Here is a 144,179-nt window from a genome sequence, read left to right on the forward strand (position 1 = left end):
TTCTTGGGTGGTGGGACACTGGGACAGGTTGCCCAGAGTAGTGGTGGAGGCCCCATCCCTGGAGACATTCAAGGCCAGGCTCAATGAGGCTCTGAGCAACCTGATCTAGTTAAAGATGTCCTGCTTACTGCAGGGGGCTTGGACTAGATGACCGTTAAAGGTCCCTTCCAACTCAACACATTCTGTGATTCTATGATTTGTCTTCTGTTTCACACACTTTTTCCTCCCTAGCAGTTATTATAAGCCAGTATTTTCCTGCTGGCTTCTCACCATTTTCCAAAGCAGGTTGTCCTGACAGAACAGACAGTGCTAACAGTTTGAGGATTCAATCTGAACCATGATTGCACGCGCAACATCATTCTCTCTCCTCCATGTGTTTGGCAAAGAAACAAAACCTTGCCCCAAAAGAGTAAGATGACAAAATTAATCACAAAAGTTTTCTTAAAGAAATGTACAGATATTTCCCTTATACTTAAAAAGTAATACTTCATGAAGATCGGCTGTGCAGTAACTTTGATATTTCTTGTGAATTTTCCTGTAAAGAAAAAATTGGTCAGAAATTCATGCTAATCATACCTTTTAAATAGTCAGATGACTACTTAAAAACTATGAAAAAGAAAATTCAGATTTCCTTTATGCATAAAACTCCTAAACTGGTATTAAAATAGGATTATGTAGCCTGGTGCTTTTATCCCTTCTTTCTCCTCACAGTCTATCTGTTGCTTTAAAAAAGTAATAAGGAAGTACTTTACAGTTTCTGCACCAATTATTTTCCAGGTTGTCATGAAAATTTTGGCTCATTTGAGGAATCAAACATAATGTATGACACCGCACCTGAAGACAGAACGTCCCAAGAAGTGAGACAGTTGTACAAGGTAGAATCCCAGGGAGAGGATAAACATCACAAGTAAACAAAAATAGCCATTCACTGTTCCTTCCCTTTCTGTTCCTGTCTTGTCTCTGAATTGTAGTCTGTTACATCAGGGATTGTTTGCCTTTTATGCTAAGGTATGTAGTTTTTTGCTTAACAAGCACAAACAGAATAAGTGTGAATTATACATGACAACTCTTCACTCTTTTATTCTTGTAGAGAACATGAAATGTCAGGAAATAATAATTACTGAAACTCTTCTGCAGTGATAGCTGTAATCATGATTGTACTTTATGACAGGGTCTTAACAACGAGGTTTCCTCTTGAAGACCTCTGTACGCTATCCCGTGGGCATTAATGCTGTGCTGTTGAATCAGGCCCAGAGATAAGACGAGTTCTGGTGATGAGTGCTAAATCAATTCTTCACTACCTATCCTTTAACTCTATGTGTGATTTAAAAAATGCTGCCTTGTTAGTGAAAACTCATTCTGTAGTTTTTATCAGTTTAATCCAATACACTTGATATGCAAAGGACAAATATTCTGGGAGACTCTCACTTCATGTTCTTGATTCATGATGGGTGTGCTGTTCTAAATGACTTTCCTGGAAAATCAGACAGGATTGGGAGCATGACGCCTTTTGTGGCTGATTTTCCTGAATATAGAGGGAGCAATTCGATCTCACTGGATTTCTCTTTTTTTGAGACCTGCCCAATGCCAAAAACATGCAAGACCAAACTGTGCCTTGGTAAAGGGAGCAAAAACATCAGATGTGCCTGCACTAGTCGCCGGGGCGTGATGGGGAAGAGCGTTTTCTCAGATTGTCCATTACAGGGAATGGGCAAAGGACACAGCAGCCCACAGCAACGCTTCTCCTGGGCTGCTAACTTCAATTTTAGTTTTGCCAGCGGCAGCACGGACAGGAGCCAGGCGAGCGCGACCTTCCGGGTCACAGAAACGTTTCCGCGGACCCTTTAACTCGGGAGCAGCGCTTGGCAAACTGGATTCCCTGCCGCCGCGTCCCTCCCTGCCCGCCGGCGGACGCCGAGACAAGGCGGAGAGCGGGGAGGACGCGGGGCCGGAGCGGGACATCGCTCTCCGCCGACGTCCGGGAGCGGGGGGCGGCAGGGTTTACACCTCCTCCTGCCCCCTCCTGCGCCTCAGGGGCCTCCGACCCCTTCCCAGCGGCCGGAGACATCTCCGCCAGCCGCCTGCCTGGGCTGGTCCCCGCCGCGCTTCGGCGGAGGAAGGGAGGAGGCAGGGGGCGGCCGTCCGCTGCCTCATGGCGGGGCAAGGGCCCCCTCTACTGCCTTCCTCGAGGAAACGAGTTTCTAGAGAAAATAAAGCTTCTTCGGTCGGCGCCGGCGCTGTTGGACACGGCGGTGTTGCGTTAGGGCGAGTTTTAAAGCCCAGCATCTCTCCTGCTGGAGGGATGCCGAAAGGAAGGTTTGGTATCTCTTCTTTCCAGCAAGGCTGTGTGGGAGGAAAGAGGTGATTAGGTCACTTCACAAGCTTTTTTCTCCAGCTGTGCCCGTTGCTACCGGCCCATGCCATGGTCTCATGTTATGTCACATGAGATAACTAGTCATTTTTCTCCCCCTTGCTGCTGCTACCAATGTTTGGATGGGTAAACATGGTAGGGCACTCATCCCTCGTCAGCAGTCCCTTGTCTTAGCCAGTGCTGTGAAAAAGTGGGCAGATTTACAGCCTTTATTTATGATGTTAGCAGTAAGCCAATATACCATACAATCAATACACAATCAATTTTCATATCTGGAGGCAGACAGAAGGGCAAAACTCAGCAGTTGTCTTCCCAGCCCTATAGAGAAAAATGACTGTGTGGCAATTCTGCTTATAAAACACTCCTGGTGGCTCACGTAAAAGATCAGGTCATCTACTTCATGCATGAAAAGGGGCACTCATCTTACTACAGCAAGGCAATTCTTGGAAAGTCTGCCTCCTCTGTTGTGATTGCTGTTGTATTTACTTACTGGGTAACACAGCTCCTTACGGAATCTCCCTGCATTGCTGTTGTCCTCTGACAATTTTATCTACTTCCAGTCTCTGTCTGGGCATCTCATTGCTCATCGCTCCAGTCAAGAAACCCAAAGAAAACAATGTAAGAGCTCAGATAAGCTCTTACCATGTATTGGAAATACATCCACTTCTCACTTTTACTCTTTGATTTTACCAGCCTGATGGGTAGTTGCAGACAGCCTCTGTTGTAGGAAGGCCTGGGCTCAGAGACTGACAGGAAGCAGAGGTCTGTAATACCAAATAGCAGAAGACCAAAACCAGAGAAAATTCAAACTTGGATAAAGTGCAGATCACCACCTTACAGATTACCCTCACCTTCCTGCCTCCCCAAACCTAATTGAAATGTTCTCTGGCTTTTTGCATGTGTTTCATTTAAGCTGGATGCATTCATAAAACTACAGTAAGTGTAACCAGAGGGACAGCCTCATCTGAATAAAGGTGAGTCAAACAGGCTTGTGAAGGCTTGCAGTCAGCACAGAAGCAGTAGCAGAGCTGAAGAGCTGTTGTGAGAGAAGTTGTTACTATTCCTGTGTCTTCTTTAGTTAGCAAAGATATTTTAGATCAGATCAGCTGTAGTAAATGCTTGGGTTATCATGTGCTAGTGTAAAAACCAGACTTAAGGATACCATGCTCCTCCAAGCTGATTCCTCTATCTAACAAGTAGACATGCACTGATTGTTCTGTCTAGCAGAAGAAAACAAACCAGGACAACACCTTTTGCTCTGACTGTCTAAAAAAGCCACAGTGCTGCCTGAGAGGGGAATGGTCATTTCCAAAGAGCAGGTTTTCTCTCTCTTAGGCAATAAAAACAATCTGCTCCTGCTGAGATCCTTTGTGGCTGTCATTTTGTAACAGATTTCAGTCTATATTTTAAAGTGCTCTGATAAAGGTGGCAAATTTGGATGGCGTTTGTCCCTGAAAAAGACTGAAAGCAGAAAAGCAAGTGCATTTCCAGTGGAGGCCAGTGGATATTTCAAAGTAAAACAACTTCTCAAAGCGTGTGCCAAATGCTATTTCAGAAACTTGTTTCTAGAAGCACTCTCAGCACTCACTCGCACCAGGCACAGGTATTCACATGTGGTACCCCCCCTCGGGGCCCTGTCGTTCATCATTTCCACAGGCCTCTCTGCTGATTTGTTTCTTTTCCTGCAGTTCTGCTTTGCGCTTTCTTTTCTGACACTGAGTTTTGTATTTGTCAGTGCATAAATACAACCAGGACTGTAAAAATATTCTGCTTGGCAGCCGGGCTTGGCAGTTCCAATCAATTAGGACCATTAGTCATGATGGGATGGAGAAGGCAGCCCAAGCCCAGGGCATATAAATGTTCTCAGGGCCTAAAAATTCTCTTGGCAGCTCAAGCCCCAAGCGATTCAGTCTGCTTAAACTACCGTGTTTTCCATTGTGCCTGTGCTGGTCTAGTGTGGTTTGCCTCATACTTCTGGGGTGAGTGAGACCTCAAGAATCATTTCTGCGATGCTGACAAGGCATCTACTTACCTTGGTTCCTGAGGTTGAGCAGCGCAGATAGAGGAGGTTGAGAGGTCTCTGGTGAACCGTCCCTGTGGATGTGGACGGGCAGCCTGAGGCGTGTGACAGGAGAGAAGTTGCAGAAGGGCCCAGCTCCCTGCACCCAGGCTGTGGCTATGGTCAGTCTTCACAGCAGTAATGAAGGTGGCACTTCTAGCTCAGCTTCATCTGCAACCCTGCTCAGCTTCTACAGTGAAGTATGGTCCAGCCCAGTTAAGCCGTGGATGAAAGGCCCCATAGGAAATACATTAAAACAAAGAAACACTGGTGGTGGTCCAACCAACAGCTCACCCCTTCCCTTTGAATAATCACTGAACAATTCCTAGAGCTTATTTTAGGGGCGTGTAGTGTGCCAGTGCAACGCGTGGTAAATTTATATTAGCTGTTCCTCAGAGTTGTGCTGACACCTACCTCACAAATGAATTACAATCAAGCTAACTTACCTACTGTTTAGTTACATGCCTTCTACAGATTCAGCCACAAGGAGAAAAGTTGTTTTGAACAGCTATCTGTCTAACCACAGCTGGGGCAGCACGTACATGCATTGCAGCAGCGTGTTATGTTAGTTCATCTCAGCTGTTACACAGAGCGCACGGAGAGATGAGGGACCAAAAATAACTACATTACCACTGTAGCTATGGATTCCGTGGTTTCACTTGGCAGCAGATGCACTTTGTGAAACATAGGTTCAATTTCTCCCACACTGGCTGCCTGACCTGATATCAGCTCTAGCACCCAGGTGTCAGAAATAGTTCTGGGTACAGCAGGCTGCGGTAGTGATTGAGGCAAGGACAGAAGAGCTCAAATTCATCAGCTGGCTCAGCACAGGGTATAGTTTCGAATTTAACATGGTCTATGGCCAACAAGAAAAAGAAAGCATTCTTTGTCCCAGCTCTGCCTGTACTGCAGTCAGTGGGTACCCGCGTGCAGCGCAGACTGTACGCTGTACACACAGGGCTGTGTGTGTTATATACACATGGTAATAGCTGATCTTTTCTATCACGTCTTAAAATGTTAGTTTAGGAAAACCATTCTGCTGGAAACGGTGCTCTGGTTCCAGCAGCAGTTGTATTTTGCTGAATTGATGATCCAGATGCTGTTCTTGTGGGCAGATTAGTCTCAAGCTGTGAGGACAGCCAGACAGGACCATATCCTGATCTGGTCATTTTAGGTGTCCCTTCTACAGTTCTCAATACTGTTCCTAGAGTTTCCATGTCCTACCAAGCCCAAAACCAAAATTATAATCACAAGATCCAGGCAACAGATTCAGATCATGTCTCAGATTAACCTAAATGGGGATCCATCCTCTTGGTTGCTATCAGCAGGCTACCTTATAAGCATCTTCAGTTAAAATTCCTAACAGACTTATTCACTGGAGTGAGGTATTTTCCCAGTTTTGGTTCTTGCCCCAGAAAAGCATGCTTTAAATGAACATTTTTTCCCTCTGGCACTGTAAGACCTATTTGTCCTAGTCTTACCTCTTTCATCCTGTCAAGGAATTCTACTTTGTGTTCCTGTACTATAAGTATTCATGTTCTTTGCTAGCCCCTGCTTAAGCTTCGCTAAACCCTGGATTGCTTACTTGCCCAACAAATGTATGGGTCTCATTTACCTTTTACAGTAACCAAAACTGAAATTATTGATTACCTGTTTCCTTCAGGACGTGTTGTTAAACTGCTTCACTTCCAAACCAGAGAAACTGCACACAGCAGAAAATCCCCCTGAAAATGTAAAAAGGTCAGTGGTGCATTTGATGACATGAGTGCTTATGAAGCCACATAATTCATCATTTGTTACTACAGAACTTGTTCCTAGGGGGATTAGCATTTGCCAATAAATATACCATATGCTGGATTCTGTATGGAGATTTTTTTAGCTACCTTACTAAGTCATTAAGGATCTCCCATGACAACTATGACTAAAATGGGCCAAACCCACCAGGGTTCCCTAGACCAGAGAAGCATGCGGGTTAAAGGATGAAGTCATGTCTCACTCGTGTACCAATTCTTCAGTGAGACATTTACAATTAAATAGTTTACTTGTGACTTGTCTTCTGCAAAGAACTATTACTCCTCTGTGAGGACATGGATTTAACCCTTCCTTCCCTCCAGAAAGAGAGGAAGGGAGAAAGAACACAAGTGAAGGTAAAGAAGAATCTGAGCAGCAATTAGTGGCCGATGCGGTTTAGATTCCAAGAAGAACCATGGAAACCGAAGAAGGGTTATTAGCAGTTTCCTATTACTATCTAACTGTAACTTATTTTTTAAATCAAAAGACCAAATGAGAGGAATAAAGCTAATTTTTGGAAGCTGGCCTCCCATAGGAAGGGCTCATGTGTTCCACTTTCACGCTGTCATTGTCTTTCTTTTGCAAAGTTGCCTGAAACTGCAGAGAGAGAAAATGGGCTTTCCAGCACTGCAGCAGGAAGCTCTGCGAGACAGACACAGGCATGAGCTCACTCACGGGCTGTAGCAGCCTATACCAGCCAGCGGAGAAAATCTTTTTGCAGATGGTGAGAAAGCATCGAATCGCTGCTTTGGATCTCAGCTATCTTCCTGACTCCCAGGCCAAAATACTTAATATCTCTGTTGCCTCCCGACAGCCTCTCCTGTGTTACGCTCTGCTGGTAAATGAAACAATGGCTCTTTAAAACACACAACCTGTCTTTGTGCGTGTACAGACACAAGTGCTCACACAAAACCATGTTTGCTTTTGATATAAAACCATCATATATACACACTCAACACTGCGTGCGCTGAACTAAAACCTAAATCCCGTCACTGGAGACAAATTCTTTGAAGAACTAAGGATGACTGGCGGCAGGTCTGCAGCGTGTGAGAAACATGGAGGATCTCTGGAGCTGCAAGACACTACTTAATTGTAAACATAGGGAAAAATTCCCAGTATAGCTGAAAATTAATGACAAAATTCCCAAGGGATTTCATTAGAAGGAATATTTGTCTCACATGACAAAGTACAGGTGGCTAAATTCTATCAAGATGAATACAGTGTAAATGACTAAATAAAAGAGGAAACAAAATGATGAAATAAAAACAAGAGTAGTGTGTATTTTCTAAAGTGATGTTATAATGGATGCCCAAAATAAATATGTTAGGCTTTGCCTTCTTGAAGTTTTTTTTTGGTCCTGTTTAAGTTTCTGTTTGCACTAAGAGACATTTCCTGAAGCAAACCATGTACACCAGCACAATAACTTCCGTATTGAGATGGACACGTGTACTACCTGTAAAAATACGTATGGCTTCTTTTCTTTATCCACTGTGTACAATTCATGTGAGAACTAGCAGAAACTTGACAAATCCGAGAGGAAACAGGATAAGAGAAGAACAGTATGTGCCTGCTTACCTGTTTAAGCTTATTCTTAAATGTGAAAAACTGTTAATAAAGCCAAATCCAAAAAATTAACAAGCAGGTAATCCTGTCCTAGTTTGATTGACCTGACCGATCCAGAAATGGCATTATTTCAGTGCTACAAAAGACACAGTTCATAAAACTGGCATATGGGACACTTTTTCCAAACTAAATTTAAAACAGTTGCAATAGCCAAAATCAACGAAGGCCAGAGCCGTACATGAAGGTACTATTCTGAGCAGAACCAAATGAGCTTTCTGAGTAACGCAATTTCTTTGCCTTTCCATGCTGTGGAAGCTACTGTGTCTTTCTTTTTTCTCTCCTATACTTTAAATAACTCTTCATGTCACTGTATTTGAATAGACGAAAGTTGTGGTATACCTGGTAATTTAAAATGAGTGGATTTAAAATGAGTGGATTTAAAATGAGTGTAAGCAATCCGTTTCTCTTGTGGTTATGGGTGGTACACAGAAGAAGTGATAGATTTTCTGCGTGTGTTTTGGAATACAGAGTACTTGAGAGTCCACATTATCGTGACCATTACTGTGTGGTTCTGCTCTGAGACACATCAGGGAAATGACACTGAAAGGGCTTTCAGTGAAAAACGGTGTCTGACAGCCCAACTACTTGCAAATCATTAAGTTGCCAATTTTTTCTTTCCTATCAATAAGGTAAGACAGAAAGCAGAATGGAGACGTTTAGTCAGTTAGATAGGCAGTTAGCAAATCCAACTTCTGGAGAGCAGAGGATGTTGATTAGCTGTGGTAGCTGTGAGAAGTCATCTCATCCAGGTAATTATGATGCCTCTGAGATCTCCAGGTCTATTGCCTGGAGCAGTACCGTGATTTTTGGCTGCCAGATTTTTTTTTCCAGCAGTCATTGCTACAGCCACTGTGGACTCCTAAATCATTATTTTGGCTGATGAAAAAAGGGAAGGCTTGAGTTCATTATCCACGGGCTGTGATCTCACTGCTCTGCAGGTGTCAGGCCCTGGCGCCCAGGCAAAGATGATCTCTGCTGTCTTTTCGGCCATGTTGTAACACAGACTAATTACAAGCAAGGCAATTATAAAAGAGCATGCACTTCTCCCCCCAGTATTCTGGCCACTAAAAAGTACATTATCATTAACAACTTTTGAAACAATTAAGTATCAGTGTAGACATACCCTTTTTAACAACAACAGGTTTCCTATGATTTGAAGACAAGGCCTCAAGCAACCTTTTAGTTACCTCTCAACAAGTTTGCACCCCAACAAAGCACATACACACGCAGTTCTGTGTTGATTTGGTCAAACCATTCATGTTTGCTTAAGCATTGCATTATCTTAGAATTAAAAAAAAAAAAAAAAAAAAGATTACTAATGAGTCCGCCTTTAGCCAGGAATATTATGTCCTCAGCTGATATGAAGTTACTCCTCTCTCTCATCGCATGCACCCCCACCTTAAGGCAAACAGAGCAAAGCAGCGAACTCTGATTATTGTGAGTGTCTACGGTTTGGATGGTTTTGCGCTCTCTTTACCCTGAGCGCTGCTTGCCGCTTTCAGAGCTACCCTGAAATGTTCCACGCTCTGTCTCCCTCTGGTGACCAACGAGGCCACACGGCAGCGAGCATCCCCGCACTGCCGTGGTTTCCCTCTCGCTGTACCTTTCCTGGCGCCCGTCTTCTACATGCAGGACACTTCATTTTCCACTTAAGCCCCAAATTGATTGCATGCATAAAACGCCTGCATTCTTCCCCGCAAACTTTATTTTTTAACAGGTTGGTCCCTGCAATAATCATCTTGTCAACAGTTTGCTGAAATACGTTCCTGTAATACTTTCATGCCAAAAGCTGGAGACCGCATTAAAGAGCTGTGGTTTAAAACCTGGACCATGCTGGACTTGAAGTGGCACCAAAAAAAAAAAAAGCATCTGGAACACAGAAACTAATACTCTAATGGTAGTTGCAAATTGGATGATCCCACCACTGACATGAATTTGTAGTTGCTGGGTTTCAAATATAACTTCAATGCACACAGTTTGAACTTAACTTCTAAAAAGTTTGTATGTAAAATCTTTCCAAACTTTGGTTGAATCAAGTTCTAAATATAACATTAGGAAAATTTTGGCTCTTAAAAAGGCTTTTATCTATCTGAAATATTTCTTAAACAGCCCCCTGATGCCTCACACAGCAGCTTTCACTGCTTTAAAGTTACTGTTATTCTGCAAGCAGCGTTTGACTGACATATGTTCCGCTACATAAACGTATATGAGGAGCACAAAATGCTAGAGAAAACCTGTTAGTTTAACAGGTGGCTGCCAAGTTTTATCTTACACCTAAGTGACATCTTAAATTCTTCTGATATATATAAACATTTACATATACATGTAAAAGAATATCTATCTGTTCATCCATCCATCCATCTAGAGGACAAGGGTAGAAGTGAAAAATTGTTCTCTGCTAGAAATGGATTTCTCCTGTTTCTGGACCCCTGTCTACTCTTTGCTTTCAGAATAAATTCATTCTGTTGCAGTATCTGACTTCACAGTCCAAGAGATGGTGACTTCCAACAGCTTCACAAGGTGCAGTTACAGGAAAGGCATGAAGTGGCCTCTTGACTGCCAAGCACTTCTCTAAGAGACAGCAATGGAGATCTCCAAGTGGCTTACTTTCTTTGGTTTTAATCAACACCAAACTCTCTTCCCCTTAGTCTCTGCTGGATATGGCCTGGTCCTTGTTTTAAAGGCTATTCAGAGCAGATAACAGACTTGTTAAACACACCCAGGTTCTGGCCTAAAAAATTTATGTTGAAATACAAATGTCTCCTCTCTTTCTATTGAAAAAGGCTGGAAAGGGATGAATAACACATTCTTAAAGGTGCTTACGATTTTTCATGTGGCAAATTTCTTTACCCAAGGAAACCAGAAATTCAAGACGAGTGAGCGTCACTACTTTTCCAGTAGTGGACTTTTACAAATAAATCCTCAAAATAAATTGGAACGTACATAAGCATTTGATCGCCAGATGGATGTTTTGTCTATTTAGCACTGCCTAATGAAATATGTGCATACTCTATGTTTGTTGTAGAAGTATAATAAAAAGCAAAGGAGGGGAATGCCTGGGTTTTTTTATTGCTACAGCATAGAAAGAATTTTCTCCCTGTTTCTTTAACTGTGGACTCTGCTGCAGCATTTGCTTAGCTTGTTTATACAAAGAAAGCAAGAGGTTTCAGTGTGGATAGCTACAGTGGAATTTCTTTGTAAGTATTCTTTTCACTCAGTGTCTCTTAATGCTTTGAAGTACTCTTTAAAGCACTACCCTTCAGCGTGGTCAGGTTTGTGAAGGCACAGCACAATTCTACTGAAAAACTGGTAAAATTTCTCTCCAGCGCTGTCACTGGACACTGGATGTCATTGGATGGCAATTTTCCATCACAGAATTTGAGGTGCCCATGAGTATGGTTCACTGTTTTCTAACTACTTCATAGTAGGGAGGGAAAATAGCTTCAGAAAAGCAGCTTAGGGGAGGATGCCTGGGAACATATCAGGCAGACACTTTCCAGCCAGTGAGACATCCAAGTGACTTTTAGGTGACAACAGTCAGCACTTTGCATGCAGGACTGCTTGCATGTTGTTTAAAAGCAATGCATTTGAAGTCCTTTCTTGCAAATGGATTCCCAGGAAAAAGAAGGGATCCTGAAATTTTAGGCTATAGATTTTGAAGATATTTCTTTCTCCTGTTAAGATTTTATGAAGTCACAGTACAATTGTGAACTGTAACATCATCTATAATGGGTATTCTCATTATCAAGTGCCTCAGAAAATAATTCATGCAAATGCAGCTGCCTCAGCCACTGTTTTGGTGTGTAAATACTCACTTTAAAATAAAGTTATTGTCTCCTCTAGGAGAGCTGTCAGGCATCATGCTCCAAAAGAACTTGGCTGATTTATTTACCTAGTTGTGCCCAGATAAATAAAGAACCTAGAGGGATAGTGATGTAACCAGCATCCTACAGTGTATTGCTGAATAAGACCTTCTTGAGCAACATCAGTGAACCAGCCCCGGACACCAGCAGTAAGCGGTGAGCAGTGCAGCAGGCGAGGGCTCTGCAGAGCAAGGTGCTCAAGAGAGCTAGCAGCACCTGTAGCAGATTTGCCCAATGGCACCTTACAAACATTTCCCTCTGAAAAACAGGAAAAGGCTCACCAACAGCCTGTTTTACGCATGTGTGGCTCCTGTTTTTTGCACAGGCCTTGCCCCCCTTGCTGGTAAAGCAGGCAGTTGTGAGGGGACCAGCACTGCTGACCCTTTGCAGGTGTCAGGGCCATGGAAACGGTAGCGGCGACTGCTGAGTGAGAGGTGGGAGTACTTTCAGCAGCAGCTGTTGTTGAAGACAAAACTCTCCTGTCCTCTTTTCCTCCCAGAACCTGGCAGCAGCAGCAAATCTGGCTTTCAAGAGCCCTTTGCCAGTGCACCCTTCTCATGCCAAGAACTCAAGCCTTTATCACTGGAACGACGAAAGTGACTTTTTCCTGTGCTGCTGGGAGAAGCCTCATTTATCTTGTTGATATCTCTAGGGTGGTTTTTTATGCATATAACCCACAAGGAAAAGCCAGAATCCATGTTTGAGCAGCAGGGAAGGGAACTGAGGGCTAAGTACAAGACCAGCATCTCTCCCAGGATTGCCACTGTCTCAACACACGCTTGCTCTGCTGGCTTACTTGGGCAGTGGCAGCTTCTCTTCACCCAAAATGGGCACCTTAAGCTGCTGCTGAAGGCTCTTCCTTTTCAATAAACCTGGACTGATCACTGACCCTCAGTAAGTGATCTTACAGTGAAATCTGAGTCTTCTGTAAAAGAACCTTTTCCTACAGCTCAGAAACCTGGCGCCTAGTGAAAAGTGACTGGTCTTGCACCGAGCAAAACTATTTTGTCTGGTCTCTTATTGGACCAGAAACATATTCTAGAAGCTGCCACAATTCGGGCAGACACTTCAAGGAAGCCTAAAGTTATGCCACCTATTTGATTCGTTAGCAAACCTCTATGTGGATATTGTTTGATCAACATTCTCAGATAATAAATGCCATATCATAGACCTCTGGTAGAACTGTTGTTTGTCTTGATGGTGCTATAAAAGCCCTGTGTTGCAATAGTTTCCTCTCTTAAGCTCATTCTGCCACAATTGAATCACGGACCCATTAAAAGAGAGCAGGCTGAAAGGGATCTCAGGAGGTCATCCAAGTTCAACCGCCTGCCCCATGGCATTTCTGACGATTGCTGCTGGCATGTCATTTCTGACAGTTGTTTCTCCCACCTGTTCTAAAAATCCTCCAATTACGACTCTTTCACATCTTCCTGCAGGCTATTGATTCCAGTGCTATCATTACTTGTGGAAAGTTTTGCTAACACATAACCTCCATCCCCTTTGCTACAGTTCTATATTCACTGCTTCTTGTTCTACCCAAAGTAGACAATGTGCAGAGCAACAAGGAGAGGCATTTATTCCCATCCTCCTTTTTAGTTGTGTACTGGAAGACAGTTGTCTTTGTCACTTGCCTTTTCTTTTTTCTTTTTTTTTGCTTCTTTTTTTTGGTAAGTAATTCCTTTTCACTGTTTCCTTATGGCTTTGCACTTCTGCATTTTCATGTTTCATTGTTTACTATATTTCCAGGTTTGCTGTCCATATCCACAGCTGAGAAGAAGAATGTAAAGATTCTCTTTTACTGCACATCCATACAGATATCTATCTGCACACATACGCAGACACATATGTGTATGGCTGGGCCACAGACTTTTGCACTGCAAAACCCCTGAATTGGTCCCTATTCTGCAGTTTTTCAAGGTTCTATAGATATCTGTACACCACCTACATGTAAGTTTATGTCCATACAGGAAGGAGGGTAAACTCCTTCCAGGCCTCTTCCCTTACAGACCCTCATGATTTTATTTTGTCTTTTCTTAGAGCAGTATTGCTGACTGACAAGAGAGATAGATAGGTAAAAGCTAGCCTCTGTGCTCAAACAGCCTCAGGATTTCTTATCAGTTTCCCAAATATACCCAAAATAATTATTTTCCTTCCTCCTGTACACTGCTTGCCAGTAAGCACACTGGCAAACTACCTAGCAGTTAGAGTGGGAAAGGAAGTGGCTGTGCAGACGTCAAAGAGTAATGTTTTCTTCAGGAAACAGATGGCTTGAGCTAGTATTTATAGCTGTCCGTCTATGTTAGACAAAAGCAGTCCATATTACAAAATCTGGAGTACCCAGAAAACTGATGATGCATTATTAAATGTGTGCAAGGAGGACGGATGGTGGAAGCTGTGTAAGTAGCACCCCTTCTTTATCTGCAAGAGGTTGTGCGGCATATTAAGAACCTACCTGATTTCTCCTGGCTGCAGTCTCTGATACTAGGGTCAAAGTTACATATTCACTGGTCAATATAATGAAGAAAAGATGGGTACAAATAGTGGGCGGTATGTCTGTTGTGTGCAAGAAGGTGATAACGGCACTGATATTGTGCAGAGGCAGAGGATGAACAGCAGGCTATTCAGCACTTGGGCTTTTTCACTTGGGCAATTTACAGACACACATTTTGGTTACAAGGCGTGTGCTACACTTCTCATGCACAATTGTGTACTTACTTGCAACCTCAAAATGCATTTATAAACAGAGAAAAAAGGTTATACTGAAGCTAATTATGTAACAGGCTATACTTGGGTACAGTTGATATACAGAAAGATGTTTCTGAACTTAAATAGGAAATGCGATATAATTTGAGAAATTACTCCTATTATGTCATTGAGAAACCATGCCATGACAGACAATTAAGCCTTGCAGTTTGATGCTACAAATGCAAGGACTAAATTTTTTACAGATCTGTTAAATTTTCATCAAGTAGTTTTTTAAAAGGCCAAGAAATATTTAAGGGTACTAGGAGCTGAATCTTAGTCTAAATGCAGACAAAAGTTGTCTCACCATGAGATCCATTCACTAACCCATTAATTCATATCTAGCATATGATGTGCTAACATTTTTACTTTACTTTTGACCATGTTGCATGGCCATATTCTGACATTGCTGTAATGGTACGTGATGAAACATGCAACAAATCAGGTCTCGGAGAACACGTTTCTGAGACAGCTACCATTTTGTTATAAATAAGTGAATGCTAGAGTATTTTTTTACTGTTATGCTGTCAATCGTGTTTTGTTATGCCATTGATCTTATGTCAGCTTGATGTTACAAAAAGGTTTCTGAATGACAGTTACAGTGAAATGAATATTAAATCTAAACTGTTTGTCTAACTTGTCTCTTTCATCTCCTTCATATACCAACTATGCGATCATTATTTTATTCATTAGTAACCTAGTAAACAAATATATTTGCCCTCTAATATGAAGACTGAAAGGCAAATAAATAAAATATTACTAAAATGCTGCTCTGCTAGTGCGGGACAAAGCATATCCCACCATCCTGATGATGAAATAAAGTACCATACTTGCAGTCTTGATACTGCATGTATCCATATGCTGCTCATCTCAAATACCTGAAACAAACACATGGATCAGCCAACCATAAAAAAACAAGGCTCCTAGCAAATGGTTTTCATTCCTCAAAAGAGGAGAGCCAGAGATTACATGAAATTGGGAATTCACTCCCGCTCTCCAACACCCTATTGATCACTTTTGGTACAGAACTACAGGACAAACACAGAGGCCTTACTCTGACATCTTTGGGGGTGTCAGAATGTGAAAAGCCATTCTTTGTACCTGTGGTGTCCACAGATACAGTTTTACCAGGACACACATAGGTTCACTAGATAATTACTTCACCACCTTCTTTTGATCAGAAATTTCTGAGTGGACAGGGGAGGATCTTTTCTGCCAAGGGCTATAATCAAAAGGGGTTTGTGCTCCCGTCAAAAGCTTTGGCTAACTGATATCTTCTGAAGATGTTTGCTGGAAAATCCCTGATCAGCTCTTCTACCTCTGGGAAACGCTTATGCTTTGCTGACAGAAGCCTGACTTAGATTCATGCCAGGAAGGATCCGCCTGGAGAATTATAAACCAAACAGAAGGAGTTATGGCACCTGGATTCTATAGCTACTAAGGACACAAATATGCAGAGCACACGCTTCAGCCAGCTGAAGATCACAGAATCAGCATTTCTCTAATAGGCATGACATCAGAATGTACCACGTGTAGTTTTTGGGGCCCTAGGTAGGAAAGAAACTACACATTAGGAACAATAAAATCAGCAGTTTATACAACATGAGTTCACCTTCTCCAGAGATAAAACCCTCCGGACACTACTTTTCATACTTACATCAAGTTGGCCTCTCTTTTGCACTAGCTAGCCCTGAAACTGCATTCTGCCCCAACGTGCTCAGGAACAGTGGATAGCCAGATGAAGACCACGTGTAGCTCTCACTTGAAACACCCAGCCCTCCCCAGCTGTATTCAATTATCTGATTATCTGGGATGGGAGTCTTCGACACAACATCAATTACCTAACGGATATCTTTAACCACAGACCCTGAACATCTTCTGGCATCCCAATCCTATCTCATTTAGTAATCTCTATTGCCCTACAATACTTGCATAATTTGATTTACCGTGTGCTGCATGAGAACGTACTCTCTAGAAATTGCTACCTGCAGAGACCAGGTGACTTTTAAATCTTCAGTCTCCAGGATAGGCAATTTCTTTCTTCCAGGATTTGATAATACTTACACCTGGTCTGTTTCAAATCCTTTAACAGAAGTTCAGTTTTATCCCCTGCTTCAGCTAGATACTACAGATAACTGTGGCAGACTTTACACATCTCCGGTCGACAAGATCACTCAGCAGGATTGCTGCTTCTGCCGTTCACATCACCATAGTCAACACTCTTCACACTCTCAAAAATGCAAATTGCCAATTTGTTTTAAGCCCATCTACCAGACACAGGATCTCTCCTTCTTATGCTCTCTTTCAGCACTCTGGCAATTGCAGCACATGTGTCTCTTCTCACTTTGCATTCAGGTTTTTCATATGCACACAGACGACAGGAGGCCCAGTTAGAGGTATTGCTGTTCCTGGCTGACAGATATTTTTGGAGGTTTGGTTGTTTCTTTAAACAACACAGCTCAGGTCAACTAGAGTGCTAGGTTTATTACTTTAGCTCAAAAATCAAAGTGTTGCCAAGTGACAGATAAGAACTGTGGAAAGAAACTCAGAATTTCATTTCTGTAAGTGTACACTTTTACTATTTCTATTTGTGGGTTTTTTTGCTGATCTTTCAATTGGCTCCATTTTATCCAGTAGTACTCTGTGCTTATCCAAAACCTATAAGCAGGGTGCCTGGGGCATTCAGTCATCTTGGTACATGGTGGCTGTATGGCCAAACATGACATCACTCTGAAAAGTGACCCAAAGAAATACATTTATCACACTTAATTAAAGGCATCCAAATACTAAGTAACTCTCCCAAGAGCTCTACTACTTCAGCTTCCCCTGTGGTAAGTAGGAAGGGACGGGTACTCCTGTAAATGAGATGTCTGTAACAGGTAGGATGAATCACATTCAGGAAGGCCCTCTCTGTTCTCACTGACCAGAAAGGAAGCCCCAGTGATCAAGACAAACTCAGCAAAAAACAGGCAAGAGAAACTGCACAGCAAGCAACTCCATTGTACTTAAATCCTCTTGAGTGTCCACGTTATTTACTTACTAGTTCTGCAATTGCAAGAACGTAATTTGCATAATCTCATATTTTTTTATGTCCCTGCCCACTGCAGGGAGGCTGGAACTAGATGATCTTTAAAGGTCCCTTCCAACCCAAACCACTCTATGATTCTATAATTGTCTTTGTGACAAAAAATTTCTTTGGCAAACTTCCTATGACTTCCCTCTGTTCTACTAGAACAGTCAGTAAAATAAATCCTCATGAATTTGGATCTTTGTCAGCAAACCGTAACAGTCTTCAAGTGGAAACAGATCAATATAATCAAAGTAAAGCAAATATATACATACATAAATGTATCAAGTAAAGATTGCCTAGTAGTCTGGGTTTGGATGTTGTACTGTACGACACATTTGCAGAATGTACGCATAGTTTACCAGAAATAAAGTGAATTCAGTAAGAGATTGCATTTTCTCTGAAAGGTTCAAAGAACTTTCAGAAAAAAGGATCATGACAGCTTTGAAAGAATATGGACTAGGTCTTAGCAGATTATTTGGTAACTTGAACAGAGCTGAGCATGTTGCCAGTGTTTGGCAAGTGACAATACATGGCAATTTAAAATTGCATTTATGCTTTCTTTTTATTTCTACACATTTTAAGCTGAAAAGGGAGCACTAAACATTAAAGCAATTCTTGACTCAACTGAGGGACTGAACTGAAATCCTGGTACTGGACATTGTCTCATTATGAACGCCAAAAAGGTGAATAAAACACTTAAAGCTCAAAAGATGAAACGGTGGAGTATGAGAAGGATCTGCACTCAGTGTGTCCTATTAACACCATCTTTATTTCCTTTTTACAAAAAATAGAAATAACAACAGACAAAACATACTCAAAAAAATCAATGCTTTTGCCTTGGTCTCACTGAGGAGCCGAGCAGGCAGAGTCCTGGATGAAATTTTGACAGTATATGCCATTGACAAAGGGAAATAAAGATATATGACAATATATCCATGCAAGACACAAAGTACAAAATGTGTTCTGTGGCCCAACAAACATTTTGGAGGTTGCCTGTGTCATAACAATTTTCAGATTGTTACTTTTGGTCACTCATGCCTTTACACAGCACAGCTTACAAACAAGTTACATATACACATATATCATAAAAAAGTTTTGTATATGGTCTAACTGCTACAAATTAAGGCATCCTAACAGCTGCTGTTTTGCTGGTGAGGGATATGTCTCATACTAGTGTTTCAAAAGGATATAGTTCACGTATTTCAAAGTGAGACATCATGAGATGTGGTTTAGAGGAAGAATTCCTGCAGCTCTGTCTCTTCGGTACTCTTTTCACTGTCAGATTTCTGGCTTTTCCTATTGATGTCATCATGCCTGGAGAGAAAAAGAAGAAAATCACTCATGGTACCACTATCAATATAGAAGGATTATCTTGAGTTTGTTTACCCTGTTTTATTCCGTTTGCAAGTATTGAACTCTGAATTAATCTTTCTCTCTGGGCTTACTTCTCTAGACATGTACTACATAAAATACTATTTACTACTGTGGGTTCTTACTGACTTTCTCATAGCTCCTATTCTGAAATCAAACTGGAAGCCAAGGGGATGATGAGGAGCTTTTTAAGTCACGGCATTAATTAGTAAACTGTCACAATGGTCTGGTAATAATGGACAGAACGTCCAAAAATTCCTCGTCCTTTAGGGAAAAGTACCATAGTGATAAAAAGATACACTACAACAAAAATTAGACGTATCCTGTTTGTTTCTGACTCTACCTGTAAGGCAATCATCTACTTCTCATTAATAATCATCAGAGGGAAATTAAAATTTTCAGAAGGTGATTCACTGGACTGACTTTCTATGCCCACTTAAGTAGAAGATGGTGGTGATGGCCATAGGAAAAAAGGCAAACAGTAATTCTCTTTCTGACACAGGGGACGTATCTCTTTTAACATTGTAATTTAGGTAAAATCTCATTTCAAAGCATTAAGATTTTATTAGATAGACCAATAAGGATAATTTCTCTATAGCATGTCTTCATTTCCACGCTAGGTAAACTTCAATTAAAAAAAAAAAACGAACAACTAAAAAATCTAACTATTTTGCATAAGACTCAAATGATAGCTTGCCAATTAAAATAGAAAAATTAAGCACTAAATGTTTGTAACACTCAGTTTCTTCACTTCCTCTCATATGTCCTTGCTCTGAATGCCCAGAATGTTCCTCCTCTTCAATTAACCTTCCAGCTGAAGGACTTCTGACTAAGCACCCAGGCCACAGAAATCTTTGAACGCGTTAAAAGGCTTATTTTTAGTTACTACTGCTGAAGAATTGAACTCCTACAATACAATCGTGCCTAGCTGGCTTGTTGCGGCAAAGGACAGATACTAGTGGTAGGTTAAAAAACCCACAGCAATGGGCAAGAGTATGAGTATATGAGGTTTGCCTCAAACTCACATATGTGTGAGCCTGATTCTTGAGAACTAGAATAGCTTTATTCCAGTCTACAATCACCACAAAGAAGTAAAAATCCCGAGAGACTGATACTTAGGATGCTTAGATAACCTTGTGGTTACTTCAAAAGCTGACTTTCTCAGGGACCACAGTTTTGGATCCTGGTAAGAGGGCATGAGGGATTATTTTATTTTGAAATCCCCTTCATTCATCTGAATTATTGTTGCCACATACCCCGGGTAAAAGCAAAAAGATGTAGAATTGAGCTAGAGGAAGTAGAATTTGTAGGTCTGAGTTTGAGGAGATAAAAGAAGAGCACTTGACTTTTTGTCCTAATGTCTTTGGCACTTATCATCCATTGCTGTTATCAACAGCGTGTTTAGCGTTAACCATGGAGCTTTACTAAAGGATGCTTTCTAAGGCTAAGATAATTTGCATCCATTAACTACTGCGTTTGCTTAGACTTGCAGTGCTGAAAGACCCTGTGGGTCAGACCCCAGGTAGAGGCTCACTTGTCACTCCAAAGACCCCATCTTCCAGCAATACAGTTGCACTGTGACCTTGAAGAGGATGATTTTTAGCTATTGCAGATATCACTAGGTGACAATGCTGAACAGACATGCCTTTTACAACTGTGCCTGATGACCCAAAGGAAACGTATTACCAATATTACTAATTACTACCCAAATTCCTAATATCTCCTGGTGCCTCTGTCACCACAGAAATACTAAGCATCCCCTCATGCAACAGGCACTGATGCACAATCATAACAGTTCACAACAGAATGATTGCAAATTGTCTGGGACAAGGCCTAAATTACTTTCATATTGATTTTTTACTGTACTAGTTTGAATCGTAACTATTTTATTAGACAGACAGATAAGCATCCTTTTTCTAGAGTATATATTTGAAATTTTAATTTATCCAGCACTACGTCTGGCAGTGGGGTATCTGTTACGTTAGATCCACTTACTATTTTAGAAGCATGCCCAGTTTACTATCTGACACAAACCTGATGGTAGATTCTGCTGATCGCCCCTGACGTATGAAGCAATTTTTGCTGTTGATAGCTGCAGCTAATACAGGGTTTTGAATTGATATGGTGAGTTAGTGCTTACTTTAATGTCCTGCAGATCTCAGATGATTTAAAGTGTGGGAAAGAACCGTTCACTGGCATACATGTAAGAAGGAAAAAACTACAAGCATTCGCTTGGAGTTGTAATATGCAAGAAACTAGCCAATCCTTCCAAAAGGGGAAAAAATATCCCACCCATCCTGCACATCCGAAATCTACTCTAGGGCCTTAAGAAAAATAGGGTGCATCAAATTTTAAAAGGACACTGGAAAATTGAATACAATCATCTACTATTAAGCTGCAACCAATTTGAAAAAGTAAACTGCAAAGTCTTGTTGTACTTGGGTATTTTGAGTGAAAAAATAAACCAAATGAACAGAAGCTGGAGAAAAAGAAGCTAGAAACTGGTGGACAGGAATGTCATCTGACTGAAGGTAGATTTTCTACAGTTACTTCAGATTTCAGAAGATGCTAATAAAATCCCCTATATAAGGGTCTAGAGGTAAAATAGGGTTGGGACTGTGTCCAGAAATATACCCTCAAATATAACAATATACAAAGGTTTAAAACACAAAAGCTGCACTGTTTTCCAGAAAGGTTCTTTTCAAAATAGCTTTGAAACGGCAATTACAGAATCTTCCCAGACCATCCAGGGAAAATTCAGACAGTGTCCAGGGGCTTGTAGTGCCCATGACGGTGATATTGAATTATTTAAATTTCAAAGGTGACAGTGCAGGATGCAAGGGACTAACTACAGGCACCCATTTTGCCATTCAAAAATCACAACACACGCTAAAAGGCATCATGATGGCTGGCTTAGAAGCTCTGAGAGCCTTCAGGTCTGCATTCTGATTTCTGAAAAGCTCAATACATCTTCCATTCGTACATGATTTTAGGAAATCTCATGCCACAGACTCTGGCACACAATTTGCCCAATTCTGTCCTAATCTGTGGGAATAACAACACCTTCCTCAAGCTGTGCCTTGCCAGGGATTTCTCACACAAGAGCATTTACACGAGGCAATACTGAATTACAACAACTGGCTACAGCTGGGAGATGGCTCCAACATAAGGATGAGATTAATGGTTTTGTATTACTCCACGGTCTGGACAGGCAGCTGGGTGTTTTGACTGGAGGCTGCCCATTGATGCTCCCTCAAACTGCTGCTGTGCAGTTAGTTTTCTGCACTGGAATTTCCCTCTGTTTTTCAGGAGAGAATGAAACCTCTTGGAAACCTTACAGTTCTGTCTCTGATTTCACATAACAGTGTGCCAATGACTTCAGAACAAGGCTCCCATTTCCATTACAGAAATAGAGTTTTTAAGGATGGGAAGGTCTAATTGATTAGACATTTAGAAAAGAGTAACTTGACAGCAATTTAGGATTCCGAACTGAAGAATGACTAGTTTATAATTTTCCCAAAAATATCTTCAAATGTATAGTTTTGGTGTAAAGAGCAATCATTTCCAGGCCTAATGAAAGGATTTATATCTCAGTTTAACAGAAAAAAATTATCTTCACAAGAATCTGTAAGTGTTAAGAGTTGAATAAAAATGACAGCTAATTTTTACAAAGCGTTGGTTATAAAATAAACACACATTTTGTCAAATGTTGTTTTTCCCAATATATCTTCATGGACCTTGAAGGGCTGGTCTCTATCTGCCTGAATAGTCCTGATGAAACACATCTAAATTAAGGAGTTTGAACACAGCCAAAGTTATCAGACTTTTAAAAAACAAATTTAACTTCCAAGTCTATGGGAGAGTACAAAAATGTGTGAAAATAGAAGAGCACTAAACCTAAAGTACAGCATTCTGCCTCATGTTCTCTGTACTCTCCATTTAGAGATGAACTGTGGTCTTTTTGCGTTCCTCATGAGAGGAAATTTAATTTCCATTCTCATCTGGTGCTTGACTTTCATTCAACAGACACTGAATACTCAGCCAAAGTGCACTATACTCCCTTGTGGATTTATGAGTATGAATACTTTCTATACTTGCTTGGAACTGAAATACTGTAGCCAGTTCAATGGTGACATCAGCAGAAATCCATCATAAATTTCTGCTTTTCTAGGAATTTATATGTTCATCTGTTCATCTGTTTCCCTTCTTGTGCATCAATCAATTCCAGTATTTCACTTATCAACAATGTTAGCAAACACATGCAATTTGAGAAAACAAAGCAACAGAGATGCTAAACAACACCATGCATAAGCACATACCAAGCATAATTACACAGAAGTTCTTCATTCAACGTGCTAGAGGAAAGACTGGTGTAGCTGAAGTAAGGACCCTAAGGAAGTACAACAGCATATCAGTTAAAAACATGCACTGAGCTTAAAACATGCAAACATGGAAACCTGTAAAACATGCAGTCAAATAGCCACAATAACATTTTAAGGGACTTCTTTTTGAGTTAGTAAATGTGGCTGAGTCTGTTACCTCTTTGAGATGTGTGTTGTGGGCCTCTGGTTTGGTACGAACATGTACTCTTTCTACAAATTCATGTTGGCAACAATGACATGCAGACATGGCCTTTTCACAGACAACGTGCATCTTACAGTGCAAACGTCAATACTGTTAGAATTACCTCATCCAACTCTTCAAATTTCTTAGGGAACTATGAAAACTGCTCATGACCTCATAATCTATGAGAACATCTTTGAAGACAAAATGTCTTTTCCTCTGTCATAAAATTTGAATACTCTTTTGAAAAAAATTGCCATTGTGTTATGAAAATACTTCTGTGTTAAATCATCTGTTTGACTAGATGGTGCTTATCTTTAAAGGCTCAAATCAGTAGTTCATACTGTGTTTCTGAGTAAATCTTAATAAATGCAGTCCCACTTCAATTTAGCCTATTAGGTCTCCTTTGAATTTTTAATTTCGTTCCACATTCTGCTACAGCACTACTCTTCTAGCAGTACCCACTAATATGGACTGCTCACTGCTTCCCAGTTCTCTCTTTCCACTGTTTCTTTTCCATACTCATTTTGCCTCCTCTATGTCTAATATTTTCCTGTGTTTTTCTCCCATTACCTTGTCATACTTTTTACAGTATATAATTCACTCCTCCTCCTCCTCCTCTTGGCCTGCTGTGTGTTTTTTTCATCTTGAAAGTATTCTTTTGCCTCATGTCTTTCCATCCAGCCCTTCGCTCCCACCCTGTTTTTCATAAAGGATTAAATCATCTGCCATTCCCTCTCACTCAACTCTTTTTTTGTGTCTCCACATGCTCGCACTCCTCTCTGCTCCACAAACACACTGCGCTAACAGTATTTCCTTTCATTCAGTACCTTTTCCTTTCTCTTGGAAGGTACATTTGTTCAAAGTATTCTCTCCTTTCTTCTGAACAAGAGAGCCAGCCTCCTAAATGAAGACACCCCTCTTGCTGTTGGGATCCCAGAAAGGGCACTCGGTTGGCTGCAGAGAGGGGATGGTCTGTATCCAGTACGTTTTGCTACAGACCAACCATATGCTCTGACACGAGCAGACTGTGCGCTGCCATAGAATGGTCCGGGTTAGAAGGGACCTTAAAGATCATCTAGCTCCAATTCCCCTGCCAGGCTGGGCAAAGAAGGATGGGTACTGACAGCTTCACTACCTAGGGGATGGCTGTAGCTCCTGCAGAAGCAGGAAGGACCATTTCTGCTATTCTTCCTCTTTATACTCTAACACTTACTTTTATCCTGTTGGCCTCATCACTCTTGGCTATAGGAACGGACAGGGTTAGTCGTTCAGTTATTTACTCCCCAGAAATCCCATGGATTCAAGTGTGACATTCTCATTGTATGAGCTGCCACTCAGAGCAACATCAAAGATCATTTCCAGGTGAATCACATCTCTGTGAAAAGCTTTCAACACAGAGATGTGGACCATGTGCACTAAGAGCACGGACTCCATACACAAGCAATACCTGCCACTCCTTGGAAAAGCCTTCCAAAATTAAAACAGTGGGTGGGCTTTCTACAGGTCAAACACACTGAAGTATTTATGTGCATCCTTTTGCTATACAAGGGCAGGAAGAAGAAGCTGTCAAACATTCATTACTTAAAGAGATAAGACAAAAAAAAGGCCCTTCCTCCTTTCAGTGCACTCACTGGCTTGTTTCTTCCTTTTGTGAGAGCTGCTGGATTTCCTTTGCTGTCTGCCGTCTTCCTTCCTAATGAGGTAAAAGGCAGCGTCGATGAGGTTTTGATCAGGTTTGCTGTTTGACAGTTGTTGTTGTTATTTTGGTTGCCACTCAGCGTCTCCATTATGGACCGAAAGGTTCCAAAAGGCCTTTTCAGCTGGTCCCCTGCTGGCTCCCCAGAGCCGGGTGGAGCCCGAATGAGTCCTTTGCCCCGGTCTTTATCCTTTTCCTCGCTTAGTTCTGACTCTGCTAGCTCCACCTGCACCACAGGCTCCTCAAAAGTTACTCGGAGTTTCAAATTTTGGGAGGTTCTGCGCTTTGAAGAGGGAGACTTGAGAGCACTCTTAGGGCTGGTGGCAACCTTCTGAGCAGTGGCACTGTCCGTGCTGGACGGAGAGTTGTCTCCACAAAACTGGCTCTGAGGTACAGGACCAGACTGATACGGGGCTTCATTATCTGGATCGCTGCTCTCTGAAGTAGGGGAAGGACTGTGGCCATCCACAGACTTAGAGGCCCTGATACCAAAAGGGAAGCGGCGGCCTGCTGCAGAAGCGTGTTTCTTAATCATCAGGTGCAGACTCTCTGTGCTCTCTACACTCTCCACTATGGGCTGAGGCCTTGGTTTGTCAGTTCTTTTCACAGGGGTGTTCTTGTGGTCCTCACAATTAGCTGAGTCTGTGTCAGACTCGCTCAGTGATCTCTGCATCAGTTGCCTCAGTCTGGCTAACTTCAGCTCCCTTTTCTCTGGCAAAATCTTCTTCACGTTCTTGGAGGATGCATGAGCATCCTGAAATTCCAAAGTCAGCTTTTCCTGCATGCAGACATTTTCAGAGATTTCCTTCCCCAACAACTGGCGCAAGATTTTATCTGAGTCCTCATCTTTTATCTTGGCTCGAGCGCGACTAGAAGTTCCCAAGCTGCCAAGAATCTGAATCCCATCTTGGGTGTTCAATTTATTTTTTGGTGGAGACAATTCATCTGCTTCGGATGGTTTCCACTGGGGTTTGCCAGAAGCAGGAGATGATGGCGAGCTTAAAGAAAAAAAGAGGAGGAAATACCACAGCCAAATTAATGCACATATAAAATATGAAACCGCCATTTCCAGTGTACGTGTCTGTCTCCACTTACTGTTACTTATCCTCTTCATCGCTACTCACATGGATTTCATTACTATGATGCCACAGTGAAGATTACAGAGAAGGATGTAACCCTGCTTCCACTCCTAATTAGGATTTGAGTTTCTTCACTTTCTCTTACAAAGAAAACTTCTTAAAATGAAAACTTAGAATGGTTATTTCAGTGCCAAAGATGACTTTCTGAGGAAAACTTCAGAGAAACTACTGTTTCCTATTTGTAGGAGTTGACATGTTTTAAAAGGCGAAAAAACCCTGCAAAGCCAAATGCCTACTATCTAAGTCACATCATAATACAAACGTAGCTTATTATAAATACTGCGAAAGTACCAGCTCTCTGCATAGCAACGATTTCATAAATCTAGACTTCATCTGGTATTAATAATAGCCATATAAGACCTCATAAAAAGTCAGGGCCATTTGCACTCAAAACCTTTTCCAATATGAAATATTGAAAAGCATGAGAAAGGTGACATGAATTTAGTTCAGTACTATTAGAATAATAAATTAATTGTAGAACTCCAAATGTTACATAGTGAGGAAACAGCAATCTCAAGCAAGTCTGATTTTCAAAGAACCTAGATGAGAGACCATTTCTCTCTCTCTGACATATGCCAGAGCTCATAATACTCCACATTCTTATTTTAAACCACTTTTTCTCAAACCAAAGGTGAGGTGACAAAATTAAGGTTAGTCTGAGACAGTGACTTAATAAATTTAATTTTTTTTTTTCACAAGCATCTTCTACTCTGATGAATCCGTAGTTCTCACAGTGTACAAAATTCACGTGCCTGTAGTAGCCATCTCATCTTCAATTCATTTTGTGCTTTTTCTCCTGTGGCAAACCAAAAAAGACACTGAAGAATATTCATGTATCTACAGTGACATTCCTAGTAAAAGAGACAGTTCTCTTAGATCTGCTACTGGCTCCTTGGATGATGATAATATCCACAAGTGAGTTCTAGCTGGAAGGAAAAGCAGTAGCCAACTACGAAATAAAGCTTTAAATAACAGAGTATCATTTTCAGACTTGCTTACTTAACCAAAAAGATATTGAAACCTACCCTTCTACATGAATAACAAATGATGAGAGGTCTGCTCTCACCTGATCTTATCTGAAACTGAAAGTAAATCAGTCCTGGTTCTCACCATTACTCAGATGTGAGACCGCTTGGAAAGACCAGTCAGCAAAAATGACAGAAACCAAATGAGCTGGAAGACAGTGTTTGGTCCCATTGTCCCTGTTGAGCTTGCAGACAGGAAAGACAAAGACCATGATTCTACAAAAAAAGGACAAATCAAGGCTTTCCAGTGTGGTTTTCTACTTCATCAGGAGTTTAGAGTTTACAGTCCTTTCCTAGATGGAGTTCCTTTACACAAATGCATCTTCGACCTCAATGTCTTTGTTATGTACTTCCGTAACAATTCGTACTTGTCTGAAACACTGACACATGAAATTCAGGGACATGGAACACTTTTTTGGAAAAGTGCTTAAGATTCTGTAAGAATGGAAAAAAAGCAGTCACTGATCCTACGAGTTCACACCTGATGACCCAAAGCTCTGACCATCAATGCCTGCAGAAGATTTTAGGCTGGCTTTATACTTTAACATATATGTAGCTCCCTAACAACTCTGAAACAAGGAGAAGCACTGTATATGTCTTCCAGACAGAAAACTGAATTAGAAGGTAATGATAAACCAAGTCCTATTTGCATGTGAGTTACTTAATTCATGTCAAAGTCTTCTTCAGATTGCTATCAGAGAGAAGTCATATGCTTCCTTGACTTCCATGCATCTATGCAGAAGTCGGAAAGATGTGTTAGCAGACGCCAACAGACTCCAGATCCAGTCCTCTGCCTTTACTTTCCTCCTCTTTAATGTTACTCAGTTTGTTTCTATTTCTGGGACTTCTGACAGGATATGTAAACAATACATAAAATTTCTGGAGTTTTGACTTTCTATACAAGCTACTGCAGGCAAAAGATTTAATGAGTGTAAGGAGTCTTATTACTCTGAAAGCAGGTTTTTTTGGTAACTGGCTTTATGAATTACTGCTGGCAGTAATGTACGGTAGACCACCACAAGGTCAAACTTCACAACTTTCCGAGGGGTTTCTAGGATCCTCTGCTATTCATCTAATACAAAATATATTCCATTCCACTGTAAATCTGATTTTCACTGTTGGGAAACAGGGATATTAATTTTGTACTCAAAATTTCCAGTATTTATACAACATTACACACTGTCAAATTCTAGAAGCTCAGCTTCAAGCCCACGAGGTATAAAAAAACACATTTACATTAGAGAACACATCTACTATTTAGACAGGTCACAGCTTCTCCTGATAACCGATGTACCACGAAATTGTGCAAATCCAGGCTGCAGTACAATTCCAGTCACCTTACCTTGGGGACGTGGGTAGTGACTTGCCCTCTGACCGCTGGGCTTCTAAAAGCTGCTGGAGTTGGTTCTGTAATGTCACACGTTCCACTGTCTGCCTGCAAGAAAATGTAGGACTGTTTACCTTGCATTGTAAAACTGTCAGCTTTAGTAAGCTACAGGATAACTGATACTACCTGTTCAACTTTGTATACAAAAAAGTCCTCATCACCTATACTTTACACAGTAAATAAAAAGAGAAATGATAAATAATAGCATAAACAGAGTTTGCACTTGTCTCTGAATCCTTGTGGACATTTTGTGATCACTGTACAAGATCAGCAAGACCAATGCTTACTTGTCAGAGAATATTTGTTATATTTCATATAAGGACAAGACTGGGATCATAAGCAGAAGTTCAGTGGAACCGACTCACAGAAAGTAATACTCCAGAAACAAAGATACAGCAGAGCAAACTTAGGGCCGCTTGGTTCTTTCTTGTTTATGTAACGGAGGAGGAAAGGGACAGATTAAGAAGCCACTTCCTACTTTTGGTGGATGGCTTTTACTCAGCTAGATGATAGCTCAGACAATTTCTCTCTCCTTTTCTATCTGCAAATGAACTCAGAGAGGACCCTTTGCCCACTAGGAAGGGCTGGTCCAATCTTCTTCAGCCGCAGCATGGAGCTAAGTATGACTTCTGTGTATTCAGAGGAGTAGGAAAAAATACATCTGCTTGCTGTCCAACCTTACCAAAGGTCCTACCTGTGCTCTGCACCCACCTTATACTCAGTAGTGCTGACCTACTGCAGTCTACTGCTTTCAATGTGGTGTTGTGATCTACACTGCTTTGTAAATAGCTTTAGAGACCAATGTTTAAAAAATTTTAATAGTAGATGTAAATCATTAGTAATATGAAAGTGACAGCCATACTAGAAACTCCTTTACCATAGAACTGTAATCAACAGTCTCTGTTGTTGTCTTGCCACATACTTATTTCCATAGGAAGGATGCAGCCGAACAAGATAACCTGTAGACCTTCAAGGAAGGAATAGATCAATTTGCCACAAAAAGTTCTTCTCCCTCTCCCTGTTCCCATCAAATTTAGACCTTCAAAACACCCCTTTAGCTTGTTGGCCACCACAGATAACATCCAATCTTGTTTTGTGACCTGTAAGTTCCAGTGCCTCTGAGCACTGCGGAGACAGAAACAAGAGACTTACAGCTTTTTGTTACTGTACATATGCTATCTTTCACCTGGAATACAATTGCTACATTTGGTTTTATTCCCTTCTCCTGGTCAAATGACCATGTGAAAATGACTTTTTATCTGCTTCTCCCAGGCTCTGCTTATGTTGCTGTAGAAGTAATATGTTTTTAGTACTTTTATGCTTATTGGATCTGCAGAACTAATACAGTTCTCTGCCAGCAAGCTGGACTCTTTCCTAGCTCGCATGCCATCAGCAGAAGGGTTAGCTGAGTTCCAAATGCAGACTTTATAACCGGCAATGTCAAAGCCAGAAAGAATCCAGATGACTTTTTAGACTCGGGGTTGTACTTGCAGGGCTGGCAGAAAACAAACGTTTTACTTTCAACGTATCACAGTGGATCTGAAAAGTGCTACAGAAATAAAGGTGGGATCTTGACACGCTGCCTTGCCATCACATTTTACAATACAACCATGCTTCATGTAGATCCTTTCTTCCTTTAATTTTCCATCATCCTTCCTCTTGCCTACACACTTCCTTAGACTATTTTAAAATTACTCCTACCATCTGTCAACATTGGCTTATATTGCAACTCCCCAGACACTCTTTTTTAAGAACCAGGGAAATTTTCATTTGAGATTAGATTGTCATGCAATTTTTCTGTTTTATTTGTCTTTTATGCTTCCTTCAACTTCTATTTCTAAATATCTAAATAATGTAGCTAACAGCTTCTTATGCTTTTAGCTTTAATGGAAATCTCTGACACTTCTTCTGTTGAGTTAATGTTCTCATTCCACTTAAACCTTTTATTGTGCTAAAAGAATTAAAGTTTCCTCCATTTTCACAGCTTAACTAGTTAGTAAGTAGCTCACAGAAACCCACGCATCTTGCCAGCACTATCCCTAAACACATACAACATACACATATAAATCTAAGATAACATTGAAAACAAGAGATCACAACTTCTTGGAATAGCAATACTTCTACGTATTAAAATCAGACTGATTTAGGAGACAATATTACTGTAGCTTCATGGGTAAGAGGGTCTACTTACTTTATGATATTTAATACCCATATTCTGAGGGTCTTAGCTTAGGCAATGTTCCCAGTAAGTAATATGTAAGGACCCTTCTGTGTCTGCTTTACTGTGGACCCCAGCTACCTCCTAATTAAATCAGGGAGCTCAGCAACTGAACAGGGAACCGGCTGAGGCACTAGGCTCTACTGGAGTATCTTTCATAGTATGATGCCCTTACTTTCCCCATTTTGTTTCAAATAAAACAAGAATGACCGCTCTACAAAGCAGAAAATAAAACAGCTTAACTAAGTAAAAAAGAGATGAACATTATTCTTAGTATACATCCGTGTAACACTTACTACCCCCCAAAAAACCCCAAACAAACCAGCAACTTGCACGTGGCTTACCATACCACTAAAAAATTTTTTTATTCAGCTACTTATTTACAGCTATTTCTATGAAGTTTCAGGAAAATAATGGATTTTGTTTACAGAACACAGAAAAGTGGTGGCAACAGAGGATATTCAACCACTTTGTCACCTTCACCTTTTCACTTACGGTTTGCTTTGATCTTTGCCTTGCCAGAGATGTTGGCTGATAGTATATCAAAAAGATCAACAAGTGTCTTATTCATTAATTGCTTTGGACATCCAGGTCCATAAACACAGGACAGTGCAACCCTTTGGGAATGCAGATAGAACAGTTTGTCATCAAGCGGAAATGTAAAAGAGGTCTAGGGAAGCATTAATTTTATGTCATTAGTTCTGACTTTTGGTCTCTTCAGGCCAGGAAAGCCCAAACAATACAAGCCATTACTGCTAATGTCATTAGTGCATGTATTTGTGCAGGTAGGAATTTTCTACACCAACAACTAAGGTTTTTTTAGGCAGATGAAATTAGTGAGGGAGTAACTAAGATTGTAAGACCTATGGATACCTCAGGAAGTAAAATGAAAGCCAGTATTTTGTATAGACTTTGTGAGAAACTTTTTTGACTGTCCTAAGCATTTTGCATAGTTCAGAAAGTCCTACTGGATTGATCAAGTTTTTTTAATAAGCAAGAGATGTAAACCAAAGCTTTTGGTTTGAAGCCAGTATCAGCTGTTTTTGTGAGCCACTTTCCTTTTTACCTATGGAAAGAATTGCCTGCTTCCTTCCCTTTTGGGGAAAAGTCTCAGTTAATCCTCTTGTGAAGATTTAATGGAACTTTTGTAGTTAGCACTTATGTCCTTCTTACTAATATAAAGATTTATTTTTTTTTTCCTGTATGGACACTTAGACCCAACTCAAAAGGATTTGCTATGCTCCTCTGTATTTGTCATCTGAGCTGCTTTGGATCAGAGAGATGAAAGATGTGCAGACTCTGTCAAAATGTGATTTTATTGTTTTGGTTTTGTGCCTTCTTTTCAGGTATGGCTCCAAAGAGTGTGACAGATTGGGATAACTTCTCTCTAGAACTGTTCTGTGTTGCCTTGATGACTGGAAGAGCTCATAAAAAGAGAATGAAAGATAGTACTTCCTTCTTTGATTTAGGACCTTTGAAGATAGGTCTTGCTATGTGTTGGTCTAAGACAGTTTCTGTGCTGCTGTTCTTCTTGCACAATACCAACCATTCCAGTCTTCCTGTGGTTGGGCACATACAGTGTTATCAGAGGGAGGCTCCCATCCCTGGCGAATAAGGCACCCAGAATAAAAGAAGATTGCTACAACAGCTGAGGGACGTCTGGGAAGCACATAAGGGCTTTCCGCGTTGATATTGACCATTCAAGTAATCCATCATGATACAATCATAAATCCTCTATTTCTAGAACGATGTCCATTAACACCAGCAGAAGTAGGTGGAGAAAATACAGGAAAGCCAGCTCAGCTGCTCAAGTTGGAGCTATTCCTATGTAACAGCAGTTTGAAGTGACTTAGACTGTAAACTGGACTTCCCTCTGTTGCCATCTGATGCTTTTAGGATCTTCAGGGGTGCTGTAGCCAATGAATTCTCCTGCTATGCTAGAGGTAAGGCCCTTTGAGAAGCTGCCCCAGGCACTTTGTACCATCCTTGAATTTTTGTGCAGGATAGGGCTGAAAAACAGGGCAAGAGTCATCTTCCATCATCCCCTCTGGCTCCTAAGCATGGGGCTCCGAACACTGCTTCTATCAGAGCCACTCGTGGCCCGAGGCTTGCAGCCCAAATAGCCATGCAGAAGCTGTTCCTTCAAGCAGAAAATAGAATATTCCACTGCCTCAGTAAACTGCAACAAGAGACTCACATCTCTCTGTAGAAGGGGACGAAAAGGCTGGTGCTGCACTTACTAGAGCTAAATCTGAAGCCTGAAAAAATAGGCTGCTGAAGGGAAGCAGATTTAGCTCCAGCTGAGACAAGCAAAGGAACCCACCAGGAGCCAGATAAGAATCATTTAAATGACTACCTATGCATGCAGTCTGCGAGATGACAGGGGGAGACTTGGAAAAGTGTTAACACTTTTGTCAGGAAAGTCGGAATTAGACTATTTCCATGGCACTAAACAGTCTGCTGACTGACATAACAAGAATTTCTTTTCCATATGAGAGGTAACACTTATATCAAGCACTGGGTGAGCACTGAAGAGAACTGAAACATGGAGAACCTGTCGTTGCCATTTCTACTTCCTGGTGTGTGCGGCTTTTTTTCTGCTGAGTTATGGTGAAAATAAATTTCATTATATATTGAGATGAGTTAGATGCTAATGCAGGCTACTCAGAAAATACCCTATGTTCTGGGTTTTTTTTTTCCTTTATATCAGCTGATTTGTACATTTTAGTATTTCTCAGCAAATGAACCAACTGCAAAACACCTGGTACTTTGAAATGTCCTGTAAACTGCGCCAGACTGTAAAATTATGAAAACTGTAAAAATTATAATAATCCTTAGTTCACTGTTTGTATATATGGGAGTATAAATGTAATAGAAGACTGAAGATATCACGAAGAGAAAATACCTTTATAATATAGAACTTAGAGGTACAAACACAACAATAAGCATACTTCAAATGCAAGAAGGTATTCCGTAATGACAGAGAGGACGGCTACTGTCAGACAGAGAGGAATGGGTCAGTTGCGGAACCACTTGTGTCAGGCAAAGGGCAGACCCTCCCCTGTTCTCATAGAAGCCACCCCTGCAGCTCCCCTGCTAATGGAGTCTTGTAATTTATACCCAGTACAATTACCCACATGCTGCTTGCATAAAATGATATGGTGTCCTCTAAACATGGGATTGTCAGAAGACATTTTATGGCTTGTGGTAGCTGACAAGCTCTTGGTCATGCATCTAAGTTGGAACAATGTTAGGTCAGTGCTGACAGTTTCTAAGAGTCTTAGGACCCAACTGACATGCTAAGTCACAGCAACTGCACCTACAATAAAATGCAAGCAATTGCATAAATTTGTGTTTCAAAATAACAGGCTCTTTACAGAACGTTTCTTAAAAAACATACTAAAATATTAAAACCAGCTCCAATGAAGAAAAAACAGAACATAAGATATTTCCTGAGTAGCCACTGCAGGCTTTGGTGACCTTCCAAGTCCAAAAAAACCCCTCCACCACTATTTCCATTATTCTTCCCAACATCAACACCCAGCACTGTAACTGGGAAGAGCCACTCACTGTATATTAAAGCCTGCTATGCAAACAGAAATTATGATCAGCAATGATGTGATCCCAAGGTATGCAAAGGGAAAAAGGACCAGATTGCTTCATACATACCCTTCTCCACTCCCACTCCCTTCATCTATGTTCAAAGCAAACTGCCACAAGGAGAACAGCTGCGAAGCTGAGCTGCTAAAGGTGAAGGGGCAAATACTTGGGAGCAGGAAAGCGTGGAGAAAGACGGTAGAAATAGAACTTGAAAATATCATATGTAAGAAGCAGAAAACAGATACTGCTAATAAACTGAAGAGAAAGTAGGGTATTGTTTTAAGAATGATCCCTCTGCTAACAATGAAACACTTACTCCTTCAGCTGCTTAGTTAGCTTGACAACCTGAGAGGCCAATGACATACATGTCTCCACAACTACTAAGTAGCGGGAACACATGGTGTGCCCGTGTCGCTCAGCACTTTGTGAGGGTTTCTCTCCCACGTGGTTTTGCATGGTGACATTTGCTCCATATTCAACCAATGTCTGTGAAAACACAAAAGGAAACATTGACACCTGTAAGTGTAAGTCTCTCCTACAACTTCTGGTCAACCACAAGAACAGCTGGACGCAAAGCACTCCTGAATAAAATGCTTGAAAATGTTGGTCTAAGCCAATCATTTTTAAAAATCAGTCACTAACAAGTCTTATGCAGCCTGAACTCAAAACACATACCACTAAAATCTATCACTTAGATGTAAGCATATCATGCAACAGTGAGCTATGGTTCAGAAGAACTATAAAGACTATATTCTTCCTTCCTCTTCCCTTGCAGTTCTACTCAATTAATTTGTTTTCTGTTCATTTGTCTGTACAGTATAGCATGACTTCTAGCATTCATACAGTGAGTGGGACCACCAAATGAAAACAGAGAACTTACATATAGGCACCTATTGATTCTCTCCTGAGCCACAGAAATAAACTTTTTCAGATGTCTCTGTACACACACTACTGAGCATTGTGCTAACTTTGCACATGGTAGACCTAGAAAAGAAGACACAGGCGAGTGCAATTCAAAGGACATCTGTGCTAGATAACATCAGGGTCCAGGGCAGCGTGAACACATTGCTAGCCAGTTTTACAGAGGGTGGTGATGAGCTGCAATGGCTCACCAGATATGGTACCTCTGTTCTTGAGATCTCCGCACTGCAAGGCATTGCAGCACACCCTTAGAATTTCATTTTAGGAATGTCTTTGCTACAATATGTGCTGACTCCTTTTGTGGTTTAGCTCTCAATTTCCTACCACAGCAGAATCCCTGAATTTAAAACACTCAATGCCTCAATGTCCTGATTCCTTAGCCAAGTGATGTTTGGATACGAAAGGTATGGCAGATACTTTCCAACAACTCCTTTAAGTCAGACAGGCACAAATTTCTTTTTGCAGAAAGAAATCTGTACAATGCCTTTTTCAATCTGGTTGGGGTTTTTTGGTTGTTTGTTTTTTTTTTTTTAATACTGAAAGAAGTCTCATTGCTTTGCACTTGCTTGGTTACTCCCCATTTTCTTTTAAAGAGACAATCAAATATGTGTTAGCTTTTAATCTTTAAGAAAAATAATGGCTTATACTCTGATGTACAACCCTATGTTACACTACTAGCAGAGAACCCTAGCTTGTTGCTGGAGAGTTGTCCAGGTTGTGAGCACGACATTTGAGTTACCCCTGGGACTTGAATTCAGAGCGCTGTAAAGGCAAAATAACATCTGTCAGGTTGACCTCAAGACATCCAATAACTGAAGCAAGAATTGAGACCAACCCTTGAGTCTTTCTGATCTGTTTGTAATAATCAGTGTTATGCACTATTCGCTTTAACGGAGAGCCTAGAACAGGACCTAAATGTTCTCAGCAATGTTCAGGCACACATTGCTCATAGCACGTTGGAAAAAATTCTGAAAAAATCATAATGCATCCAAAAACTATGGCATCATTAACATTACACATACACATGCTGAAGAGGAATTGTGTAGCTGAGCTCTTGGTTGACTTATGCAAGCAGAGCTGGTAAACCAATGAGCACTGGAGTAGCCCTGTTGATGCAGAACAGCAGGCACAGAGACCTCTATGTCCACTGACTGAAAAGAGGAATGGTGGTCTGTCTGGTCTGCTAAATCTATTCAGAAAGGAAACTTAACAAACAGTCTTGCACTGCATCTCATGTCAATAAATTTGGTTTAATTTGCCAATAAAGAAAATGAAGAAGGGAGAGTTATGGCCCTGCAGAAAGCAATCTTATCGATTGGAACATGATAGGAGTGTCAGCTGCTCACAAATGCAGTGAATGAGCGAGCCAGGGAATCACTGACAGCCTGTGACCCTCCATCTTTTGTACTGCTACTCATAATCTCCCTGCCTCCTGTACAGCTTCTTTCTTTTTACCAGATCACTCACTGTACATTGTTTTAAATTAGACTATAAGCTCACTGGGCAGAGGGTTTATTTTATTTCACAACACAACAAAATGTCAATGACATTTAAGACTGTGAGGTGTTAATGAAGTGACATTACTAATTTTGTATATTTTTGTTGTCATTAGGTATTTTCATGATTTCTTTCTCATGGCTTGACTTTAACACAAAACACTTGTTGATTTGTATATATATATCAAAACCAAAATAATCTTGAGAATTCTAAGTCATTTATTAAGTTCATTCTTCATGGGGAAAGCAGGGATCTTCTCTTTTCACTTTAGTTTTATCCATGAAAACAGCCTGCAGATGTCACCACTCTGTTCAAAATCATCTACTCTCATTTCTCCTTCAAATGCATTGTACATCTTGATAAAGCACTGTTGAGTTAGGAACCCTAAGCACACACCCTACCACAACAGTGCTCCCCACTAGTAAATCATAAACATTTTTTCTGTCCACTTTTTTCCAACTGATCATAGCAATTGTCTACAATATGGTAATAAAACCACTAGGTTTAGCACAGATGTGATGATTTGTTTATTTTATTCTGATAAGAGTTTGTACAGGATCCATTCCTGACATCCTAAAAAGAAAGACATGTCTGATCAATGACAAAATGCAGAGATGGTCATGTCCTTCAAATCTATTTGACTGTGTTCTTTTCAAGTCCATTCATTCATCTCAACCATTACCTGTTGTTTTTATTTTTTTTTATTGTGTGAGAGTCTCAAACTGGCTTTTATAGAGTTATGTCTTCTCTGTGCCCAGATTGCTATAATAATAACAAGCAGTTACGCATCTGTAGATTCAACATAACAATGTGCACAAATATATTTACCTTTCTGAAGAGGTTAGCTAATGAGAATTCACTAGCTGTTATTTCTTTTACAGTTGAACTAATACAAACCTTCTGTATTTGCAGTGGTCCAGGAGGCGCTGTGGATCAGTTCACGTGTGGTAACATGTTTACTGATACATACCTGAGTCCTTAGACTCTGAGAATTACTCCTTCTTCTTAGACGTGTTTTTCTCCCCTACTTGACTTGATCACTTTGATTTCTAAATCTTGCCTTCCTGCCATTTGGTTATGCATTCTTCTATCTATTCTTTTCCTATGACTAATTTGTTTCTCAATTTTTTTTCTGCAATCTCCAGGAATAATTTTATTATTATTTCTTCTCCAAACAGCTTTCACTCAAAGTGCCGACAACACCAAATACTGATATGCACTCCTGGAACTAATGGCTCTAGTAACTTTGATGGACAGAGGGTATACCTGCAATTCAACGCAAAACTGAGATGCTTCACCTAGCCATCCAGTTCAACCCTACGGCTTTTTTGGTGTGTCTCCATTGAACACTGGTACTGTACAGAGTTATCCAAACTGGTTTATTCAGATCTGGCTCCCAAAAATACTGTAGCTGTGTAAGCCCTCTCAGCAGGACAAATTACCCTTTTCAGCACCTGTGTACAAGAGACCTATATTGGTTTCAGTAGCCAAGCTGATTCTTTGAGAATTAGTTAGAAATTATCATCATGCTGCATTGTTTAGCATAGATACATTCAAAGATTACAAGGCTGGAATGGGTGATTTACTCAAGGTGTAAATCCTTCAACATAGAAGAAACTTATCTGCTAGACTTCCCCTAAGCCAGAACTATTCATTGCTACAACTATTCATTGAAAAAAGAAACAGAAGGAAAATACCAGAACAGTAAGAAGAGTATGCATATCTACACTGGCTGCCCTTTTGTAACGTAAAAACATACACATTAGCTGTTTATGTATAAACAACATAATCATGCGTTCTTGCAATACAACAGTTACTTTAGGCTAACAATAGCATAATTGAGAAGAGAATCCAAAATCCACAGTTTTTTGGTATCTCAGTCTGAGTCCTGCGGGTTTAAACTTCTTCCTTCTAGTATATTTTAATGTATCAATAATTATTCCCACTTTTAAGATCTCCTATAACCATTTGAATGGTTGCTGTCATTCAACTTTGATGCAAAGAGGTTTCTGATATAGCTATCACTCTACCTGTATGCATCCTAGATAGCCATGTTGAGCTGCTATGTGAACAGCAGTATTTCCATCCTGGTCGACTTCATCCAGCGAAATCCCTTGTTCTTGCATAAACTGAAGAAGCCATAGAAGGATTTTCTCCTAGCAGGAGAGGAAAGAGATGTCACAAAAGATAATAAACAATAAAAAGATAAATGTACTACAGGAATACTGGTACTGTAATCTGTTTTAGGTCTCAGCTTCGTAGAACTTAGTGTACCATGGCTCTTCCTCTGTTTTGTGGGTTTTTTTTGGTTTTTTTTTTTGTTTGTTTGTTTTTTGTTTTCCCCAAGGAAATAAGACAAAATGCTTTACGTATTTTATAAAAAGAAATAATAGGGAAAATATGACTACTCTAACACTTTCTGAGAAATTGTGCTTTAAAAAGCATGCATGCCTTTATGTTGGAGAGGAGACCAGAGGCAGAACAGCCTGTGGTGCAAGTGGAAGTCTGGAAGCTAAAACTGAGGTGCCAACTGAATTCTTTTTAACATTTTTTTGTGTGTGTGCAGGTGTAATACACACTTATTGGGTGTTCTTTCCTAAAAATGGAGAGTTTATATATATGTGCTAAGCTTATTTTATTTCTTATTTTCCCCAGCAAGTTTATTTGGAAAAAATTTTCTTCTCTTTAGGAACCTACCATGCCTCTCCAGATTAAATTTCATAATGCCCTGCTGAATGTGACACATATTGAAAGTCTAGAATAAATCTATGGATTACATAAAAAAGTGATGTCTGTTAAAGGAAGGCTGACTACAGCTGTACTCCCAGTTTTTGCATCTGAATACCTGAGAAGAATAAATTACTTGCTAGCATAAAACTTGTTTATTTAAACCTGAATTTTTTTTTTTATCTTTCATTGATATCTATCATGTGTTATACTGGCTAGGAGTTCTAGTTCAAAGGGGCTTTTTAGATTCTAGTGTTGGTGAGGCAAACACCAATGCACAGACTTAAAACTGCAGCACTTCAGTAGCTTCAGTGATACATGAGTACATAATCATGCACAGTTAGATATGTGGGCCTGTACAAGTGAAGTTTACCAACATAAAACAGTACTCAAAGCACGTCTAGGACTCTGAGCAGTAATCAGGTAGGAAAGAGAAAGATTAAAAATGAGGAAAGGAAATTATAGCTAGGAACCTTGGGTATAAACCTCTTTTTTTTGTATAAAAGAACCGCAGAAATTTTAATGTCAAAGAAAAGGAGATGGATCCTCAGACTTCTATGTCTCTTCCAAACAATTTTGCCCATTCAAGCACCTGGATCTCTGCTTACTGCTTCAGAGGGCTAGTCTGTCTGGAACTTAACTTCATATTTCCACTTCAACAGCAGTTTTGTTTTTATTACAGGGTGAAGGGATAGGTATTTTTACTTCTCCTTGGCTGAATGCCCAATGCTGCTGACAGCCAGCACGGAGAGATGACTTCAGATCACATATCCCTTTTAAAATAATTTTGAGCAATTTCTCGAGATGCCTGTGGTGTTGGCCAGCAGTGAAGAAGGATTACACTACTCCTATGAATTGCCCTTATGTTTTAATAATTAAAAGAAAAATATTTTAGCAAAGCTCCTCTGCAGAATTGGAAGACAACTATAGCTTTGAAATTATATATTTCTTTGGAACATAATAGGGACCAGAATGTTAAGCATGTTCTGCAATTTTATGATTACAATCAGCGTGGAGCAAATGATGCTTTCTAGTCATTTATCTTATCAACACGGAAACCAAGTGCCTGGATGGCTAAATGCAATCATCTGTACTTAGGACTGCTTGTGCATCAACTGTTCACAGGCTCAAAGTCAGAGGCATACTCAAGCAGTTTGTGTTTCTCTCAGATGACTTCGGTTTTTAACAAATGTATCCTTGACAAGAAAAAAAAAAAGAAAGAAAAAAGAAAAAAGAAAACACCTAGTCTCTTCACTTACATCTAGGAAAAATGAAAACATCATATATCAAAATATATATCGCTTTAGTGGCACTCACATTACATATTTGGAAGAAAAGTATTCTTAGGAATAGGTTTATAGTCATTAATTCAATTTATTCAGACAAAATGAAGGTTAATAAAATTAATGAGATTAAGATAATGGAAAATAACCACATATTTGTTATGTAACAGGAACTGATAAATACTGATGAATTATTCAGTATATCTGATAATTTTAAGACCTACAATGTTCTTATGTTGTAGCAGTGGTTAACAACCCTCTGGCATACTCTAGGCCTACAATAATTCAAATCTCCCTAAAAAAAGATTCTGGGGAAAATGTCACAATACGTAATTTCTGTTTTGGGACAGGCTGCAGACTTTGGCTCCATCAGCTGGCTTTTGGAGCAGAAAGAACAACTAACAAAGATCATCTAAATCATTAAATGGACTACAAATGGAAGGATAAGCAAGATGAGGCATACTGACTCTACAGCTAATCCTAGCCCCATTACACGATATTAATTAAATAAGCTGCCCTCCTCAGTATCCCTTCACAGTAGAAAAGCAGGAGTGAGTGAAAACAACACATTATCCTTGCAAAAATTACGTTAGACAGGAAGGCAAACATCCTGAGGTGCAAAAAAGGTCTGTTGTTAGGCATTTGTGTATCTGAATGTCACACACTCCTCCCCACTGTGCTCCCCAGCACTACACCACAGCCAAGTGGTGCATAGAACCTCTTCCAGGTCCTCAGTCATCCTGTAGCTCTAGTTCCCCAAAGGTCCCCTAGACTGTCTGGAGCTTCAGAGGCAACAAACCTTTGGCATTCCCCACCCTCTGCCTCTTACCTGTGCAGCTCATGTTGGAAAGAAATTACAGCCCTGTGAAGCTCTTAGTCAGGACCTACTATGTGCACCTAGGACTGCACCACCATCTCCTTCCTGACACATGGTGACCGTGCCAGACACAGCTGCTACACCATCTGCCAGGTACCCATGGCTTATGCCTGGCATGGAGAGGCCTGCCAACAACCATGGCTGCTTCTTGCATAATCTCATGTTTAAAGAAGCCCTTGCTAGGAGGTATGCTGACCAGGCTACAGGTTGACTTTCAGCTCTTCCCCTCTTCCATCAGATGAACTTATATCATCCCTCTCTCATTGGACAAATATAATATTGCTGAGATGTCTTTGGAGTCAGGCCATGACTGTGGCTCGATGACCTTTAACATAAGAGCTTTGCGATGAACTCCCTTTTGCTGCCCATTCTAAAGGATATTTATTGAAGAAAAATACGGTGAGCATGCCTAATGCCTGAGGAAACAATGGATGGACTGACTCTTTGGGAAAATGATTCAATAACAGGTCTTCCTTGTAAAAATATTACTCTTGTAATTCTGCCAAGACCAGTGTTTATATGGATTATCTCTCATGTAAGTAATGGTAAAATAAATTAAAGCTTCGAGGATAGTGCCAACTACACATTTGAATTTCTCAAAGTTTTTTTCTTCTTAACACAGTTCGGTAAGATAGTCTGGCATCCCTTCAGCCTCAACATTCCCTCATGTTTGCAAGATGTTTATAGATTATAAAAAAAAAAAAGATAATTGAGATTACATGTGAACTTTCTTTGGCATTCAGACTAAGAAAATTTATACGTCACCTTTTTAAATTTCACGGGTGGCTGACTGTAGCTGGTATTTCTTAACTGGTAGAGCTTCTGTCCTGCTCTGAAAAGAATCTAGATAAAGTGTGCCAGATCTGTTCCTGGCAGTAGACAGCACAGCTCACTAAAAAAACCCAAAGCTTCACTGGATTTAGTTTGTATAACTGTCTTTAGAGATGAGGACAAAATTAGGCTAATCAACTGAAGATATGTATGTAAGTTCACATGAAACTTTTTCATCCAAACTTTTTCTTCCCAGGCGCAAACAAGTCTTCCTCAAATCCAGTTCTAATCTGGCTCCCAGCCTCCCTATATTCAGTGCTAAATTTAGAGGCCAAACTTGCTACGGAAAGCAGGATGCAATCAATCAGTGTATCCAGCAGAATCCTAACTTGCACCAGCAACATCTGCATAGTAGGTGAGTGGAGAAAAGGCAATGGAGGTCTTTGCAGAGCATGAAAACAAGGGTACCTGTGTGCCTATGGGAACAGCAGGGGAAAGGGTAGACTTCCAGCTCCATAGCCTTCTAAACCTGCTCCCTTCTCTCCCTCCCCCTCCAGTAAATTCATGCTTGGATAGGGTCACTTAACAGCAGAAACATGCCACAATAATTGTATGGCATTGATGAGATAAACCCGCTTGTACAGGAAAGAAAAAGATAATTTTATTAGTGGTTACATTTTGCTTGTTCTCTCTTAACAAGTAAGGGAAAAAAAGCATTAGCAAAAAAAATAGTAGGTTTTCTGCATTTATCCTCAATGTCTGTTGAAGAAACTGGGTGATAAAGTGGCCCATCTGCCAAAGAGATTAGACAAGAATAACCGATCACTGTCCCTTGTGTAGTAGATCCTGGAGAAGGTTCTTTGAAGAGGGGTTATTGCAAGGTCTACTTAGGAAAAACAGACTTTGTGGGAAGAGAATGTGGTGTGATTAAGTGGTATATATTTCCCCAGACATTAGCAAAGCACTGAAATGCTGTACTTCTGTGGTTTCTCATCATTAGATTTATAGATAAGTTAGGTGTGGAATAGGATTGGTTTACAACGTATTTTTATGTGTAATTCTCAACAAAACTGGCTAGAGCTAGCCAGATTATGTTCAAGTTTCACCACACTTCACTTCACTGCCAACATACTGAATTCCTAAATTGTCACAATTTGCCAAAATTTTTTGAGATTAGTGTCCCCTAGAAAGAGAATGTGAACTATCCCAAAATGTTTGATGATTTTCTGATGTGTCCTGAAAGTCCTCAAGGGATCATGACAGTTAATCTCCCTAGATGTTCTTGGGATTGATAGGTTGGCCAGGTAATCTTCTCCTAGCTATTACTTAAAACTTAAAAAAAAAAAAAAAAGAAAAAGAAAAAGACTTAAAAGACTTAACAGGGAAAATACTGAAAAAAATACACAGATTAAGTGGTAAAAGATTTTGCTATATTCGAATTAATTAAGAACATGGGTAATTAAAAAGACACAAAATGATAAACATGTTTTAAATTGTAATTGTTGTATGAGCATCTAAATAATATATTTTAAAAAGTAAATAAAAGTCATACCTGGCCATAGCAACCTGCATAATGAATAAGGCTTGGGTGGTCTTTTGAGCAACTTAATTCTGCAATAGCTTCTGTTTCGCTCACCATCCATCGAACACACTCCAGCTGACCATTCTAAACAAATTAAAAAAAATATTCAATTCCAGCTGTTTCAGTTCTAAACATATGTACTAAACAGGGAAAAGCTTATCAGAATTGTTAAAATGTTACCAAATTCCAGTTTGCTTGAAAAATGTGTTCTTTTATCTACTCTCATGTACTGGACTTGTTTATCTTGCTGTCCTGGATCAATTATAGTTTGGCTATTGATTATAGTGGAAGTGGCAATGTAAGAGTGGCAGTCAAATAGTATTGCATACACAATGTGGTCCCTACTCTCAGATTGTTCAGAGCAGAACCATAGTTCTGTTTCCATCACTTGTACAGCAAGGCTCAATGACTAAATAAGATCATTTGCTGGAGCAGAGTGAACAGCCTCCCTACAAACTCAAGTCTTCATTTATCGCTAATTAAAGGAATCCTTCCTAAATTTTTCTTCTGTATGTAGTATCTGAACATCTAATCCTCATGGATTATACCTATCTGTAACAGATATTGCACAAACACAAACAAGGAGATGGTTCTTGCTCTGAACACCTTTTACAGCCTAGTCTCAAGATTCTCAAGCTTCTGTGCACACTTGTAGTAGTTCACAATTTACTATGAGATGGAATGTAGATGCTGGGGCAAGAGATAGAACATTTTCTCAGAGCATGCTTGTGGCCCAGTGTAAAGGCAAGAGTTTTAGCAGCTTCTCTTGCTGCAGCCCCTTTTCGGCAATGGTACCTTGCTAAATGCGGTTTGGCATGACCTACATTCCAGCCTGCTCTTACTTAATTTTTCAACTTTCATGTTCATAAACGCTATTATATTCTTTATAGCTGAAAAAAATATTTTAATTGCTCAGTCAAGACTCACAGAGGTCAAAATACATAACATAAAAAGCTGTTTGTGTGCATAAAATGGAAAAAGCTATCACGAGAAGCAAAGAAATATTCATTTCAAGTTCCAGTTTTATTTTTATAAAAATAAGGAGAAGAATGTAATAAATATTAAGCCATTTAAAACTATATGGGAGAAAGAAAAACTGGAATAAAATTAATTTGATATTTGTCTTATTCCTTCCATATGTAGTGTATGTATATGAACACAAAAAAAGCACATAATTATACTTTACTTACTTTCCTTTATTTCTCTCAATTTCAGTAATGATGTAAAACAATGTAAAACTACTTGTGTTCTTTTTATTATGCTAGAAAAATCCTCCTCATCATATCTGGCTTCAAATATTAGTAAGCTTGGCTAATAATTTCATTTTTTGTTTTCCTTTGTATCTAAGTAAGTAAAATACTTTTGTATTTTTAAAATTAAAGAATTAATAAAATTAAGTATCTGCTAAGTAAGATAACTTTGCTAATGTGGAAAGGATTTGTTCACAGCTATTTTGACAGTGCGACTTGCCATAACATAATGCTCCATTTTCACTCTCTAGCCCATAGCTCAAGGTCAGAAAGAGGTCTTGAATCAAAAGAATTAGTGTTAATTGATTCAGTCCTTACTGGGAAATGTTATGCATCATCAATAAACTGCTGAAATTCTCTTCCGTGGAATTTTATGTTCCTGCAAACAAGTTTTCTTCCGTTCTGATAGTCGCCATTCTTGCAGAACATAGGAGCATGCCCCACGTGGTATAACATTATGGGAGTTACAATAGTGAAAAGTAAGAGAAAGAAGAATAAAGTCCATTCTATCAGTGTGCAAAACCACTTTGGGAGTAAGGATCAAGAGCTACGAAGTTTAGTTATGCCAAATTACTTGAAGGTTCTCAAAATCTTTGCAATGATCTAGGACAACTCCAGCCATGCAGTCCGTCATTAGAAACACTTGGGCCTGGGCACCCTCGCTTAGATGAAGTCCATAAATTTACAAACTTTTCTTTGAATGTCAAAGCATGCTCAAGTATTACAGAAACTAAAGGAACCAATTATTAAAAAAGCAAACCAATCTTTCTGGAGAAAAAGATTAAAGGTTTTATTGGCTTATAAACACATTATATATGTAGGTTGAAAAAAAGCAAGAAGGAAAACAATTTCAAACTAAAATTGTAAGACTTTAAACTGGCAGACCGTAACTATTCAGTCTGGACATGGGCCAAGGTTTCGAAGCCAAATACCTAAGTTTTACAATAGCATTTCATTAGCACAAGTAGATATCAGTTTAATTTTATATTCATATGGATTGTCCCAGAAAAATTAAAAAAAAAAACAACCCTAAAACCTGCACCAGGGCCCTAAGTCATTGAAATGATGTCTCAAAGTTGCAAACCTGCAGATTGGAATCCAACAGTCCTCTGTCGGTTTCTAAAGTTTTCCCAAGAAGCAAATAGCAATAAAACCCCGGATGAAACAGAAACTCTTGTATTACGTTTCACCCCTTTCCCTGTTTCTTCTTAAGGTAGTTAGTGGCTAAAAGGAATGGCATTCAACCATGCAACCCCACTTACTAAAGAACCAGAATCAGTATGGTTAAACTATCAGCCTTCCTGTAGTCCACTATGTTTTATTTTAGTAAAGATACAGCAATAATATTCACATTTCCCTACATAATAGGTTTTCCTGTAAGCTTTGACATTAATTCTTGCAGTTTCTGACAGGCTGTTCTGTAACATGTACATTTTAATTTTGATGCGATTGTTCTAGACAACCAAGAAGTTTCACCTCCAGATGTGGACCAGTGGTTTTTTATGCTTTGTAAACATGTTCTTACACTTGTCTTACAAGATTAGACCTGTATTTGTAAAAAACCAAGAAACTGTAAGGCTCTCTAAAGAAACAACTGAGTCTGAGTTAAATGAAAGTTCCTTAAAATAAAACAATTTTTTTTTAGAGTCTTTTAACTGTTTTTAAAATGACTGCGTATGCATTGACAACAACATATAAAATGTCAATGTTATACTGCTGATATTGTATCCTGCATAATAACCCATCTTTATGTGCATATGTGGTACCAGCCAACAGTTCTTTCTGCTCTCACTTGAGAAAATGCTTGAAAAATAACATCCTGCTAGATGTACACTTACTGCCATCACAGAAAGGAACTAAATGACCTTTACACCACATTACAGTAGAGACAGAGACTAAATTACCTTTATTGCTAATCCAGCTGGAGTTAGCTGCTCTATGTTTCGTTCGTTCAAACAGTCTTCACCCATCAAAGACGTGAGATGCTGCAGGCATTCTGCATGTCCCTTTGATGCTGCTACATGCAACAGATTGTTGTCACATTCATCATGGATCTTATCCAGATTATCTGCTGCTAAATGTGGCTGGTAAAAAAAGCTTTATGTTAGTTGTAACTAAGGATAAAGAGATATGCAGAACTTTAAGCCTCACAAGCCGAATACAAAGATGTTTCCCCACACACATGTTTTTTTTTATCACTCAAAACCGGGAGCTTTTCACTTCACTATAGAGAACCTGATTACTATTAGCAAAAGTACAAAGGTTGTATTCTCACTGGCTTGATTCACTGCAATGTTTCTCTCCTTCTTGTCCAATTGTCACACAACAGGGCAAGATCTTGAGTATTTTCAAGTCTTTGTACCAGTTTGATAGATGAAGTAGCTGCAAAAATACCTACATTTTTATAATTTCTGTCTATTTTGTGTTTGGTTTCTCTCCTTTTTCTTTTTTCTTTTTTTTTTGCCATTTTATTGATGGGAAATTGATCAGAAAACATCCATGACTCCTAAAAAAATTTCCTGATTAATTTTGCTCATCACAAAAGTGGCAGCTTGTGTTAAGCACAATCTAAAATGTAGTTAAAACCCATGACAGAAGACTTTTACCTGATAGCTTGTTTCCATGAAAAAATTTGTTGGAATATTTACCTGAAGTACTACACAACCGTGACCATTATTTCTGACCAAATCTAATTTTGAGACAAAACAATTGGATTGAGAAACTCCAGAAGCAAAATGGAAGAGGAAGACAGAGTTAAGCAGTAGCAATGATAAGTTCCTAGATTAGTGTAGACTTGCCAGAGTACTCCTCGATGAGTCTATTTCATTCAGAGGTTTTGGTCTGTTTGGAGAAAGTATGCATTTTCTTTCCATCTACGTATCTATGATGACCTCCTTTTCCCCTCTCAATTCCTATTTCAGGGTGAATTTAATTTGCTTTTATTTCTTATTGATCAGTGTAATATTCTCTTCTGCCTCTGTCTAGTCTTTGAATACCTGGCATTGTTCTTGCTGCTATGTTAATAGTGTGCCTTTGTGCTTGAGCTAGACTGGTAAACAGAGAAGATAAACAAAAATCTAACAAAAACAGTTTTTATCCATACACTGTCTCTCCACCAGTCGTTCTGAGTGATCACATGCTCTGCATCATTGTGTTAACTTGCATCTAGTTACTTTGGCAACCATCCTTGATAGTGCATGATCAGAGTGCTAGAATTTACTAAAAAACTTCATATGGGTCAGAGGCCAATGAGGCTTTAGAAAAAGCTCCTGCCTAAGAATGCTGCTGCAACGAGACAGCATAAACACTCTTGAATAATAATCAGCATACAACAGAAGCCCCTCTGTTCCCATCATCAGCCTCCAAATAACAACTGAGGTAAACCAGCAATAACTGAACAAAGCAACCCACAAATGTTGTGAAAGGCAAAACTCAATTAAGATTTAAATTTGATATTTAAGTGATCTCGATAGTTAAAAGTCCTGCCTTCTATATGATTTCAGTGTACTGCATAAACTAGCAATCTTGGCCACGTTTACATAAAACCAGTGTCTTTGTTTTGCTACGTATTTGATGTAAAGACTAAAACTTTACATTTGGAAGCCCATATGCTCAATTTCTAAGGAGCGTACAAGATAAAAAAGGCAGCGGCTCCAAGTGCGGACTTAATCAGCTTTGCTGTCTTATTAAACCACATCACAGATTGCCCTTATTCTATGTGTTCATGAAAAAGATGATACTTACCAGTAAAGATATTTGGCCTTCCTTTACAATGTTTAAGATGCTCTTAATTTTTTTCACCTCTTCGCTCTTCTCTTCTGGGGCCCCTGCAGTGCTCCAGTTCATACTCAGTTCCTCTAGCTGCTTGCTTTCTGACACTGCCGTCTGCAGGTGGAAAGTCCTCAGGTGGCAGTTTGGCATAGTCTTCTCAGTTTTGTGAGCATGAGGATCAACAAATGTCCTGCTGAGGAAGCCCTTGCCCTGGGCTTCAGGTTCATGGACTGAGCTACACTTAACTAAAGGCTGGGAAAGCTCTAATTCTTCTGTTAAATGCTTGTGCTGATCAAGGACAATAGGCTGCGTTTTTCTCAGCTGAGAGCCTTTCACAGGAGACAGCACACAGAACTGCGTCCCGCCAGCAGGCGAGCTCTCTGTGCTCCCTGCAGAGCAGGTCTTGACGCTAAGACCATTCACTGTTGAACATACACCCAGAAGTTTTTTCTCAGGAGCTACCTTTGTAAAAGGAACAAGTTGCTGGCTTGATTTAATATAAGGCACATCCAAAATTTCATCCATATCCAGGTCATAGTGCTCCAGCTCCCCAAGTAGAACAGTGGGCTCAATGTTTTTGCTTTTAAGGCTCTCTCCTTCCCCTGGACTCTGGTCATCATTTGGAGGTGCAGACTGAGAATCGTTGCCTTTCTGGTATTCTCCCTTCTGGTTCTTCTGGTCATCACTTTCATTGTTCTCAGAGCTTTCTGGCTGGTGCTTTAATGGGGAAACCCTCTTCACTGGTCTGAATTTATTGCACACATCTGCAATTCCTGTTGGTTTCTGTGCATTTCCGATAAGAGTTGAGACTCCGCAGTTCCAGCTGCTGCTGGAAACTAAAGAAATAGAGGAATGTGATTTAGAAGGAACTACTATCAATCAGACTTGTGACATGATATAGCATGCTTTAAAGATATACCTAGCCAAACACTGCAAACAAGAATTACATTATAACATGCCACATATCTAAACAGAATTAACATCTCTATCAAAACAGCTGAAGAATTTGACACTCCAGAAAAGCAACTTCCTTCAAACAGGCCATACACTGTAATCAATTACAAATAAAGTAGTTTTAATCAAGTAACAGACATTGATAAGAGCCAAGTGGTGTTTATAGTGGCCCTGTCCAACTATGCTAGTTTTCACTCCGCTTTTTTTTATTGCACGGAGATACATCTTTAAGAGTAGGATGATTTTCTGGGAGGTGAAAAAAAGGGTTAGTCAAAAATTTTTAGTGGATTTGTTTTAACAACAGTCACAACAATTGAATTTTTGAGGCCTGTTATCTCCGGGAGATGCGTTTTTCATAAAAGAACTGGAAATTCATATGAGCAGTGACTGAGAGCTGGGACTACTCAGCCTGGAGAAGAGAAGGGTCAGAAGGAATCTATTCCTTGTGTATAATCACATGATGTGAAGCAATGAAGAAGAGGGTGCGAGGCTCTTCATGATGCCCACTGACAGGACAAGAGGCAGGGGCCACAAAGTGAAACACATGAAATTCCATCTGAACACAAGAAAACACTTTTTTACTGTGAGGCTGGTCAAACACTGGTACAGGTTGCCCAGAGACACTGTGGAGTGTCCATCTGTGGAGATAGTCAGAATCTAACTGGACACAGTCCTGGACTTAACCTGCTCTAGCTGACCCTGCATGAGCAGAGCTGTTGGACCAGGTATCTCAAGTGGTCCCTGCCAAACTAAATGATTTTGTGATTCTCTGATCTCAAAATTAAGCCTACACAAACACACACACACACACACACACAGAGCTCTGGACCTTTGAGACCACTATTTTAGTGCACTACAAGATATGGAGTTTGACCAGTGAATCTGATTTGCAGAGAAGAAAGGGAGCTCAAGGCACCTGAACTCTTAATCCTACTGAACTTGCACTCTTTCACACAGTCCCAGCTGGTCATATTTATGATCTCATACATCTTGGTTTAGCCCCAGCTGGCAAGAACCACGTGGTCTTTCACTCACTCCCCTCCCCTAGCAGCAGGATGGAGGGAGAATCAGAAAAGAAAGGCAAATCTTGTGGGCTGAGATAAAGGCAGTTTGACACCACAGCAAAGGAAAGAGGAAAACAACACCACTACTGACAGAGGAATATACAAACATGATTAATACGCAGGATCACTGACCAGAACCTGAAGCCCAGCCTGCTCCCAAGTGGTGATTCCTGTCCCCCCAACCCCCGCCAGCTCCCCCAGATCTATACTGAGCAAGATGTCACATGGTAGCGAATACCCCTTTGTCTAGTCTGGGTCAGGCAACCCAGCTGTGTCCTGTCCCAGCTCTTGTGAAAATTAACCCTACCTCTGTCAGAACCAGGACACCATAATCGTTGGAACTCTGGCAAAGAGTTTTCCTTATTTTGTTATTTTCAGTTGAGGGACAGTGCTAAAACCACTAAAGCCTTTAGGCAGTTTCTATGCCCCTTTCAATGTACACTAAGAGTTAACATGTTCTGAAAGTCAAGAATACTGTTTAAACAAAGCAGATTTATTACACGTGCTAACTGCATATCAGTGGGATCTAATTTGTGGTCAAAACACACAATTTGCCATGAACACCTTCCTAAGGAAACAGATATATACACTTTCAGTGCGGCATTAATGTCTGAAGTGAAAGATTAGTATGGCTTAGTAGTTATGGATGTCTGAAAATTACCTTAATACTTTTGGAAGTGCTTAAGAATACATTTCCGAAGAAGAAATAAAAATAATAATAATCAAAAGGCATGTAACTTAGTGGGCCAATACAAAGAACGCACTGTACTGACTTATTTATGTATTGTATAAGATTCTAGGTTCAAAGGCCTACACTTTTATGTTGGTTTTATTTACATGTGAAATTTTTTCCAAGTGATACAGGGAAATGGATACCATATGTTTCCCAGCTGTTTTGTTCTGACAGGAACTATTAAGCACTCAGTATGGAAATGAATTCTGTCTGAGTTTTATGAAAACACTGCTTTCAACACAGGGGCCTAGACAGAGGAAAAGGCATCAACATTTTGTTTGTCGTCACTTTATTTAAGCTTACATTTATTTTGTTGCTTGGCTTTCTCCATTTCTAACCTTAAAAACACACATTTACATAATCCACTAATGACAAAATTGTAAAATTGGACACTGCAAAGAAGCTATGACCTTTGTTACAAATCTGTCTCAGGTCATTGTAAAGTCATGTATTTCTCTTTTCTTTCATTACAGTTAGAGTAAGGTACTTGCATTTTTTTCATTGTTTTTCTTCTAAGTATCTCTTTACAAACACTGCTTTTCCAGAAAACAAACTGGAACAATGAGAACAGTTAGCAATATTTTTGCAGACTTACAAACATATTCCTCACTTAACTGGGATGATGAATTTACACTGTATTTAATAAAGGATTAGAATATAGCATTTAACCACATAGCAGTAGGGAAGCAAGCAAGTCAGACTGGTAGACACAATCCTTCTTTGTGCTATTTTCTACTTGGGTGCCGTACAGGCTGCACCGGTGCTTAGGCTGTTACAGCATGGTTTCCCCCTACACAACACTGAAACCACAGGCCAGAGCTGACCAGGGCATGGCTTGAATCTCTTCTGTTCTGTTTTCAGATGTTTGTTCCCTGAAGAAGCAAAAGCAAGTGCTGCCTATGTCCTCCAAAGCACCAGCACGGCAGGAGTTATGTGAGTAGTCTTCAACAGCTGCTCCAGGGGAGAAGCCTCTTGCTCATCTGTCCATACTTATGAACTCGGTCAGGGGCCATTAAAAGTCTGGGTCAAATAAATACTGTTTGATTCTTTTATAAACAACAGTAAAGGATGGTCTGAGGCATCCTTAAGGCAGGGGACTAGAATGTGGAACAGCTAGGTTGATTCCAGAATCTGACAAATAATTCTAGTATCATCTTGGACAAGCCATATCTCTTCTGTGCACCACTACCTCAAATATGAAAAAGCGATGACAAATTTTTTCCAACTATGCTGTCAAAATTATTTCTTTAACTTTTATTCATTAATATGAGAGAGTTGGATGATCCTGTTGTTGTGTTGCTGAAGTAGAAAAAGAGAGGAATGCAAAAACTGGGGAGAATTCATTCACATCAGTAAGGAAGCGTTGTGCTGCCTAATAGACCTAAGGAGCCAAAGCATTTCCTTGGCAAGGGTCAAATTTGAAAAAGTAGTTCTTCACCATATACTGTGCTCTACATCCTTCTTGAGGAAGAGAAAATGAAAAATGTGAATAAAGAGGCCTGTAGGCTTATGTAGTTTCACTTATTTATTTATCTGTTTGTTTGTTTATAGATGTCCTAGCACTACTGGGGGCCAATAATCAGAAAAGGGGACAATTAGGAAGCAAATTCTCTTGCAATTTAATCACTTAATCAGATTTTATTTTAGTAATCAAAATTTACCTTGAACTTTCTAAAAAGAAATCCTTATATCATGTTTCGAATTGGAAGCATCTGTTGACTTCAGAGCATTTTTCGACATCATCTCTGTATCTAGGGCATGGGGAGGTGAAAGGGGGAGTTTTATCTGGCATACAAGCATCTGTAGAATTATAGGGTAACTGTATGAGTTTTGTCCAACCATCAGGACTACCTCATGCACAGATGAAACTTTACCCTTGTGAGAGGCAGTTTCTGTGATTCTTACAATCTAATGCCAAACATCAGAATACTTTTAAATTGTCCTGAGTATAATGAAAATAACAAAGAACTTAGCTTTTACTTTATAAGGAAGCTACTACTGAAATTCATCGCTGGTGTGTGTGTAAGAGCCTGTATCGCTGGCATATGGGTACAGTAACATTCTTTAAACGATGACGATGGCTTCATGAAGTCTACAGCACCGGTGACAAACAGGAGGTGCCAAAATGCTGTATATCACACATTAGTGCCATTACAAAATGAACTGAACACATTGCAAAGCGGTATTTGTAGATGTTGCTATGCCAAATCTTCACGAACCCAGAATGACTCACACTCAAAGAGCACTGACTGACTGAGGAACTGGTCAAACTCCTAACAGCGTGTTTCTGTCACTATCACCACCAACTCGTTTAGGTTTACACTTTGACCAATGTTCTGGAGTCATGAATGCTGCTGTTGAACAGTCTGGACATACAACGGGCAGTGGTGCAGCAAAGCAGGAAAATGGATGTAAAAATCTGAGTCATTTGCAGATGAGCTGGCAACTGAGTCCATGTTGCTCTGCTAAGTCACTTGACACCTACACACTGGTTTAACAGAAATGAAAAAGAATATCAGTTCACTCCTGCTCTTCTGTAGGTGGCAACCAGTGATCCCCATTACTATGCCACATCCTTGAATGAAATCCTTGAGCCCTTTTAGCTTGCTATCTCTATTCCTTCTCAGGATGGAGAGCAATATGTTACAGTTAACTGCACTGAACCACTGTCCAGGAGAAAAAATGGATGACTTCCCTTTATCCAAAAAGTTATCAGTCAACCATGCCATTAATGCTTCCACCTAATGACATGATCTGCATCCAGACTGTGCTAACTCTAAATTCTCTGTATTTCAACCTTTGTTTTCTATGAATTCCATGCCTGTGCAGTCACAAATCACAGTAAAACTCTGAATAAAGGAGAACAATACAGTTCTTGGGCCCTGGACCTGAGAGTCCTGGACTATTGTAAGACTATCTGCTGATTTTATCATGCCTAATAGATCTTTCAAAGGTCTATGAACCTCTGAGGTTGAATCACAGTTATTTATTGTTGACAAAGAGGTGGAAGCATTACGATTGCTTCCCTAATAACATTTCCCCAAAGCAACTTGGTTGCAAAGTTCTTTACGCGGCATTCACTTGGAATATAGTCCTTGAGCAGTTTGGTGTAACTGGAACTGCTCTGAGCACAAGGAGGTGGACAAGATGGCCTTCAGAGGTGCCCTCTGACTTAAGTTATGCTGTGATGAAGATGTAACCACCCTGGAAGAATGCTGCCTGCTTGCGGGTAGTAGCAAGACTGGAAACAAATTGTAAAACTGACAGACAAGAGAAGACACTGTTTGGGGGCTTTTACATCAAGATCTTGTTGACGTGTACTTGGAAACTCCCAGTACGCAATACTGGGAGGTATTCTCTACCCTTGCTGACAACACAAGAAGCTTATTTACCATGTAGGATTCAACTGTTGACCCTCTAAAAAAGGTAAAGAGGAGGACCTTGGGAACTGCTGACCAGTCAGCCTCACCTCTTTGCCTGGGAAGGTCGTGGAACAGATCCTCCTGGAACCTATGTGAAGGCATATGGATGACAGAGAGGTGAGTAGAGACCGCCAACGAGGCTTTACCAAGTGAAAATCACGCCTGACTAATCTTAGTGGCCTTCTACAATGGAGTGACTGCATCAGCGGACAAGGGAAGAGCTACTGATGTCATCTACCTCAACTTCTGGAAGGCCTTTGACACGGTCCACCCCCAACATTCTTGGCCCTAATTTGGAGAGAGAGGTTTGATGGATGGACTACTTGGTGCAAAAGGAATTGTCTGGATGTCCACATCCAAAAAGTTGCAGTGAACAGCTCAATGTCCAAATGGAGATTAGTAACAAGTGGTGTTCCTTGGGGATTTGTACTGGAACTGGCACTGTTTAATTAATCTTTATTAATGACATAAACAGCGGGATTGAGTGCACCCTCAGCAAATTTGCAGATGACACCAAGTTGAGTGGTACAGTTGGCTTGCTTGAGGGAAAGGGATGCCATCCAGAGGCACTTTGACTGGGCTTGAGGACTGGGCCTGTGTGAACCTCATGAGGTTCAACAAGGCCAAATGCAAGGTCTTGCACGCTTATGATGAGGGTGGTGAGACACTGGGACAAGGTGCCCAGAGTTGTGAATGCCCCATCCCTGGAACTGTTTAAAGGTCAAGCTGGATGGGGCTTTGAGCAACTTGATCTAGTGAAAGACATCCCTGCCCAAGAAAGGAGGGTTGAACTAGATAATCTTTGAAGGTCCGTTACAGCCCAAACAATTCAATGATTCTATAAATAAGAACGAGCTCTGTTAGGTTGATTCCATTGCTACCGAAGGATGAGTGCATTCAAATTACTTTCTTTTACCTGAAACTCTTTCTCCTTGCTTTAAAAATCAATTTACTGTGGAGTTTACTTCACTTTCCATCATCATCATGTAGGAAGCCTGGGATTAGCATTTGACAACTGCTCATATCTATTAAATATTTTTTAAAATGCAGTATTTCACCATATTGCTCATGTACTACATAATCATTTTGGGGCTTGCAGTACATTTCACATTTGGAGTTTTACTGTCCTCTGAAAGAAATGCCTGAGCTTCTTCCTTGTGATATGACTCTGGCAGAGACTCTTGAATCAATTAAGACTTGTACTCATTCCAGGTCCATTTAGAGCACTGTGATTCTCACTTTGTAGACAGACACTGAGGTGTTGTCTACACCAGGGAAACTTTCAGAAAATTCCTCAGAGTTGTTAAAACCAATTTATCTCCAACACTGGCAGCAATATTGGGGACCCAAGAGTTGGAGGAAGGGATGTCCCTGATGTATCGATGGATAATCAAAACCAGTTCTGAATATCTATTTACTGTTTTATTAATATCACTGAAATAATATTTAACAATTTTAACTGAAGGTGGCACTGTTTAACAGTTTTAATATATTAATAACTTCCAGGAGTACATTTTAGGGTTCATTAACGTAAGCTCTATAGCATGGGAACCTGAATTAAAGAACAACCCTGCACAGATAAGAACAGAGGAGTTTGTTCCCATTTAAGTGGAATTTGAAGCTACTCTAAAGAAGAAAGAAAGGGTAAACTGGGTAAATAATAATTCATCCTTGTAAATAACAATGTAACTTTTCTAGTTAATTCAAACATAAATATGAGCCTTGGTGAATGAATAATTTTTCTTAACTTGGCTTGAGGAAAAACACTACAAAACTGGCATTTCTTAAGTAGAGAATATAGAAGAGGCAAAGAAAATTTCAAAATTAACAAATGGGGTTTACCCTTGTCCAGTCTGATATAAGCATGTAAAAGGGAGGTAGCAAGTAAAGTTCTACTAAAAAAACAGAAGTCATTCTGGTAAAAAATGTGTAAAATAGGAAGAGGGATGATGTGAAAACAAGGTAGGAAAGGAGTTTATATACAGCTATCACAAGTGTCACTGCATACTAATTATTGTTTTTTTTCTGAGAAAATTCTTCAGTATTCTACCAAGGAATTATCCAATCAATTTTGTATTGTTGCAGACATATTTACTTGGTTGGTATTTGGAGCACAACAGACTCTGTGAAATTAATGACATACAACACTGCCTCCAAATCAAATTTTACTTTAATTTCTCTTATAGCTAACAAACCGCCAAGAGCTTGAGACAGAACTTGTGTGCAAGCTTATATTCACAGATTTATTTCTTTTTCTCAAATAGGAAACTAATCTTCTGAATAATTTTGTGAATTACAGTTACTTTGGGAATGAATAAAGCAGTGCAGAAGGGTAACTGCTGGAGATTAAAGATGAACTTGTTTTTATCAACCTGTGAATAAAGGTCTAGAGTAGGATATTGTCCTCATTTGAGACATACATTTAATGACAACCAAAAGACATAATAGTTGACGGAATATACTTCAACAATGATATGGCTCAATGAAGCTTGTTGAACACAGATGTCTTGAGCCATTTGCTCAAGTGGCCTTAGAAAACCCGCCCAGAATGAAAGCAACCAATTTCACGCCTAATAACAAAAGAATAAAGGACTGGTTTCTGTTTCAGTTCATCATTTTACGTTAGACAATGACGGAAATCAATGGGCTAACACTTCATTTCAGAAAAATAAGTTAGCTAGACCTATTTTTAAACTATACTCTTTAATTTTCTATCTTTGAAGAAGAACAGTGCCCATCTTAGTGGTTATTATGCTAGCTACAAAGATCATTCCCTTGAAGCATGGTGGTAGAGAAAACAATTACCCTTAGTCACACTTTATTGTGGATAAGCCAGGATTTGCCCTACACCTTTTCTCCAATCTCATATGTCCGTAATATGGGGGTATTGACACACATACTTTGTCTCCAAGGATCCCTTGGAATTTTCCTGAGTCTGAATTCCATAAATCCAGAGCAGTCAGGACTGAGATTGCACCGAATGCATGACTTTTATGCACATCTGGCAAAAGGGTGAGGAAGGAACCACAGGACCTTCCCACCAGTACAGATCACTGGCCAGTGCTGTCCAATAAAGGGAAGCAACAGTGGAAATTCAGGGAGGAAAAACTACACGTCGGGAACTCCTTTCCCAGACTTTCTAATCTCTCCTTGTCCAAAAGAAAAAGCAATCTAAGCAAAAGTTAGAGTTATTTGACCAAACGAAATAGTTAAAAAAACCCCAACAAAATATGTTGAAAGGTCTATGTGAAACGCTTGAGAAAGCACAGACTGGTAAACACTGGTATGTTTGCCTAGGACTAAAAGTGCTTAGAGTAATTTGAAAACAATGTAACCAAACACTTTCATATGTTACCAACATATTAGTGAATGTTTACATGAAACGGGGAAAGAAAACCGGATTTAAAGGGCTACTTACTAAACTTATCTGTGTACAATTAATAGTAAGACTTTCATAATATCAGCCATATAATTAAAAAATGTAATTCCACAAAGAGGAACTGTCTGGTTTAGAACTGTTCTAACAATCTTGTTGGCGAAAATGGTTGTCTCCATATTTATAGGTATTTTTAAGTATAAAGTTGAATCTTTCTCTATAATTTTTTCTTAACTTAGTGAACTAAATATTTTTCTGAGACAAAGCTGACAGAGAATTATTTTTTAGATTATTAGGGTACTGACTTATCTAATCCTATAACTAACCTATGCTTAACTTCTTTTAAAAAAAATAATTATTGAATAGTTCTATTTCCACATTCTTCTCTGTTTCAAAGAAGAAATGCAACCTCTAACTAAGCAGGAGTCAGTATGAGGTAGAAAGCTGGATCAGCTCTTTTAAACTCTGAGTTTTCCTGTGTGCAACTACTTAAATTGCCAACGGAATACAGATATAAAATAGTATAAATGTTAGGCACACTAAAGATTTAAGATACAATCTATCTTCATCAAAAATAGCACATCGCAACAAGAATTTGGGAAACTTGTTTTTAATGGTCTACAATATGAGGAAGACAAGAGACCGCATCAAAAGCAACTATGAAAATTCAACAGATGGAGCCTTACACAACGTTGACTGATGCAGCTCTGTTGATATTTCAAGGTACTTCAGACATTAAAGTCTGTACAGATATAAAGTGATACCCTCCTGTTCAGCACTATATGTTTACTCAGTGATTAAGCAGAGTGAAAATAAAATAGATTTTAGTACTATTTCCAATTCACCAAAACTCTTAAGTGGTAAGTAGAGAGAAAAAATAGATTTAGTACTCTTTCCAGCTTGCCAATATTGTTATCAGTGCTAAAGACCTCTTTTTTGACTCAAGACTTAAACAAAGCTGCGAATTAACTTCCACTGGCAGACTCCCCAGTGCTACTACTGTCTTCCAGCAATGCCTGTACTTGCTTCTGTCAACCCCTTTTCAAGGCAATAGATGAGTGCAGATGTAATTAAATCATTGAAAAATGTCCAATTGCAGAGGCAACCATGAAACAACAGAGCTACACATTAAGTTGTCAATATTGCACGGTCTTAAGGCAGAGCTCATAACCAGTGCTTCATCCTTACTGTTGGTCTGCATTTCACTTTAAGGCTAGTATCTGAATTTTAAAAATAACATACTCTTCTTCGTGAAAACAGATATTGACGCTGCTGCTGTGGCTGAGCAGGGTACATGCAGTAAAATATGTCTTAAGGGCTATTCCTGCTCTTCTTCTTCAGTTCACCTTGCTCAGTGCAGCTGAATGACTGCATGGCTTTATCTCCTTTTATGATAAGACAAGATAATGCCCTGCCACCACATGATCAGCTGCTAACACTGATAGACAGAAATAAGGGGGAAATGGCAGTAGGGAGAAAATGGGGGAGAGGGAAAAGTGGAAGACACGAGGGAGGGGGGTACTGGGTGGTGAATGGAGAGGGACACAATGAGGGGCAATAAATGCTGGGGAGGAGAATGGTGAGAAGAATGGGAGGGAGAAGGGCCTAGAAGAATGATGGGAAGAATATTGGGAAACACTGGGGGGAAAGACTGTGGGGAAAACTGAGGTGAAAAGCAGGGGAAAGACTCACGAGGAAGAATGGTGGGAAAGACTGGGGAGGGAAGAATGTGGGGGAAGAAAAGGGAAGCTGTGGGGAAATGGGGAGGAAGAATGGTGGGGTGAACACTGGGGAGAATGGTGATGAAGAAGGGTGGGGAGGAATGGTAGGGAGAATGGTTAGGAAAACAGTGGGGACAATGGCAGAGAGAATGGTGGGGAGAACAGGGAAAGAAGAATGGGAAGAGGAACGGGGAAGAATGGTGGGAGGAATGTGGGGAGGTATGAGGGGATAAATGGTAAGGAGGATGGCAAGGAAGAATGCGGAGTAGAAGGGGGGAAGAAGAGGGGAAGAAAGAGAGAAAGACAAGGGAAGGAAGGAGGAGGAATTAGGGAAGAATGGGGGAAGAACGGAGGGAGAGAAATGGTGTGAGAATGGGAGAAGGGGAAAGAGTGGGGAGAACGGGGGTAAGAGCGGGTAAGAAGTAGGGAAGGAGAGGGGACAAAAGGAGAAGAAGGGAGGAAGAAAGGAATAAGGAAAGGGGGAAGAAGGAGGAAGAAAGTAGAAAGAAGAGAGAAGAAAAGGGATGGGGTGAGGTAGGGCAAGGACAGAAGGGTGTAATGGGGGAGGATAGGTGAATATAGAGGGAAGGATTGCAGAGGATGGGGGAGGACAGGGGGAAGGCTGGGGTAGAATGAGATAGGGCAAATTGAGGGGGGTGAATCAGGGATCTGCTCCATTTCCACTTCTTCCCTGCCTCTGCTTGCAGCAGATAATAGTGTGTACGCAATCACTGCTGTGCCCTGGGCGGGCAGCACCATGGCAAGCAGGTATGGTAAGGAGAGCTTTGTTTCCCTTTATTGCCAAGGCCAGTGGCATACGGCTGTGATGACCTGACCTTTAATGACCATGGTAGAAGAAGCAACTCTCAGAAAGTTTCAACTTAGTACGCACCTCAGAAATTTACAACTCTCTGAAAGGAAACATAGAAATAAAAGTTGCCAAAGTACAGCACAGTTCTTAAAGCCTTCTATCATCCCACAAATTCCAGGTCTCCCATTTCTGTTACAAAAGTATTTGATGAAATAACATTAACGAAAGTTCAATTAAAACATTAGAAAGCACAGTAAACTTTTCATAGCTCAACAAAAATGCTCCTCTCACCAATTCATTTCTCTTCCATCAGGAAGAGTAAAACAAAGGCAGATTAATCTGATTTACAGAGTGAAAAACAACACTGAATGCACTTTTTGTCAGGGGGCAGGGGGAAGGTCTCCAGCTGGTTCTCATCTGTATGCCATGATTCTTCATTTAGTTTACACTATTAAACTAAAAAACTCAGCTTTAATCTTAACTATTACAGTATGCCTTAGAGTAGATTCTATCATGTAGCATCCTTGATACAGTTTCAGACTCTGGCAAAACATCATCCCTCAAACTGGTCATGGCCATATGGGTAGTAAATGTATCCAACATTTTTTCATTGGCGCCTACATTATTACGTCTTGTCACCAATGGTTTCTCGGGTTTTCAAGTAAATTGTTGCATATACTGTGGTTTGGAGCTGCTGAGATGAAGCCCTACATTTATCTGTATACAGCCAAATCCTTTTTTGGAACTTTTTTTCCTTCTAATGAACTAACATCTGTTGAAAAAAAAAAAAGTCATGTTTCCAGAAAGCTGTACAAAAATGAGAGAAAACACAACAGCAGAACACTGCCAAGAAGCTATTGTTGCCAAGTTGTACATGATAAAAAGCAGCCTCGAAAATGATGGGTGGACAGAAGTGGGCATCATACCTGATCTGTCTTCATTTTGTGAATCACACCTTCTACATAATTCTGGGATGGTCTTGAGGGAAGTTACAGAATACTGTAAAAAAGGAAAAAATGCGTATGAAGTAATTAATTTAAAAGGATAAAAAGTAAGGCTTTCAAGAGGTCATGTCATGGGCACAGCCTAAGCCTGCCAACCCAAGGGTACTTCCAGTAGTCTGATGGTCTTCTCAGGTTGCATGAGAAAAGTAAACGGCATCTGCTGTTGTGTCCCACTTTGAGGGATATCAAACAGACCTTCAAAGCTACAACAAAGTGTCTCCCCACCTCAGATTTCTCCTCCTGCATATCACCATTATTCAAGCCACAAATACATTTTATATATCCATCCTTTCCGTGGGAGGCAAGATGCATCAAAGGTGAGAACAGATCTAAGCTTCACAGTAAACGTTGAGGGTCTCACTTTGCCCACCTAGGCATCTGTTATGGTGATTATACTGCAAGATACTTCATGCTTAAAAATTAGAATTCAAGCTTTCACAAACCAATATGTATAAGTAATGCAGAAATATTTGCACCATAGAGATCTAATTTCACAGAGGGTTGCATGTACACACACATATCAGACAACAGGCTCATTTAGCTAACCCAGGATTTATTACAGAAAACTTGTATTATTACTTTGATGTGACAGGATATGACTGATATTAATCAATATGTTATTCTCTGAATTCAGCATTAAAAAGGAAAAAAACAGAGATGACATATGTATCTTACTAAACAGAAATCTTTTTCTTGTAAACTTGTGGAATACCCCTGGTAAGACACATGATCCAGTGTCATAAAACTACACATTCTGACATACAGAAATTAAGTTACTTAATAACAAGCCTTCCTTAACCAAATGCTTAAACGTTACAGGAATCTTCACTTAAACAAATGAAAATCATTATGTCTGTGAAAGATCAATGCCTTTGCTCATATAAAAAAAGCCTATTAAAAACAGTATATTGGAAACTAAACCAGAAAAAAAGCATTTAGGATTAGCACAACTGAAAATTTTTAAAGAATATATAAACACCATATGTTTTCAAAGAAACAGATTTTTTTAGCTGGTGTGCTATTGACCAATGAAGCAAAACAACTACATATAAAACCACATGAGCTTTCCACACAAAAAACATTGTACTGTTTTTTGCTGATAGTTCGTCATTCAAAGTCTGATGTGCTTCTAATGCACTGCTGGAAATCTACTTCAAAATAATCTAAAGTCGACCTCATGTGACCAATTGCAGAAGTAATTTACTTCTCTGGTGGAAGTTTAAGACTGTTGCTCAATTGATTGTAGTTACTTTATTAAGCCTCAAAAACCTCCCATGCCTTACTTTTTCCCTTGCTGACCTGATTCAGGGATGTATTGAGAAACCTCAACCACAGCAATAACCTCTCAAAAGTATTCCCAGGATCAACACTGAACTTATTAATTAAAATGTGTAGCAGCACTCCACAGAACTACCCAGTGACTCCAATCCCCATTAAACAAGGCTATGTCTATAAGGCTGTGACTCCTCCAGGATGTGACAGCCTAAAGCAACAAAGAGCAGAACAGAGACAGGGAGAAAGATGCTACTAGATACAAATTAATACGAGTTAAACACACACATGCACAAACACCATGTGCTGTGCTTCACTCTAGTTATTGTTTAATAAAGATCGAGCTGTTAAGCTATACATCTTGCTATTTCAGCACAAAGACTCAGAAGGCAATGTTGAACTGGTCTAGTAAGATTCTTAAGAGAATCCAAGGAACATGTCTCCAAGGAATATGGTAGCTTCATAAGACCAGCTGGTGCAGTTTAAGCTATTACACAGTTTGTAATTCAATTAGAATGAGGCCTTTTGTATTCCATTGCTATGTGTTTTGTCAGACAACCTCAAAAACAGAAAGACATTTTTCTTTTAGTCTTTTTTCCTGTTCTTTCCTGGAAGAATAGATTTTCTTTCTGTTTCAACATTGCACTAAAATGCATTCAGTTACCATCTCCCACCACCAAAAATGTATTAAATGTTATATATTTGATTATGCATTTTAATCATATTGGTTTGATTTCATTAACAGATTTCCTCCCACTCACCTCTGTCCTCAAAAAGACTTCTGCACATTTACATTTCTGCCATCTGTATTTTGTGGTCAAGATGTGGAGAACTGGCTTTTGGTCCAGGAAGCAACTAAAATTACTCTTTGAAGTGGAACTTTCCCAACCATAAGCACAATCCGTTGCCAGGTCTTTTCTCTAGAACTACCTTCTCTCATACTCTAGCTCCAGCTCTGATCATCAGTAATGTTTGTTAGCTTTTCTTCAATCAAAAATTTCAAGGTATCAAGTGGTATCACAGAGGGACAGCGAAAGATGTTGAGATTGCAGCCCCTCTCTGGAACAGAATTTTAGACTTAATGCTTATTCAGTGGCATTAAAATTATTTATTTTCCATTTTTCGTTCAATAAGTTTAAATTGTTCTACATACAAAATTAAACACCATTTCTCCCATTTCCCCATTAGAGTAACCAAAGTCAACCAGACTTGAGGGCCATGCCCAAAGGCATAAGTGACAATGTGAGAGCTAAGGACATCAGGTCGCTTCATTAGACAATGCTCACTGTGATCTTTGGTATTTAATCAAAGTGTGTTGCGGTTGATGGTGAAATTCAGTAACAAAACTAAGGGCTTCTTCCCGGGATAATGTATGTAATAGCATTTTTGATTGCTGTTTGAGGTGTGGGTTCTTTTTCTGCATTTAAGGCATGCCTATATCCAACCTGAAATAGTGAATTTCAGTAAACCCTTCAAAAACTTTGTAAGATGGAAGAACAGTATCAACAGCTAACAAGAGACAAGAAGCAGTAACAAGTATTTCATGCAAATGCAAGATATTCCCAATTTTCTTCAACTATTCAACAATAGACACTATTAATTCAGGGGAAAACAGAACCTCCCTTATCAAACAAAACATTTGTTCATTGTCTGAAACTGCACTACAGAATATGAATTAATGCAAATGTTAACCTTTTAAATTTCACATGGTTCTCAAATTTTAATGCAATAAATTTTAAACCCAACACATAAGAAAAAACCCTTCAATCTCTAGTAAGGCTGTTCTGTGCTGTGCCACTTGCAGACTTGCTTATGTCTGAGAAGTATCAGAATGAAGAAATACTGGATCATGAGTGGTAGCATAGAAATGTACATACAAAATAGTAAAAAAAAAAGTAAATTCAAAAGCAAAAGTTATTTTTTAACGTTCTTTGTGGAGAATACCTTTAATGTCTCCTGAAATGGAGTCAAAGGGCGAAGTTGGACACAAAGTGTGACTCTCAGACCATGACACCCACAAAACACTAAGGATCATGTCCTGCTCCAGCTGGAATCGGTATCAAAACTCAACAATTTTACCTCCACTGGATCAAGACACCAGTGACTGTGTCCTGCTCTTAAATGCATAGCTCCTTGTTTTCATTTAGATAGAGAAAACAGACACTTTCCTTCATTATAGCTAATTTGTTTCCAGGTTTTATTATTACTGTAAGCCATTGAACAGTCTCATTTCAGTTTATTTGCTATAGTGGAAAATAAACTGTTTTGTTGATATTCAAATCCCATTACATTAATACCTTTATATTACATTGGCTAAATCATTTAGAACTGTACAATACCACCCTTTTCCCTAGACATTTATTTGGGAGTAGCAAGCTACATTGAGAACAAGCAAAGCAACAATACTTGGCCTGAGGCTGCAGGAAGATTTTTCTCAATAGTAGTGTCAATTTAAGCAGCTCCAGAGTAAGAAAGTGGGGGAATGAGATTAGGAATGAGATTTCTCACAGTCCGTGTGAGAAATAACAGCTCCCAAAATAAACTTTTTACTTAATGTCTGTGATCAGCATCTTTGGAGTATTGGTTAGGTTATTTGTGCTATGTATTGTTTATAGCATCATATATAGACACTTCATATATTATTCTTCCCTTTAACTTTAAAGGAGACCTATATAGACATTAACGCTGTTAAAGGTACAAAATGTCTTTCTATGAACCTTTTAGTGTCCTTCTGCATTTTGTTTCATTCTGAGAAGGGAGAGGGGAAAAAAAATAAGAGAACTATCAATGAGTTGATCGGCTGGGTGGGAAATAATGCTGCAGTTAGTGACTATGCCTACACAGCTACGTAGGACCCCCCTCATTTGCTGAAGTCCTGGTTGCTCAGTAGGCAAAGCCTGGCTGTGCGTTGCCTGTACACCTGTATGAGCTTGAGAGGGGACCCAGATCTTTCCATGGCTGAGGACGGGTGATAGCAGGCTCAGGAGGTGCCCCATGATGAGTAAATAGGAGGCCAGGGGATTGGCCATACTCCTGACCATACATAGTTTACATCTGCCCTGCCAGGTGAGGATTGACATGAAGAAGTTTTTCAAGCTGTTTCAAAATACCTGACAATTCAACATCTGGTTAATCACACTTTAGTTGACTTACTGCACTCCCATTTCACGAAGTTTCAAATCAGGCCCAGTCCTGCACTGGCACCAGTGAGCCAGGCTTTTATTCATACAGAGCTATTTGAATATGATATATGATCAGAGCAATAATCTATACACTCAACGCCAAATAGTTTACAAATATCTATCACCAGGAGCTCTGTTTATGACTAGGTAATTTGTTATTATTTCTGTAAACCAAGAAATAAAATCATTTCAGTTTGCACAGTTTGCCAGTGCAATATAAATCCTGTATTTTAGTTAAAGGATTAGGAAACCTTCAGTTGTATGATAACGATAGCATACAACATACAAGCAGGAATAAATTTATGGGTAAAAATGAAGAATACTAAGGGGAAGAAGGGGAAAGTTTAAAACATACTTTTAATAGTGTATCTCATTTAATGCAACCTAAAGGTCGTAAATTTTTTTACTTCCTTTCTGTGAGTAGTTATTAATGAAGAAATAAATGAAAATATTCAGCTTGGTTGCTTAACGTCATTGCAGACAGAATATTATTTTTGTTTAATGTAAACAAGAGTCCCAGAAACCTATTCTGCTGTCTAAACTGCACTCAAATATACTCTGCCAGATGTACCTGGAATAGTACCATCTTAGTTTGCAAAATAAGCATCATATTTGCATTCCAGGGCTTGAGGGAATTGGTAGATGTGGTTGCTAAGCCACTCTCAATCATATTTGAAAAGTCACGTCAGTCAGGTCAAGTCTCCAGTGACTGGAGAAAAGTGAGTATCACATCCATTTTTAACAAGGGTAAAAAGGAGGACCCTGGGACCTAGTAAGCAGTCAGCCTCACCTCAGTGCCCAGTAAGACAATGGAATAGATCCTCCTGGGAGCTATGTTGAAACATATGGATGACAGAGATAATTTGAGACAACCAACATAGCTTCACAAAGGGCAAATCGTGCCTGATAATCTAGTGGCCTTCTATGGTGGAGTGACAAGAGCTACAGATGTCATCTACCTCAACTTCTGTAAGGCCTTTGGCACAGTCCTATACAACATTCTTGCCCCTAATTTGGAGAGATATGGGTTTGATGGGTAGATGGCTAGATGGAAAAGGAATTGGCCGTGTCCAACAAGTTACAGTCAACAGCTCAATCTCCAAGTGGAAACCAATAATGAGTGGTGTCCCTCAAGGTTGCATACCAGAACCAATACTATTTAATATCTTCACCAATGACATAAGACAGTGGGATTGAGTGCACCCTCAGAAAGTTTCACATGACACCAAGTTGAGTGGTGCAGTTGATTCACTTGAGGGAAGCGATGCCATCCAGAGGGACCCTGACAGGCTTGAGGACTGGGCCCATGCAAACATCATGAAGTTCAACAAGGCCAAGGTCCTGCACTTGGGTGAGGGCAACCACCAGTATCCAGACAGACTGAGGGATTTAGAGCACCCCTGCAGAGGAGGACTTAGGGATACAGGTAGATAAAAAATTGGACATAAGCTGGCAACATGCACTTGCAGAGCAGAAAGACAATCGTATCCTGGTATGCACAAAAAAAAGTATGGCCAGTAGGGTGAGGGAGGTGATCCTCCCCCTTGACTCTGCTCTCAGAAGACCCCACCTGCATCCAGCTCTGGAGGCCCCAGTACAAGAAAAAAAAAGGACCTGTTGAGTGGGTTCAGAGGAGGCTCACAAAAATTATTAGAGGGCTGGTACACCTCACCTATGAAGAAAGGCTGAGAGAGTTGGGGTTGTTCATCCTGGAGGAAAGAAAGCTGCAGGCAGACCTTCTTATGGCCTTTCAATATATAAAGGGGGCTTATAAGAAAAAAAGAGAAAGACTATTTACCATGGCCTATAGTGACAGGACAAGGGAGAACTGAAAGAAGTCCAATTGAGATGGAATATAAGGAAGAAACTTCTTACGATGAGGGTGGTGAGACGCTGGAACAGATTGTCCAGAGAAGTGATAGGTACCTGTCATTGATGATTGTATTTGGTTTACGTGTCAGACTGGCAGGGGAGGCTGCAGAGGTGGCTTCTGTGAGAAGATACCAGGGGCTGACTCCATGTGGGACAGAGCCAGTTCCAGCTGACTCCAAGATGGACCCACTGCTGGCCAAAGCTGAGCTCATCAGTGATGTTGGTAGAACCTCTGAGATAACATATTTAAGAAAGGGTAAAAAAAACTTCACAAAGGCAGCTGGTAGAGAGGAGTGAGAAAATGTGAGAGAAACAACTCTGCAGACAGCAAGGTCAGTGAAGAAGGAGGGGGAGGAGATGCTCCAGGCATTGGAGTAGCGACTCCCCTGCAGCCCATGGAGAAGACCATGGTGGAGCAGATATCCACCTTGCAGCCCAAAGAGGCCCTCATGCTGGAGCAGGTGGATGTGCTCTAGAGGAACCTGCAGCCTGTGGAGATGCCATGATGGAGCAGTTTCCTGGCAGGAACTGTGGCCTGCGGAGAGGAGCCCATGCAGAAGCAAGTTTGCTGGCAGGACCTGTGACCCTGTGGGGGACCCACACTGGAGCAGTCTGTCCTGAATATTACACCTCATGGAAAAGACCCACACTGCAGCAGTTCATGAAGAACCGCAGCCCGTGAGAAGGACCCACATTGGAGAAGTTAATGGAGGACTGTCTGCCATACGAGGGACCCCATGCAGGAGTAGAAGAAGAGCGTGAGGAGAAAGGATTGGCAGAGACAACACGTGATGAACTGAATGAAACTCCTGTTCCTCTGGCCCCCTGCGCTTAGCGAGGTGGGGAGGTAGAGAAGTCAGGAGTGAAGTTGAGCCTGGGAAGGGCCCGGGAGGGGAGAGGTGGGGGGAAGGTGTTTTTAGATTTGTTCTCATGATCCTATGCTGTTTCACTGGCAATAAATTAAATTAATATTCCCAAATTGAGTCTTTTTTTGACCATGACAGTAACTGGTGAGTGATCTCCCTGTCTTTATCTTGACCCATGAGCTTTTTGTTGTATTTTTCTCCCCATCATGTTGATTAAGTGGGAGTGATAGAGCAGCTTGGTGGGCACCTGGTGGCCAGGCAAGGTCAACCCATCACACAATGGGGTTTTGAGCAACCTGATCTAGTGAAAGATGTACCTGCCTAGGGCAGGAGGGTTGGAACTAAATGACCTTTAAAGATCCCTTTCCAACCAAACCCATTCTATGAGTCTATGCTGTTGGAGAAATGTACAGTTCCATTTTCTTATGTGCAAATGCAACACAAATTGAAAAAATGAAATAAAAACTTACATATCTTTTTGCCTTTTAAAAGAAATTCCTGTCTATTTTTTAGGCCTATTACATTTTGGTTGTTTTGGCTGAAATGGTCTACAAGGGTCTGGACTAAACACAGTGGCTTTCCAACTGAGGTACATTTATAAGTGCATCATTTTAACAGCCTTCCTGCTGCCATTATTTTTAGTCAGTACTTTTCTGCACTGGATTAGAACCAGAGGGCTAACAGGAACAATATAAATTGCTAACACTGATGCTGTGCAGCTGCTCCTTACACAGCAGGCTAATGGTAAAATGTGAAGGTCAGGTATCTCTAAATTGTATACGGTGAGATATGAGTAAAGCACTAGAATAGACATGAATTCTCTTGTTAATCTGGATTCTGGCAACAAATCCTTTGTTCTCTTACCTGTTAAAGCAGAGAGTAAAACTGCTACTTCTATAATTTGTGTTGATTTTTTATTCAAGATTCAGCATCCAATGAAAGAACAGCCTATTAAAACAGGCAGCCGGAGCTGTTCAGCGGAAAAGTGAGTAACCTAACCCACCAGTATGCAGCAACAGCCACAATGGGAGACACACGGAGAGGTTACATCTATTATGTTTTACAGTTTTACAAAACTGAGTATAGAAACAGATACCAGGACATGATCTAGCATATAACAGTAATAAAAAGAAAGTTGCCCAGAATAAGGTATTCGCTCAAGATTGGCTCATTGTCTTGTAATATTTTGGGCATTTGCCATATTCCTCCTTAATAAAAATTCAACATTACAATAGGTAAAAAAAAATCCTCTCCAGAAGGAATCTGTCTGCAAATAAAGCATCTGGAATGTTTTAAAATGAATCAAGAGTCCCAAACGCTAAGGAGAAAACCATGTCCTTTGTAAAAAAAAAACAAAAAACCCAAAAAACCCCACCCCAAAACCAGAAATAAAACTATAGAATTATGAAAAGCATGGAAGGAGACAGTGGCACACTTTCTTTGATCTGAAAATTGAATTAAAAGGCTTTTTTATAGTGGATTTAATTTATGTATTTGAGTCTGTTGTTAATCAGACATTCAGCAAACTAGCAACTCTGTTACACAAAAAGCAGAAACACTGGCAGTAGGAGTATTATTATGAGTAATAGAATATACTGTATCACTGCTTCCTGTAAGAACCACTAACGATGTAGATGAACAGCATTTTTATTTGCAATTACAGCTGCAGTTGGCTTAGTTGTGACAATAAGGATCAGTGACGTCTATGAACCCCTGGAATTCTTTCTGCCTCTTTCCGTACTCCACCTTATCACAGGCAGCTGCATCGCACCTACTGATAAAATCTGTGTTTGGAGAGGGATACCGGTGGAAAGGGCAGAGCAACAACTTACATGAAAAAGGAGAAATTCAGAGGTGAGAGGCAGGACTTTTTTTACAACTGAAATACATTCAATTAAAAAAACCCTAAACTTATTTTGATGTTTAAGGCTAGCATTAGAGCGCATATAACTAATTCAAGACAACAGAGTAGATAAGCAATCCAGAAATAAAACATATTTATTAATTTGATTTGCAAGTCATTTTTACTAGCTGAAGGAGAGGAATCAATTTTTCCTTCTGAGCTTACTAGAGTCTTCCATTATAAAACACCTTATTTTATTCTAGATTCAACCTATTTAAACATTTCTATATATAAAGTAAACAGGAGCATGGCTTCTAACAGTAGTGTTGTTTGCTATATAAAGATTGAGATACCTCAGATTGTCTCAACTTGAACAAATAAAATAAGACTCGTACTTACCGATATATCATCACTAAAATCTATTTCATCCAAATCAAGGTATTCAGGGGCTTCCATTATTCTCCTATGGACATTTTGGGTGAGTCAGCGCAGTAATAAAGACCTAATTAAGAAAAGAAAAATGGATTGTCTACTACAGAGTCAAAACCACGCAGAAATGGTTTAATATAGTTGCTAGATTACTGAAAACATTTGCCTTGTACAGTAAAGTCTTTCATAACTTAATCCTAGAAGCTAAATATGATTTGCCATCTCTACATATCATGAAGAAGCCATTTCAATTTTTAGGGAGGATAGGTAAGCGGTACTTGAACTGGAAGTCAAAATTACCTGATTCAGCATCACTCAGACCTTTCAGAAGTTCAAAATAGGTGTAAAGACTTAAGCTGTTGAGCACCCTCATGACCCTTCAACCAAAGCTATGTTAATGACATATCTTCTCTTAAGGATGCTATTACTCTGCTGGCCTGAACACAGCAACTTGTGTTACTATAGTTTTCCTCAGCTCAAGAAGGCAGAAAAGAACTGAGAATCATGCTGTGCACAGAAAACAAAATCCTATCACACCTTATCTCCACTTACACGCAGACTAACACACAATTGCAGTCAGTGCTTTATAGACAGATGATTTATCTCTGCTCAGCCTGCAAAAACAGTAACCAAGACAAAACCAGAATTATATCAATGCACATTGATTATCAGGGCCCCTAACCATTTCCTCACAACAAAGTAAAAAGAAGAGAAAACTCACTTGCAAAGCAAGAAATTTGGCTGGGAAAGTCAATATGTAATTCTGAATAAATTAGAGCTTAAACAATCAAATGAATAAAGACAGTAAAATCCTCTTACTTTCTTAATCCTAACTAGAATGAAGGTATGCATTATCACTACAGACAAGTACAACAGAAGTAGGAGTGGAGAAATAAGCTATTTTAAAGGAAGATGAAAGTGTAACGCATTTTTAATAATGTGAGGCACTACATAAGCGTTAAGTATTATTATGGAAGGAAACTAAATCCTTCTAGTATTTGTACATAACAAAAGGAAATGCCTGAAGAAAAAAAAATAATACAACCCCAATTTATTCACATGATAACTGCCAAGAAATATGTTTATGAATAATGAAGTCAGCTGTGTAGGTCTAAATAAAATCATTGTGTGAAACATTCATATGCAGTTAAGAATCTCCTAGGATAAGGGGTTTTGAAGAAAATGCTTTTCTGCAGGTGTTATACTTATTGGCAAACAAAGTCTCAGTCGTTAGCCTCCTTCATAACAACCCACCTAAGCACAAAGCTAATCTTAAGACACCTGTTTGTGAAAAGCTATTAGAAGAAGAACCAAGAGGCAAATCTACAGTTTTACGCTGAAAAATCAAATTTTTATTTCTCACCAAGTTACTGAAGGTAAAGGACTATTCAGCATCATTTTATCTTTAAATGAAAAAGCAAAAAAAAAGAGAAAAAAAAAAAGCATGGGTTTCCTTTAATGTATTAGGATATTTCTGCTCCTTGCAATATGAGAAGGAACTCCTGGGGAGGAAGGCAGTGTGTAAGAACAACCTCAGCTACCTATTGTTTGCTCTTACCGTGGGAAAGGAGATGGCTACAAAAAGGCAAAAAGGTGTAAAGCCCTCAGTCCAACTTGATATGAGGAAAGAGGAGTGGCTATAATGTAAAACTAATGAGAAGCTGTTAATTTTGCACAATTCCCAAATGCTAAGTTTATTCTTAGAGGGAACCACTAAAATCAGACAAAATCCTTGCAATGAAAGTAACCAGCTGTTGTGAAAAGGCGTGACACATTCAAGTCTCCAGATTCTTTTCCACATTTGAGATTTTGCTTTCTTAACAGAAACGTAGAATTTCAGTATATTTTTTAAGGTTTATGCTTTAACATTGCATTTGCGTAACATTACAGGTTACTTGCGTAAAAGTGCACTGTCCCTGCGTTGGGTTTACATGGCAAGGTTTTGGTAGCAAGGAGGAATTACAGGGGTGGCTTCTGTAAGAAGATGCCAGAAGCTTCCCCCATGTCCAACAGAGCCAATGCCAGCCAGCTCCAAGACAGACCTGCTGCTGGCCAAGGCCAAGCCCATCAGCGATGGTGGTAGTGCCTCTGGGGCATATTTAAGAAGGGGGAAAAACTACTATGCAACAGCAGCAGAGAGGCAGGAGGGATAATATGTGAGAGAAACAACTCTACAGACATCAAGGTTGGTGAAGAAGGAGGGGGAGGAGGTGCTTCAGGTACCGGAGCAGAGATTCCCCTGCAGTCCATGTTGAAGACCATGGTGAGGCAGGCTGACCCCTGCAGTCCATGGGGGTCCACGGTGGAACAGACATCCACCAGCAGCCCATGGAGGACCCCACACCAGAGTAGGTGGGTGCCCAAAGAAGGCTGTGACCACATGCGAAGCCCATGCTGGAGCAGGTTCCTGGCAAGACTTGTGGCCCCATGAAGAGAAGAGCCCACGCTGGAGCAGGTTTGCTGGTAGGACTAGTGACACCGTGGGGGACCCACACTGCAGCAGTCTGTTCCTGAAGGACTGCACTCCATGGAAAGGACCCACACCGGAGCAGGGGAAGAGTGTGAGGAGGAAGGAACAGCAGAGACAATGTGTGATGAACCGAACACAACCCCTCTTCCCTGTCCCCCTGCAACGCTCAGGGAGGAGGATGTAGAGGAACAAAGGAATGAACTTGAACCTGGGAAGCGAGGGGTTGGGTCAAAGTGTTTTAGGTTTTGTGTTTGTTTCTCACTATCCTACTCTATTTTGAATTGGCAATAAATTAAATTAATTTTCCCCAAGCTGAGTCTGGTCTGCCTGCGACAGTAACTAATGAGCAACCTCCCTGTCCTGATCTCAGCCCCTGAACTTTTTAATCTTATTTTCTCCCCTTGTCATGTTCAGGAGGGGGAATGACAGAGCAGCTGGTGGGCATCTGACAGCCAGCCAAGGTCAGCCCCTCACAGTGTCCCTTGACAGAGGTAAAGACTAGCTGTCAGTTTATCACTGTGACTATTGATACCAGCTCAAACCAAATTATGATGTCAGTTTTAGAGGCAAGATAAATGCCAACTGTACATGTACTGTCCTACACAAATTACAGGATTGTAGAATCCACCCAGTATCATTCCATAAGGTAATATATGTATGAAGTAAGAATGATAATTAAAACAGAAAACTTTAAAGGTTAAAGACATATATGGACTGTATCACATACAAATAGCCTAAAAACAAGCAAAGCTTCACTGAGTTTCAGTTCTTCACTGGAATTAAATGGATTTAAAAAAAACCCCACTCAGTATGTTTAAAAAACAACAGGAGAGATAAATAAAGCTACTCTAAACATGCCACATAATTAGCCAGAATTGAGAAGTGATCTAAATTTTTTATTTTGCAATTAAAAATTACTTATTCAGGGAAGAAAAAAAACCAAACCACCTCCATAGCTTTAATAAAAGAACTACTATTCCTGGTTACCACACAATGTCAAGATTTTAGATCAAAAATATCTTAACCTTTCAAACTTACTTTTTAGTTCTGAGTTGCAAGACGCCATTGAGGCAAAAAAATGCTGCATCCATCCATGGCTGATGAAAAGACTAAATTTCACCTAGAGATGTACAAAACTCGTCATGCCAGTCCACAGTCTTGCAACATTACTTCCCCAAAATGTTATCTGCTGTCTTTCCAAAACATAAAGACTAGGAAAAACACAAAGGCTGAAGAGAAAGCTGGTAACCAAAACAAACACATTTTCTCTATAGAAAACTTATCTTTCTGGAGATAGTGTTCAGTTATACGTAGAGAAAGGGCAAGAGACCCATGCATTCTTAGCTGTAATATTTTAATTTTTTTCTTGATGAGGTAAAACTGGACAGCAAATACTATGACCAAATAAGATTTCCCATGGCTATACTTGGAGTCTTATTCAAGACAGACACTTTTTTTACACAATTTAACCTAGTAGCACTACACCATGTATAATGTAAACCATATGGTAAGGATAGTACTCAGACTATTTTGAGACCTTTGCAATGGCTGAATCCAGCATATCACCAGAAGTATAAACAATCTGAATGGCATTCACAAGCAAATCATAAGCACAACTGGTCAAATTCAAGGTAAAAATAATTGCAAACAAAACTGCAACTGCCAGCAATGAATGACATGAGATGAATAATGTATTTCCAGCATCACCAAAGCAATAGAGATGACTGTCTCTTGCCTGCCAGCAGAAATGTCTGATATTCATCCAATCAACTTTCCTAACTGTATTTTGGAAGCTAGTCATTAAATATTCCACAAAATTTTAACCCAAAATAGGACATTTCTTGTCTGGCAATTTGGCTTGCAGAGAGACACTTGCACACACATATACATTTTATACAGGTAAAAGAAATCCTGTCTGCTCTCAGAATTCACAGCTAACAGAAGAAAACCACATAAAAATCACCCATATGTACTCAAGAAAAAGTGTTTTTTATAGTTTCATGAAACAGTTCCACGAGGAGAAATCATTCAGCTAAAAATTACCACACAGAAATGTGGTAATAGTAGTACTGGTAAAATAACATATCGCCTATGTTGCACTGCAACAGATACTAATCAGTGATTAGGTTGTAAAATCAAGAAAAAAAAAATCATCTTTCTTCTTTTCAAAAAACAGCAAATAGATCTCTTCTGCTGTTGTCCTTCTCAGTTAAAACTAGTTGTCTGAACTCAAATCCTTTTACTGAGAAACATTCAATACAATTCGGTGAATAAGAAAAAAAAGGGGTAAAAGAGCAATTCCCAGTAAAGTAATAATAAAAAAAGCAACGAAGTATTAGATACAGGGAACAAATCCATCAATTTCTGCAAACACTAGAACTCCACTCTAGACTGATGGCATGCATTATCTGCAGGTGAAATGCTTACACAGTTCACAGATTTCTTTTTTAAGGTACATCAAGCCTTGGATTTGTCTCACCACAGCCCCAAAAAAGAGTCACAGCAACAACAATCCCTAGGGGCTCATGGGCCTTTTGAGGATGATGAAGACTCGATGTGGGAATGGTGGGAATACTTTAAAAGCCAGTCTGGCCACGGACTTTGTATTGTGAAGCCAATGGCCATCGCCTCATCCATAGTAATGCAGGTCAGGCAAGAACAAGGCCATACAGGTGAGCATTTGCTGTCTGTCAGCTAACTCAGTGAATGAAGGGACTGGTACGGCAGGCAGAAAGTAAGCAAGCATCTGGTTTGGTTTCTTGTTCTCTTTGCTCAATGCAAAACTATGGAATAAAAAAGCATAACTGATTTGTAGTGACCCCTTTGCAACAAGGTTATAGTGAATTCGGTAGCTTCAAAAGGAATCTGACCCAGTACCTCAGCTAAAACCAGTCTCAGTGCTGGATGTGAAAGACTAAATCCAAGAGGGAGCACAGGGGAAATGTCCTTTATTGAGCCAAAACAAAACAACTAGTTGAGAATGCATCATTTTAATTATTTATGGATACATAAATAACAAGAACAAATAACAATAAAAAGATCTGCTGTCAATTAAACGTCTACTTCAGTTGTAACTCTAAGAAATCCTGCTAAATGCCACATGGGATTTTATTTTCCACATCTCAGAACTACTATACCAAAATATTTGGGGATTTACTTAAACTTTCAATCAAATATAAAGTAAATCAGATGTAAATACTTCTACAGTGGTTGGCAAAAGGCTGCTTCCCTAAGTACAGTTAATATTAAAGATTGAGGCTTTAAATGTCAGAATGCCTTGATGGTTGCTTTTTAATTAGGGGATAAGGTTACATTTTACAATTACAGGTCTAAGACAACAAAATAAACATATTGCCCTCTCCTAAGCATCAGAGGCTATAGTAGCTCACGATGAAGGAGATTCATGGGCAGAAAGGAAAGACTTTACATCTTTAATTTAAGCACACAGTATGTGTTTCAAGTACTGCTTGAAAGCTGGTAAGCGTCTAAATTTTATTCCCTAACATTAAGAAATACCATGAGCATAAACCCAAGTTTCTTCACTTTCAAACAAACAGAATGTTACATTATGTTAAATCTATTTAGCCTGCAGTGAAAAGTCCAGCACCCGATTAAAATCCACAGTTCAGGAAGGCACATCATCTGTCAGGAAATATCCAGAACTTTGAATTCAGTTTCTCCATCCTCACAGTCTACTGTAACCGTGAAATTCTACCCAAAATTAATTTGACCTTGTAACCCTATTTACTACAGAGTATAAGGAAAGCAGTATAGTATGTTCAGGAGCACTGCCATAATTAGGACTACAGAATGAAGGCAAGAAACCTTGGCCACTGTGTCCTAGCAAAGCTAGTCTGGGCTAACACCACCACCCCTTCAGCTATCACACCTCTTATTGCTTCTTATGCTCCCTGGTGCCTAGCTGTGTGTTGTCTCAAATTAAAGACTATGTGCTCTTTGAGACAGGTATTGTGTAGTGACTCTACATTTGTCTGGCTTTTTGCATAGCCTGTGTCCTTGTCTATTAACAGAGCTCCGTGGTACAAAAGTAATCCAATTAAATAAAAGACATGATGCGAATATACTACAACGGACTCTGGAAGAGGTCATATTTGAAGCTTTGCAGGAGATCCCCAGGACAACTGAAAATCTTTATTCACCAAATACAGATGACACCTCCGCAGGTGATAAATGCAGAACAAAAGGAGAAAGCATGAAAGAGTCTGAAAGCTTGCAGTTTCATCTTTTTAAGGAGAGGAGGGGAAGGGAGGGGAGAGGAGAGGAGGAGGAGGAGGAGAGGAGAGGAGAGGAGAGGAGGACATTATATTTCAGTTGGAAGGGACCTACAATGATCATCTAGTCGTGAGCAATACTTTAAATTCAATACTATACATGCCTGCGCTCTTAGAAGACCCCAGCTTCTCATCCATATTTACATTCTCTTCATTATCTCTAAGGTGGAGATTACTTGGATATAATCAATAAATATTCAAGCACATGACTGTGAGAATGTAAGGTGCGACACTGCAGTTCAAATGGAGGTTCATTTGCTTTTCAAGCATACCACTTCAGCTTCTTGCATTCAAATGACAACCTGACATATGGTTGGACTATGTTGACACTTTTAAGTCATATAAGGGTTTGTGATATTATAATGCAGTCTGAAGTGCGCTGTACAACCAATTTTTGTTACCTTCTAGGGCTCCCAAAGTGTTTTTTCTAATTACTTGAAATAACATTTTTTTTCTATTACTTGCCATGCTCAGTGTCTGGATCATCTATTACTTACTGAGCACCTCTCTTGTACTAGTTTGTAGTAAGCCAAGAAAAATATGTCATGCAAAGGAAATTACCTGTCCAGTCAAATTTAAAATATAAAAATATAAAGGGAAGGCTCAATAGGAGTAGAGGAAATTTTAAACAGTAAAGATAAATTTTAAATAACAATTTATTATAAAAAAAAAGAAGAGAGGTTAACAGTGAGGCTGAAAAATTATGTGATTTATTTCAGTGAAGGAATGAATTCTGAGACCAGGATTACCTTATCCCTTATCGTATTTATTCAGAAGTTTTCCTGAGTTTAAAAGTTCACAGCAGCAATTCATAATAGTATGATACTTCTAAAGCAAGTCAAAATAAAAGCACTGCTTTTAATCACCACGCAAGTACCATCAACGCACAAGCTACATTGATAGGACAGGAAGAAGGAATGCAGCAAAACACAATGATTTTCCAAGACCAAAAAATGATATTTTTAAAATCTAACTTCAGAAAAACTCTGCATTCGAGACATGCAGAAACAATCCACCCACAATCGTGAAGAGGCACAAATACTAAGCCCAGTTCCGTTCCCAATGAAGCCAATGCACATTCAGCACTATTTTTAGATAAGAATAAATGTATTTGTTTCTGGCCAAATTAATCGAACTTCTCCTAGTCACGTATCTAGACCTCAAGATCACATATTCATCCCTATTGCTTGGATAGAAAGTAATCCTATGGAGTCTTAAGGGAGATGAGCTGACATGTGTGCTCACAGCCCCAAAGGCCAACCATACCCTGGGCTGCACCAAAAGATGCGCGGCCAGCAGGTCAGGGGAGGGGATTCTGCCCCCCTACTCTGCTCTGGTGAGACCCCACCCGGAGTACTGCGTACAGCTCTGGAGTCCTCAGCACAGGAAAGACATGGACCTGCTGGAGCACGCCCAGAGGAGGGCCCAAAGATGATCAGAGGCTGGAGCACCTCTCCTATGAGAACAGGCTGGGACAGTTGGGGTTGTTCGGGCTGGAGAAGGCTCTGGGGAGACTTTATTGCAGCCTTTCAATACTTAAAGTGGGCTGATAAGAAATATGGGGACAGGCTTTTTAGTAGCACCTGTTGTGACAGGACAAGGGGTAGGGTTTTAAACTAAAGGAGGGTAGATTTAGACTAGATATAAGGAAGACATTTCTTACGATGAGTGTGGTGAAACACTGGGACAGGCTGCCCAGAGAGGAGGTAGATGCACCATCCCTGGAAAGACTCAAAGTCAGGCTGGATGGGTCTCTGAGCAACCTAATCGAGTTGAAGGTGTCCCTGCTCATTGGAGGGGGGCTGGACTAGAGACCTTTAAAGGTTCCTTCCAACCCAAACTATTCTACGATTCTATGATTTCAAAGAAGCATGTGGAGGTAGGTAATACCCTATGGTGTACTCTATCTTCTGCCCCTGTCAATTGCATAGAAAATTTGTCACAACTGGAGGCATTTTAACATCAAGTATTTTTAACAATTACAATGACTGACACTATGTAGTCTGTTAGTAGTACTGGTGAGGCCACACCTGGAATACTGTGTTCAGTTTTGTGCCCCTCACTACAAGAAAGACATTGAGGTGCTGGAACATGTCCAGAGAAGGACAATGAAGCTGGTGAGGGTTCTAGAGCAGAAGTCCTATGAGGAGCGGCTGAGGGAACTGGGGTTGTTTAGTCTGGAGAAAAGGAGGCTGAGTTGTAGAGACCTTATCCCTCTCTACAACTACCTGAAAGGAGGTTGTACCAACCTGGGGGTTGGTCTCTTCTGTCAAGTAACAAGTGATAGGACAAGAGGAAACAGGCTCAAGTTAGGCCAGGGGAGGTTTAGATTGGATATTAGGAAAAATTTCTTAACTGAAATGGTTCCCAAGCATTGAGAACAGACTGCCCAGGGAAGTGGTTGAGCCACTATCCCTGGAGGTATATAAAAGATGTGCAGATGTGGTGCTGAGGGACATGGTTTAGTGACAGACTTGGCAGTGCTACGTTAACAGTTGGACTCAGTGGTCTCAAGGGTCTTTTCTAACCTAAACGATTCTATGATTCTATGATGTATGTCAGGATGCACAGAATGAAGATGAAGTATGCTTATTAAGACACAGTTCCCCATGCTTGTTGGGTTTTGTTCTTTTTAGCACACCGAATAGTACTTCACATAACTTAGCATCACAGAATCATAGAATCACTTACATAGTATCACTTCCCTCACTGCAAAAGGGAAGTGTTACTCCAAGGTTGACATCCGAGCTCCAGCAAAGTACAAGCAAGCTTTGCCGTTAATATCTGTGTGACTAAGATGTAACCCACTTTGAGGTAAGGAGTGTCTATTTGGCTGTTAGGAAGTACTTCCTTCTTGCTTTTCTAAATACTACTCCATTTAGTGCTCCCATGAATAACCATTACATTTAATATTAAAAGAGAGGGATTCTACTACTTCATTCCCAAAAGAAAACAGCAACCTAAGAAAAAGAAATCAATATTCAGGCTACTGAGTCATCTGACTAACTGTTTTTAATGTAACACAACTTGAAAGACATCTGGTCACTGCAAACCACCCCAGATTTCTCATAATAAAACCATCCTTTCCACCCCACGGTTTTATATTTCCTTCAAGATTCAAGCATAAAGAAAACTGGACTGCAAGCATTCAGCCAGAATATATGCACTTGAGCATTCTGGAATGAGGCCTAGAAAAATAAACTTGTTTGTCTGAATCAGCCTTGAAGGAGAAATCTTTGGAGTTGGAATTAATAGCTGCTATTTTAGAAGTGAAACAGCATACATGATTCAAGCACTGTACAAAAGCTAATGCATTGACTGCTTAACTTTAATGACAGGATCAAAACAAATAAAAGCTCAATTGATCTGTTGAAAAAGAGATATTTCATTGGCTGTATTTGATTAATTTATGGTTTTATTCCCTTTGAACTACTACAAGGCTATTTGCTCTTTACATGAAATACCCTACAGTCATGCAAAATTAATATGCTTACTCCATTGTACTCTAGCTTATATGGCAACTGTTTCAGTTATTTCACACCAGTTGACTCTTTCTACAGGCTTTAAGACTCACCAACATGCAGATCAAAACCAGATCAAACAACTCCTCTGTAAATGACATATGTACGTAGATGCGTAAATGGCAGGAAAGGCCAGACAGAAACCTCACTAGAACACACAGCAAGAATACATGGTGTTCCCATACCACAACCTACTTCTGTAATGCCACTGTTTGTAATGATCTAGTGACAACAGAGGCCAGAGTAGAATCGTAGCTGTACCGTACGCTCTGTGCACACTTGGAGCGGAACATACAGTTGCTGCCTTGGATGCAATCCGCAGCCACACTGTAAGAAAAGCAGGTGGTGGGATCTACTCCAACTTCTAACATCTTAACTTTCGCATTAGAAGTGGAACCTGGTCTGGCTCTGCCACTTATCCACTTGCCAACTTGTGCTAGTAAGAAACGCAGGGCTTTAGCTGAGGTAACGCACACAGAGGTACAGTATCTAGTGACTGAATGCACTGCAGCAGCATCGTTTCCTCTCCACTGTGACATGTTGTCATACTTCTTGCACACAGGGACCACAAAGTAACTTTAACCATTAATTTCAATAAGGTCATTCCTTATTTAATAATTTTCCATATAAAAAAGAGATTTTACCTCTAGGGAAGATAAAATGAAACAATGCACTGTTCATTCCTCTCAGCCATTTTTTGTTAAAGGGCATTAAACTAGTCAAGTGTGGAAAATATCCTGTAGTTCTACTTATTTCCACTGCTACTTTCATCCCACTTACCTAAGCTGTGGTGTAGAACTTCCTGCCAGCTGCTGACCCTATTTGGGCATGACGGCTGCTCCCTTCACTTGTTTAAAAAGGGTCTTTAAATGGTAACGGGCTTCTGCTTCTTCCTTTAAACTCTTCTATGAATATGTATTTAACTTCATGTTATTTTCAGTTACGGCTCATTCTCAAAATGAATTTGTTCAGTCTTCTCACTAAACATTTTGTGACAGCGTGACTCTAAAATGACAAAGGGTTTCTGCTTAATGTAGAGAGCAATAGTTCTCCAATCTCTGCTACAGGAGAAGCTCTAATGTCTATTTAAAATTATCTACTTGGAAATTTAAAAAAACCAGTGATCTAGTGGTACATGAAATAGTCACAAAATAAGCAAGCTACTTAAAGTGTGATATTCTTATCATTCAGGTATGAAAGGGACACTTTTTCCACTCACAAAAAAGATCAGCATCTTCCACAAAAAATATACTTGATTTTCTCATATGAAATGTTCCACTGTTTTCAAAAAAATGGACGCTTGAGGCAAACAGTGCACTTACAAGCCAAAATTCCAACGGCAAAAAATGAATTTAAAAAACATTTTTCCATCAACAAAAATCAGTTTTTTTTTTTTCCTCAATCAAAAATCAAACAAAAATTCATTTTCTCAAAGGAAACCCCATTTTCTCAAAGGAAAAATTGAAAAAAATGAACACGGATATTTTTAGCATCTTTATATATCCAAAGAAATAACTCGTAGAGGTTAAAGCACAGAATGTCTTAGGCTGAGATCATTTAGTCCAACAGCCCTGCTCATGAAGGGTGAACGAGAGCAGGTTTAGCCCAGGACTGTGTCGAGTTGGATTCTGACTATCTCCAAAGATGGAGACTCCACAATATCTCTGGGCAACCTCTACCAGTGTTTGACCAGCCTCACAGTAAAAAAGTGTTTTCTTGTCTTCAGATATATTTCGCTTTGTGCCCACTGCTCTTGTCTTGTCACTGGGCATCATGGAGATGAGCCTTGTTCCCTCTTCTTCATTGCTTCACATCAGGTATTTATACAGATGAGTAAGATTCTCCTGAAGCTTCTTTTCTCCAGGCTCAACAATCCTAGCTCTCTCAGCCTCTGTTCATATGAAAGAGGCTCACATCCCTTAATGATCTTTGCATCTTTGCTCTGGACTTGCTCCAGTAAGTCTTGTGCTGGGGAGCCTAGAACTGGACCCAGTACTCCAGGTGTGGCCTCATCAGGGCTGAAGAGAGAGGAAGAATCACTTCCCTTGACTTGCTGGCAAGACTCTGCCTAAAACAGCCCAGAAGGCTGTTGGCTGTCTTTGACACAGGGCCATATTTCTGGCTCATGGTCAGCTTGGTGTCCACAAGGACACCCAGGTCCTTCTCTGCAGAGCTCGTTTCCAACCAGTTGGCCCCCAGCATGTACTGGTCCATGGGGTTATTTGTCTGCAGATGCAGAACTTTGCATTTCCCTTAGTTCAACTTTGTGTGATTCCTCTCTGGCCGGTCCATCAGCCTGTTCAGGTCCCTTGAATGGCATCACAACTCCTCCCAGTCTTGTATCTGCAAACTTAATGATACTGCACTCTGTCCCACTGTTCAGGTCTGTTTAACTGCTAACATGAAGATTTTAAGTAGTACTGGCACCAGTACTGACCACTGGGGTAGGCAATGAGTGACTCACCACCAACTAGACCTTGTGTTGCTGATTAAAACCCTCTGAGCCCAGCCAATCAGATAGTTTTGAATCCACCTCCCTGTCCACTTATTTCACCCAACCTTTGTCAGCTTGTCTATAAGGATGTTATGGGACACAGTGTCAAAGTCTCAGTAAAAAACATTCATTGCCCTCCCATCATCCACCAAGCTAGTCACCTAATTGTAGAACACTGTCAGGTTAGTTATGCGGTGTTTCCTATTCATAAATCAATGCTGACTACTCTCGCTTGCGTTCTTGCCCTTCATGTGTTTGGAAGTGCCTCACAGGAAGATTCCCTCCATCACCTTCCTAGAGATTGAGGTGAGGCTGATCAGTGTGTTTTTTCCCAGGTTTTCCTTCTTGTCCTTCTTGAAGACAGGAGTGATATTTGGTCTCCTCTGGCCTTCAATCACCATGACCTTTCAAAGATAATTGAGAGCGGTCACACAGTGACATTAGCCATCTCACTCAGCACTCACGGGTGCAGCCTATCAGGCCCCATGGACTTATGTGTGTCTAGATTAAGTGCTCCCTAACCTTCTCCACCACCTCGTCCTCCTCCTCCCTTGATCCAGACCATCCCTCTGACCTCAGGTGCCTAGGATTCCTGTAGCCTGTCATACCTGTAAAGACTGACACAGGACTTTGAGTACATTGGCCTTTCCTGTGTCCTTTGTCACCAGTTCCCCTGCCCCATTCAGCAGCAGGTTCATGTTTTCCCTAGTTTTCCTTTCACTGTTTATGTACTTGTAGAAGCATTTCCTGTTACCCTATCCTTTGTCAGACTCCACTCCAGGTCAGCCTTGGCTTTCTTAACCCTATCCATGCAAGATTAGACAACAATTCTATACTGCTCCTGGGTCACCTGATCCTTTTTCCACTTCTTGTGCATTTCATGTCTGAGTTCAGTCAGGAGCTCCTGGCTCATCCATGCACCAAGCAGGACTGGCTCCTGACACCTTTGTTTGATTTCGTGCTTGTTGGGATGGACTTTTCTTGAGCTCAGAGGTGATCCTTGTATATCAACAAGTGCTTTCAGACTCCTCTCCTTTCCAGGGCTGTAACCCGTGGGATTCTTCCAAGCAGATCTCTGAAGAGATGTATGGACCGGTATTGGTGGCTGTTACGCTAACAATGACTTCTTTCTCTATGCATTTATTTTCTATTACTTTGCTAGCTTACAAATTTGTGTGAAACTAAATAAAAGGAAGTTTACATTTCAATCATTGGCTATCCTAATGCTAGTGACATCGGATATCCAACATTGAAAACGAAACGCAAGGCAGAGATGAAGACTAATTTTGCATTTTATATACAGGTTGGCATGGTTTCAATGCTTTTTCATTTTAGTGTCCTTCTTATATATTGAAGTATTTAACAGAGAAAAGAACAAAAAAGAGACAAAACTGCTTAAAGACTTTTTAGGGTGTGTAGAAACAGAAATACCTATCGAAATAATTGTTTGCATAATCATGATATAAACAAGCTGCAATTAGGATGTAGTTATCATTTCATTATGCTGCTCATTATGACCAAGATATCCTGTTTGTTCTGCCTGTTCAAACAGAAAAAAACCCCAACTTATTAATGAAAGCAATTCTTTACAGTGTTTCAAAAGGAAGCTGGAGCTGGTAAACACATGTTCTTATGGGAAATTGCCATAATCCTGACTATATCCCAGCAGGGTCTGAAAATATTTCTCACAAAGTCTCTTCTATAAAATCTAGAACATATGTATGACAGACTATGTTTCACGTCCTTTTAAGGAACTTACTAGCTTAATGAAGAGGACATTAATTTTGCATTTTCTTTCATATGTCTGCCTTTTGATACAGGTAGTCTGCAATATTTGTTTTCCCTCCTGTTTTCATGATTTCTGCACTTTCATCAATCTGTCAAAGAGACCATGAAAGTTTACATCTAGACGCCGCACTGACAGCATCTTTCTGTAGGCTTCTAATGCAGTATATCCAACACATAAGTCTATTGATAAATGCATTTCATTACGTTCATACTATTATGCTCCCACCATTCTTCCAGGACAATTATCAGAAAAATCAATGCAGTTGTTATTTTTTATGTGGCTGCTAAGAGGTTTTGAAATTGATCTTACAGGTTTTTTATTACTATTGACTGATACGTCAAAAAGAACACAAACAGATCAACACAGCTCCCCTACTAATTGTTATTCAGCTAAATATCTATAAGCCATTAGGGACATATAAAAGTCACAAATTTCTGGATCAGGAACACTATCAGTGATGAAAATTTTAAAAACTTCACGGCTTGAAAAATGTACATCACTCTTTACAATCTAAAACGGACAGCATGATTCCCTCAGCTATTTTTTCTTCACTACTTCTTTTCTGAGTTTTCATCCTCTTGGATCAAACAAGGCAATGCAGTTAAAGAAAACGAGATCACACTAGACATGGAAACACTTTGAATGCAACCAGAGACAAATGGAAAAAATATCTTGAACTTTATATTCTAAATACAGTTCTTTCATATTCCAAATCAGACACCTAGCAATTAGTCCTCCTGAAGAGCTCTTTAATGCAGTGTCACCTACTGTAATTATCTATTTTTACTAAAACCAGAACCAGTAGCAGTCAGAACTCAGCCAGAACTACTGTATATGTTGTCTCTGAAAGCATGCATCATCTCCTCTCTCAACTGCTATTTTTTCCAGAATTGTTTACCAGACAGATGAACAGGCATGCCTCATTGTCTTCCACTCACTGGAGCAATACTGACTTTTACAATCTCTGCAAGTTTAAATTATGTGTTTAAAAGACAGCACGGATAAGGAAAGGGAGGTGGGTGCACTTCTGCCCTGTATAATTTACTACATTTGCAAAAAGCAAATTCAGAACTCCTCCATTCTGACTCACCAGTATTTTACTCTTGCATTTACTTCGGTATTGGTAGAAACAGCTGCAGAAAATGCAGGAGAAAGGAAAGAAATTAGACCTTTAATGAACATACAGAAATTTGTAACCAATGCCCTCCATGTTGAAGTATCACAGATGGTAAGATTAGTTTTTAAACCACTGTGCCTTCCTTTACCACATGCATAAATACTGCACCAGTATTTTTAACTTTTTGGATGTCAGTTGGCCACAATGACTTGCTACTGCCGTTGGAAACTAGACCACAGATGTCCTACCGCTAAAGTTTAAATCTATCTCTTGGGTTTGACTCCATACTATAAATTACTAAAACAAACAGAAAACTTTTCATTTGCACTTCTGTTACTTTCCATCCAGGACTCTACTCTCCAGACAACTATTCAGTCTCCCCTGCTCCATTATATGTGACTCTCTTAAAGCCCAAGATTTTAAGTGCTCTGCCTAAAGGACTCTAGCTACTTCTGTGGGTGTCACTGTTAATTAAGGACACATGGAAAGGAAATGAAGGAGCCAAAAAGCAGCCTTGCTGTCTGGAAAAAGACCAGAATACATGGACACAGGTGACAACAGTAGGAAAAATCAGAGCTGGATAACAGGAAACGTTTGCAGCTGAGAGAAACAGTCTAGTGCCTCGTGTTCAAGCACATGAAGAAACTGAATGACTCAAAAATCAGCCTCAAATGAGTGAAAAATTGGGGCAATGATGTCAAAGTTTCAAAGGTAATGGAAAAACAAAAATATTAACAAGGATGAGCCTCTCGAGACTGTTAGGAACACAGTTTATTTTCTTTTTATATATTCCACTCAAACTTCACTGAACAAGAAGTCATTCATAAAGCTATCAAACCATGTCATGAGCTAGACAGTGAGAACTAATAAGTTTAATAGCTAAGATGATAAGATAGGGCCTGGTGATAAACCAGAATGGGACAAGACAGATACGCTTATGTATGGACTGATTTGTAACTAAGTTTTTTACTCAGCAGTAGCTTCGTTTTTGCTCCACACCAACTACATTTCTGTTCAAGGCAACAAGAAAGCATGCCAAAACAGATGGTTCTGGTCTCTGGTAACTATTAACTAATATCCAATTCTGATTCCCAGCCGCTAGCCTTCACAAGTGAAATTATGCAACCATATCTCTTAGGATGACCTCTGAAAGGGACTGTAATTTAAGATACAGAAACTGTATGCCTGAGCTGCTTATCATACAAAGAGGACTGCTCTCACCATTGAGCTATCATCTTCATTTCTAGTCCCCCCAACTCCTCCAGCTCCACCGAGATAGCCCGTACTGCACTCTTGAACTCTCCTCTTGTAATGACTATTGGGCCCTCCAGGAACAGCTGCTACATTTAGTACAATCTGTTGACAGGGATTACTGAAAGAATGTATGGCCAAATACCACAATCTCTGTTTTTTTTCACTAAAAATTATAACAACCAACATTTCTACTCCTAGTTCTAAGAGGGTGTAAAAGAATAAAATTAGAAACTGGGAATACATCTATTTACTGAGGAAAAAAAAAAACCTGAGAACATTTGGCAGACAGCAGCTTAGCTTCACAAGCAAATATTTAGTTATCCGCAACTGACAAGTAAGCAGAAACACTGATTGGCTAGATTTGGTTTAAAATCTGTGCAAGTAATTTAGCATCAATGTTATAATGTTTAGTTTTGAAGTAAACAATATTGTCATAGGAAAGCTTGTGCTTGTGGATAGTAGCACTATAATTTGTAGTTTTATTAACATAATTTTCTGCATCTATAAAGCACATCATCAGTCTTGGCATGTGACCAAGGTACAAGTGTAGTCACTTTACTGGGAATAAATGCAGTTGGCTAGGCAGTGTTTTAAGACTGTTATTCCATTTTTCCAACAAAGGAATATTTCTTTTACTGCCTCTTTTTCCCACACGCATGCACACTGAAACAAGCAACAACACTCCAGGTAGGATCTGCCCCAGTTCCAGGAAGAGAAGACAGCTTTAATACTCCTCAGAACAAATCAGCGCCAGTTGCAACTGTTTAAGAGATTATTCCTTTTAAACGAGCTCCAGTCTTTTCCATTCACTTGTTGCAAGGTAAAGGGGCATTACATCTGGTGAGCAGGGAGGAACAAGGATTTCCTGGTTCATATATCCTACTGCACAGAAGAAAGCATTGCCAATCCCAGAATTTGCATTGTGGAGTACTGTCAAAGTTGGGAACCTTATGTGGTCCAGGATGTTCATATGGTGTTTCAGTTACACAGATGATTCACTGATCTTTATCATAGCTGTATAGTCTGAAAAGGAACTCTGGATTGCAACGTCAGTTCAGCACTTAGCTGCTACTGATGAATATGATCTTAGGTTGCTTGTTATCTAGCAAATCCATCTTCCACAAAGTATATTCCTGCTACTCAAAAGTCAGTTGTAACTCTCACAAATACTCTTAGGAGATGAGAAATGATGTCTTACAAGTGCAGAAGAACCCTGGCTGGGCAAAGAGAAGAACGCACTGTCTGCAGCTGTCAGAGTCCTCTGTGAACTGGTGATTCAGGCTCACGTAAAATATGAGCGTCCCTTATGTCATCACCATCAGTTCTTCTCTGTGAGCAGTTGCACTATCATAGTAAAACCTTATGTGAACTACAGTACAGATACTGCACTGAACAGACATATAACAGGCATATATTCAGACATATAAATTTTGCAACCTTACTGCCTTAAGAACGATACTGAGCTTAGAGAAGGCAGACTAACAGGGGTAAGTGAATTCTGAATCTGCCTGAAAGCCTAGATCCAACAGAGTCTCCAACCCTCACAGCTGCGTTCTCAAAGTTCTGACCATTTATGAAAAATTTCACCTACTTCAGCTGTTCAAACATTCAAAGATCCAACACAGCCACAAGCGCAGATAAGCAACTGAGTTTTGTAGCAGTACCGTTCTTTGTGGATTTACAGAAACGCATGCAGAGCCATAAGAAGTGCTGGAAAGTCACACAAAGAAACTACTAAGTGGCTTATGGGAGAGTTTAGACAAGAGATTAGGCACATCTGTAGAACCATAAGTGGCAAGGACAACAATCTCTCCTCTGACTGACTGAGGGACTCAAAGAGCCCATCCACAAAATACTTACGAAGCCACATTCTTCCCTGCAAGATAACTCAACTTTCCATTTGCCTGCAAGTTAGTTAAGGCTTGTACGAATTCTCTAAAAATGTAGCAGGGCCTTTTAAGCAGTTATTTCCAAGCTAAGGAAAGTGGATCTAAGTCAGATCTAAGTAAGATCTTTCAGAATCACCTGGCAGTCTCACTAGAACAGAAAACACACTGTTATGTACTTGTGTATACATGGAAACCAACAGTGCATATAACAAACAATTCTACAGAATATGACATTCTGGCTAATACACTGCAGAACCTAAAATTCACATTTACACTGAACAACGAGACACGATTTGCTGTTAAGGTAACTGTGATTCACATACCCACCTGAAAACCAGAGCTGCCAAATCAGCCAGTCTCCAAAACTGAACTCCGGGGAAGATACTTTAGCCCCCCGATGTCATGACATATGCGCACTTTCCAGTTCAGAAATGTGAAAAGCTCCTTTTCAGTCTAGAAAAGAGCAAGCACTGATTATTCTCCTGCTTTCACCAATGAATGACCTAACGGTTCTGGCATCAGCTGTGCTGGCTCCAAACCACCACCTCTCTCAGCCAGGACAGGGCTCCTTCGAGTACTCCACGGGGTGTGAGTAGGGGATGCAAAGAAAAAAAAAGATTACTCTCTCTTTCTTAATATGCACTAAATTTAGTTTTCAAAGCAAGAAAGAGAATCACTTCCTTCACTCTGCAGAATTATGGTGATGTAAACACAGCACTGTTGATTTTTTCACTTTCTTAATTTTATGGAACCAATCTCCCTCAAAGCAGGTTATTTATTATGTTGCCACCCTGGATGGAGGCCCATGTCTAAAAAAATTGTAATCTGCAAATATTTTTTAATGATTTTGTAAGTGCTGTAATTTTTCAAGCAACCTGTTTGGTTTAAACCACTGCATTTACAGGAAAATATTTTTTGTGTCTGTTGGTCCTGGTGAAACTTGCATTTTTCATGTTGCAGTTGGAGATCTAAAATACACTTAGGGAACATTATGTTACACTATACCTGTAGTTAAAACATCGTTTTCACTTTCTCCCTCATCACAGCAATCAATCCTAACATGTTTTTAAAATTTAAAAAAAAAAGAAGAAAAAAAATGTTTTTCTTAATCTGGATTCCAATCTGTTCCAAGAGCCAAAATTACAGCAATGGATTGATAATGCAGTATTTTCTTATGCAGGTTCTAATAAGATTGAATTTACGATTAATCACACTGCGCTATCCCCATAACCAAAACAACCTCTGAAATTGCAAGATCTCAGCAATATGTAAAAAGCAGCTCTGTTAACAAGATCTACAAAAGGGCTTTTTCCTTTACGTTTTGAAATTGTGAAAAATATAAAGGATATAATATCAATGAATGGACTAAAACAAAACAAAAAATAACTGAACATATCCTATCAAGCTATGAAGAAGATTAAATTAGACCAGAAGCACAATCTGGAACAATGGGAAATAAAACAGCACATGCACAGCAGTGGGAAATCTGCCATTGATATATTTTGGAGCAATGAATGTACAAAGGCTCAAGTTTAAATTGCGCAGCTAGTAACTAGTTCATTGTACCCCCTCTGTGCTTTAAAAATATTTTCCTAAGCAGAGCTACCCAAAGAATTCTTCAGATACATTTGTTTTGAATGTCTGTAATTTAACGCTATCACCAAACCCAGGTTAAAATAATATATTCCCATACAGATCAGGAGATTGTGTATGACATAGCTTTCCATGGAAAATTATGATTGAGCAGAAACATCGGGAATTAACAATTCTGTTCTTTACTCATTTTAGAAACATGAAATCTGACCAGAAAAACTTGCTTAATAAAGTAAGCTTAAAAGATACTGATCTTTTTTTTCCTCTACTTCCTGCAAAATTTTAGGAAAAAAGCCACTTCTACTCCAAAGTGTGACTCCTTGGAGAAAACACACATACAATATTTGCAATTACTAGGGAAAGCCCATTGCAAATTGAATTTATGACTTTACAAGTGAAAATACAGCAGCTGAACTAACAAAATCAGGCTGTGTTGATTTTGATTTTTTTTATAACTACCTCATATCAGTAAATTCTATGGCAGAAATAAATTTTATTTCATGTTACCTATCTGTTCTACTTTAAATACCAATGGCAATGCAGGAAGTTCATAAATGCGAATCCTCAGGAGGCTTACACGCATCACTGAGAACAGTAAAAAGAATGGTTACACATCTGCAGTCTGAACTTTGAGATGAATACAAGTAACTTGTGAATGCGCATTTTTCAAATGATTGCGCCCATTATTTTCCACTGACTCATGATTGTTGGCAGAAATGAATAATACATTTTAATATAGTCTAGAGATTCAGCAATCACAGATACACAGAGTATGTATGGGTATATATCCATCTTCTATGCATACATAATACTAAAGCTATAGGTTGTCATCTGTTTTTAATACTAAAACACCAAATAATTTATAATGCAGAACTGTAAAATATATATAGAACACTGCATCAATCATGTAAGAATACTAGTGCTGTTCAACATTTCTGTAAATCCTCCATTAAACTTAGATTTGAGACTGAATCAAAGACTTATATGGATCAAGTCATGGTTGCTTGGAACATTGAAAGAGAGACATAAAATGCTGTGCTATTTCATGTCAAGATTATTTGCAGTTCACTTCATTATTTCAAAGAATACAAGTGACTGAAATACAGTGCACTCAACATTAAAGCCAGTGCTTATTCGTTCTCTTTAATTCAGGAGGCAACCACTAAATGACAATTGGGAGATCAGCTGACAGGACTCCTAAATTATTTGACACAATCAGTACACTGCTAATGTAAGCAAAGAAAGAGCAGAGCCTTGTGCAGCTATTCAGTGACATTGTCAAATAAGAAGGAATTAACTATTTGAATACTAACGATGTTGTGCTTTGCATTTCTACATTCCTTATCAAGCTTCATAATGTACCATAAGTCATTAGTCAAGATAACAACCATGACTTGTTCTGTATGGAAAACACACAGCAAAACGAAAATTCAGCCATTCTGTCCTACACGGTGCCTGAAAGTATAAAGTCCATGTGTCACCTAAAACCACTCTGTAGCAAAGTAAAACTTTACCAAACTAAAGAAACACCACGTGAGAAAGTGTGTGTGAGTGTACGCATTGTCCTTGTCTTTACTCGTGCAAGACTTGTGAGACATGCATTTTTAGGAGAATTGAACATAACATTCAGGAAATTAACGGTTACGTATGATTCCAAATCAACTTCAGAAGGAAGTGATCCATACAAACCTGCACAATACTTTGCTTTAACAACAGTTTACTCCAGGTACAATTTGAAAAGTACTGTGCCGTAAAAGCATTCACAACTTCCAAAGTCTTTTGGCAAAGGCAATGAATATTCAACATCTGCAGGGACTGTTGCAAGTTCATGAACTACAGAAATAAAAAAGATACCTTCTTTTGGTAGCCTAGTTCTTGTGTAAAAATCCAAAAATAATACACCCTAGTAACAGCATCTACAAAGAACCAGATACTTGGCCCTGGAGTAAGACAAAGCAGCAAAGGGCTTATGGCAACTATGACTGCTAATGCAGGCTCCAGCACTTATATTAGGATGAAATCAAGCATAGCAGAACTCAGCCTTTCCAAACCACGCATTGGTTTGGGGGGAGGTGGGGAATTCTGTGTCAACATCTTTAATAAAGCAGATGTGACTCATTGCACTCTCATTTAAAATCAGAAACCGAGGTCTCTCCTTTTTCCACTGAATCAATGGCAGCAGCACTGGGGCAATGATCTTTCATAAATTTCTGCTCTCCGTACAATCACTTCATTTAAATTGTAGCATCTGACAGTGCAGTTTTGGGACGCAGTGCTCAAATCCTGGCTTTAGTTTGCCTCCTTAATGCCATGCAACACCCTTATTCACCTTCTGCAGTGGCACTGATCAAGAAAAATGTTGAATTAATTTAATCAGTATACCATCCGCATAAATCTTCCTAAGCTGCTTTTTTTCATTGAAGAACACATTTCATTTATAACTGTTGTTTCAATAAACCAAGTAACATGAGGTATCTTTGCTCAATATATTCTGAATGCTGAAAGCATCTGTTAGGTCACATTGGGTTTTGGGTTTTTTTAATTATTATTTTTAGGATGAGAAAAAGGCGTTTTTCAAGCACTTCCCTGCATCTTTCATTTTCTCATTTAAGTTCCTCAATCCAAATTCAATAATCATCCATTAGAATTTCAACACCTTGTAGTCCTATAGTGGTCTGTTCAATTACTTTTAGAAATATCCTGGAAAGGACTAATGCCAAACAGTATTCTCTTAAGTTTGTAACATTCAAATGCTGCATTTGAAGTTAGAAATTTAGAACTTGCCTCATTTACATTTGCCTGCCAAAATATATATCCTGCATTTTGTCCCATGATGATTTTTTGCTTCATGTGAGCTTTAATTGGAAATTCAAGGGAAAACTCCTCTGTAAGTAACATTCCCTGCAAGGGTCACAGTATGTCAAGTGTATCCACCATTTGTGTGAAGTCTACACACTGCCCTGCTCACATGTGGGAGGCCTGTTTTCTCTGCAACGAGGGTCAAACCACTTTCCTATTCTGTCCTCCACCTGCACCCTTTTTTTTCCCCCCTCTTTTTTACCTTTTGGACAACCAACTCTACTGTCCCATCCTCTGCGCACTGAAATTCACTAGGACATTCAGTGGCTAAACTCTTAACAAACTGTAATACTCCAGATTTCGAAGTGAAACTTCCCGTTGATGCAAAGTGGGTTTTGCTCACGGTCAGGAACTGGGGCACCAGCGGGTAACCAGCACTACAATTCCATGTGGGAGATGAGTCAGCCTTAGGCAGAGCATATATCTGCACATATTGTGGCCATGGGCCAAAACCCCAAACCTTGGACTCAAAAACTCACTCACGAGAACTCAATCTCCTTGTCACTCAGACCAGCCCACTTTCATTTAAGACTACTTGATGATTCACACAAATTTGACTGTATACATATATTTGTGCATCCAGTCAAATGTAGGCAGGTATTTACTTTTAAAGCAAACAAATACTATTAAAAAGCACTTAACAATTTTACTGCAAATATTAACTTCTCTCATAATTAGCAATGACACTTGACCATTAACATCTATGCAAATATATTTTGATAAAGCTAAAATGAAGAAAGGACAAAAACTTGACAATTTTTCATACTTTATTCCCTAGACATAGCCTATGATGTTATTTGTAAAAATTCTTTGAAGTAGTGTAAACTACTGTAAATTTAAGCAGTGTCAAACAACAACCTTTTATTTCAGTTACAGTTTGGTGGAAACTGGAAGATTTAGTGAAGAACAGCTAAATTATTCTCCAGAAACATCCATGCCCCTGTGATCAGAATGTAGTCTTCTGAAACTGTCATTATTTTTCCATTTGAGAAACCAGAAACAGACTGCAACTGCACTTCCACCGCTACCTACAATACTGCTATCCAATACTACTTGTTTTAAATGACACAGGCAGTGGATACGACCCAGTATTAGTGCTCAGTTGTGCAGATATTAGTGCTCTAACAAACGCGTGGGATGAGATGATGGCAGGAGTGCCAACTATTGAAGTGGTAATATTATTTTACACTGTAACATTGTTGGTGGCTTCTTTCAGAGATTCCTAAAACCCCTTACAAACACTGAATTACGTTTTTGAAACTATGTTAAAAAATAAACCTCACTACATCAAAACCCACAATGTTACAAAACTGATGCATGGGACATTCATTTGCTTGTACTGATTTTGATACACTAATGTTTTACAAAAGGATATCTACCTCATGCAGGGCAAAACCAGAACTTCTCAGAAATATCATGTGGCTATTCCCCTTTCTTCTTTTCCCCCATCCAGCATTTAGCTAGTATTGTTTACTTTAGTCTGTCCAAGCCCTGTAGTGAATGGAAGATCCTTTGTACCTTTACTGCTTTTTCAAGGATGCCCATCAGTATTGTCCAAGTGTTTCACAAACATTCATTAATTCGTTCACAATCCCCATTACAAGATGAGAGCGCATTATTATCCCCGTTCAGAAATTGGAAACAGAGACAAAGGGACTTATGGGAAGCCACAGAATAACACACCAGAAGGGCCAGGATCAGAAACAGCACATGGGAGTACCCGCCTATCTGTCCCTATCTCCAGACTGTGCTGATCGCTGCCAGAAGCGGGAGACAGCTCTTACTCCAGTTCATTTCTTCTACATATCAGACGCTGAAAGGCTCAATGTAGACAACCTAAATGTGAAAGCATACAGCTTTCATGGGTACCTGCTATATAATGATTTGGGTTTCATACTTAGCACCATGCAAAGCCACCGTCACAGAAGCAGAGACACAGGCTAGTCAGTGTTGCCTTGTCTGTATTAATTATAATGTCTCCTCGCAGCGTTTCACAGAAATACACAGAACAGTTGAGGCTGGAAGGGACCTCTGAAGGTCATCTGGTCCAACCTGCATGCTCAAGTAGCACCAGCTAAAGCCAGTTGCTCAGGACCACGTTCAGATGTTTTTTGAATATCTCCAAGGATGGAGACTGCACCACCTCCTTGGGCAAGCTGTGCCAGTCCTTGGTCCCCCTCACAGTGAAAAAGTGTTTCCAGATGTTCAGAAGAAACCTCCTGTGTTCTAGCGTGTGCCTGTTGCTCCTTTTTCTGTTGCTGGGCACCGCTGGAAAGAGCCTGGCTCCAACCTCCTTGCACCCTCCCTGCAGGTATTTATATTATTGATGAGGTCTCACCCTGAGCCTTCCTCCTCTAGGCTGAACAGTCCTAGATCTCTCAGTTTTTTCTCATGTGAAATGCTCCAACCTCATAGTCATTTTTGCAGCCCTTTGTTGGACTCTGTCCAGCATGTCCACGTCTCTCTCACAGTGGGAACCCCAGTGTTGAGTAGCGGGGAAGGATCACTCACTCACTGTTGACTCACTGCTGGACATACTCTGTCCAGTGCAGCCCAGGATACCATTGGCCTTTGCCAAAAGGGCACACTGGTCTCCTGTGTTCAAAGTGGTATCCACCAGGATGACCAGCTCCTTTTCTGACAAGCTGCTTTCCAGCTGGGTGGCCCACAGCATATATTGGTGTGGGGGGTTGTTCCTCCCCAGGTACAGGGCTCTGCACTACTCCGCCCACTTCTCCAGCCTGTTGAGGTCCCTCTGGTTGGCAGCATGACCCTCTGGCGTATCAGCCACTCCAACCAGTTTTGTGTCACCTGCAAACTTGCTGAGGGTGCACTTCATCTCATCATCCAGCTCATTAATGATGATGTTAAACAGGACTTGACCCCTGGGATACACTGCTAATCACTGGTCTCCAATTAGACTTTGTTCCACTGGTCATGACCCTCTAGACGTGTCCATACCGCCAGTTGTTGACCTATGTCACTGACTGCTCATCCAGCCAGTACACAAACGGCTTCCCTGTGAAGATCTTATGGGAGACAGTGTCAAAGGCCTCACTGAAGCCTAGGTAGACACTAACCACTGCTCTCCCCTCATCTACCAGGCTAGATATTTCATCATAGAAGTCTATTGAGTTGGTCAAGGCTGACTTCCCCACCATGCTGACTACTACTGATGATTTTCTTGTCCTTCATGTGCCTGGAAATGGTTTTCAGGATTAGCTGCTTGAGCATCTTCCCAGGAACTGAGGTGAGGCTGACCCGCCTGTAGTTCCCTGGGTCCTCCTTCTTGCCCTTCTTGAAGATGGGGGTGACATTTGCTGTCCTCCAGTCTTCAGGTACTTATCCCTGTCACCATGACTGATCAAAGACTATTGAGAGTGGCCTCACAATGACATTTGCCAGGTCCCTCAGGACCCATGGGCGCACATCATCAGGGTCCATGGATTTACGTATGTTCAGTTAGCTGAAGTATTCCTTGTCCTGATCCTCTTCCACCAAGGGTACATCTTCCTTGCTCCAACCTCCCCTCATTGAAGGCCAGTCTTGTGAGTAAACACTGAGGCAAAGAAGGCATTCAGTACTTCAGCCTTTTCCATGTTCTGTGTAACCAGGTCCCCTGTACCATTTCTTTACCCTGTTATCTATGTTCCTTCCAGCTCCATTAACAAATGAACCAAGGCTATCAGCTAAACATCCCTGACCACCATGCAATCTGCCAAAAAGGGGAAAAGTGAAGACACCACAAAATGGCTCTCCCATTTTTTAATTTAAAAGCACCTGACTTCGTGACAACCACAAATCTTTTAACTATTCATGTAATTTCCAGTGATGGCTTTTTTCTTTGAAGGAGTTTCAATCAAAAGAAGACACCAAGTTCTCCACTTCTGGCACATGATGAGCTATCTGTGCAGTGCACAGTCCTGTGGGAGGGCTCCCCTAGCATTACACAGGACCACTGAGGGGACTAAGGAAGACTAAGTACACCACGGGAGATACATTCAGCCTCTAGCACCTTCAAACTGTGAAAGTGCTGGAGCTGTTCAGGAAAAGGATGAATCTTTTTCATAATGAAAAACGTTAGGCATTGTTAGATCTCCGTATTACAAAAAGATGTTGGTATTGACAATTCTGCTACTGCAATTCCCTAATATATTTTCTGCTCATTTTATAGGTGGATAAGTGAAAAGAATTAGATAATTTATTCAAGACCACATGGTGCTAGAACCAGGTTTAGCTGGTATGTGCTTGCATACTTATGCTCCATCCGGTGAGCCAAGGCTGTTCTTTTTCCTCAGAAAGGTGTCAAGGACAGGCATAAGAAATACTTTTTTTAAACAGCTGTTTAAGGAAAGATGAGGGAATATTTTATTTATTTCAGTTCAACCATTTATCTAGAAACAAAACATTTCCTTGGCAGATAAGTAATCTGCAACATTCCACCAGGCTGAAAAGCTCAGCTTCACCTTACTCCTCTACAGTGTGTCTCATGTCACAGAAATATATGCCTTTGTAGAGTCTATTTTGTATTCCTCTTTGTTTGACAATACTCGCTTTTATGTGAAATATTTCTGTCATGAAAAAAATTTGCACGAATTCATCTTTTTGTGTCCTAACTTCAATTTTCAAGCCATGTTTTCTCCCTTGTCTTTGTTAAATAGCATGAAAATTGCACAGTAAAAGAATTGGAGACTCAACAGATCTTTTTACATTATATCCTTAGATACATATCAGTTTTGCTGTTTCATGCAGTCTTGTTTGGTTGGTTGCTTGGTTTTTAATGAGGAAATAAAAGTCTATTTCTGAATAAAAAATACTAAAATCTGATGTGCAAGTATACTTGCTTTTGTCAAACTTTACTCTTAAAACATGGTACCTTAATTAGAAGCACACTTCATTGACAAGACTGCGGACTAACTTAACAATTAATCTCACTGACAAAGTAAAAAGAACCCTTTTACACCCATTAAAACCCAAACCAAAACAAAAAACCCCAAAACAAAACAACAAGAAACTCTCAGTAGTGCAGGGCTCTTCCTTGCAATGTTCAAAACCCATAAACGTTAATACTCTTAAAAATATATTCAGATCCTTTTAATAAAGTTGGAGCGTATTTTATATACGATAACCAACTTGCAGTCATTGCTGATATTTTTCATACAAATTCACTTTTTTTTTTTCACATAACCGTGCTCTAGATTCAATGCTTTCATAAAGAACATTTTAAAACAACAACTTTCTAACGTTGCTCCGTCAACCTGGTTTCTCATCTGGATTTTAACACTTGCAAAAAACGTGTAGCCTAGATCTGGAGGTTCTTTAAGGCTGAGCTTAACAATCAGACTTGGAATAGAGACTATAAAATGAATTTTTGGAGTGGAAAATTGCCAGAAGTCTCTCCTACACTCTGTTGCTCTTTCTATAATTCCTTACAGAGAGGAATTAAATTGTGAAATGAACAACTAAACTCAGTGGAAAAGAGAACTAGACTGTCTCAGTACAAAGAATAAGGGACACACACCCAGATGAAGAGCATCCACCGACAACACTGTAGGGAAGCAGTGGGCATGCAGTTGTGGATTTATGTCAGCATGTGTAGGAGTATCCACGGTAGTGTTAATCTAGATAGCACGGTTAAAAATAGCAGTGAAGACAGATGAAAGCAGACTTCAGCATGGCTTAACAATCTGTCCAGAAGGCCTGGACAGCCCTCTCTTAAGTCTAGGCTGGCATGTCTTCACATCACATACAGATCAAAGCTAGTACAGATCTGTCTGCATGTCCTGCAATCGCACTACTCGATTGCAGTGTAGACACATCCAGAAATAGTGCTACTGTAGATACTTTCATCTAAAAACTGCATTTGCAAAAAGCAAAGCCTGGGAACATACCGTAAAGCATATGGGACCTGATGAGGAACACATGCTGGAGAGAGTGTCCATTTTGCTAAATTGTATTAGCAGGGCTAATTCCTCCCCCTACACAACCTGCTTCCCTTGTACTCCTGGAGGACACAGTAACATGTGCTGGTCAGCCCTTCCTGTGGGGATTCACCGAGTTGGGCCAGATTAACCTCATCCTTGAGGCACAGCGACTCACCCAGCTTTACTGTCTAATGAAGAGACACTGTTAGACTCCACAGGCAGCTGTGTCACCTGTAAATGGCGCTCATTCCTCTTCATAAAGTACTAACGCCAGACGTCGGAGCTCTAACCATTAGTTATCTGTTTCAAGGTCAGTCCTTTGAGAAGAACATCAAGATACTAACAATGGCTTCATCCACTACTGCTGCTACCAGGGGCAGAAGCTATGGTGATGCAGAAACCCAGGAGATGATAAAGTCCTTCAAACTCAGGACCGCCTCCCCTCAAACAGTGGTGTGCTGTACAGCTGCAACACTACGTCCTCTACAAACTACTACAGACACTACACCCTCTCAGGGAGGGCTAACTACCATTTGTCCAGCAAGTGACCAAGCGGATTTACGCACATTCTTAAACTGACTGCGTAAGGAATGATTCACTCCAGGGAGATTCTGTGTGCATTTTGCTAAATCACATCCAGAAGACAAGTTAAGAAGGAATGCAGTTCTTCAGCACGCTTAGCTGCCTTATGAGGAGAGTATAAAGACACACAAGCTGGTGTTGACTCAGACAGTTAAAGTTCTGGTCAGAATCAGATCACAGCAGCGGGGATTACATATGGGCTAATCTACCACGGGAAGAAGCGAGCTAGTGAAATACAGAAAATTCTGGGCGCAGGGATAAAAATCCCATGCTGCTGCCTGTCTCTCTGTGGAAACCTTGAGCACGTGCACAGTCGTGCTCTGCTTCGCCGCCTGGCCCTGGGCATCTCGGCACTCAATCACAGCTAAACCTCCCATCATCGGGCAGGGCTGTTCCAGCCATTTCATCTCAGATCCGATTCATGAAGCGCTTCACTAGGAAGGGCAGGGAGGCAACAGTTAACTCCTCCGCATAGGGACCATCACATTAAAGAGCAGAAACACAGTTTCCATTACACTGTTTGCCAATGTGCTTCATCTATGACCTTCAAGAACAACTCTAAAGAAGTGGGTGAAAGTTTAATTGCTGTCTGTTCAGTCTCAGAGAACGATAGCTAAAGTTGCCAAGCACGGTGTGAAACACCTACCCATTAGACTGACATTATCAATGCTTTTGAAAGCACTACCCAGCAGCTGAGATGATTGCTAAATCTGTGTCATATACAGCAGTAGCAGATTCATAATGCTGAAAAATAAGTAATGATTTTATACTAATCTCTCAGATACTGGTTCTCACAAAACTCTGTTCCAAGAAACGTTGTATTGAGCTATTTGTAAACAGAGGCTTCCTGAATCTAGAATTAAGAGTCAACTTATCACCAAAAGCAGTATCATTACTATTTATCAAAAATACAACATGGGACACTAACACAAAGGAACATGTTGAACTAAATGCAAAACCTCCAACCATTAATTTCTGGAACTGCACCATGTGCTCTGTAACACCGTATTACAAATGTAGTTCTCTTTTAAGATGCAACTAATTGCTTTGACAGCATTTCTTCCAAGATCTGGCCTGTTCAATCATAAAAGCAACTACTCTTAGCATTATCAGACTTTAAAAGGTAGTTCTCTTTTACCTACGGAAAAGATAAAATGCCATATGCAGATAACTAATACAAAGACGTATCCAAAGGAATACAAACAAACTCCTAAAATTTATGCTATCAAATTGCTTTAAGCAAGCATCACACCAAGATGTTGTAGAAGGTGTCATATTCAAAAGGACAGTGAAAAGCCGAGTCCTCCTTCTTCTAACCTGCTGTTTGTTCCATGGGTACACTGCCTCACTCCATTCACACCTACCACAAGGATGACCATTAACTTAAACATGAACAATGTTTGTCAAGGGGCCCAGGTAACCATGATTCTGCAGATACGAAGTGAAAAGCATTGGCAGAGTTCAAGATGACGGTATTTATTCAAAGTTCCTTACATTTAGCTGCCATAAATTCCTTCACCTCTAATTCAAAATCTGGTTTAGGTTAATGAAAAGCAAATAATTAATGATGTAAGTATAACTCAATTTCCTGGTGATTCCATTCTGTAACTCAACGTAAGTTTTTGCCCACATCCTAGCAACAAGCACAAATATTGTGCTTTATCCAGTTCTCAACATATGAGTTTGCAAAATCATAATATCCCAGTATTTAACATAATTAGGACACATACCTTAAGACTCTCTGAATGTGCAGGAGGAGAAATGAGCACAAAACTTAGGCTGAGCACATCAGAAGTGTGGGTCAGGGAATGTGGCATGCAGCTTATTTACCTTGCTAGCACTCCTGTTTCTGTGTGCAGTATATTTACTGGTTTTATTTTGCTTTATTTTGTTTGGGGTTTTGTAGTTTTGGTTTTTTGTTGTTGTTTTGGTTTTAAAAACATCTTGGACACAGCATTTACAAATATTCAAATAAATCTCTCAACATGCTGACAACTTCAATATTTAAAATCTTGAGCCAATTCAAAAGCAATTCTTAGGCTCTTCATAAATTTACTACTGTGACTCAACTGGAACTGACAGCGCAGCACACGAAAGGCAGAACATTTACAGTTGTATTTTAGCAAAGGAGAACACGAGATACCTATGTGCATGTATAAACATACTTGCAGTTATACGTTGTTAAGTCTGGACAGTTAAACGTACTTCCTATTTCTTAAGAAAAAATGCCAGCCAGTGTGGCCAGACCCAGCAGAAGAGCTACATGGATGAATAACCAGCAGAGCAGTATCGCTTCAAATCATAATCATGTGCACACCCTTGTCGCGCACATGTGAGAAAGCTATGCAGCACAGCCTGATTTTTACTCACAGATGTAAACAAGTTTGCTAAAATGGGGGGGTTGAAGGGAAGTGTTAAGTTCCTGATTAGAATTCAATTTTGAATGGTAAGTTCCAGATTGATACAGTAACAATAAAACAGACCGGGGGGAGAGGGGGGAGGGTTTATACACAAGGAGAGGTCATGTAACACACTGTATTGAGTTTAAAAGATAAGTGAGACAATGCCTTTTTCTCCAGTATAAACAAAGAAAAATAATGCCAGCAGTTTGACTGCAAACAAGAACTGGGGAGGAAACGGAACTGAAAAGGAAACGCTTACAGCAAACCTTCCAAACCTAATGCTATGATTTAACCAGAAAAAAAACACATTTTCAAGCATTATTCAGTAATTCTTTATAAACTGCAAATCAACCACATTCATATTCAAAATAAGCCTTTCTAAATGCTCCTTAACATACAGGAAAATATACCTAGTGAAGGGTTGCCCCAGCTGCCAAACTATGACAGCGGAATTGTACTTCTCTTTGATACCTCTATGATCTTCAGATCTCTGAATCACTTGGAATTTTACCTTAGAAGATGAAATTACAGTTCCACCTTAGACAGGTAAGCAGCAGGTCATATTTTTACCACAATAATTAATTAATTACTTTTCTCCCCTTCAGTTGCAAACTCTCTTGAGACCTTAAATCAATAAGGTATCTGATGCACATGTTCTATTTTCTTGTTTCCAATGGTTCTACTGCGCATATAAATCCATTCTATAACCACATTTGCATTTAAAGAGAAATTCCCCTGTGTTTACTATGCACCTGCTCCATGTAAACCTATCTTCTCTGCCTCCTTTGAGAAACAGACAGATCTGCCAGAAAAAGAGAGAGCACAGACACAACACTCCTCCAAGTCCTCTTGCCAATTGTCTAAGCATTATTTCCTTTAGTTTAGTTATGGTCTTATTCTGACAACAGTTGAAAAGAACAACTACTCACCCTTCCAAAATCTAATACTTCTCAACTTTTTTTAACATATTTTTCATCTTGACAATGAACATATGTATTTCAACTGGACAAAATCACTGTGTTTTCTAAGCAATACACAGTAAAGCATTGGCAAACGGGTTCCTTACAAAGACTTTCACCTGGAAAATATGAACTTCATTTCACTTAGCATTAATTAACACGGCTGAATAAGGAAGGATGAGAATATTCTCCTTCTGGCATTTTACCTTCAACTGTAACCTGAAATAGATGTAGGCCTATTTAATAAAACTGAAATAAAAATGGCAATTGTTCCCTTCTCTTTCCCTCCTCGCTCCCGTAAACATGCTTGTGATTCATGGGTTGCTTCTGGAGCTCTGTGCATGTAATCAGAGACAGACAGGGGTGGATATAAAGCTCTGCTGTACATCCCATCTAGTCAGCTGAAACATTAAAAAAAAAGGGTGAGGAGAGATAACATGCTGCACCCCACAAAGGCCACTGGAACTACTGGTCCTTGTGCTTGTGAGGTGCAGCATCACCACTCCACGCATACATGACATTAAATGATGCCAGGACCACGAGTACCATCATCCCTGCACTACTGCCAACGTGACTTTTGTGCTCCTGTTGAGTCACCCCACCAGCCTTGCCCCTGGCTGTGCTCCCCTTTCTTGCTGGCATCTCACACAGTGTGGAGGCAGCACTTCCCACGTGTCTCCATTTCAGAGGATAGAAACCAGAGCGGCCGCAGCAGGGCTGTCACACTTTCCCCTTCCTGGTTCTAATCAGGCAAGTGTCCAAGCAGGATGGGTCTGCTGCAGGTGTAGAGACAACAGGGGCCTGGGACATCCTGGAAGAGGACTGTGTGAGAAGGAGAGCTGTACCAGTGCAGGCAAGTGGTATCCCACCTCAGGTACGTGTTGGAAGAATTATTCTTGGACCTATGGAGTTCGCATGGGGACAGGTTTCGGATCCCAGCAAGACCAGACAATTGGGAAGCAGAGGGGCAGTAAGAAACACTTCCAAGCTTCTTGAAGCTCTGCGGATGCCTTGTCAAAAAGTGGTTACAAAATTTGTAGATATTTGGGATTATGGTTTTCCAGACACGAAAAAAATAAATGCAAAGTGACCTATCGCTCACTCACAGTATTCAGGGGAGGGACTGCATCTCCTAAGGTACCACTCAGTCACCTTCTCCAACCAGTCTACCTTTTACACACAGCTCTTTGTAAACTCAGAAGCTGCCCCCGAAGAAATCCATACTTACTTACCACGTTGCTGTCTTGACAGATTCTAGCTAATATAATTGACTATCTTCTATAGGACTTCCTTACCTGAAAGACTGTCCATCTCCTTATGCCAAAATGCCACTTAAAGTATTTTGAGTAGCCCACACTGGATTACACACTCAAACAAGGAGGTTTTTTAACAGGCTGGTCTCTTACAGGCTCCTTGGATTTGGAGATAACTCTTCAATGAACCCTTCTTCTGATATAATTCTATTTTACCCACTTTTTCAACAAGCTACAAGCCACATTTGCTTTGTACGGCACATTGAGTCAATGACACAGATCAGAAACCACAAAGATCTGAAAAATGAATGAACTGCTGGTTTAAGATACCATTAGTGACTGAGTGAAGTGGAACAGTCAGTTTGCATAAGTCAGTCTTTGACACAGGAAAACACGGAAAAATGAAATATACCACACCTTACAAAGGGAGCCTTTTCACACCAGGCATGGGCACTATGCCTATGTGTTAACTGAAGGAATGCCTAAAGGAAAAGCGACTATACCATTTTGGAACTATAGTGGTGAGGCAAGTCTCTTCTTGACAACTGGACAGGTCAAACTCTAATTGTTTTATTCACATGAAAACCCCTTCTCACTGTGTTTTAACTCCCTCCTGAGCGACCCCTCAAACCTGCTCTCAAGACCAGGTTTCCAGCTTAGGTGCGAAATATGGGTGAGAAAAATCCAAAATATGGTGACAGTATGGCACCAGGCATACTCACAGGCTTAGCAGTACAAAGAGAGAAGTGGCAGCCCATGAGCTAGTCGCAGAGGATTTTTAGGGTGAAGAAGCTCACGTTTACGGGTGGTAGTAAGGCAATGGGTCTTATTATTTATGGCTCGTTAGGTGTACATGCAGTACATACATACATCAAATTCAGTAAGGGCAGGACACTATCAAAGTCTGCTACAGCACACAGACTTAAATACATGCACATCATTCAACATAATTCCTGACTGCAGGATCAGAGTTATTTGCACAAGACAGACAGTAATTTGGGTCTTCCTATGCTACAATTGTATCCCTTTCTTCAGCCATTTAAATTTCACAAAAACATCCAACAATCAAGTCATTTCCTCCAGAATAATTTTTTTTAAAACTTTTTAAGCTACCTTTTGCATTTGGATCACTGCGGTGTACAATGAGGCCATGCTTCCAAGATTTTCTACGGAACCATAGGCACTAGCAGTTTTTTGGTGGGTTCTGGGGTAGGGGAGCTTTTCGAGAAGCAGTTATGACTGATTAATATCTCTTTCTAAGAGCTGTGGCTTTAAGCCAACCATTGAAAGTGCCATGAGGTGGTAACACTGACAATGAAGACTGAGACCATTTAGGAGCTCGTTTGTATCCAGCACCATCAGGACCTGATCCTCGAGCTTATCTTCATACGAATTGCATTTGCTCGCATAAAAGCGCTCACTGATACGGGTACGAAAACGGCTTGATCCCTGGTGCTGCAAAAACACGATCTTGGGCTGACCCAAGCGTAAGCCGAGGCACAGTTTTTCTACCAGACAACTTTGCCGCCCCACAGTTACGAACATGCAACTCCTACTTGATTTCCTTCCAGACGTCGGTGGGGCAGGAGGGTGCTGAAGGCTGTGTCCCCCCCGCCGGGGTGGCGGGGCTCCGAGCGGAGCGGAGGCGGATTTTGCGCCGGCTGCGGGTGTCAGCGGCTCTCGCTGCGCTACGCGGGGGTTTCGCGGCGGCACTCCGCGGAGCTGACATCACGTATGTGCTCAGCCCCAGCAAAACCCCCCGCGCTCAGCCCTGATTTCATGCGGAAAGCACTTCCCCGGGGCGGGATGGCAGGGGCCGGGGCTCGCTCCCCGCTCCCGCCCCCCTCCCCGGCCGCCTCTCCCCCCGCTCCCGCACCCCCCGGGGACGGCCCGCAGCGGCACCGGGCGCCTCCAGCGCTACCCGCATCCCCCGCGGGGGACCCCGGGCCCGGCTCCGCGCCCCCCCCCCCGCCCCACGCCGCCCCCGGGGGGACGGCGTTATCGTCGGCAACAAAGCCCCCCTCCCGCTCCTCTACTCTCCGCTCCCCTCGCCTCGCCTCACCTCACCCCTCCGCTCCGCTCGGCCGCGGCCGTTTCACGGCAGCCGCGGGGTGATGGAGACGGGGGAAGGACCCAGGTGCCGCCTCTCGGCTGCCGCCCCCCGCCACTCCCCGCCGGTGCAGGCAGCGGCCCGGCTCCCGCCGCCCCGCCCTCCGCCCCTGCCCTTCCACCGGCCAGCGGCCGGCAGGGACGGGAGGGGGCTGGCCCCGCCGCACGCTGGGCTCCTCGCCCGGCCCGGCCCGGCGGGCGCGCTCCCGGGGGCGGCACTCACCCGCCCCGCCGCGCCCGCGCCTCCTCGCGCCGCCGCCGCGACGGAGGCCTGCTGCGTCACAATGCCGGTCTCGGGGCGCGGGGGGCGCTGCCACGTGACCGGCGGCGGAGGGGGGGGGGGGCGGGCGGTACGGGAGGCGCCCCCCACCCCCCGGTGCGGGGGGGAGAGGAGTCCGCGGGGGCCCTGGTGGCCGCCGGGGGTATCCCTGCGCCGCCGGGAGCCCCCGGGCGAGCGGTCGCCCCGCGGTTGCCGGCGGTGGGTGCCTTCTTCCGCCCCCGCGGGTTTTACGCACGTGTCAAGCGCTGCCCCGTCGTCGTCAAACCCTGAGCGCCTGGCACTAAAAATACCTGAAAATACGGCGTTCAATCCGCTCACATCTGTTTAAAATAAAAACTTGGTGGATTTGGGGGTGGGTTGTTAGGGTTTGGGGTTTTTTTAATTTTATTTTTTTTTTTGGTCTGCTATAAAACCTGGAAAGCGTCGGTGCTTCCCGCCCGTTCACGCCGACAGAGACGGTGGCACCCTGGAACACCTTCCCCCTGAGCGGGTCTCGTCTGCCTTGGCGAGAAACCCCCGTTGCCTCCTCCGGTGCGGAGGGTCCGCGGAGGTGCAGAGGGTGGTCCTGCACCAGCCGCCCTGAGCGCTCGCTGAGGTGGCCAGAAACTGTCCGGCTGCTCCTCAGGGGCTGCCTGGGAAAAGTCCTCCTCCTGACGGGTCGTCCCGAGTGACACCCTGCCACCGGGGCATCTGATGGACACGGGAGAAGAGCAGAAAAGCGAACCTTCGGCTGGTTTTCCTCTTTGTGATTTAGCCTGTTCTGTGCTGTGCTTTGACAGTATTAGCAGGGATTTTTTTTTTTTCCCCCTTGTTCATAGGCACGTTTTCCGTCCTGTCTCTTAAATGTATCCCTTTACATACCTTTCCATCTCCCCCTGCTTTTGTGCGCTTTTTACGTTTCAAGCACAGAACTTCTTAGATTTCATTTTCTCTGATGAGCAAACACAGCAAAAGCCCTAAAGGTGCATGTAGGAAATTAAAGTGAATTTATGCTAGTTTGGCATTTTTGGAAAACTATTGCCTGCAGAACACATAGAGCACACTCAGCAGTACCACAACTATGCCCACATCAGTCAGCATGTAGCACTGCTCCGGACAAGTATCTCTGGAAACAGGGAAAACAGTTCAGTCTCCAGCACAGCGAGTCTGTCCTTCGTATAGGGATTTCTAGTGAAAGTGCTAATCAAATCGTGGCTACTGAACATAAAAAAAAATAACTCATTCCATTTAATCCTGAGACACAGTCATCAGACAGTAATAACCTTGAAAAGCTTTTCATCTGAACCCAGCGACTTGGAGATGAAAGGGAATATAGCTCTCTGTGATATGTTCCTTGAGATATCTAGGTGCTGCAGTGTCAGGCATTTTCAAATATTTTGCAGCTCATTTGACATACTTGCCCAGAAGTGGAAAGCTGTTATATTTCTTTCTTCTTAAATTGCATTTTTAAGATGTGTAGAAAACAAGCTCGAATATGAATGACAGTGAATTCTAATCTTCCTGTGCAAGGTCAACTACATGGAGCAATGATATCTTAACCACCTTAAAAATGACTGTGCTGATTGAGGGTGAGGGGGGGAAGGTTTACTTTGGAAACGTCTTTTGCTTTTATGTCATTCGCTTTTATGAAAGGGCATATTTGGACACTGCACGTTTCACACTTGTACATATATGGAGATTAAGTAACCATTTGGGGTATTTGTAATGCATTTGATTAGGTGGTTTTATACAGGAATGTTGGTCAGCTGTGTGTGATTAAATGGTTTGAAAGGAATGCAGGTCAGCTCCAGAACACAGTGTCATATAGGAGTGTGGCCTGCTTGATGAACAACGTTGATGAAAGACCAAAACCAAAAAAATCTTATTTTAATTTAAAGGCTATAAATACCATCCATGTGCAAATACAACTTGTAAGATAAAAGCTTGCCAAGTGTCTTTGTATGTGTTATATATGATAGTATCTCAATTAGAGCCGATAACCCTGTTTATATATCTACTTCTGAACTCATTGCTGGAAATATTGTTTGAATAAGAAGTGCTGATTAGGCTATATGGCTGTACAAAAACTAAATTGTGATATACAACTTCAGTTCTTGTAGGAATTTCAGGATGAATTTTTACTGCCAGTTACACAGCACCATCATTATTTTTGGTCTAAAATAAAATCGCAGAACGCTCTCTTCTTGCTGTGCGCAGAAACAAAATTTTGCTGAAATGGAAACAACTTCTCATTGGTAATTGTATTCCCAATGGAGGAATGTGGTTCGAAAATGTGTTGCACACTGTTTTTCTAGTACGTTTCTCCAGGATCATTTAATGGTTTGTTGAACCTTGGTATTCCTACTTGATGAAGCCGAGGCTGGTATTTGCATCAGAATGGCACAGCGTATGGTTGGATGCACATGAGAAAAGACAGACGTTCTGTGGGCCAGCAGCACTCGTAAAACTGAATTCTGTGGCCCCCTCAAGGGCGCATGGCAGCCAGCAGCAATCACAGCATCCATCAGCGATCACATGCATTGATGTTAATGAATATGAGAGAAAACCCTCCTTTACTTTTGAAACTCCTCTAAGAGATGACTTTGAGACAGACTTAAAAGTGTGGTGCTTGATAATATTGCTCATGAAGACACGACCACAATTTAGTTAAGGCACAAAGCCCATGGAGATATTGTCCTGCAGGAGGTTTTCTATACCTGTGCAGCACCAACGCTGGTGCCTCTATAGTTGTTGGAAAACGGGAACAGTCCTGCGATGGAAAAGCTGGGCAGGAATAGAAAGGAAGCAGCAGGACCCTGGAAGTGATGAATCCAGTATGTTGCCATTTTTTCAGAGCAGCAAGCATATATAAAGGCAGCCTGTGGACTTCCAGATAGTGACCTAGGACTGCTGACGTGGGGGATCTTCACCAAGGAACACCACGAACAGTATCATACTAAGCAAAACCTAGCAATTACAGAGTAAGTGTATCTCCTGAAACAACAAAGAGGAAGCTTTAACTCAGTCATGTGATGCTCCATGATGATTCACAATCGTTCAAAGCAGTCATCAGGGTGCTTAGATGTTCTCTTTAAAAAAAAAAAAAAATCCCATTCAACTTTGAGGACCGGTAGGAGCAACTAACAGAATTTATGTACTCATTTTAAGAGTTAACCCAAACCAGGACCGTTGTTCCTCTCTTCACCTTCAGATTCTGACTGGAGATAAATGGGACACAGAAGAAGCCAACTTGCACCTAACTTCCAAAAAACATTGTTCTGAGTTTTTACCACCTTCAGTTTGCCCTACAACATATCAAATATTTTGGTCAATTTGGAAAAACTTCTTCATTTTGAATATGGCCAATATAGGTACAGGCATAATTCTGTTAGTCTGAGAGAATGATGACAAAATTGCATAGACTGTTAGAAGTAGTGACTTACTGTTTCTCTTTGATTATAACAAACAGTACAACACGCATGCTGACGAATAATTTAGACTAGATTCTGACTAGATCTTAGATTCATGAAATTGTTACATCTGAAGGAACCGTGAGACTGTGTCCCTGGGACTGCAAAAAAAATGAATTGTGTTTCTGCTGTGTTTTTGGACTCTTTTCAGTGTTCATAATATCTGAACCTGATCTGTTAGCCCACAATGGGACAATCTGCCGTCAATAAATTTCAGAAAGCAAGGAGTTGCTTTGAAAAGAATGTAGATCGGATCCTCATCCATAAGAAGAGACAGGATGACGAAAACTTGAACAATTAGTTCAAAAACATCTTTCAGTGCATACAGCTGTGCGTCTGGGATATGCAGGAAGGTATTTTCTGCCATTTTCTTGGCACCTAGCATGAGGGGAGAGGAGTCTCAAGCCTGGACTTTATTAAATGCTTATTGACTTGATCTATTCTGTTGGGTGAATCACACAGAGAATTTCACAATGTGGCATGAGCACAACTATGCAGAAGAACTGAACATAATATGTATGTTTGGAAAGCTAGTACATGGCATTACTGGATCAAAAGATCAGGGGCAATTAGCATAATAAGCTACTCTAGTTTCTGGCGTAAAGCCTCGTAATTCCTGGTTGAACTAGAGAATGTTTTTCAGAAAGTGATCTAATTCTGATCACTGCTAACAACACTGTTGTAATAGACAATTAACTTCACTGCTAAATTATGTATGCTTGGTCCAGCTTCTCATTCAGCTATTTGAGAGTTAAAATTCTGACACTGGCTTTAGTTTTGCCTTTGCCTGCTGTAAATAAGAAGCTCCCCGTTCTCATAGATTTTCTTACCAATCATTTGTTTCCAGTGTATTTTCAAGCCTCCTTTCAAAAACCTTTTTGGATAGATTATAAAGGATTTATTTGAATCCCCTGAGATTTTGACAAGCCCACAACTTTGAATTTGTGAATATTTGATGTCACAGATTTTCATTCTGAAAATTAATATTGGCAAATTGGAAAGCTTTTAAGTGTGGTCCTCAAAAGAAATTACAGATGGCAATACATCACCTTTTTTTCTGTCTCTTATTCCTGTGCTATATGTACAAAGATCACCTTTGGATTATGGCCACATAATCAAGTTGCCACAAGGTTAAGATGAACTTTGAGGTAGCAGATTACATCCTCTGCTCCATAACTGACCTGGTGTAGCTCCTTCTCCCTCCCGTGCTGAAGTCGGATCACTTGCTAAGAGAATGTGCTTTTGTTAAGGGGCAAGTGAGGTTGCACCCATCGGCAGGCGACAGGATGCACAGAACCAGATCCCACAAAGTGGCTGAACCCCACCAGTCCCTGTGTTAGTTTAAGGCATTATAGCATCCTTGTGGGATTACTCAGCTACTGTTTTACATTGGCCATACGCGTGTAGTTGTCGGTCCAGAATGAACACTCCACTTCTCTCCCATCCTGTATGTGTGACCTGCATTCTTTTTTGTGACCTCATTAGACAAGAAAAACAAGAGAAAAAAGAAAAGTTGCGGTTTTCTACATGATTAGAATATAAAGATGTTGTATGGTACTAATTTAGAGATAAGATAAGAAATCATAAGTCTTGGATTTTAAGTTCAACGTCTACATACACATATCCTTTTCAATTCAGTAGGGGTATGAGTGAGTCATTCAAGGAAATCCTGACCGGGCAACACATTAAATTGGATTAAGACCAAATGTTATGTTTCACTTGAGCCTTAAGCAAAATCTGTACCACCATAAACTTATTGTAAGAGCTAAAAGTGAATTACATTCACAGCAACCCTACGAATTAATGAAAAACTTCACAGCTATAAGCAATACATCGCTACTAATTCAACAGTTTTGAAGATGTCCCGATTGAAAACATGGTTCTGAGAAATTTTAAATCCATGATCACTGTAAATCTCTTGGCAGAAGGCTCCATCTCCTGAATTAGGTCAAAGCAAGACATTTCAAACAATCTTTAAGTAATTGTTATAATAATTATATGAAAAAAAACAGTCTGGAGAAATCTCTGGAAACTAGCTGACTGTGTAATAAAAGCCTAAAAGGAAGGGAAAGTAAGACTTACAGACTACTTTGTAATAAATCTCTGGATGAGAAAGGAGGACTATTTCTCATCAAAAAGTTAGGGCGGAAAAGCTTCAACTTTGGGAACTGACCAAATGCCTATATTGGGGCCTGGTACTTCTCTGCTGAAATGAAGAGTTCTGCAACAATTCTCAGTGGACGCAACCTGGGGGCCACAGAGACAAGAAGAGGAGTTTCTAAGCAGTTAGAGAAGTGGCCGTTTTCTGTTTTTGTGTCCCATTGGATCTCAGAGAACGCGTGCAGACACACTGATGCACACAGACACACACATCTAACCGCATGTCTATCTATATGAAAGGAACTTATCACAGTGATAGCTAGAACTAGCCCTGAAAATCAGTCTTGGAAGAAAACACCAATTCTTTATCCCTCTTAATTCCCTGTGAATCACTTAGAAGACAGGATTCGTCAGTTGGGTTAGCACAACAAATAAGAGTATATACAATGGTCTGCCTTGCTTCTCATAAAAGTAAGGGTGCTAACAGTGGCCACACTACACAGTTACAGACCACTCTCATTGTGATGCCTTCTTAAACAACCTCTCGAAATACTCGTGTTAAGATCAAAGGCACTACTTTGGGTAAAAATAATAACAGAGTTTCCCTATATTGAGACAGCTGATAGCAAATGAACGTGGCAGTTGCGTAGCGGTTGAGTACATGCATTTTGTGGATGAGTTGAGAGGAGGCTGCGTCCACGTTCAATAAAGGTGCTGCTTTGTCCTGGAAAACAGCCAGTTCACTTGGAGCATCAGAGAAAAGGGAGTCTGATTTCTGTGATCAGGTGTTGAGGGTTTTCACCTCTTCAGCGGCTGGCAAGATGCTTATGAACATTAGAGTTCACATTGAGAAGACAAATTCCCATTCACATGACTTCTTATCTAGCAAATCTGTGTTCACCGGAGCTTGCTAAAATCACCCCCCTGCCTGAACTTCTGCGTACAAGATCTGAAATAGTAATGTGAACGAAGAAAAGCGCAGGAGAATTGTGCTTTTATTTACCATAATTAACATTTTGAATTAAAGATTTTTCCACAGTATTATACATTCCTAGTGGATAAGTGAATTGTTTTGTGAATATTCAAACTGACTTAACCTGACTGCTTGATGATGGTATGGGGAAAGGCTGTTTTTCTTATTCTTGTACAGTTACAAACAAGCTTATTTCAGGCAGCATTGTCCTTTAGCTGTGCTATGTTGTATTTCAATGTTGTTTTCTTTCATTGTGGTAATTATTTATCTGTTTGCCATCTCTGATGTCTAGCACATAGCTATTTAAAGTGCTTGTGAAATAAAGAACAATTTATGCTCTGTTTTTCTACAACTCTGCTGTTGCTACTAAGTAATACGTACTCCTATTTGTCTGCAATAAATCATTTGTAAAAAAATCACAGTTATAAAGATGTGGTGGATTATGCTACTCTTTGTAAATATCCTTGACAAGCAGATAAGGACTGTGGACAAAATAGACCAAAACCTAATTAAGAAACAACATGTTGTTCTCCATAAGGAAGAAAGCATATTTTCAAAGCAAAAGCTGAACTGAAGTCTAAACTAACTCGCTCCGAACTCAGAATACCAGTTCTCCTGACATGGTCAATGACACAGAATTTCATTTCTCCTTCTCCCAATACTCAAACAGGCAATTATGAACCAGCAACAACACAGTTTGGTAATTATCATTTGAAGTCATCATTTAGTTGTTCTGATACCAAATAGGGTTTCTGCCAAAGAAAACTTTGTTAGTTATTCAAATAGCATTGCATTAAGCATTCAAAAGACTTCGAAAACTCGAAACAGCAGACACGTCCTATGGGATTCACAGCTCATATTGTCAATCCATCCTCTGTCCCATGATCATCACTGTGATTTACAAAAATAAAACCAGAAAAAAACCTAAAAAACAATATGGGCCAAATAACAGCTGTTCTAAATTGTCATAGCTTTTTGCAGTCAAGGAAGAATGATGCTGATTTACACCCGTGGAGATTCCAGCTCAGATCTTTCATTTTCTTCCTTACAATATGTCAATAAGGATCATAATAGTAGCCAATGATAATAGATCTTAGGTAGTATTCATATTTTCTTTGTATTTAGTACAAAGTCCTCTTAGTATTTTGCACTACACTCAAGTTATTTTTCTCTTTTCTCCAGACATTTTCTTTTCTCCTCCTCTTTCTTTTGTGTCTTTTCCCTTGAGATGTTATTGTTATTTGAACTGGCAAAGAAACAGGTTCCAATTTTTTTCTCCAAAAGAAAGCAGATTTGTTTGAATCTCTCTTGGCAGCACGTTCCCCACCCATGGGCCACCATGGAAGTACCAGCCTCTGCACTTAGTGACAACTCGATTGTTCTAGATATTTGTTGTTATTGTAACGTGCCTGCATAATGAGCACAACTCCAGAATACTTAGCCTGTTGAGAGCTTGGAAAAAGAAGATGCGAAATTTTATCTTCTCTCCTTCTTCTAGTCTCTTTGCCATATGAGAGGATTACAAAGAGGCTTGAAACTTGTCAGCTGCCAGAACAGAAATTCCTGATTTCCAAGCAAGCTTATGTTAACATCTAGCTGGTCTCTTACGTACAATTTGTCCTCCCAGTGCAAGAACTGGAAGCTGCATAATCAAGGCATGACTGCACTGGGATGTGCTAACCTGGCAGATGGTTCCTCTGGAGCTACTAGCAGCTGGTGTAGTTTAGAAATGCCTTTTGGTTGCTTTAAACTGTTTGGGAGCTGGCATTGGACTAACACGAGGATCAAGCTATTCATCCCTCTTTCCCCCACACCCCTTTATGTGATTGCCAAGTCCAAATTGAATGCCTCGGAGAATCTGCATCAAGAATTTGGAGCTTAACCCGGAAACCTACTGGATCAGAGGCTGTATCTGTACTATCAGTGTTTGTACAGCGATAGGCTGTCACATCCTTCACCCTGTGGGAAATAATTCTGCACCAGATATGGTACACTGCAATAATGAAGCCTGAAGGCTCACAAACTCATTGGTCATCCTAGCCAAATCTCCATCTGCCAAAACAGGCTGTCTCCTGGCCAGCCACAAAAAACAAGGTACTTTTGCCAGATATTGCTTTTGGGGTATCTAGTAATGGCGATGCATGAAAAGGCCAAGTTTACAATCAGATCTAAGAGTCTGGGGTCAGTTATTTCAGCTAAGGATGATATCGGCAAAAGTAAAATCTAAGTGAAAGTTCAAGCATTGGAGATCATTGAGGTAACTGTGAATGAGCTAAGAAGGACTTGTGAATTTTAAGGATAAAATAGACAAAACAAGAGTAATTGTGATCTGACATTGATAGGTGCCAGAACCCCGTGTCTCCCTTTGAAGCCACCCCATTTAAGGAAAGCAGGGGAATTTGCAGTCTCAGCACCTGTCAACGTTAAACACTCTGACTTCACAAAATTTTTGCAAACATAGGTTGGAACATGAAAGTGGAGAGAATCCTGACAGCAGAAAAGGAAGGCACAATGAATAGAGAAAAACAGGAAACATTCATGAGAGGGATTACACTGGGTCTAGTGTGGGTGAGAACTTGATTATGGTGTGTAAGAAGGTTGGGAGTACAGATCATCAGATCTAGAGAGAAAATAGGTCAGAGCAGCATTTAGCTGCAAGAGAAATACCTTCAAGGAATTTCAGACCACATGGAGTAATTATAAAATTTATTGTTCTTTTGTTGGCGAGAACAGAGTGGTTCCCACATAGGTGCCCAATTCACATTTATAAGGTAGATGAATTCTTCCTTGCATTCTTTTTGTTTGTCTTTTTAGATGAAAATCCAATGCCTTTGCCAGTGTTAGCTCATTGTTAACCCACCTATTCTGACATTGCATAGAAATAGCCCATGTCACTGGACTGCTGGGTGGCTTTTCAATGCCTTATTGACTTAAAGGAAATAGTAAAACATTTCATGCAGTTGCATATGAAGTAATCCTGACCCAGCACCAAGATGCATATCTCTGGCATTGTTCTTCCCCTTGCCAAACGTTCTCTCAGCCAGCTGCTATTTTAGATTTAATATCCTTGACTTGATGTATCCCTTCTGTTTGCGCTATTTGCTTCTTTTTTTTTTCAGTTCATGGCATTCTTCCGTACGTAATGCTAACCAGGGATAAACAACAAGAAAAGAACTTCAACAATAGTATAATCAGGAAAAAGCAAACAAAATAACCTCATCTGATCTGAAATCCTGTATATAACTATACAGGTAATTGTTGTCCAAATGAAATGAAAATTTACTTGCCACACCTAATTTCCCTAGGGTGAATGTGATCTATTCATCACTCATCTTCTCTCTCCTTCTCCTTACTTTAGCTCCTTGCATTTTGTTTTATCAATTGTGGAAACCTCCATTTCCATACTTTCACTCCATATCTATCCTGCATTTTCCCTCGTGGTCAGTGTCACGACCCTATGGCGAGTATCGACGAAGTATGCATGCCACTTAAAGCTGAATCTCTATTTCATTCTGATTGCAGGGTGGCTTAAGCTGATTGTGTTAGGGATGCATAGAGTGTGTGGCGAACATGCAGTGGAATTAATTTAATTTCAATCTGCTTCAGCTATTCCATCAACTATTCCATCAACAACAGACAAGGCAAATTTGTCATATTTTTAGATACTCATGTCCATTGGAAAGCACTGCCCATTATCACCATTTGTCCCCAAGTTAGAGCCAAACCAAATTTCCAACATAAGTTGTCAGCAAAATATACAGAAAGTATTATGTATATTGTGAACGTCATGATACACAGAAAAACTATTGCATTAGGTAAGTGGATGAAGTTTTAAGGTCAGAGTTATGGAAGGCTGCAGAAACCTCACAATTTTTAAGATTTCAAGGAAAAAGTAACTATACAAAAATCATATAAAGTTTCTTTGAGTTCTCTGCATCAGCAGTTGGTGAATTTTAGTTCACCATTTATGAATATTTTCATGCTCGAAGGCAATGGAAGACTCCCTTTCCCTTTCCCTTTCCCTTTCCCTTTCCCTTTCCCTTTCCCTTTCCCTTTCCCTTTCCCTTTCCCTTTCCCTTTCCCTTTCCCTTTCCCTTTCCCTTTCCCTTTCCCTTTCCCTTTCCCTTTCCCTTTCCCTTTCCCTTCCCCTCCCCTCCCCTCCCCTCTCCTCTCCTCTCCTCTCCTCTCCTCTCCTCTCCTCTCCTCTCCTCTCCTCTCCTCTCCTCTCCTCTCCTCTCCTCTCCTCTCCTCTCCTCTCCTCTCCTCTCCTCTCCTCTCCTCTCCTCTCCTCTCCTCTCCTCCCCTCCCCTCCCCTCCCTTCCCTTCCATTCCCCTTCCCCTTCCCCTTCCCCTTCCCCTTCCCCTTCCCCTTCCCCTTCCCCTTCCCCTTCCCCTTCCCCTTCCCCTTCCCCTTCCCCTTCCCCTTCCCCTTCCCTTTCCAACATACCTCCATATTCCAAAACACAGAACCCATGCAGTTCCTCAAGGACTACCTGCTATTTACTTTTATGTTGTTTATTGCTCTTTGCTTTGTTGTTTTGACACAGATATTCAGAGTAAACTGGACACTATCACTAAATGCATGGTGAAGAGAAGTTGAAACAATCCTTTTCAGTGCGTGTTGTGTTTTTTTCTAAAAAAAGATGTACAACCCACAAAGTGGGTTGTCAAAGTGTTGGAAGCTCCCATGCAGAGTGTAATTCTGGCTCTGGTGAAAAAGAAAAAGACAAAATTTCCACTGGCTTCACTGGGGTCAGGATTTTACTTCAAAGATGCCATGTTTCCATACTGCAAAAGTCACCACGTTTGCCATTTAACCTATGTTTGCATTTTGCATATCCTGTGAGGCAGACCCATAAACGTCAGATCTTTTTGAGGGATTCAGAGAGTGCAACAACTGCTAAAAAAGGAAATGTTTTATTTGATGTAATTCTATACTTCTGAAATTAAACTGTTGTCACTGTTTAAAATAACAAGATATGTTCAGGTTTGTATAAATGGGGTTAGATTGCAGATTAGACCTGAAGTATCAGATCCCTCAGTTCTGCTAGACAAACATTTTTAAAATCAATGCTTTATTTCAGAGTGGAATAAGCCTAGGTTTTCATTCTTTTTTTAGATTTAAGGAGGACATTATGTGGTAAGACAAAAATGCAGATAGTTGATGGAAATAGGCACTTATTTATTCCACTAAGCTGTCATTCTTAAAACCAAGGAAGAAGTTCATCACCACTATATTTTTTTGTTCACAAGCTTTTGATGTTATTTTGCATTTTTAATGTACATAATGCAGCCTACAGTCTCACACAACTACAGTTATAATTATCTGTTTGCCTTGTTTAGCCAAAGCAAATTGTTTAAAACGCATGGTGGGTGTTGTTCAAAGAGATGAGTGTTGGGGAAATGCTGACAGATTTTTAGCTACAGAAGCATTAGGGAGCACTGCCATGGTAATAGTATAAGCTGTGCTAACAGAGTCTATAATAGGATCAAGCTGGATAAACCTTTCTCCTTATGCATGAAAGAACACCTTTATAAGTCAGTGTTTTCCTCAGTTATAATCCTGGAAGCCCAATTCATGAAAAGTTATCATATAAGACTTCCACTCAAGGAGACTAGCACAGTTTGAAAAGTAGGGCAGGAGTCAGACCTATCAGCTCATGTTTGAGCATGCAAGTAAATGCGTTTGTTTTAAAAAGAAAATTTAGTGGTAAATAAAGCATAGAACATCAGACCTTTTTTGTACATAAGAAGAGCAAACCTAAGTACTTGTACTCTGTGATAAGTTGAAATATTTGAAGACCCTAATGGTTCGTGCATCGCACATTTTGATATTGGGGGTGATGAGAAATGGCAAAAGGCATACAACTACCTCCTCCCCAGCTCCCCTCCTGAAACGTTGACACCCCTGAGGTGTTAAGGTATTGCAAGCACAGCAGAATTTACATACTGTCTGGTCAACTTTAACAACCACAGAAAACTGGTATGCCTTTGGAAAACAAAAATACAATGATGGAAAGTTCACCTGTCCTTTGTGATCACCTTTTCTGAAAGTATAAATTACCCAGTAACATTATCCAAGAAATCACTCCTTGTATCTTTCACTATATTCTCCATGAAATTTGATTCAAAGCGAGATCTGTGAAGTACGCAGTCACAACTGGGTTATTATAAAGTAGAGAAGAAGGGGTCTCTGTTCACAGGATGGTAGAGAAGACTAAAGGGATAACCAGCCAAAGTAAGCAGGCCGCAGGCAAAATGGGCAGTAAAAGGAAAGAAAAGATACCAAATAAGAAATGGATTACAGAAGAACTCAGGCCAAGGTTGGACAGTATGGAGATTAAAATATCCACATAGCTGTTTGTGTACTACCCTTTGGCACGTGGAATAAGTGTAGATTTAGTCATGGAAGTTTATGCTCTATTTCTATCACCCAGAATTTTTTCATGCCTGTAACTGGAATGAGTAAGGCTCTTCCATATTTCAGCTCTCTAGAAGTTCTTTGCTTCTAGAAGTCTTTGACAACATGTTTTCTTTGTAACTTAAACCTCTACTGTTACTTTCCCGTTTGCAACTGCAAATTTAATGTGATCTACTTTTTTTTTCTGTAAAGATTGTCATGCTACCTCCTTTATATCCATGAAGAAAAGATGATGAAGTTTGTCTTTCCTCTGCTGCTGCTGGACAATCTCCATTATTTATTTATAACAAATAACCATCAAATTCAGCTCTTTTTTGTTAGTGTGAATTTCCCCTGAAAAGCCCTATGTGAATATGCTCATTGTCCAGGCAGTAACTAATATAAAGTGATTTGTAAGAAGATACTACAGCCAACAGCTTACCTGTGAATTTTCCTCTGTGAAGACTGCTATAAGCACTTGACAGTCACAGTCCGGTGTTTGACGTATGTGATCAGTCCATTCTTTTTGTATTAACAGAGAGGGCTAGAGCATTCAAGTGAGATCAAGCAGAGGTAAGGAAGTACCAGAAAGAATACAACGTGCTTTTCCTTTGCCTATGGGTGTACTATATACTGTTTGATGATGTGGTTACCAGAATCAAAAGCACCCTTCTGCCTCTCTACTGAGAGAGACAGAAAGCCAAGAATCACTGAAAACACGATTAAAAAAAATATAGAGAAAAAATGTAAGTGAACTTCTGTCACATTCATGAAAATGGGTACCTTTTCTGAAGGTGTTTGGTCATTTCTGAATGACCTACTCACCAATTTATGTGTCTTGATTTGTCTTTTTAGTACTGTGCCTCTGGCCAGAGACTGGGCTAAACTGTCTCCCTATTCCTGTGTAGGTTGGCACGTGATTGCTTCACTGAAACTTTCTGTTCCTTCCACTGCTTCTTCTCCTTAAAATACAGGTATCTATATTTATCTGTCTGAACATCCAAATTACTTAAAGCAGTGATTTCTAAAGAGTTGGCAAGCCTAAAAACACCCTTCATGTCCACCTCCAGAACTCACTGCCAACCTAAATTATTCTCTGTAAACCCTTTCCAATATTCAGATGGCTTATCTCCTTTCTTACTCCTGGGAAAATCTGTGATGGAATAGTTGCAATTTCTTAAAGTTAAAAATAGCAAATGAGTGGCAAATTTAGGACTAAATTTCTGAGTTTGACACTGAGAGCATGCCTGTATGAGAGGCTTGAAGGAGACCAATACTTGCCCTGGCTGCTCTGGACAGCTGAAGCTATATGGTGCTTTGGCATGGCAGTGGGCCTGAGGTAGTAGTTCGTCTTTCAGCAAAACTATCAGCAGGCCCTACTGAATTAGTTACAGCACTTGACTACCACTACTAAAATCACTTCCAGATTGGAACAGACCCATCACCATCTAGCTTGGGGCACAGGCGGTGGGGTTTCCACCTCCGTAAGAAGAGACTCTTCTAGCTTCCTTTCTAATAAGTGTTGTGAGCATCATCCATTTCCAGCGTCTACTTTTAGCATACTGCGTCATGACACTTTGACCTTATAGTAAACACCAATTAAAAGAGATCATGCAATTTTATTACCATTTTCCTTGTCATAATATTTGGTAAAGAGAAATTCTCACGCTTAAAGAAAAAGTGTTTTGAAGGAGTCACAATTTTGGCTAATGTCATTTCATGAATTGTGAGGACCATGATGAAGAAAGTGGTGAAAAAGCGTAATAGCAACTGATCCAGCTAGTACCTACCTCTTTGCAAAATGGCAATCCTGAAATCATCTCTTTCATTATTTAGGACTGACATTAAGAATTCTGATGTAACTCTTGAACCTGAAATTCTCAAATTATGCTTTCTTGACAGAAGGTTGTCTTGTCAGCTTAATTTTCTGCTGTAGCCATAATTCTCAGTCTCCGGGATTCCAGTTCTGAATATGCCATTGCAGAAGTAAGTGGGTCAACATATGCGATGAAAGTAACATTTTCTAAATTCTTTCAAGAAAGCACAGTTGGCCAGTCCCTCTCACTCCTTTCCTTTACACAACTTGATTGATATAAGAATCAATGACATTTGTATAACAATGACAGTCTGATGGAAAATTACAAGTTGCTTTTCTTGCAACAAAATTCTAAGGGGTTTTGCATGAACCTTGATTTAAAAGAAGCCCAAATGGATTTCACTTCTTAATGTTCAATATAATACTGAAAATTTGATTACTTTACAAAAACTGGCTTGAGATGACCTTTAAACCTTACAACAATAGCAACAAAATCAGTCACCAATTTATACATAAAAAGCAGAGCTCCCAGTTTCACTCTCTAAGCCCTGTTTTGAGGGCTAGTCCTCTGGTCATAGGTGATGGGTACATTTCAGTCTCACATGAGTGGCTGAGCAAGTACATCAAATTAACTGTAAAGACAAAGGCCTCCGTTCTCTGCGGGCTGATCTCTGTTAAAGTCTTTTCACATGGCACAGGGAAAGCAATCGTCTGGACTTCTCTGATGCTTGCAAAGGTGGCAAGGCTTTCTATAAAGAGAGGACTTGTACAGCAAGGTGGTGTCTATAAGCTATAACTGATCTTTTTAAAGTTACCTTCTTGACCTCTTCCTTTATCTACAGTCACCATTCCTATAAAGTGGACAACCTCTGCCAGTGAGAGTATCACATAAAAAACAACTGACCAGCATCGGCTTGGGTTAGACAGATCTGGGGGTGCTTTGGTACCGTGGATTCTGAAGGAAAGGAAACGTTCAGATCCAGGCTGCATGCAGAAATAACATGCTTTGTTTGAATTCCCAGGGGAAGGGGAGGCGGGGAGAAACCATGACCTTCTGCTTTGCCTGTTGTTGTACAACCTAAATTCAATCTATAAGAAGGAATGAAACAGTCAGCATTTCAGAAGCTTACCAAATAAATTACTAGTGCCACGTCTATTTGTAATTATAGGTCAGTTCTTAATACTGTTGTAAACCACACATTCCAGGGCTTTGCAAGCACTTAAAGGCATATTTTAATCTCTCTGGATAAAAGAAGCTGCCATTGGCAACAATAAAAGAAATGCAGACTAAGTCCCTTAGTTCTTACTGTGAAATTATGCTTTTCACTACTCTAAACAACTCCCCCAGCACACAAGCTGTGTGCACTCACATACCACCCGTACTAAGTTATTTCTTGTGACAGTTTCAGCTACGTTATGGAAAAATTCAGTGGCATACTGTATCACAGCACCACACTGACAGCGCTCTCATGATATCGTGTCTGGAGAGTCTGATAATAATATCAGAGGCAATGCCTCATAAAAGGCACTCACTGCTAATGGCTCCACAGATGTATCAGATCCAAAGAAGCTGCAGGCAGGATACGGTGTCAATAGCAGGGGGCTTTGCTTCCTACAGATATAACTGATCCTTTTGGATTTTGGAAGTTGTACAAGGACAATAAGAGCTGGTTTTGTTTTACTGTAGGTGCTATATTCAAAAGTAAGGAAAAACTGTAGTAATTAAAGTGAATTGTCTCTTTTAAATGTAAAACGGCAAAACCATATCCTTAATTCAGCCACGTCTGGCTGGGTATTTCAGTACATACACAATATAAAATTACACCCTAACTGAGATACTTTTAATGCCAATCATTATGGTACTTGCTTGCGGAATATCTACAGTGCGTGGTTACATCAGGGCAAGTTAAAGCAGCTTTTACTTCCATTTTGTGTTACTTCCTATATTATTACATTGTTATTATTTGCCATGTGTTAGTGCCTCTGACCCAGCCCAGCCCAGCAATCCCACTGCGCAGCCAACACAGGGACCAACCCATAGAGCAAGGTGTAAAGGCTGAGAGTGGGAGAAGAGGAGATGGATGGTGTGAGGAGCATGCAGCAACAGCAACATCTCAAACCAGGACACGCTGAGACTTTCCTTTGCCCTGAGCTCCCTTACCTCCTAAAACCAGGTTTGGGAGGCCACAAGGAGGACTTGTTCTGGGCTTCTCCGTCTCTGTCGGATGCTGCTGTTGCTGGTGGGGAGGGAAGGCTGGAAGGCGCGCATAATGCCCCCAGCTTGGTGAGGGCTCAGGATCCTCAGCGCAGCTCTGTCTGACACCCTGACTGCTCTCTTGCCCAGGGTCAGTGCTCTGTGTCTGTTGCCCAGGTCTGCGGCTGCCCAGCTGTTCCTGGCACGAGGCAGCCTCTCAGCTGGGCTTCCCTCTGCTTGCTGGCGTAGGCATTGGAAACGCCACAAGAATGGATTTTATCAAAAACAAGGACTGGGCAAACCTGGCAAGCTGGAAGGCATGAGGCTGGCAGGCAGGGCTTCATCAAGACCCTCATTAGTTTCCTTTGTGTTGAGAGCCAGAAGCACTAAGTTGATGTTCTCGCTCTTATGTTAGAGGCTTACTGAAGCCTTGAACACAGGAAGTGATGGAAAAGATGGACCCTGACATTTTAAACATCGACTTTATCTATGCACTCCATATTTTAATAATATAATAATAAAAAAGGAAAATCATAGGTTTTCAACTATTTGAGGTCGTGCAAAATCAGAAGGAAAAACAAAAAGCAAAGTACTTTTCTAGCCTTCATTCTCTTCCTGTTTCGGGGGTTCGTTGTGCCTTTTCATCATCCTGTAATCACAGGCAGCCTGGCTGCTGATGTTACTGGCTAGCAGGCCAAATTCTGAAGATTTGGGCAGTGGTTACAGTGTCACAATTTAAATGATGTGGCACTAAGTGAGTAGTACCATCCTTTTTCCTCAAATGTGATATAGCTCATCCTGAAATGATTGATGAGTTCAGCTTGACGCTATTCAGGCAGCACAAACAGATTGGAATTTGGGTCCTGCTCAGAAAGGATTAGCCAAATAAGAAAGTTCATGTCCTCCTAAGAGAGACCATTCACATTGTATGAAATGCTTCCTTCACAAAGGAGGATGCAGATGCTGTTTGCATTGATGGATGGCTTTGACATTCTCTTGGGGGGAAGAACTTGTATCTTCCAACAGCAATTTTGTGCTTTATACAAAGTGGAAGACTTTAAAATAAGACTGTTCACAAACCCTTTTCCAGCATTACCAGGTGCATGGTGGCCAGGATACACTAAAGGGAACTGTTTGTTTCCATCCCCACCAGCAGTTGATGCGACTGAATCTAGGGCTGCCATGTCTTGGTGGATTTTCTGATAATTGAGCTGCCGTGAAAAAAGGATGCTGTCAGCCAGCCTAGACTGTCATATCTTTTCCTGTTTTATTATTTTTTAAAAGTTCTCCAAAATGGGAACCCACTGTTTCTGACAAGTGTGGGGTTTGGTTTGGTTTGGGTATTTTTTTAACTACAAAACACACCCTGAAATATTAAACGCTGAGTATGAAGGGTTTTTTCAAAGAAAACTCAAAATATATTTGTCTTTTTTGGTTCATCTATTTTAGGTCTATTCAGGCTTTGATGATATCAAGTCTTTACTATCATTTTGAACTACTAGAGGCTGGGCTTCTGTTATAAGCTACCACAGGTTTAGAGTTGTTTTGTATCAAAACTTTTACACAAATGAGCTGCAGAACATGTTTTACTGTCCTGTCTTACTGTATTATACAGTAAGTCTGATTCCATTCACACAAAATGCCACTGCCACTCAAGAAGAAGACATTAGCTGGATTAAAAGCAACTGCTTATGTCTTGTAGCCTAAATGAGGGTCATGCAATAGTATAAATTCTCATCTAGAAACCTTGGAAATGGTTTCCAAATGTAGGAGAAAAAGTGATTTCTTTTTGTGAATTATTTTCCATATAATTATTATTGAAAGTTTGCAAAATGCAAATTAGTCACAGTTACAAAACCTTTTATTCAGATACTGTAAACGGAGTGTTTCAAATATGATAGACTAATGTAGGTGCACAATACTGAATATAGAGAAAAAGGATTCTATGACTTCTGTTTTGCTAACATTTGCACGTGGGTTGGTGTCTGAACAGAGACAGAGCGCTGCAGAAATAAGTTCTTAGTGGGCATAAATTCAAATCAGAAGAATGGAAAATTTAGTCAGGATGACTGAACAGTGAAATCAGGTACTTTCCACAGAATGTTTATATTTTTATTTTTGTTGATGCTGCTTCCTTGAAAAATGATGCTGTTTGGTTTGCCTGCTTCAGTGAAGGAAGGACCAAGCGTCATTATCCTTTGGAAGCAAGTATGCTTCGGATAAACATTCCAAGACTGCATAAACACTGTATAAGCATAAAAGGAAAACAAGTCTTTTCCAAGCCTTCAATGAATACAATTCCTATATGCACTGGTAAATTAGGAATATAAAGAAGCCTAATAAAAAGGATGAAATCGGAACTATATTTTACAGGCTGGCATGAGTCATACAGGGCACCGGTGCATTGGGAGAATGCTGAGATAATCTTTGACCACTGCTTTTCTTAGTTTGCCTTTTAAAAGTGTTCTTTTTGAAGCTTCTTATTGGGCCACAAAACCATTTTAATACAGACTACTATTTTACATTTATTTCACATAGCAGTGACTCTTTTGTTTGTGTTTTATTACAAAGCATGTTAGGGATTATAGCTGTGCAGCATCACGAATTGCTTTTATTCCTCTGCCGTGAAGGATAGAAAACTAATGTACATGAAATATGTTCAGCAATAAAGAGAAGAGAGGAAGATTGATCAGAGGTACTGAAAAATCTCTTGGATGAAATGCCAGAGAATAATTAATATAACTCATCATCTTCTAATAAAGAAAAGGACATGAAATTCTGATTTGATTTGGAAAGAAGAGGTGAATTGATGCTGCTAGGGTTTGAATTTGTGGCTTAAAGGAACAAAGTAGTCACTTAGGCAAAAAATTTTACATCAAGCCATCCGTCAAGCTAAATAAATTGTCTTTAAGAGGTAAGATAATTACAGCAATTTTTACAAGGTCCGGTTGAAATGATATGGCAAGCACTCTGGACCTACAGGAAAAAGGAGAATTTGAGCCTTCAAAAAGGCCTACCCAGATTATGAGTATTGTTTTGCAGATCTAAAGAGTTGCTTCACTTATGCATTTATTGCTAACACATCATAACTTTTTTTGTGTAATGAGCCAAGACTGTTTTGCAACTCCATGCCACAGAAGAAAATGATGGCTACTTCCCTTCTAGAAACTCAGAATATTATTTTAATATTCACAGAATAATCAACTAATACACCACAACTCAATTAAAGAACTACGTCAGGTAAATGCCCCAGAATCTTTTGGCTCCAACAAAATCAGTGGCAATTTTTTTATTGGCTCCTAGGGTCAGGATTTTAGCTTTAGGGTTTTTTTTTGATAGAAGGACTGGTTTACACAAGGGCACAACAGATACAAAGATAAAATTCAAGGCCCTAAAGAATGGAAAAGGTCATTTCAGTGGCACTAGAAAGTGGTTGGACTTTAGTTTGTTATGCTTTGTGACTAACAGCAGCACTGTAAACTGAACTTCTGCAATCCCCTCATTAACGTACATGCCTGAGACAGTGAAATAACATCACTGGGAAGGCTAAGTAGCAGAACCTCACTTGGAAACTGAAGCACTACATTTCTGTAAAGTTACATGGCACACTAGAGACGGAGCTGAGATCAGACCCTCCTGGAGTGCTCCAAACAACCAAGACTCAGTCTCAGCAAACAGTCTTTTGCTTGCCTTGGAGCTTTTGTCCTTGTTTTCAAACTGCAGCATCCCTTCCCAGCAACGGCATGTAGCTCATGTTCCAACAGAGCAAAAATAAAATGGAGTTGGTATTGTAAAAATTAATCCACTAGGGAATGATAATCTTTTGGCTACTGATACGTTGCAACTTGCCAAGTTCGCTCCTTTTTTTTGATAAAATCCTTTCTTGTGGCGTTTCCTGGTACTACATATCAGCTTTTAAAGAATGACACATTTGTGTTGCACCCATAATTGTGAGCACATTTCATACTTTGTGAAAATGTAGTAAGTTAACTGTACAATAAACAACCTTGGAGATGCTGAAACAAAAGCCTACCATAGGTATTTCACCTCCTTAGTTCATTTCTGAAGCAATCCTTGGTTCCTCCCCTTCTTTGCCTAATAGACATACCTACACAAACACACAGAGGCACACTACTGTTGTGGATTAGCTTTTTTACAGGGGTATATCTGTTAAGTCTGGAAGTTGCATGATTTTAGATATTTACTGGCTTTTACTAATGTTTGATTCATAAAAAAATATATTCTAGGGAAAAATTTCTATGACTGTAAAGAAAAAATATTTCTTAGGCATGAAATAAAGAACAGAAAATTATACTTTTATGTATTCAAAAGTATTTCATGTAAAGTTTTCCATGTACCCTGCAGATATTAAATACATTAGTGCTGCGTAGTACCTGCACTTTGTTAAGGATTACTATTCCTAGAACATTTCACAGATACAGAGATTGGAATTCAGAGCTTGTGATATGGACAAAGATAAAAGGCAACTGTTTGGCAAAAGCTAACTGGTAATTCAGTATTCTTAATTTCCGGTCTCCTTCTCAGTTGATCCTTTGCAAAATATTTAACTGGTTATCGCTTGTAAACCCCTGAAATTGCCCATTATATTTGTGGACATGTTATTTCTTTAGGAACTGTTATGATGAAGTTAGAAGTATTCACCTCCATGTTAGAAGATAAATTCTGTTCTCAAATGTATTTTTTACTGGTTAGGTCATGTATAGTCAACACTCTTGTGGAGGAAGAGGATGCATCTTATTTTAAAATATTTATTAGTTCTTTTTTGGAATCACTTTCAAATTTTACAGCCCTTTCTTTTGTCTCCAAGTTAGAAACCTGGCCTGAAGGCTTTGTTCCAGTGCTGGGTCATCACAAGAGCATGTGGAGAACATCTGACTGTCGGAGACAGAGCCTGGCTGATGTGTGTGGTTAGAAAAAAAACCCAGCTGAAACCAACATACTGGCTTTAGCATCAGGACAAGGTTGATGCAGCACATCGAGGACGGGTTTAGTTCTTTGGACACCTGGTGAGTAAGAAAAATGTCATCTCCCTAGAGGAGACTCTAGCGTGGAGACAGAGGCCAGCCATTCTCCCCATTGAAAACTGGTGACAGGTCTCAGAAGTGAAGTTGGTTAATGCACACCTGTCTCCAACAGCTGCAGCTGCTCTTCCTGGCACCCTGAGACACTGGAGAGGAAGGGAATACAGGATTGCTGTTGGGAATTACCACTAATCCAGTATCTAGCAGTTACTTCTTCTAGCTAGATACTTATCCAGTATCTAGCATGTTCTTCTTCTCCAAAGCCAGGTTCAGCGGTCCTCACTGTACGTGCTCAGCTTTTTTAGAAGTTTGCACCTATATTCTTGCAAGCAGACTCTGTGGGGACCTGCTCTGACCCTGCCTGTCTTCTAACACATCACAGGAACCACATCCTCCATTCCTGTCTTCAGCAAGGAAATGGGGCAGAGACTGGGAAGGCTGCCTTTTAAATTTAGATGTCTCTCTCACCATCCATTAACATAATACTCAGCTTAGGGTTTGCTGCAGGTATTAAGAGGTGAATTGCATTGCCAGGATAAAAACGAACCATTTCTATGCTTCAGTACAATGCAAACATTTTCTTCGCTTTGGCATGACTGTGCACAATGTGCTGTATTTCTAGTACTAACTGAGAACTTGTAGAAGCAAATATCAGGTGCATGCAGGAAACAGTGGAAATGTGGTCATCTTTGACTCTATCCAGTTGCTAAAAGAGGAGATATTTCTTTAAATGAACCACGTGCAATTTTGTACTGGCTTGCATCAAACTGCAGCATGTCACATCTGATATTTACAGTAGTTTATGTACTGAAAAAGGATGAGGTGAATTCAGGGTCAGGAGGATACTGTAAATGCTATTCCTGCTGTTCTCAGTAATCCTGCATGCATGTGTGGGGAATAGTCTGATTTCTTTTTACACTTGTGAATACTCACACTGGGCCATACCTAAATTGGTGCTGAGCACCTGCAGACATTTGCAGGTGCCAGACATCCTCCCCCAATCCATTTCTGCTCCATTTTATTAGATGAGCTGAAACCTTATAACCAAACCTTCTTTTCCAGCCCCAGCTCTTACAACGGTCCAGTCTGGACTTGAATTCCGTGGCTCTTTGCTGATTTGACCATTAATTTCTTTCTCATTACAGAACAGCTCATAGAGACTGGGAAGTTTGCAGATCTAGTAAGTCAGATACTTGGGGAGAATAAACACATGATATGACGCTGCACCACCTGCACAGGAAAGGCAGCCTGATGGTTATAATTGACTATTATCCCGAAAGTGACTGTGGTCTTCTGCCTTTGACAGAATACACAGCTACAGCCAAAGTCTGATCTCAGTTACACACACAGAAATCAAAAATAATTTCACTGTATTCTCTGATGTAAACAAGACCAAGGTTCAGGCTTCAGTCTCTTTTTTCCTTTTTTTTTTTTTTTTCCCCTTCTGCAAATATTATATTCCATCAAGTTTCTGATCCACAAAAATTCTGAGTCTGTGGTAGAGCGTACGCAACGAAACTTGCCCCATCAAGATTTGGCAACGTTTAAAGTATGTCTGCTAAAACTTAAAGCAAGCTGACGTAGACATGGTCAGATAGGTAGATAGATAGTAAGTGAAAATAGGAGAGAAGAAAGAAGAGATGAAACAGAAAGGACTCAAAGAATGATACGTGCTAGAATCCAAAAGGTTCACCTCCTTGCCTGCATCACTGGTATGCCTTTTTTTTCAATAGACACCCAGGTTTTTAAACAAATGTAGGTTGGGCACTGAGAAATGTAAGCCTTATGAACCTACTCCAATGAGAGTGACTTGGATTTCCCCTTCTTAGGAAGAGTAACTGACGGGCTTTGTGATCCTGCAACATATTTCAAAACTTGGGAAGCCGAATCTCTCTTAGAGATATTCATCCCATCCCTTGCGGCTACTCACTGTGCAGTCTCCTGTCTGTGGGATCGGTGCCAGGCCTGCAGCAGGCTGTGGATGCCTGTAAGGGGTGTCAGGGAGCCCTGTGTACAATGGAAATCGTCGCTGTTGCTGCTCTCATCACTCGGGGTTGGGGGGAGCCAAGCGGCGACACAGCAGTGGCAGTTCTGGGCATGGGAAGCTGCCATGAAGCCCGAGAGATCCTCCGTGCAGACTGTGGGTGGTACACAGCAGGGAGCAGTGATGTGGGAAAGCGCTGGAAGCTGCTGACAGTTCCCATACTCCACCCAGCAACCCCCAAATGTACTTTTTCTCCACCCACCTCCCACCTCCTTTTCCCTCAGGTTGAAACACATGTTAGCCAAGCTGCATCCTCACCAATGCAGGGCTCCTGCCTGGTAGCTGAGGGTCCACATAACATGGGATAGCCGGGGAAAGGGAGGTGCCCATGCCCAGCTCTTAATGGGTGGCCTTGCCTCTGAGTTGTTTTCATCAATCCCAGATGGTGATGGTGGGCCAAAATCCTGGTGCAGTCCCCAAGGCCATGGAGTCACAGACCACGAGTAGCACGATGACGCAGCGCTGGCAGGAGACTTTGGCTTGTCAGACTGTGGTCTCTTCCCATAAGGGGCTGTCAGACAGTCTGACTTATTAAAAAGATGGATTTTGTCTCTCTCACTGACAAGGCCTCAGGTCTTGTAGCCAGCAGAAACAACCTGCTCAGGTTCCTGACGCTGCCTCTGGGAAGACCTCTTAAATCTAAGCCCATGAGCCCTATCCTGGCTTAGCCTAACCAGAAGGCAGACAGTGACCTCCTCTGGACCCCATGCATGACTGGGACTGGGACTGAGAGCATATTTTTTCTTTTTTTTTTTTTTTTCTTTTTTTTTTCTTTTTTTTCTTTTTTTTTCCTTTTTTCTTTTTTTTTTTGATTTGTTCTTTTCTTTCCTTTTTTTTTTTTTTTTTTTAAAGGAAAGAGCAAAATAGGAAAGAAAAGAAGTTCCCATAATGAGAGGCAAAAGAGCAAATAGTGTACCAGAACACTAAGGGCCAAATCTTAAGAAAATTGCTGTGTAGCATGTCAGATGTAGGTATTTATAGCATCCTCTGAATTATTCTCATATAGCATAAAGGATAGGTGCTGGCTTCCCTGGCACATAGTGGGCTGGGAAATATTGAAGGACTGAGATGTAGGGGCACCTGGGAGTCAGGACGAATGCTTGGAGTGAACTGGTCTCTCATTTGTGAATGGTTTGTCTGCGGTGAAGGCATCTTTCACTCCAGATGTATGGCATGAGTGTAAGTAGCAGGCATTACATGAATATAACTGAGGAATAAAGGACCTGTCATTGAGCAGGTTACTCAACACCTTTCTCAAGCAACTGTACCACTGTGAGCAGAAGCAACCAGTTTTATTTTCCATAATCCCTGTTTGGGACTGCGTTAGCAAAGACCCGTTTCTCCTCAACATTACAGAATATGCCAAAGATTTTACGTAGACAGATTGGTCTATCTGCACCTGACTTATTCTAGAACCAGTCTTGCAATCTTAAATATGAATTTTAATTTCTGGATTGCCTGCTGTATTTCAGAAGATCGGGCTTCTGGCAAACTTCAAGTTCCTAGCAAACAGCTTAGTCAAGGTCCATTTCTTGGAGGTCAGGGTGAGCAGAGGAAAACAGGACTGATTTGTAATATTGCACTCCAGCAATCAGTTCCCCAACTTTAAAACTGTGTTAATGAGCCTTGCCTTGCAAAGGCTGTAAGCCTTAACTAATGGCTGGTTTTAAAGCACTTGGAGAGCTCTGAATGGAAGGTGCAATGGGAGTGCAAAGTATTACAGTTATTAGAATCTGTCAGATCTCTTAGCAGTCCTTGCAGAGTTTCCAGAGGCTCTGCAGCACTTTTGGTTCTTAATTTCACCCTGAGGGACTCTCCAGTTACTTCAGTACCCAGAAGCCCGGAAGAAAACTTGATGTCCACTAGACTCACTTTCTCAGTACATTTCTCTGAGCATATACAGATACTCAGGTCACTTTTAAAAAGTAGTTTATAGCTAGAAACACCGTCTTTAAAGGTATCCCTTGTAACCTACACATGCCTTTCTCCACGAGCTCTGTGTTTGAGCCTGTTTAGAAGTAAAAAGTTCTACTCCCATCTCAAGTATTTTCACTCATCTCTAAACACTACACATTCATGTACAAAAGTAGCTAGCAACCAGTTAGCTATCAGGAGACTTGCCCTTGAAGTCAGACTGAGCTTTTGAAGGAAGTTGATTAATTGCAGATAGAACAAACTTTTTGAAACCTTAAGCAGATGAGAACATTTACTTCATGTGACTCATGTAAAACCCGCTTAGAACAGCATTTCAGGAGAAATCTCTGGCCAGACCTCTCTCTTTCAACTTACAGAAATAAAGAAAATATCTGAGGTGTGTTTCTAGATGTAATCTGCTCTCAGCAACTGCAAGACACTGTTAAACATGAGATGAATGTAATAGTACTTGGTAAATCCCAAAGACACAAGAAGGATCCAGAGATGGAAAGAATGCCAGACTCTCACACATGGAATTTGCATTATTTTAGTGAATAAAATCACCTTCAGTGTTGACCCTTTTTTTCCATGCAAGTTAGAGCTGTAAATGACTAAATCATAATAATGCTATTGGATGACAAGCACTTAATGATTTCAAATTACGAGAAGTGCTTATATTGCCACCTGCTGGGCTTTGTCGATTCACGAGCAAACAAGACAGATCAACAAGGTCTTTCATAAATGTGTCTTGTTTTTCAAATGCCTCTTGCAGATACAGAATGGGCAGTCATTTAAAGTTGAATGAACAGAGAGAGTCACAGGAAAAAAACCCAACCCATCAGTGTTAATCGTTCCAACAGACTACTTCTGGCTATTTTATACTTGGGCTAATCCCCAAACATCAACTCCTCTTCAAAAAGCTTACTCATTTTTCAAATTGTTTTTTGCTAAAATGTAAGTAAATCCATTTTTAAGGTACATGTTTGGCAACTGTTGCCACATGGGAAAGTACCTGTTTACAAGAAGGGACCAAATATATTTGACATACTGAATAGTGGAGTTCTCTTGCTACAGTGCAATATCTAATGCTGCAAAGATAGTGTAACAACAAGTACCTGGGTATTTTTTTCTAGAATAATGGACACCTTGCCTATGCTGAATATTTTAGTCACTTCTGTGGCTATACAAATATTGTAGTGTGCTGTGTGTGCTACTGTGAGATTATATCAAACTCAGCTGTGTCAATGGCAGTTATCGTTCAGTATTGTTTTGTGCAATGCAGCTCATCTACAGGATGATGCAGCAGACTTGGTGTAGGTGTAAGTGACAGCCAAAATTGGCGACAAATTTGCAGCAAAGTGTTTTCCAAGCACCTTTTATCTCTTTAGATATAGAAAAATCATGAGAGTGACAACTAGGAGGAAACTGCTGCATATGGGACTTTGCCATTAAAATGTCATATGTTCTGTAATAACAATATTCTTTCTTCCACAAAAATAGCTTTTCAGAAACAAGTGAAATTAAATCTAAGGAGACAATATGTTTGGGGAATTTTTGAATCTGAAAATTATTTGCATGGAAGAAAAAATAAGGTGGGAAACATATTTTTGAAACTCAAAACCAAAGTTGTAGAAATCGTTCTATTCTCTAATTTTTTACCCTAAGCTGATTTTGCTCCCTTCACCACTACAGTCTTGCACAGGGACAAACATCTTCCTAAAACTAGCAAAAGATCCGACTTTAAAAATTTCATTTGTGTATTTTTTTTGCTTCTCCCACCCCCTCAGGTAAGAGGATTTACAAATATTTATCTTTTTGTGAGAAAACATGTAATTGGAAAAAGTGTTTCACGTATACATTTGGCATTTTTCAAAGGGTTCTAGCTTGATATTGCTCCTAGACTTAAGAGGATGCACACTGAGAAATGTAACATGAGTGGAAATAACTGTGTTTTTTTAAAGCCATTCAGGCAGGAGCAGTTCAGAACTTGACCTTAACAACAAAGAATGTGACACATGGTGCAAAATCTGCCTGCAAACAGTATCTATTAGCCTACTTGGACCATCATGGGTAGACTGCTTTAGAGGTCAGATCTTGCTAAGTTGAAATTAGCTGGACATTTGAATCAGTGCTGCAGACTGTATCATAGCCATGTTGTCGGTCAGCTTCAGTTACAGCTTTTCCTCTCAGAAAATCTCAAACCTCCTTGTTGGCCCAAGCGGAACTGATCAGAAACATCTGTATGACCACAATGTGGAAAAGCAGTGGGTATGTACTGGAACTCTGCTCTCAACAACTGCCATCCTTTTCCTGCTCCACTTTTTATTCATGACAAACATCTTGCTTGCATTGGAGACCGCCACTCCCAATCCCAGCTAAACTAGGTTTTCATGATAGTTTTCACTAATGAGGGGAGCGAAGCTTTGACATACCTTCATGCTGATTTTGGCAATAAAAAATATCTCTAAATGGTTCTGCAAAGGCTGGTTCATTTTATTGGTATGGTAATGCAGCTTTTGGATGCCAAAGGATAGCTATTTCCTGTGGTTGTTTAAAACTAATTAGCTTAATCGGTGTAATTGTACTGTGAAGAATTTTCTATGCAATTTTATTTGAATGAATGAAAATGCATGATGAAAAGTAAATTTGAAAAGAAAGTATGAAAGTCTACCCCATAAGTGAGCCAAACAAGTCACCAGCAAAACAATGATCTGTGAAGAGAGGTGTTGTAATCAGGTTTCAGTCATGAAAACAACTGCAGGACTCAAATGGTGGATGATACAGACAAATGGAGGCTATAAACTGGACTAAGGAAACTCTCAAGAAGCAGAGAAAACAGAAAAAGGGCTGTGTTGTGTTCAACTTTGGCTTCAGATAACTATGAGTTGATCTTTCCCTGTACCTCAGGATGGATTGCTGGAACTGTGTTATAAACAAGTGCCAGCTCTTAAGGATGACAGTCCTTCTCCTTGAGCTTTTCAGAGTGCTGTGAAACTCTTAGGCTTGACTGGAATGCGCTGAGGTTCAGCATGCACCCCGGACATGGAAGTTAGCACTAGCGTTCCTGGTATGGAGTCACTGACCAGGGACCTCGGGACATATGTCACCACCTCCCCTTCTCTGCACACAGGTTTCCCTTAGAATAGCAGAGTCTACCAACATTTGAGAGGGTTGCAGTCAGGAGGAAATCAAACTATAGGTCTGCTAAGACTCCAGAAACCTTTGCTTTTTTCTAATAAGAAACCTCAAGACATCCATAACATATATATCCCGGCTGTGAACTCTACCGGATAAGAGCTTCCTTCATTCTTCACTCTTAGAAATACTATGCTGCCTAACATTATACTTGTCACTTATTCATCATCAAGTCCACTGACCATCTCCACTCCTTCCTAACATGTGACAGACCTTTGCACAAGCCAAGAGCTCCCTCCATCATTTAGAGGGCTCAGAGTTCTCTAATCACAGCTGGATCTCTTGAGGTGTGTAAACACCTATCTCCTTTGACCGCAGACTCACAGGTGAAGCAGAAAAGCCTCTTACCTCCCTTGAAGAGAAACTGGCCATCCAGAACACTTCATACCACAGTTACATTTTTACCAAGTGGCTGGGACTAGTCTCTCCAGCATTCAGGTCATCTTCACAGACCATAATGTATGGAAAACACTGGAGAACCTGCAGATACTTTCCACTGACTGCTTCAGAAGAGCTGAGTTAAGCTGGCCTGGGTGTCCCCCCTTGTCTTTTCATAAGTGCAAGTTCTGCTAAACCAGATATCTGGAAGTTGTACTGGGTATTTTTAGTGCCCCATCATGAAGAATTTGGTATCTAGTCAGTTACATTACCTAAATGTAGGTTTGTAAAACATACACAGGATCCTGGACATGTCAATGTTAAGTTTGCAGAACTTGAACTCTGTGATTGTAAATACGCATTTCTACCCTTGAACTTGTTTTTTTTTTTAAAAAAAAAATCAGAGCTGAAATATGGCATGCATGACAGATCAAACAGGCTCTGTCTTCCCTTCGATAAGCTGAACAGACTGAGCCTCTTTGTTCTCACAGCCACGACTGTTTTTCATGCTCCATGTTCTTGTTAAATCTTATCTTCCCTGTGATATAATGTAAATATTACATATTAAGGGATTAAAAACCCTCCAAGTGGCTCTGCTATATATGTGTGTATATATATATATATATATTTCAGTGCATCCATCTTACCAGTTTGTAACATGGAGGCTGTAGTGCGGTCCGTGTTTCTGACTCCTCCTTCTTCCATGCTGCACATATTTTGCAACCTCATGACAATATACTGGGAAGTGTAACTTCTGCAAGAGGTATTCAGAGAAGATACCTCCGTCTAATGCATCAAAAAAGGGGACGCAGGGAGGAAGACAACTAGGGGGAAGGCTATTGCGGCTTTTTTATACTCACCCGAGTCTGGTCCACGTGGGGCCCATGGGGTTGTCTTTGTTCTCTCTCAATAGTAAACTACGCATTGGCAAATGGACTGCATCATTACCAAGGTCTGGCACCATAGTCTTGTGCTCTGATCTTGCTCCTGAAACATCTGTTTGCCTCCTAGATGCTAACAAACCCAGCACTTGTGTAAAGAGGAAGTAGACTGCAGAAGGAGGTCTTGGAAATCTGCTTTCATCACAAGCTGCATCTGATGGTGTGCTTTTTTTACATATTTCCACCCCTTAAGCCTGGTATAAACAGACAGTGGTAAGTATAACTTGTTCTGAACTGGATGTATTACAAAAACAAAGTGTGAAACTAACCTGAAAGAGCCAGTTTCCTAACCATTTACATTTACAAGTCCTGTGAGCTAACCTAGGTAGATCTTTCTCCCTTTAAGGTGCCAGAGATAGCAAGGAAGGCAAAGCGCTTGTTTTGAAATCAGTCTCCTCTTTCTGACCAGATTGGCAGTGTATCTTCCATTTAAGATTGTATCTCAAAATTTTGTGTCCAGAAATCTCTCTCACTTGCTGCTCTCAAGACTTTCTTATCCTAACCTGACTTTGCAGTCTGATTCAGCACCCAAATCCAGGTACAAATCCTACCCCAGGTCAACTGCTCTTGCCTTCAGAAGCAGTTTGCTCTTGTTATTTACATGTTTGATGGGGTCTATGTTCTTGGAGGGATGGGTCTACTGAAGATGCAAATGCTTTTAAAAGATATGCATCTTTCAGTTTCTACTTTTTAATTGCTACCTTTGATGTCTTAACTACCTAATTCAGAGACACCATTGGCTACTTGTAATATATTTCTTAAGACTTTTGCAAACTATTATTTGTCCTGAAAATTATATTCCAATTATTATATTTTATCATAACCTGGAAGAGTCTTCTAGTCCAATGTTCCACAGGCTATAATATAATACAGTGCTGGCCTGAATTTATTCATATTAGACCTATGCATATTTATTTTTTTAAAATGTCGTGGTTAGTTTGTAAAAATCCTGCCATAGACAATCCACTGCAAATCACAGTAAACTGCTTCACTGTTTGAAATCTCTGAGTTTATTATTTCTGAATTTGTCTAGCATCAAATTCCTGCCTTGGAGACTGTTAAATCTTTTCTTCTGGAAAGAAGGCTCTGTAATCTGGATATGTACAGGCCGTCAGTGAGGCCCTTAATCTTTTTTTTAAAAGTTAAATAGCCTGAGCTGCTGGAGTCTCACTTGTCAAGTAGATTTTCCAGTTCTGTAATCATGGCTCTCTTTTCAACCCTATGCAGATTGTAACAATTTTCCTTGACTTGCAAATGCCAGAAGTTTTCTAAGAAATTTAGATTTAGGATTAGTCCCTAACCCTTGCATGCCCTAGAGCCAATAGTACCCTGTGTATGTCAGGAGCAAGAGAGTCACAGTATGCAAGAATGTAGACAGTCACTCAGGCAACTTCTTGGAGGGTTTTCCAGGCCTGAAGGTTTTGTTTCCTAGTGGGCTTCATGCCCCTGTTGAATCATGCTTTTGCATGATCCTACTGTCCTCTGAGTGTGGCACATCTCCAGATACATCAAACTCATTTGAACCCACTTTGGTTGACACAATTCAGAAATACAGAATTCAGGAAACCCTCTCCCATTGACAGTGAAGCAAAACTAACCACCTGGGCAGACAAGAACCCCGAAGAACATACTGATTCAGACAAGAGGCTCCCTAGAATCCCTTCTGTATGGATCAGCTCCCTGAACTGGGTAATAAAAGAAATTTAGTTCTCAACTATGAAATTCTGTTGTTAAACAAACATAGGCCATGAAATCTTGTGTGCTATCATAAAAACCTCCAGGAACTAATTTCATTAAGGCATATACGTGTCAACATCTGATCCCTTAGCTTTTCTGGCTCCATCCTGTACCTGCATGCTAGTGTGTGACCTGGCTTCAGTGATTACAGAACCAAATTTTACAAATCCTGAACTAAAGCTTAAGCATACGAATTGTCAGTGGTCAGGAGAGACAGTGCTGAAAACATGATTTCTATACAGTGCTATATATTTTCTATGTCTATGCCATACAGAGAGAATTCACAGGTCTATGTAGGCTCTAACTATCTTTTAGATAGAAACTGACATTGCATTTACAAAATTTTTGTGCCTCAAACTGTGGTCTAGTAAGTGCTGGTAGTCTATAAGGAAAAAGGTCCATGAAAATGTTTTGTTAAAGCCTGGTAATGTTTTTTGCTACTGCCCTTAATGATGTGGGACCTTTTGAATCTTGTATGGTAACTAAATGACTGTGACATTCTCAACTTGCTGAGCTATACCACTTTACATATAATATTTATCTGCAGTTATGGGTTCTTTAATGCCCAATTTTTGCAGACTGCAGTTAAACTCATCTAGCTTGACTATGATCTTCAGGATTGCTTTTCTAAAATGTCTAATTTTTTAAGTAGAATCGGTAGGTCCAATTGGCTGAACTAGGTCAAGTCTTTTGTTTATGGTCTGAAAGTGGATGCTCATTTGTTTAATGTGATTGAATTTTGCTTGTCAATCCATGTTCTGACTTTCTGTACGTTTTGTCCAGGAGTAGTTTTAGCTGCTATCAGCACATTTGTGGCTAGATGGAATGTCATTGTTTTTGAAGTACAGGAAAACATTTTTCAGCTTTTTAAATGTGTTGTGCCAGTGGGAAACATGGGATTGATCTGGAAATCACCATGAGCCAACAGTGGGTGAGATAAGGTTAAGTGACGAATCACTAAAGTACAGAAACAAAGGAAGAAAAGTAGCTCAATTTCTCATTTCCTTTTCCTCTTTTGCAAAAAAAAGTCCAGTTGATAAATGCCAAGCAATAATGAAAAATGCTCATAAGATATCATTTTAACTCTGTTTAGAGCAAACGATGAAGGCACTACCAGTATTTCTCCCAGTGAACAAATCTTGCCACCGGACTCACCATCATCATTGGCACAAACTAACATCAGGGCTGGTGAGCTCAGCAGAAAAGCTCGTGACAGAGTAACCTGGAGATGTGAGTGACAGTGATGTCCTGTCAGTGTCTGAGATGGGACATAATGGATTCCCATGTTAGTGCTTTTTATATTTCTACATATTTTGAAAATCATTGTACCCACGATGTTGTAGAGGGAAGGGGTTGTTACAGCCTCTGAGGTCTTTCTGAGGGCCGTTTCCTCCTATTGAGTTCCTGCATGTTCTGGTCTCATCATCATCCCTCACAGCCCAGTGTTGACTTGCCTCTGTGAGTGGTAAGGCTCACCATTTCACAGATCCCATGTTAAGTTCAGAGCTCAGCAGCAATCACCTATAAGCAGAGGCAGCTCTTAATTTGCCAAAATCTCATTTGACTCCCTCAAAGGCTGATGTGGAAACCATACTTCAGGCTTGTGACTTCACGAGCTCCCATATAGTGGTATTTCTGGGCAAGACACAACAGCACACTAAAAGTACAGTTAATATCAGTACTTTTGTGATTGTTTATAAACACTCTGCTCAACTCATCACATAGATTTTATTGCTTTTTGGGATAATAATCCAGAAAATTAAAAATAGACAAGAGGAGAGCTGACAAAGGAACACAGAAAAACTGTTCTGGGTGAAATTTCTGACAGATCTAGAATCATCAGGACTCCAAGTTCAACTTTCAGAATGATGGGGACTCTGACATCTGAATCCCACAAAAAGGCAGGGCTAAATTTTTAATGCCAAAGATTGCAGGGACTCCTGAAAGGCTGTTTACTTTCTTTAAAATGTTTCTGCTCTTGAAGTGAGTGTGTAATGAATCTTGGTGCCTCAGTGAGGCACATGTAGTCAAAAAATCCCTATCACGTCTGACAAAAGGAAGAGGGGTCCAAGAAGAGGAAGAGCGGACAAAACAGCGAGACTGCATGACACCCATAATCCTCCAATTACCAACCCACTCACCAGTAGGCCAACACTTCATGTGAATTACAACAGACTCCAGGGTCTTGAAACGTAGGTTGCCTGCCAACAGTTCCTAGGAGCCAGTCTAGCAATCACAAACCAGTGCCCCTGTTCTTCTTTCCTCAGGCCACATCCCTTCTCCTAGCCAAAAGGAGGAGGGATGGCACCGGTCGAGCTCCGCCAGTGACTCTTCTTACATCGGAGACACTAACAAGGACAGCTTTGCGGGGTTTACACAGCTTTGCACTGTAGAACAGAAACTGAACCTTTGACTCCTGAAGATATCTATCTTCAGACAATACAATTCTCATTCTGAAGATGAAAGGGCTGCTGAGGTGCCATTGATTGTTTCGGAAATTATTTTCACCAAAGAATGCTGGTACCTCTCCCAGTCTGAATTAACAGCCCGCCAGGGCTGGAGCCAGGAGCGTTCCTCTAATAACAGAACAATGATATTACTTCTTATTTCACTTATGCCACAAATCACACAGCTTGATAGTTTGGAAAAGAAAAGTTGCTGGTACCCATATTTCATTTTAGCGTGTATGAAGACATCCACTTCATCTGACTTGTAAGTACAATAGTAAGTGCGAATGCTCTGAGAAAAGTCACGTCGGTCACAGAATACATAACCACCAGCTCTAAGCCTTAAGAAAAGTGAAGGTGAAAACATACATGAGGTCCAGTTTCTTTCATGATATCAGGAAGCCTATATTGCTGATTAATAAGTAGCATTGGATTTTGTCATACCTTTTGAATAACCTCACTAACTACTTAATAAAATGCTTCAGAGAAAGTAAAATAATAATAAAAAGTGCTCTCTGCTGTACCTTGTTAAAGCGAGTATTACCTCCTTCATGTGTTTAACCTATTCACTGATGCGTTTTGGCACTGATTCTACTATGTAACATAATAGCATTTTTCAAAATAACATATTCAAACAACTTCCCCACAGCTTTCTTGTATAATACCTACCCTTCTTGCTCATACTGGCTCTCTGTTATGGTCACATTTGGCACAGAGGGCAGGGTGGTATTTTATTCCAGCCATCTGACACACCATGCTTGTTTTGGCTTGACATAAAAATATGTTTTCTTTTACCAAGTTAATGACAAAGATGTGCTCCTCTGACTTATAAAATTTTTGGCATGATTGGTTTATTGAGCTGAGGATAAATCACATGGTCAGTATCATTCTTAAGGAAGAAACGCTCCAAGAAGAGGGCACTTTTGGGGTGTTTTCTAAAAACAGCCAGTCTCTGCTTTCACCCCATGGCTGGATCCCTTTATATGGCAATGTTTCACTTGTAGCAGTCAAGG

General features: G+C 40.3%; 2 protein-coding genes across 4 annotated transcripts in view; both read right to left on the minus strand.

Moving 5' to 3' along the window:
- Positions 1 to 18,269: 18,269 nt before the first annotated feature.
- SNCAIP (synuclein alpha interacting protein) lies at positions 18,270 to 108,350 on the minus strand. Of its 3 annotated transcripts, XM_074570442.1 has the most exons (13): positions 108,210 to 108,325; positions 90,903 to 91,028; positions 71,720 to 71,822; positions 62,208 to 62,280; positions 49,174 to 50,036; positions 47,334 to 47,513; positions 44,150 to 44,263; positions 38,970 to 39,095; positions 34,838 to 35,007; positions 28,659 to 28,751; positions 25,088 to 26,150; positions 23,210 to 23,280; positions 18,270 to 18,833 (listed from the first exon to the last, which is right to left on the minus strand). In XM_074570442.1, exons 3-13 carry the CDS (start codon positions 71,774 to 71,776, stop codon positions 18,749 to 18,751), a joined length of 2,895 nt encoding a protein of 964 aa, XP_074426543.1. In that variant the 5' UTR covers positions 71,777 to 71,822; positions 90,903 to 91,028; positions 108,210 to 108,325; the 3' UTR covers positions 18,270 to 18,748. The 3 variants fall into 3 exon arrangements, with proteins under 3 accessions (XP_074426543.1, XP_074426542.1, XP_074426544.1); XM_074570441.1 differs by lacking the exon at positions 90,903 to 91,028 and having other exon boundaries at positions 108,210 to 108,350; XM_074570443.1 differs by lacking the exon at positions 23,210 to 23,280.
- A 35,655-nt stretch (positions 108,351 to 144,005) lies between these two features.
- Positions 144,006 to 144,179, minus strand: part of ZNF475 (zinc finger protein 475) — a 22,901-nt gene continuing 22,727 nt past the window's right edge. The window contains exon 5 of the mRNA XM_074570820.1: positions 144,006 to 144,179. This exon is cut by the window's right edge and continues 1,278 nt beyond it. The gene's annotated coding sequence lies outside the window, so the exon portion shown is untranslated.

The sequence above is a fragment of the Larus michahellis genome, chromosome Z, assembly GCF_964199755.1.
Source record: "Larus michahellis chromosome Z, bLarMic1.1, whole genome shotgun sequence".
NCBI lineage: Eukaryota > Metazoa > Chordata > Aves > Charadriiformes > Laridae > Larus > Larus michahellis.

Coding starts and splice junctions, on each gene's coding strand:
- SNCAIP (XM_074570441.1), bottom strand. CDS start 71,776: ATGGAAGCCCCTGAATACCTTGATTTGGATGAAATAGATTTTAGTGAT. Junction 44,264..47,333: donor CAGCTGGATTAGCAATAAAG/GTAATTTAGTCT, acceptor TAATTTGTTTAG/AATGGTCAGCTGGAGTGTGT. Junction 26,151..28,658: donor TCACTACCCACGTCCCCAAG/GTAAGGTGACTG, acceptor TTTTTCTTTAAG/CTCGCCATCATCTCCTGCTT.